Consider the following 123,239-nt stretch of genomic DNA (forward strand, 5'->3'; position numbering starts at 1 on the left):
CTCTCTTACGTTACAGGTGTGATCAAGACAAGTACAAATAAGTATGTGGCATCAGGTGGAACATGTGCATAGAAGGAGGTTGTACTTGTGCCAGGAAAGCTGAGAGCAGAGCACTGAAACCTGCTCTACCTGCCAGTTTATCTGTGGGGATTTTTACACCTGCTCTGCCTGCTGTTCTGAAATTAACCGGATGCAGAAGTACTGTCAAGAATCACTGTCCTAAAGATAAAAACAAGCAGCTGAGATGTGCTTGTTCTTCAGTAGTCTAAAAAGGTCTTACAGTGGAAGCAGAATGTCATGCCTTGGAATCCTCAACTGCAGAAACCTAAAGGAATGCACCTATGTATAAGTACAGACATAGGGTGTGAATAAAAAGTAAGGCTTTTTCTGCCCAGGAACACTGAGCTTCAAAGTCATTGCAAGTGTGTGTCTAACAGTGTCTCTAACCATGTCTAGGTTTAGTAAAAGGCTGTGAGCAAAACTTGGCTTCAGTAACACTCGCATGAGTTGTCTTTGCGATAAAGAGAAGAGAGAGGAAGAAATCTTACCCAATAATGTTAACGTTAGCTTTAATGTTAATGTTTAGCTTGTTTTCTGCTTCTCAGATTTGCTGCTGGAGGGCTGTCCTTTTGCCTGAAGAGCAAGAGAAGCGTAACAGTAAGAAACTGCAAACTACGTTTCTGAAATAAAAGTGACAGATACTTTTCAGAAGACACAGTTCAGACATGAGTATGATCTGCACTTAAAATGCAAAAAGTTTAGTAACTGTATTTGTAACTTCTGTTGTGTCTATATATTTTAATTTTTCCATGAACACTTTTATCTTTCAGATATGTCCTCTTCGTATTCTACTTCTGAACATCCTTTTACCCATGCTAGTGATCCAGTCACAACTCAGAATATTAAAAAATACATCCTTCTGAAAGGGAGTTAAAGACACCCCCCCCCCCCCCTTCAACATAAAAAATTGAAAAGCATTTCTGTTGTTACACAAAGGCATGTATACCAATTTCTAATACTGAAAAATGACATTACTTGAAATGTGAAACATAAGATTTCCCAAGCACATATTACCATCTGATTCAGGCACCTACCTGCATGTATCCTGTGAGAGAATGTGATGAGAAAAATCTATTTTCTGTATTTCTGGATAACAAAGGCCAAGCTAACCTTTTTTTTTTTTTTTTATTTTCTTAAGTATATATATAATAAACTGCCTTCCTTTTCCCACCAGATTCATTCTGCGTATTTCTTTATAAATAAAGGTAGGGCTTTATTTTTTTTTTCACAACAAATAATAATAATGTAAGAACAGACATGTGGTTGAAGGTGTATACCCTAATCGATTTTAGACTGCTGCTATTTAAAAGAGAAGAGATGTGGATCTAAGGCAACTGCAGGCACATGAAGTGTGACTTTAGTATCAGCAAATATGGGAATGAAGAGCTTGTGGAGCATGCACTGAGACCCCTGTAGAATACCATACTTTCTCTGAAAGAAACATATTTTAGCCCCCTTTTATTGAACATTTTCCATGTAGCAGAAAGGTGCTTTTCCCCTATGTATACGCTTACAAAAATAGATTAAGTTCAACCTATCCATGTAAAATTCTCCCCAGAGTAACAGCCATGTAATAGGAATCCAAAATCCAGTTGCCCGGGTTTCACATTTATAGTGTATGATAACCATGATTTTCCATATTATAATACATATCTTTCTACCGTTTTAGGGTCTTTGGGTTTTCCTTTAGCCTGCGGGGTTGGCTTAGTCGTTTCCTTTCCACTTCTGTCCTACACTCCAAAGAAAAAAAATAATTACAGTTACAAATAGAATAGAGAATTGATGGCTCCTACTTCAACACCTGCCATAACACATTTTTTTAAATGCAGCTGTTAGGGTAGGAGAGAGCCCAACACAGGATGCATGCAAGTAATTACTGCCACTAGTCCATGGCAAGGTGGAATCTGGAGCTTCATTTAATACTGGGGAGATGAGAGCACCAGAAAGGATACTGAGATAAAAAAACCTGGTATATGGGCATATTTTGTATTTACTACAAAGCAATAATGTTGCAACAGCAGATTTAGCAGATTCAGAAGTTTATAACCAAACAAAACAGCTCTTTAAACACCAACAGTTTGCCTTAAGCCATCTGAGGATTTGTTGTCAAGGTAAGCACCTGGGGAAGTACTGCAGAGGCCAGAATAGCTATTTGGAAACACAGGTATTTCCTCCCAGGAATTACATCTGATGTTAACTTCAGTTTGCAAACTGCTGCTTTTTGACCCCCGGGAGAGGAACAAACACATCATAAAAGCACAGATAATCATAATCAACATTTTAAGTATGCACAAACTTGTAATTCACTCTTGGTAACTGGGTTATGCTTCCATACTTGTGTCTATACAAGGGATTTAATTTTTAACCGCTAATATACTGGTTTGGCGAAAGATCAAAGATCTTGTAACATCAAGCTTTTTTTTTCGTTTCTCCTTGCAGGAAGCAGGCAGGGATAGGCTGGCAGAAGTCAGTAGCATGAGAGACAACAGCAGGCGCTTTACTCAGCTACAAAAAGTACAAAAAGTATTCATCATTTAAAACCATGTGTATCATTCCCTCTGTCTGCAGGTGAGAGATTAGGGCATAGGACAAAACACATCACATCACAGAACCACAGACTGGGTTGGGTTGGAAGCGATCTTAAAGCTCATCCAGTTCCAAACCTGTGCCACAGTCAGGGACACCTTCCACTAGACATGGTTGCTCCAAGCCCCATCCAACCTGGCCTTGAACACTGCCAGGGATGTGGCAGCCACAGCTTCTCTGGGCAACCTGTGCCAGGGCCTCACCACAGGGAAGAACTTCTGCCCAAGATTTCATCTCAATCTCCCCTCTGTCAGGTTAAAGCTATTCCCCCTTGTCGGGTCCCTACAGACCCTTCCCCCCTCCAGGTTTCCTGTAGCCCCTTTAGGCACAGGAGCTGCTCTAAGGTCTCCCCTTAAGGAGCTTTCTCTTCTCCAGGCTGAACCAGCCCAGCTCTCTCAGCCTGTCTCCAGAGCAGAGCTGCTCCAGCCCTCGCAGCATCTCTCTGTCCAACTCCAGACTCGCTCCAACAGCTCCACATCCCTCTTGCATTGTTGCCCCAGAGCTGGACACAGGACTGCAGGGGGTTCTCCCCAGAGCGCAGCAGAAGGGGAGAGTCCACTCCCTCGACCTGCTTCTCATGCTCTGAGGATGCAGCCCAGCACACAGGGGTGGTTCTGGGCTCAGGCACACATGGCCTGGTCATGGGGAGACTCCACGTATCAGAAAATCTTCCTTTTTCCAAACATTTAGTTCACAGCAAGATGCATGAAACTTCTATCACAGTAGTAAGACAACCACTTTGGACAGCATCTTCCAAAGAGGCTAGCTCAAAACCTAAACTGAGCTACTCCAGAAAGTGAAACTTCCATAGAGTAGTGAAAAACTGTTTATTTTCCAAGTTATTAGAGAAAATGTCCTACCTTTGAGTTCTGTGGTGTGTCAGGAGCCCTTGCACTAGTATCAAAGTCACCTGATAGGGCATCGATAGCTGCAGAGTCATCCACTCGCTTCTGCAATAATTTAAATTCTGAAGTCACACAATATGCAATACTTCCCACAGTCAACTTAATGTTTCAGGGATTTACGTCTGCTTTAATTATACTTCTCTTAAAAACAAAACAAAACAAAACAAACAAAAAAAACCAAAACCCCCTAAAACCAAATTATACCTGGGCTCTACACATACGTTAGGACAGAGATGTCTATTTGAGGTTTACAAGACACAGTTTCTTTCAATACTGTACCTGAACATTCACATCATTAGTTGCATATAAAAACTATAATTATTGTTAATCTTCACAGAAATTTTACTATTCACAAAGTTACTATTACTTACTCCATTCAATAGCATTTATGAGAACCTGCAGTGAATCATGCCTTGAGCCTACAATGACACTACTTTGGAAAACAGGTCAGAGGACACAGCATACAACAAAGCAAAGATACCATAAATGTTACCTCTGGTTCTCTGTGTTTCACACTGCCCTTTGCTGTTTGCTTTACTGGTTTACCCGTGGGAAGAAAAAGATTATATCCTCACTTTGAACTGCTCAGATCAGGTTTAAGATACACGTATACTTATATATGACATTGGGGGTTTACAGATCATGAAGAAAGTTGATTTCTTTGTTTCTTGTGCTATGTACTCAAAGACAGTTCATGGTATCTTTTCATAGCCTGTTACATTTACAATATCATCTTTCTATGCAGTCTACTGGAAAAGCAATTTTCTGATCCAAAACCTACTGATCAAAACCTACTTTTTCTTGTTTTTTGAATTAAATGCATGCAAGGATATACAGGGCTACTCTATCTGTAGGATATTTACATGTTTAACACAAATACGAAAATATAGTACCCACTTCCTCAGCTTCCCTGTTCTTACAAAACCAACAAGGACAGACTGGCTCATACACACAGATTTATGGTGTTGCAAGTCCAAACTAACAAAGTTAACAAAATTAACTTTTCCTTACCTGCTCACCTGACTCCAGAAGTTCCTGATAATCAGGTGGGATGGTATCATCTCTTTCTCCAAGTTTGTCTCTGTGTTCAGATTTAGCCTTTTCCTGAAAGCATTTAAGTTTTTAACAACTGAATACTTATGATAGAAATATTAGCAAACAGTAGTCAAGAGTACGCAAATAAACTTGGGACAGAACCTTTTTTAAATTTAAAATTTTTAAACTATCAGAAAAAAACATATATATTTATTTCACTATGAAGTGTGTTTCATGCCTGAAAGTTTTAAAATTACTAGCTCTCAGTAAGTGTATCCATTTAGTAAGTTAGACATACGTAAACAGCAGCATGTCAAAATAAACAAAGAAGTCATGTCAGTTTTCAGTTTTGCTTTTCAACAATATGGCTAAAAGAAGTCATTCCACACTTCTCCATCAAATCTCATCCATGCACTGTATCTTTAAAACAAAGCCAATGTTCCTGCAATGTCTTACCTGTGAATGCATCCCAGTACCTTCAGCAGAACACAGGCTATGTATCAGCCTCACACCCAAACTGATCAAGAGTGGCCTACGCTTCTCATCAGACTTCAAAGCCAGGCTCAGTTTCAAATCCAACACAACTCAAAGCCAGAGCAGCACAAGCTCTGGAGACTCCATCAAGGAGGGAAGCATTCCTTTCACTACATTTATTTTTCAATTTAAGCTGCACAGCTTTCTGACAAACATACCAGAAATGTACCAAACAAAACACCTGGTTTGCATACAAGTAGGTTTTTAAGCACACTGTTGAAGAGTACTTTTGTATTTGTTAATGAAGACATTTTAATTATTTTTTTTTTTATTTTTTGAACATAGGCATTTTCCATGCCTTTTATAAGGAACAACACATGAAGAAAGCTAGGCTCCCACAGCTCCACTGAAACACAGCAGCTGGTGTGAGATACACCACATCAAGCATTCACTCCTCTGCTATAGCAAGGGACAATGCTGCCCAGGCTGCCTACTGCCTATTCCCAAGGCAGCCAATAACCTCTGCACAGGAACCTGTCTGAGATTAATCTTCTTCTAGATTCCAGACTGAATTTATCAATGAGCATCTTACGGTGGGTTTGTTTTTTTTTCCCCAATAGCATCCTTTTTCTTAATTATTTCAGTTTACAATTTACTATTATGCAGAAATGTGCCTGATTTTCTTACTACAGGCAAGATCTTTATACAAGTATATGAAGAAAGACTGAATGAAGACAAAGCAAGCAGAAACAAGCAAGTTAAAAAATGGGACTGATTAAATGAAAACGTCTGTTGATGAACTTGTTTTTTATGGGGTTATACAAGTCCAACTTTGACAAAAAGAAGGCTACAAAATTTTTTTTTTTGAACAGACACCATAGAAGACACCTGGAAAATAATTAGAATAACAATAAATGGCACTGAAACCAAATTATTGCAAATTTCCTGTAATATTTCAACACTCACCCCTAAGTGGCTAACGTATATTTATCTAATTCAACATTTGTCACAAAACACACAAGTAATCCAGTTGGCTCAAGAGTGGCTGATATGCCTCCATTTAGGACAATATAAAAGTATGTTGTTTTTTTTACTAGGAATCTTACTTCTGTATCTAAAATGACATACCATATGCTCCTATAAGTGTGTAAGACATACTGCAGTATTAAAAAATATATATAAAAAAAAACAAAACAAAACATCCAACAAGTAAGGTACTTCAGATTTTGTTTGTTTGGGGTTTTTTCTTCTGTTAGGGTTTTTTTTCAGTTGTTTAGTTTACCCACCAGATTGCACAAGTTTCAGAATGTCTTCTGTTACCTTTACTTTGTCCACAACCAGTTTGTTCTCATCAGGGACAGGTTCCCTCTGTCCCAGGGAATCAGACAGGAGATCCAAGGCTTCATCCATCTCTTTCCCTCCCTAACAAAGTATAAACATATTCATGAATGCAAATCTGCTGTAAAAATAATTCAATTCACCAAGCTAATACAAGTACTGACTAATGAACTGTCAACTAGTGAACAATGACCAATCAGCTCTCCTTTTGTAATTACAGTGTAGAGCACTACTGGGGAAAACAATTACAGAATATTTGGACATACAGAAAACATAATTTCAAGAAGGGGTTATAGAATTTATTTTAATGACTTTCATTACACATAGGGCTAAACGATTTAATGAGAACAGTTCTATGAAAAGACTGGGTTTTGGCAAATGCCACTGATTTTGCAAACATCATTATCACTGCAGATTAGCTGTTAAAGAAATGTCAATCTGAATTAAAACCCATTAACATTTTTATCTTCACAATATATATCCTCTTTTGCTAATTCACACCAGCTCTATTCAAAAAATGGTTCGGAAAAAAAAAGCCCTTAAAAACAATAATAACCCAAGCAGGAGGAGCTTTATAGTCCCCTCTCAAATTAGGCTGGAAACACTGGTTAGTGCACAACTGCACAGATCAAAATGGGTTAAAAAATGGTCCAGGCAACATGACAACTAAAAGCAAGGAAGGGAAGTTCTGGTATTAAAAGAAGGTGCTGGTGCTGCCTGTCCCTTCTTTAATCTTGAACTCCTCCTTTTAGAAGCTTAACAAATGACTTTGCTGCTATGGTGATTGGTGATGGCTACACTATTATTATTTTAAATGTTCTCATAATGTTCCTTACCTAACCAGGAAAAAAATGGTGTTCTGCTAAGGGCCCAAGCCTCAAAATGAAACCACTTGTGCATAGGTAACTACCTGCACTGACACACAGAAAGGAAATGCAGACATCCTACGATGTGCTCTGTAACTTTGTCCAGAAATTCGTACTTTCTCTCCCCCTCCCCTCCCAGGGGGAACATTTTCTTTCCTCCCACTTGCCATTACTAGCAACAAATTGTTTAACTGTGCAATAGTCTGTATTAATAAAACTGGTCAGATCATGCTTCCATCTCTCTTAATTAGTCAATTCTGAATTTCAGAATAGGATTTACAGAAAAGGTTGCTTACAGAGGTAGAAGCTAGAGGAGCTGCTGAGCGCACTGAAGAAACTGTAGCAGCAGAGACAATGTCGGAAGAACCTGCAGAATTTTTGACCTTCTTGGTTTTCTGAAACAAGACACAGCATCATTACTAACAGAGAGGTTTAAAATAAAAACATACATCAAATTCCATGCCTCCAAAATGCAATACCTGTCCTCTTTATTTCTAGGACTTTATTTTTTTTTCAAAGCTCTACTTATTTCAGATTGAAACGTCTTTCTGTGAAGCACTGCACAACTGTTTTGCATCTCAGTTTGCTCATGTTCAATCTTCCATCCCAGCTACTGGGTTAAACCTTGTCATAGCTTAAGTCAGAGACAGGTTTAATATACCTTCAGAGGAGCTAAGACTTCACCAAGCCCATCTATATTCTCAAATAAGACTTTTAAAATTCTCAACTGCAAAGCATTACTTATGCAAGCAGCTGTTAAAAGATGACAACTAACTTATCTATTTTTTTCCCTTATAATTAAAATACTGCTCTCCTATTAATTTGTTGCAAAAATATTTTAAATTTTAGTTACCGAATTTGATTAGAGAAAGTTTACATGAACTTTTGAGGAAAACATAACATATCAATTGATATCAATTGAAAATATCAATTGATATCAATTGAAAATATCAGTTGAAATAATCTGAAAATAAACAAATTTTCAGAAATCAAATATACTCACCTTTATTACAGTTTGTGTAGGTAGTGGTGCAGATGGAGATGGAGAATAGGAAAATCCTTCTGACAAACCCTCTAAAAGATCATTTTCACTCATAGGCTAACATTAAGAACAAAAAGAAGAGGCTTGTAAGCATTTTCATCTACCAAAAAGTGAGCAGGTAACATAGTCTATCTCCGTTTTTTAACTGAAAACTGGGAAACCTTACTGACATTTGGGTAAGTAATTAATGAATGAAACACTGAATATTCACTTTTTTACCTGGGACTTTTCTTCTGGTTTTGGTAAGAGTGGTTTTCCTTCTTTATCCTACAAAACAAAAATCCCCATGTATTATACCAAGCAATCTTTAAATGACTTTCAATACAAGTACTCTGAGAGCACTCAGCAAACAGAAGAGTATTACACAAGAAAACGACCTAACTAAGCAACCTCTTCCATCTGTTGCTGTTACTCAAAGTGTCATCTAATAAATCCAGGTTCTGTAACTTCAAAATATCTGAGTGCTGGAAAGTGATTCAGTGTGGGATTCTGAGCTTCCCTACTTAATGTTTCAATTTCCACAGAAATAGCACAAGTAGTAAACAAAATACCAGCCTCTATCAACATTGGTAACAATAATCCTGCACACAGATTTCAGAAAGGCCATTATCTTTTCACAATGGCAGCTGTGGCAGATGTTGTGCAAATCTTGGCTACACCTAAACTACCCATTTATGTCAAATGAGTCATGTGGTGATGTCTGCAAGCATACCACCTTGAAGCATTTTTTAACAGCTTTGAGCAAACACAATTTACTAAGTACTAGAATACAGAAAGCTAATGAAAGATTTCAGGGAACTAATCTCAGCCTTAATTATTCCTGTGTAGGTACTTACATCCAAACTACTTCTGTGCCTATTCAGGCATCTAATGATAGATGTCAGATATTCAGAAACTACAAACAGAAATTTTTATATGCTAAAAAAATGGCTGAACTAAACACCAACATATAAAAATGAAATGGAGTTTCAGTTTCATCTATGTATTCTTAGGAACGGAAGGAAAGTAAGAGCAAGATAGCACATTAAATAAACTACTTTTGCTTCTGTTAATCTGTACTCTGGAGGAATTGTTTCTTCATCTTCACCCAGTTTTTTGTGTTGCTCCTGTTTGGTTTTCTCCTGTGAAGGCAAAATCAAAATAATATAAATAAAACCAAACAACTACATTCCAACAGAAATGCAGATGAGCAAGCTTTTGAGGTCTTTGGTCTCCTGAGTCAAATTAGTCTTTCTAATCCAACTATCAGATAAAAACTTCTTGAAAATTAGAAGAAAGCCTATTCTCTTGAGAAAGCCTTTAATTCTCTGCCTGTTTCCTCCTATATATATCAGAAGTACCTCTACCTATTTCAATGAAGATCAACAGAGTTAAGTAAACAGACAATCACAGACCAATCTAAAATAGATTTATACCCGAGTCTTAACTCTTGCCTTCTTCTGAAATCCTCTCAACAGCTGTCTGGGCTGTGTGCAAAGGAAGGCTGGACAGAGAAATCTGTAGCCAACTTCAAAAAGCACTATCCTCTTATGTTATGTTAGAAGATGGCAACTAGAAAAAGGTAGTAAAGCCAACTTCGGGAACTTCTATTTGATGGAGTTCCAGCCCACTCAAAATGCTGTCCTTCCTAGTTTTGGCTCCAGTCAATACCACCTGGGCCATGGTCTGGGGTGGCAAATGGGGGTATTTAGACTGGGACTATGAACAGCATTCACGGAGAACACACATACTTGAGTGTGTTGCTTAAGGCTCCCTGTTAAAATAACAAGATAAGTGGCAAAAAACAGGTTTATGTATCACTTGTAATTTAAACAACTCGTCATGAATTTGGTGCCTTTTGAAAGAAGATTGCTACCTCTGATGTACCTGTTAATTCTGCTTTGGTTCAGCAGTAAGACACTAAACAAATGCAGTTTTCAGAAGCTGAGGGAACTGTTGTATTGTAATAGGCAAAATTATAAGAAAATATACTCCCTCTGCTGAAAGCCTACTAGTACTTCCTAAGCAGAACACAACTGGTTTCATAGGTACATTTTGTTTTTTTTTTTAAAAAGAAAAAAGTTAAAAGTATTACCTCTAAATTATTTCTAGCCTGAGGAAATACAGTAACACTGAAGATAATTACATCAACAGTCCATTTTTTGAGCTCTGATTCTTTCTCTACCTTAATTTTGTCCACAGCAGGCTTCTTTTGATCTGGATCAGGCTCCATCTTTCCTAGGGTACTGGATAAGGCTTCCAGTGTTTCATCTGCCACTTGGCCAACCTGCTGGGGTATTGATACAGTAAAAAACAATTCTTACTTTGCAGTTCAGCTGCAGCTGAATAAACCTGTTCACATACAAGCCACACATTCCTTAAGGTAAAAACTGGTAAGTAAACCAAAAAACAGTAATGCTTTTTTCCTTAATTGCTTTCACATACTTGGAATCTCCTGGGTTCAAGGCATAAGGAAACTTTGTCAGAGGTTGCTCTGTAAACAGGCATCTCCCTTCCAAAGACTTAATCACAGCTAAAATGTTCCACAGGGAGGTTGTTTGTTTTGGGTTTTAATAAAATCATATATATTCTGCAAACAAGTGCAAGAATGTCAGCCTTTAATGTCATTTTCCTTCAAATTATTCAGGAGGACAATTGTTATTTTTTTTGTAGAAACTGTCTTTTCCTGCAAGTATCCATTATGTTCACAAGCAACATCCCTTTTACAGCAGTAAGTGCTAGAGTAGACCACAAGAACTGTCAGTTTGACTTCTTCTGTTAAGAAGGTCTCTGATCTTCCCCATTCAGTTTGCGTTTGACTTTATTTTTTGTTTGTCTGTTTGAAAGCACACTGCCTTTGTGGCTTACCTCTAAGGAGGATTAATATAAAATACTGAAACAAGCATCTTGAAAACATGGTATACCATTGCATAAATGAAGCACTGAATTTCCAGCTAAGACTACTCACTGAAGACACAGCTGTTGCAGCTGAAGACTGCAGAGTGCAAGCTGTGGCACAAGGGACTGCTTCATCCTCAGTAATTTTTGCAGCCACAGAATCTGAAGGCGTCTGAAACAGAACAATTACACTACATTTTACTGATTATGCTCAGAAACCCAAAAGGTGGCTGTTAAGTGCCCTCCCCCCCCCCCTTTCTTTTTAATACAGTACAGACCAAGAAAGAAAAGTCTAAATTTAAAGGCAAAAACCCCTCAGTTAAGGCCTAACTGCCAATCCTCCATGCAACTGGGGGCTGGGGGACGGGACCAAAACCAGAAGAAAATATTCTTAATGAAAGAATAGTAACATCATCCACTCTTGGCAAAACTATCACTGTCAGCATCTTCACTGAACTAGAGAGACATACTTTGGACATGCTCCTGGGATTTGATGTTTTGGACTGTACTGCAGGCTGGGCAGAGCACACAAAGTCTTTTGAAAATTCATCAATAAGATCAGATTCACTCAAAGGCTGCAAAAAAAAACAATCCCATGTGGTAGAGGTGACTCACTGCCTGGTTTTAATTTATCTTTCCAAGAATTTTATTTCAAGTACTTAGAAAGCATGAAAACTTTTGTAGTCAACACCAAAATAATCTTTCACATTTATGTGCAACAAAACAACGTGAGTTTTGTGGTGCATAAAGAAAGAAAATAGCTTTTCAGAATGAGTCAGTTGCTTTGTTATCAAAAGTCAGTACAATGTAAAGAACATGATGTTCAATACTGTTTACACGGCTACTGAAAGGAAAAAGGAACCTCTTAGCTAGAAAAACAGATATTTAACAGAACAACTTACAGAACCACTACTGAATTATATTTGTGTCTCTGACTGATAAAGATGAAAGAGCACAGAAATATTTATTCTCCTACCAACCACTTAATTCTTCTGGCATAAGATTTCATGATTCTGAGTTCATCTTCTGCTTTGGTTTTGTACTGGACTTCAGTTAAGCCATGAACCAACCTCCTTTAACTCATGCCAAGTTCCTCTTCTGGAGCTTTTCTGCTTTTTGTGTCCTTCTCTTTTGTACTCCCTATGAAACAGGAATGCTTGTCTCCTAAACATCAGTGCCTGGCTCCCTCAGAACTGTTCTCCCTTTTTTTCCTATGACATGATTGGCAGGTGTTCCTTCTGTGCAGCTCTATCACAACACCCACTACAGACGATTCCATGTCTAAGACCCAACACACGAATTTCCAGAAATGAAAAGTCTTTACACCACTGCCTTTGCACTCCTCGGTATTTCAAGCTTGAATAAGATAAACGAGTTCACATTCCTGCTAAAAGGCATGGTGTCACTCTTGCTCAGATTGATCCTGACTCATTTCAGAAGAACAGGGGTTTACTGTACTTATCCAATTTGGCAGCTCTCATCAACTCACAGTATTTGCAAAGTGAAGCCCCGTTTCTTCAGTGCACAGTTCCTTTGCTTTTCCCAATCTTTGCTTTCTTCCTGTGCATTTTAAATTTAAAAAAAACCTCTGTAAGTTCCAATCTTTTCATTCTATCTTACACATCCTAGGCCACAATGGATACTTTTTGCAAAGTACAAGTTGTTCTTCGTGATTAGGAAAATATTCACAGTGGCTTTTTCCCTCTTTCCAGTCATGTTCCTTTATATGTGATGACTAATGAAAGGGAACTGTCAAGAAAACAAAAGATTTTCCTGCCTTGCCTCTCTCTGTCCTTCAACAATTCCAACAGACTTCTACAGAATACCTTAAACTAACACCCCACACAGCTTTTGTTTGCGTCAGCAGTTATTTCTGTAATTCTCTCCTGTGTCAGTTATCTCTAAACTTTTTTCTTACTGTTAGCTCTTCATTCGCAGCCAGCAAATTGCAAGAAATCCAACTTTCACTTGACACTTCAAATCAGCAGGTTTTGTGGAAGGCAGTAAACACACAAGCAGACCAAGAGACTTACATGATGGCAGAGAGAGAAATGACAACAGAGAAGGAGAAAACAGGGTATCTATTCACACTCTCTCAACATTGTCAGTTTTCTAACCTTAGGTTTTTCCTCAGGCTTTGGCAGTGCTGGTTTTCCATCTTTATCCTAGAAGTAAAGGAAGTATAATTGACATTTTTCCATTGTTTTAAGAAGTTCCATGCTCCAGCAAAGTAACATAAAGTAAATGATCAAAAGAACGCATCAAAATGTATCAAAAGGAATGTGACCAGCAGGATGAAGGAGGTGAACCTGACACTCTGCTCTGCTCTTGTGAGACCCCACTTGAAGTACTGCATGGAGTTCTGCTGTTCTCAACATAAGAGGGACACAGAGCTGCCGAAGCAAGTCCAGAAGAGGGCCACAAGGGTGGTAAGGTGGCTGCAGCACCTCCTGTATGAAGACAGGCTGAGAAAGTTGGGGATGTTCAGCCTGAAGAAGACTTGGAGACTTCAGAGCAGCCTTCCAGTATTTGAAGGGAGCCTACAAGGATGCTGGAGAGGGACTCTTCATCAAGGACTGCAGCAATAGCACAAGGGGTGATGGTTTTAAACTTGAACAGGGAAGTTCATATTAGGTAAAAGGAAGAAATTCTTTACTGTGAGGGTGGTGAGGCACTGGAATGGGTTGCCCAGAGAAATGATAAATGCCCCACCCCTGTCAGTGTTCAAGGTCAGGTTGGACAGAGCCTTGGGTGACCCGGTCTAGTGTGAGCTGACCCTGCCCATGGCAGGGAGGTTGGAACTAGATGATCTTTCCAACCCAAACCAGTGTATGATTCTATGTTACTATGATAGACACAAGATGAACTCAGTAACATAGTTACAGGAAACCCTCTAAACAGGGCAAATTCTTACATAGCCAGGTAAATGGATAAAACAAGCAAATACGATGTCAGCACAAACAGGCCACGAGACCAGAAAGAGTTCATTCCTGTCTGGATCAACATGCAGCAGAAATTAATTCCCTAGTAAACTATCAAGAATTCATCTAGTAGTAAAAAAGGCTTTGAGTGCAAAGGATAAACTTTTGCGCTTAACAAATAGGGAGTTAAATCCCACGTCTGTAGTCAGGTAGTCTTGAAATCTCTAAAAAGAGGGGTAAAACTGCTCCTTTCACAACAATGTTAACATCCAGCTCTAGCAAGACCATTTTATATAGCAACCTTGGTAACATCAGTTAAACTGTTGCAAAACCTTCCAAATCTGAACTTTATGGAAAACACATCTCAGTTCTATGGTTGGTTTTTTTCACCTTGAGAAAAAGCTCCATCACCTGGAAATGACATTCTAAAAAAATTAGTTTAATTTTCATACCATTTTACAACACTGTTTCAAGGTTACATTACAAAGTGATACCTACCAGCACTTCCGTAAAGGGATGGATTTTACCATATTGAGTTTTAGTATCAGAAACAAGTAACACCACTCTTGGAGAAAAAGTATGTGATTCGGGAAGATAAGATCTTTGTTCATACGCCTGAAAAACCCACTCATGCCCACAAAGGGAAGGAAACTAGAGATACAGAAATCACCAGCAGGAAAAAGCTGCTGATTAAACACTAGTTTTGCTTCATTTTCCTATACTCTTTCCCTCCCTGAGACAAAAATGTCAGACACGTGCCCTATTTACACGGCAATGAAGATACAAAAAACTTACCAACTTCAGTGTTAACCTGTACTCTGGAGGTACCATATCATCAAGTTCTCCAGCCTTTTCTTCCTTTTTCTCCTTAGCTTTAGCCTTACAAAGAAAAAAAAATAAATAATAATAATCACAGAAATTACAATAAAAAAACTCCAAAGCAGACTCAACTTCAAGATTCATCAGCCTATTGTTTGAAGAATTGGTATCAGATAAAATTATTCCATATAGTAAGATATTAAAATTCCTAAATTTATTCCTATCAAATTTATATGGTAAAATCATCTTGGTTTAAGAATCAGTGCCATATGTGAACACAGCTGTACTATTTTAAATTTAAAAAAATACTCAGAGCTATAGCTTTGTGGCACATCGAGAATTTCTGTGTGTACAAAACCCTCAGGTTTCCTTGGATTTCATCACTTTGATTACAGAAGCCATAATTCTGTATCTTTTTCCATCACTGTTACTGAAATCCAGCCTTTAATTTTCTGGATATCCTTCCAGAATTAATGCATCCACTATGTAATCTGAAGGCCCAGGCTACTGCACTACCTGCACTACTACATGCTCCTTTTGGTAAAAATTTAGCTCCGACATTTTTTCTCAGCGACAAATTATTCTCTGCTATTTCCCTGTCATTTGTATGTTCTGAGCTGTAAGTGAATACAAGGGAAAATAACTGTTAGTGGCAGAGTTATAGGCAGAGTTTGCAAAACTAAACTATGACTAAACTTTGACTAAAAAGTCAAAGTTTAACATGCAAACACAGGGCTACTGTTAAAATCTAACTGTTAAAAACAAAATTCTTAGAAGTCAGAGTGAAAGGCAAAACCCAAATCAGAAAATAATGGGGTCTGATGGATAAAGGAGCACAGGCACTAAACACCTGAAAAGTCAATTAAAAATGAAATTATAAACATATGCAAAACAAAAGCTTGCTATAAATTGTACCCAGTGCTTGAGAAAAAATAAAACAACAGAGCTATAACTAACACAGTGAGAAGTGTATGTATGTAAGCTTGTAGAGTCAAATGAAATGCTTATAATTTTCCAAACCATCTTACTGTAATTTTTTTTTTTTACTTGTATCCACTCAGGGTTTCTTCACTTCTTAATTTTCTTAATCATGTAAGAGTCAGACATTCCTTAGGCCTCTGATATGAAAGTCTATTTTACACATTTGTACAATATCTAACAAAGAGGTCATGTGATTCCATGGGAGAGTCTGAAAACTGCTGTAAAAGTGAGTAAGACTATACCTCTGCCACCTCTACAACAGGGGTATGATCTTCAGGTTCAGGTTCAGGTCCACCAAGAGTACCAAGAACTTCCATTACAACACCTTTAATTTTCTGCATTTAAGAAAATTCATAAATCATTCAATTACTAATTTAAATTGACAAAGGTTTTACCTCATAGATCTTTTATGCTGCATATGAAAAAAACAGCCAGCACCAGACTGGTCATTTCTGTTTGGCTTTACCTGATTTCCTTAACATCACATTGGAGGACATTGCAAATCATGTGGGAAGATTAACACAGTCTAATCAATATGTATCTCCTCTTAAGGAGAGGGGAAAAGGAAAAAAATAGGGGGGATGGGAGAGGGGAGGGAGCACAATATCATATAATACAATTGTGAAATGCTTTGACATGGTAAACCCAGGATGTATAAGATCATATTGCTCTCTACATAGGAAACAAGAAAGGTTTTTGAAACATGAGAAAAGTACATCAGATACAAGTTTTAAATACACCTCACATAGCTAAGAAAACACATACATTTTTCTACTCTTGCTCATAGCCAGAAAAAACGCCGTTATTATGCAGAATAATGCAGAAAGAAAGTAATCTGACCCACTGAGGTACAGCAGAATCTGAGCAATGACAATTTCTATTATTCCTATAATTCCTATGATAAACAGGATTTACAGCTGAAAATCAGGATGATCATAGGATCACAGAATGGTTTGGGTTGGAAGGGACCTTAAAGCTCATCCAGTTCCAACACCCTACCACAGGCAGGGACACCTTCCACTAGACCAGATTGCTCCAAGCCCCATCCAACCTGGCCTTGAATACTGCCAGGGATGGGGCAGCCACAGCTTCTCTGGGCAACCTGTGCCAGGGCCTCACCACCCTCACAGGGAAAAACTTCTTCGTAAGATCTCATCTCAAGCTCCCCACTGTCAGGCTAAAGCTGTTCCCCCTTGTCCTGTCCCTGCAGGGCCTTGTCAAAAGCCCCCCTTCAAATTTTTTTTTAGCCCCCTTTACATCTTTACAAGATCAGGCAAACATAAAACACAACACGTGCTTGTAATTTTTAGTTAGAAGTCAACTACTCAATGTATTATTATGTATACCTCTTTTGATTTTGTTTTCTTCTCCTTAGGAGGAACTGAGGTGTTTACTGATCTTACTGCTTGTGCTTGTACAATTTCTCCTTCCTTACTTGGTTTCTATGAGAGATACAAAATTACAAGCAAATTTAAAAAAAATCAAAAAAAAAAGGAGAAAACTGACAAGATAATTTTAAAGTGAACTACTAAGATACCAATGGCAATGTTTCATCGCAGTAAAGGCAACCAATTGCAAGAAAAATATCAATACCTCTGTCAGACTTGTCTTTTCTTCAGCAGAAGCAGTACTACAGGTGAAGTCTGATGACAAGGCCTCTGCAAGCTCATCATCTGTCATTGGTTTCTGAGCGAGAAATTGCAAACTAGGTTATGATTATTAAATTTCAAATATCAATAGTGTCAAACTTGGTTTAAAATCTGAGTGCACTCCATGCTTACTCACACAATGACCTCATAACAACACAATGGCATTGCAGAAAAATTGTATTTCCCCTCAACGATAGATTCATTTTTCAGATAAGCTTTATTTTTTTATGTTAAACTTATAAAACAGTAAAATGAAGCTGGCTTACAGAATTCTCTTGTGAAGTACAGAAATACAAATTGTCTTTGCTAAAGACATATGCACGACTACTATTTCTTCCTTTTGTTATTATTATCGCTAGTATCTCTACGCCCACTTATCTGATTTGTTTCAGCTTCAGTCAGTGTTCTGAAAATTCTTACTTCTTTCTTAAAACCATCTGTGTCAAAGTCTAATTTCTGTGACAAGTTTTAGCAGCATCTACATTATCTGGCACCCCACAGACGTCTCCCACTTGCTGGGATTTTTGGAAGACAGGCAACACTTAAATTTTCTTAGGAGCAAATGATAGTTGGGTTATTTTCACCTTCCAAATTTTTTTTTTTTACAGGTAACTTACTTCCCCTCGTTCATCTGCTTTTGGTGGGAATCCATCTTTGCCACCCCCTTTGCTCTAGAATGAGAATTAATTTTGTAGTAAATGGTAAGCAAAAACTTACAATATAAGAGAAAACACACATGAAGAATAAGCTTTTTTTTTTTTTTAACTCACTAACCTTCAACAATTTAACATACTCTGGAGGGAGACTACCTTCTCGTTTACCCAGCTCTTCCAGGTATCTTGAAGATATATCTTCCTATGAAAAGAATGCACATCTTAGTGTCTTTGTACTCTTGTTTATTGAAATAAATTTTAATGTAGAGCTATCTACAGTGATAATTCTGTAAAGAAAACAAAAGAGTTGGCTAGATCACAGGGACAATCCTGGACCGTCACTATAGTGTCTTTCAGACCTAGTGTCATGCATGTGGCATCTCAACTAGCTGCAACAGTGCACACCACCTAGCAAAACTTTCCCTCTCCAGATTTCTTCTGTATTAATATAGGACATTTCAGTGTCTCCCGCCATAGAATGTATTGCTGTACCTAAAGTGAATTCTAAATATTGATAAATTCAAAAATTTTCATCACAGCTGAGTACTGCTTTTAATCTTAATCATAGAATCACAGAATCATTATGGTTGGAGAGGCTTTTAAGATCATCCAGTTCCAACCCCCTGCCATGGGCAGGGACACCTTACGCTAAATCATATCACCCAAGGCCTCGTTCAACCTGGGCTTGAACACTGCCAGGGATGGAGCATTCACAACCTCCCTGGGTAACCTATTCCAGTGCCTCACCACCCTAACAGGAAAGAATTTCCTTCTTATATCCAATCTAAACTTCCCCTGTTTAAGTTTTTACCCCTTGTCCTGTCACTACAGTCTCTAATGAAGAGTCCCTCCCCAGCACCCCTATAAGCCCCCTTCAGATACTGGAAGGCTGCTATGAGGTCTCCACACAGCCTTCCCTTCTCCAGGCTGAACAGCCCCAACTTTCTCAGCCTGTCTTCATACGGGAGGTGCTCCAGTCCCCTGATCATCCTCATGGCCCTTCTCTGGACTTGTTCCAACAGTTCCATGTCCTTTTTATGTTGAGGACACCAGAACTGCACACAATACTCCAGGTGAGGTCCCACAAGAGCAGAGTAGAGGGGCAGGATCACCTCCTTCGACCTGCTGGTCACACTCCTTTTGATGCAGCCCAGGATACAGCTGGCTTTCTGGGCTGCCAGCGCACACTGAAGCCGGCTCATGTTCATTTTCTCATTGACCAACACCCCCAAGTCCTTCTCCGCAGGGCTGCTCTGAATCTCTTCTCTGCCCAGCCTGTAGCTGTGCCTGGGATTGCTCCCACCCAGGTGTAGGACCTTGTACTTGGCATGGTTAAACTTCATGAGGTTGGCATCAGCCCACCTCACAAAGTGTGTCGAGGTCCCTCTGGATGGCATTCCTTCCCTCCAGCATATCAACCAAGCCACACAGCTTGGTGTCATCGGCAAACTTGCTGAGGGCACACTCAATCCCACTGTCCATGTCAGCGACGAAGATGTTAAACAAGACCGGTCCCAACACCGACCCCTGAGGGACGCCACTCGTTACCAGTCTCCAGCCGGACATTGAGCCATTGACCACAACTCTTTGCGTGCGGCCATCCAGACAGTTCTTTATCCACCGAGTGGTCCATCCATCAAATTGATGTCTCTCCAATTTAGAGACAAGACTATCATGCAGGACAGTGTCGAACGCTTTGCACAAGTCCAGGTAGATGACATCAACTGCTCTACCCCTGTCCATCAGTTCTGTAGCCCCATCATAGAAGGCCACCAAATTGGTCAGGCAGGATTTCCCCTCAGTGAAGCCATGCTGGCTGTCACCAAGCACCTTGTTGATTTTCATGTGCCTTAGCATGCCTTCCAGGAGAATCTGCTCCAAGATTTTGCCAGGCACAGAGGTGAGACTGACTGGTCTGTAATTCCCCCGGTCATCCATTTTCCCCTTCTTGACAATGGGGGTTATATTTCCCTTTTTCCAGTCATCGGGAACTTCACCTGACTGCCATGATTTCTCAAATATGATGGCCAGCGGCTTCGCAAGTTCATTCACCAGCTCCTTCAGGACCCGCGGATGGATCTCATCAGGACCCATGGACTTGTGCACGTTCAGATTTTTAAGATGGTCTCGAACCAGTTCCTCTCCCACAGTGGGCGCAAGGTCTTCATTCTCACAGTCCCTGCATCCATCTGCCTTTCAAGACTTGGGTGGTTTGGTCAGAGCCTTTGCCAGTGTAGACTGAGGCAAAGAAGTCATTCAGACCCTCAGCCTTCTCCAAATCCCGTGTAGCCAGTTTTCCCAAGAGCTTCCTGAGGGGGCCTACATTCTCCCTAGTCTTTTATTTGCTATGTACCTGTAGAATCCCTTCCTGTTATCTTTAATACCTCTAGCTAAGTTTAATTCTAACTGGGCCTTAGCTTTCCTAACCTGGTCCCTAGCTTCTCGGACAACATCCCTGTACTCTTCTCATGCCACCTGTCCTTGCTTCCACTTACTATAAGCCTCTTTTTTCAACTGAATTTTCCTCAGAGGCTCCTCATCCACCCAAGGAGGTCTCCTGGCCCTCCTGCTGCACTTCCTTATGGTTGGGATGCAACACTCCTGAGCTTGCAGCAGGTGATCCTTGAATGTCAACCAACAGTCTTGGGCCCCTCTGCCCTATAGGGCTGTATTCATTCTTCTTATGTTACTTTCCCAAACTAACTCAGAAAAGTATGCTTCCTTCCCCAAATTCTTGAGGTATTACTCTTTCTCAAGTAGAAATGAAATCTCCTAGATTGCTTAATGCTCTCTTATGTCTCCATCATTGCCTTTTGTAGATGCACTGGAGACCATGCCTGGAAGTCAGTTAAAAAAGCAACAACTGTCTTTACTGACCCTGTTTTCTACTGAGATACATTCATAACTGTATCATTTCTGTTTTACCGAAAAAAGCACTAAAATGCAACTGTGCAAACTCTGTTTCACCCCTTAGCAGATCTAAGCAACAAATACTGTATCAATGTAGTAGTGAGCAACTATAGACATATTTCAGAGATTAATCCTCTAAAAAATAAAAATTAAAATGCAAAATACCGTAACTTCTGGAACAGTGTAAACAGGACTAGTAGGCACAACTTCCTCAGGTCCACCCAGGGTATCTATTAGGCTATCTAGTGCTGACTCATCCATTCCAGCCTAAGGAAAATAAAAAATAAAACCATTCTAGAAGTTACCATGCTGTACAAAAAAAAAAATCTGAATCATTTGGTGAATCTGCAGAAAACTCCTGGAAACAAGACTAAAAGCTTCCTGCACTTGCCAAATTTTTCAGTGGGAAATGTTCTTCCACTCTTTCCCTAGTGTCAGTAACAGACTCATTTGTATTCACGCACCAGCTCAGATGCAGGGATATACAAACATAACTGAAAATAAAGAGTAATTAAGTTTATGCTAGTTGTGGTAAAATTTATTCTAAACAAGCCCTATTTGACAAAGCATAAATGACATGCCACTAGTTTATTACCTATTCTTTCAGATAGTCCTTCACCACCATACGTAACTATTACATAGCAGTACTTCAGCAGTTACCGATATTTTTTTCCTGAAATAGAAGTGTTTCAGAGAGAGAAACACCCTCCAAGTCATTTTTACATGGACGCATTTATCTGGGACTTGTTTACCAACCTCGCTGCTTGACTTATCAGCCACAGGAACTACGCTTGCACCAGCTGCAGCTGCACTGGCTGCAGGAGCCTCTGTGGACATTTTCTCAGACTTGGGCTAGAGAATTTAGGAAAAAAAAAAAGAGCTATATTATACGGCCCTATGTTAAAAATTCAAGAGACAAAACAAAGTAAACCAGAGATCTTCTACACAGGCATACGTATCTATTTGCCCTCTTCATCTACATTTCGAATACGAAGCTGGTTCTACCTACTAGCTGAGTGGTCTGGAAGTTGAGTAGCTGCACACTGTGTGATACTGAGCCCAGTCTAAAACATACAACTCTGAGGCTGCATGTATTTTTTTTGACTCAGCAACAGGCTAATGAACCTGCCCAGGGTCCAGATACCGGGGCAAAGCAAGCTACCATCTACCTGCAGTACTACAGAGTCATTCTCCATTTCCAGAGTGGTTTTGCTGTGATAAAGGAAGCATGCCATTTTAAATACTTTACTCCCCCGTTTTACTTCACCAGTAAAAGAAATCTCCAGTGCAGAAAGACTACGAGGCTCCTTTCAAGTCTCTTCTGAAAGCTTTCACTTATACCTCGTAGTTCTCAATATACCATAAACACTAGCAGCAAATACTGTTCAAACAGGAAGGGTGAGAACTGCTTCAGTGAGTTAGGTGCAGGCACAACACCAACACAAAATTAAGACTTTCTCATTTACTGCAAAAAAGTGGGTTACAACAGAACTGCAGGAGTCCTTCATATTACATTTGCTTTATCACCCAGACATGTGCAGACCAGAAAACCAAAAGATCTAGATCCTGACTCAACCATACACTTTTACTTCAGATTTTTCTCCACTTGCCCCTCTGAAAATGACTGCACCCCGAGTTTTTCCCCAACCTTTCTCTTCCTTGTAGTCACGGTTTATGGGCTACCTCACTGCAAACCTGCAACCTGCTGACCTACTACATATAGAGCCAACACTGCTACTACATAGATGCCTGGAAGCCCCTAGATGAACGAGCTCTATGATGGCAATGCTCACATAAACAAAGCTTGACTGACCAGACAGTCCCTTCTATTCACTTCTGCCATGAAGGGGCAAGGGAAAAGACTGGCAAAGTACCGATTCTAACAACGTAGCTGCAAGGAACTTGCAAAAAAGCTTGCCTGAACGGCAGAGGAGCCCCAAACCCATAACACATGGTAGCCAACCTATACGTGTGAGGATATTAACATCACTTGCTTGGCTAACAGGCAAGTCCTGGAAAAACTGATGTATGAAGAGGACAGCAAAAGGTGGACACACATCAGGATCACCAAAAAACCAGTGCAAACTACCCATACCATGTGGCTGGGTGGCTCAATCCGCAGCCGATGCTTATTCTCTAATGCTGTTATGGGTTAGCTGGAAGTGGTATATTCCGGATGGTGTTTATGTTACTTAATGGGTAAAATGTGAACTTCCTACGTTCCAGACTTTAAAGCAGCACAAGGAGGTCTGTCACAGCCACCTTTAATCACAAGGCAGCTCTTAAGCTTTTCTACATTGTGAATTTTGGGAGTGTAGTCTCACTTGCAATATTCAGCATAAGAATCCATCTTGAAACGAATTTTTAACCCCTATAATAACATAAACAGTAAAAATTTCATTTGCTACTTCTGCCATACCTTTGCTGTCTCTATGGAGATTGCTTGTGGAGGCTGGCCAGCTTGAGCTGTAGTTACTTTTTCTGCATTATTTGTTGTCAGAGAAGGGGAAGTTTGGCTTTTTGCCTGTGTAGAGACAAACTATTATTAGATACAAAAATGTTTATGGGATGGATTTGGGTTTTGGTGTAGTTTTGTTTGTTCGTGGTTTTTGTGCTTTTTTTTTAGGGAGGGAGAGTGGGACGGAAGAAAGGAAGAAGGAACAGGGGAAGGAAGGGAGGAAAAGATGGAAGGAAAGAAAGGAGGAGGGAAGGAAGGGAGAAAGGGAGGAAGGCAAGGAAGGAGACAAAGAGGAAGGAAGGGAGGGAAATACCACTGCAGCCTTTTTTTTTTGGGGGGGGGAAGAGAGTTTGGAAAAAAAAAAAAAAGAGAGAAAACCTGTACAACTTACACCATTGGGTTCCTTTTGCCTCTCTTCAGACAGCTGTTTATTTTGAGAGTCTGTTGGCTGTCATAAAATAAAAAACTTAGATAATTTATCCTTACCATTATTCAATGTTTTGAATCATGATCTACCCTAGCTCAAATAAGCACAAGACAGATTAAAGGTGGTTAACAGAACACCTCCTGAGCTGCTGCATTTCCACGCCTGTTTGTTCCTTGCTCCTGTGAACACAGGAACATTAGAATGTTACTAATCACATGGCAGTTTCATGTGGCACAGCAGTGGCAAAGAGTTTAGCCTCTTTCTACAAAGTTAGTCATAGTCCAAAGTACAGCACTTGCCAAAGGTGAAAGGTAGGTATTTACCTTGGTTGACTGCGTGCTTTTTCCAGACTCTGTTATGGTTGTTGGTGCAGGCTGAAATATAAGTAACATATATTCAGATGGAGATTAATATACTTAGTTATTTCTAAGGAGTGGGCTTATAAACAGAAGAATATCAGGTTCATGTTTGTGAGCACTTGTGCTATGTAATTAATATACAGTGTCCTGATCTAATAGTTTACAACATTCCAACACAGACCTCCACTCCAGGGCCCACAGGTCACATGTGTGCAAACACACATATACACACACTCCTCATATAGAAGATAGAAAAGAGAGGGAAAGAAGGTGTCAAACAAATAGAATGAACAGTTTGATTTACACTTGCAAATTTTCTGCAGCCATGACACCAAATTGATTCCTGTGATTCACCTCATGTCAAAGTACAGTAACCAACAGATTTCTACTAGTAGAAACATGAACACTGAAAAATTCAAGAAGTTGTATGTGGTAAGAAGAAAGAAATATTGAAATGCTAGCCTCCTCACTGTATTTTTCTTTTTTTCCTCCTCTTGTTTCTTCAGCAGTGCTACAATTAACACAAAAAGAGCCAGCCAGCCAGAATTCTTCCCTATCCCCTCTATTCTACTAATACATTGAGCACATTTAAAAGATACTAAGAGACAAATAATTGTTGGTTTTTTTTCCCAGTAGCCTATTAAAAATCAGTGAACAACCAAAAGAAAACAAAAAAGCAAACCAACTATTAGGCGGTAATTATAGATTTCTTTATTCTTGATAGATTTCTATTCTTCTTATAGATTTTTCTCATTTCAGCTCCCAAATATTAATTAACATTGCTATACTTCCAGCTTCTCTTTTCTAGCTGACCACATTTGCCACATTTGTTTACCGTGTGTTATGCAAGTATTCACACCCCCACAATGAACCACAGACACTTGGCTGGGAAATGCTGAATGTGCATAAAAACACAGATGCCTGGGCATAATCTTTGCAAAGATCTCAAGGCTGTACATCACAGTGAAGAACACACCACCACCACAAGTAAGTCCCAACATGGAAAATATTGATAGAGAAGGAGGACAAAAATTTTCCAAAATCCAAAATGGAGAAAAAAACTAATATTAAAAAAAAAAATCACTTAACTTCTCAAGATTCCTTGCTTTGGATTTTCTCTTGACGTTTAACTTGATTAAAAAACACATATGGTATGATTCAACCATGCTGTTTATGCTCCCACTTGTACATCCTCATTACATGACTACCATACGGTTAACTCAAAGACATACATCCACTATTTGTGTACCTGTAAATAATCCTGTATTGAAAAGGTAATCCTAGATTTTCAGATTTTAAGCTAAAAAAGGTTGGTCATGTTTATGCAGCATCTAAAGCAAAGAGTCAACGAGACATAAGACGTCCTTCAGCTGCAAGGCTGCAGAGAAACCTAACAGATGTGCAAGCTTGAGGTCCAAGAAAGAGAGTCTGACTTTTCCTGCTGTGGGACTGTTGTAGGCATATAGTTTGGTTTTTTTTTTAAAAAAGGACTTTTTATGTAGATATAGTTAAAAACTGGAACCTGTGTCACTATGGAAAAGCCTGAACAGATACAGGGGCCTCCTAAAAGGTCGGGATGACCTGGGAAAAACCCTAATGAAGATCATTGACAGCCAGGGAAGAGGCACTGGCCTTCTGCAGGTGGAATGAGAAAAACAGAACTGAGAAAAACAGGACTAACAAACCTCTGATCAGTAAAAACTATTAGTGAAGACTGGTACATCCTGAAAACACATGGACACTACCAAGGTATGTCTCTAATGTATCAGTATAACATGATTAGCGTGTTCTTTCGGTGAACTATCTTCATTATAATCTCATCTCTTAAACTAAAAATCACTCCCACAACTCAAAAGACTCCTGGACAGGTGAGAAGACCCCTCCCTGAGCAGCACTACAAAAACAAACGATGTCATCTTATGTAAATTAACTGACTAGTCATTAAATGGTGGGAGGGTTACAGGGGGTTACTAACCTGAGTTACATTGTATAAAAATGTGAATTTTATGGGGCAGTGAGCTAGCTCAGAGGGATACTACCTAGCGCCCCTTTTTGAGCAAACTTGGAATAAACAAATACTTTGGCTCTGTGTGTGAGAACTGGCTATTGCACGCTTGGCAGCCACAGGTCCTGGTTTTGGGACAACATGACTGTTGCCTGCTCAGGATTTTAAGTACCCTGCTGCTAGAGCGCAAATTCAGGTTTTCCTGTTGTGCTTTCAAGAAGAGGAGTAAACACCCTTTTTCTGCAGGACAGTAAAATCTATTTTCTTGCATTTCTGTCAACACATAACAACAGCTGTATAGAACATAAATTCAAATTCTCAGCCTGCCAAACCAGTTATTAGCAACTGCCTGCTTTTTCTTTCAATATTGTAAATATTATTATACTAAAGACTTAATGTGTTTTGGGTTTTTTTTTCAGGGTATGCACTATTCATGAGACTTTCATCTCTTCCAAACTGTGCAGAACTGCTCATACTATAAATTTATCTGTGACAATGCTGAAGAATATATGGGCTCACACACATGATCATGAACACATACATACACACACACATTTATTCAGGTACACTTTTAGCAACAACAGAATTAAAATTGACTGAAGAAAGAAAAAAATATTACCAGGCAAGTCAAACCCACAATTTTGGTATGAGACTATGTATATTCAAAGGCAACAATTCAGTCATCCTTTAAATAGTGTCAGCTCTGAGCAATCACACCCTGAAGCCACAGCTCAGTTTACACTGAGTATACACTGATCTCCTGTGGAGAAAGAGATGTTCCCTTCCCCTCTTACTGCCTGCTTCCACCTGCACTGCGCCAGTACCTGAAAGGCCACATCTTAAACTGACTCAGGAAACTGAAAAAACTGCCTGGGAAAGGAAATGAGGATTTTTTAACTAGTTACCTAGGTTACAGTGCAGTTGCATAACCACATGCAAAGAAAAGAAAGCTGGATGGGATCTGGTTTTGTTGTTGGCAGTACCCAGCTCCTTCCACTCTTCCAGTGAAAGCCACAGGATGCCTGCTCTCCACCCTAGTCCTCCAACCTTCCCACCTAACCCCTGAGGCTTCACCTACAGAACAAGGAGTTCCACATTCCTTTCTTTGCTGCAGTAACTCAGTTTTCTCAGAGGGGCATGATACTGAGGATTAATCTGAGGCAAAGGATTCAAATACAGAGAACTGGAAGCTAAAGACAGATCCTGAGCATGTCTAAGAGTACTAACACACCAGTGAGACTCTAGGAAAGACAAATGAGGTGGTTATCAAACAATCAAGAAAGATTTGGTAAATTGCAGGAAATTTTGGACTAGAAATGAAAATGACTCAGCAACCACACTTCTTTTCAAAGAAGTGTACTGTCAGAATGCAGATGACTTGCTTCATCCAGCAGGAGGAAGACATTAATAATGCAACAGGCATTAAAAGAAAACATTAACTGTCTTACACATGCAAATGCACGACATGGTTTCAAAGGGATTTGTGTTTACCAGTCTCACAGTACTGGAGTACAACTCTGCCGCTCTATTTCTGTCTTGTCTTGCAAACATAAGTTTTAAAGATCTGATTAGAAATCTACCACATTCTTCTGAGTGTTACTTCAAATTTCAAGTAAAGAAAGAACATAAACATTTTTAGACGGCTAATTGGGAAAACAGCATCAGTAACAAACATGATACGAGTGAGTTTGCTCACAAATGTGACAGGACAGGAAACCAGAGATCTGCAGTACTTTCATTTATAAGTAATGATGATTGTGCATAATGGAAAAGGCTTAATTGTCATACAGCTCACTGCTACCAGTATGTGTCTTACACGTATTCATGGAGGAAAAGGGTTGTAAAAGGCTGAGAGGAACGAAATGGCTAACTTCAAGCACAGAAAAGATGGAGCTAGGCTGTCTTCACAGATGAACACTAAAAGGGCAAGAGGAAACAGATAAAAGTTGCAGCAAATCACAGAATCACACATTGATTTGGGCTGGAAGGGCCCTTATAGATCACCTAGTTCCACAGGCAGGGACACCTTTCACTGGACCAGAGCACTCCAAACTCCATCCAACCTGGCCTTGAACACTGTCAGGGATGGGGCAAGGGAACTTCCCATTTCATAAAAAGAAAAAAAATCACCATCATGAAGGTAGCAAAACATTAGCCCTGGCTACCCAGAGATGTTGTTTAATCTGCACACTTGCATGTATTCCAAGCTCATCTGGCAATGCTGTGAGGTGTCTGTTTTACCTACAGAGTGGCTCCGCCAGGACTAGAGGACCTCCAACCTCACTATTCTACATGTTCCTTCACTTGCATGTACCCAAGGTGCTGCGCAAGTCCTGGCTAGCCTAGTTTGGTATTCAAGACTTTTGTTGCTTTCACTGTTAAGATTATGGAAAATGACAGAGGGAGATATTCATTAATTGTTTGTTTAAACAATATTCATACATTCTGTTAGGCAACAGAGGCATAAGGGAGGATTACAGTTCTTGTCTAACAAGTAAAATACATGACTGATGACACATGTTTGGCACTAAAAAAATTCCAGTCATAAGGCAAGACAGAACAAGCGTAAATAACAAAGCCAGAGAAGCTGTCAGACAGGCAAAGATAAGAAATTAACAAGAAGATGCAGCTGTACGTACATTAAAAGCTGAAGCTTGTCCTGAATTCTTTGAATATGAGAATTTCCATTAGGTCAATAACCCTGTAATTACACTGGGGGGAGCTCTATACATGTCACAAGACGTGACTGACCAACATTAGAAATTTTGAGGGTTTTTTTTTGTTTGTTTTATTGCTGTTACAAAATCCTCTGAGTGCTTTCTATGGCATTTTTAGATATTTTTTAAAGAGAAAAATAAGATTCAGATCAGACATACAAAGTAAAGTTACTCAGTAACAAAGTGTTACAAAATGAATTCCATTTCTTCATATAGCTGTGCTTAACTGCAAGCACAAATTTCTCAGGAATTCATACCTTTGTTTCAGATGGCTTCATGGTTTGGGGTTTTGATGCATCCACAGTAGGGGACTGCTTCTAAAAGGGAAAAATACAAACGAATTAATTTCACCTTTGTTATACATACTGCTATTAAGCAAGCATAGGCTACCTGAAATCATTAGATACACAGCTAGAAGCTAAAAAAAAATATTACTGAAAATCAGACCTATCATTTTAGGTCTTCTGCCTTGCCTGTATTTCTACAATAAATGTATGTAGGATTTTGACAGCATGATGCTTGTAGATCTCACAACTTTTTTTCTCTTAACTTGTGCTGAAAACAAATTTCGCATGAAACCAAAACAAACTCAATTCCTGGTCTCACACTGAAGCACACATACTGGCTGTGCAAGAGCTGTCCATATTTCATTTTTCTTTTCTTTTGTGCAAAATGGTACTTCTGGATTTACTAGTCTGTTACATAAAATACTTAACACTACATTAGCAAACTCAAGTATGTTGAGTTAAAAAGGAATAATTTACCTCTACGTAACATACACAGCAGTGTTTCTACCTATCACGCAACCCTGTTGGAAAAGCTGCAAATGAAATGGTCTGTTTTTCTAGCTTTGGTGATATTAATCTGAGAACAGCCTGTTTTAATTCTGCTGTGACTGTATCAAACTTTAAAGCCCAGACATTAATATTCCAATACATTATACAGATGTAATACTACCCCTCTGTTCCTGCCTCATGTTCCTCTGCTCAAAGCTCTATTTGCTATCTCGATCACAGCAACACATACAGAGTTTACATTTAAATGAACAGCACAAGTTACTGACTTTTCCAGATTTCTTCTTCATGCTTATTATACCACTTGCTATATGAAAACACACAATCTGAATAAAGTCAGAAGCCATTCCACGAGTCCATACCTAGGGTGACGTCATACTCCCACAAAGAAAATCATCTCATTTCCGTAACTTTTCATAGTACAAGCATTTCTCAATGGTAACACAAAAGTTGTACAGGATTTAAAAGGTACATTACGATGGCGATGACGGCAGTGTGCTCTCCCCACAGGCATATGTGGTATCTTGCACATCTTAGTAAGAGGTTTGACTAAAAATACGCTAGACAGGATTTGCAACTGTCATACCACAGAAATGTAAGCAAGTAATACCTGCCTCCATGTACGTATGTATGTCTAGATTGACTATGTAATAGATGTATGGGTGGAGAAGTACACAGGAATGTATAATGCCTCCTACATCAGGATAAGAACAAGTTTTTTAAGAACATTTTTATATATTGGGTGGTGTTGGCTGATGAGAAACTTCACAAGAGCCTGCTTCAGTGGGCTCTCACAGCACAGGAAGCCAATCTTATCCTGGGCTAAGTCAAAAGGAACATGACCAGCAGGTTGAAGGAGGTGACTCTGCCCCTCTACTCTGCTCTCGTGAGACTGCACTTGGAGTACTGTGTACAGTTCTGGTGTCCTCAACATAAAAAGGACATGGAACTGTTGGAGCAAATGCAGAGGGCCACGAGGATGATCAGGGGCTGGAGCACCTCCTTTGTGAAGACAGGCTGAGAAAGTTGGAGCTGTTCAGCCTGGAAAAGAGAAGGCTGCGTGGAGACCGCATAGCAGCCTTCCAGTATCTGAAGGGGGGCTACAGGAATGCTGGGGAGGGACTCTTCATTAGGGACTGTAGTGGTAGCACAAGGGGTAACAGGTTAAAACTTAAACAGGGGAAGTTTAGATTGGATATAAAGAGGAAGTTCTTTACTGTAAGAGTGGTGAGGCACTGGATTGGGTTGCCCAAGGAAACTGTGAACGCTCCATACCTGACGGTGTTTGAGGCTGGGCTGGACAGACCCTTGGGTTACATGGTTTAGTGTGAGGTGTCCCTGCCCATGGCAGGGGCATTGGAACTTCGTAATCTTAAGGTCTTTTCCAACCCTAACTATTTTATGAGTCTATGATTCTGCATATTACCATTGGGTAATCTGTAGGCAACACCATATTTTCTTAATTGGCTCTTTAATAGTTTTTCCTTTTCTTTCTTCTCCATGGAATTAATCCACATTTCTTCTACGTGACTAACAAGTAGGTATGTCTTCTACGCCTTCTTATTAGTCACCCCAGTCCCTGTCCATTTAACAAAAACATATTTACCTGAGCCCTTTTGCCTTTAGCCCTCCCCACCAAGGCATTTTCCCGCAATACACTAAAAAGTTCACTCCCAAGCTCCAGCACAGCAGCACCACTATGACCTGCAGAGAGCAGTGAAAACCTCAAAATAATCCAGCTGCTTCTTTTTACTCTATCCAGCTGGACTAGAGCAACTAGCAGCAACTAGATGAGTTTAAATGTTCATGGAGGAAGATTAATAGTTTGGGAACAGATGAGCATGTAATGCATAGCTGCTGCTCAGCACAGCTCCTACTCAGAACTATGGAGAATGCCACACCATCCTCCCTGTAAAGACTCACGGCTGATTTGGGGAAACAAAATCCTGCTCTGGGAAGCTGGGGGAGGGGGAGGGGAAACGGGAAGGGTGGCGAGTAGCAGAGGGCACCCTCCTACAGACAGGCAGTGCTGTGTCACACTGGTCTGTGGGCTTCCTCAGCGGTATTACATGCCCCACTTGTCACCTTCTCCCTGAATTCCACAACATTCGCGGGCTCTTAGAGCGTGTGTCTCCAAGCACACTGCACCTGGCAGACTGACAATGCAAAAAGCTGCGAGGTCCAACCCCCCCCCTCATTTGGCAGTCACTGCACAGCCAGTCAACACCAGCCTGACTCTGTGGACAGCTTGTCACTGTGGTTGTTGTGGTTTTCCTCTTCTGAGGGCTGTGTACTATGGCCAGCAATGCCAGCTGTCAACCAGCTGCACAGTCAGACTGCAGAAGGGGCGAAGCAACACACAGATGCCTGTCAGGCATGGATGTAAATATTAAACTGTTGCCTAGCAACAGGCATAATAACTGCCTGATGCATAGTTCTCACCATGGAGGTGCGAACCCCTGCTGAGCCTGGGCCAGACACCCCCTCACAAACAGTGAAGCTGCCAAACAGAACAGCAAGAACAAAGAGATTTCAACTCACCCTGGCAGTCAGGGATTGGCAGAGAAAGCCAGGCAGCCCTCCCGCTGGGAGAGCAGGGTGTTTGTTGTGTTGTTAGGGATCCCCTGAGACAGAAACATGAGCATCACTGGTGCTGACACCCGCTCCTCCTGTGTCAGCACCCCTGTGGGTCCTCCCCAGACATAGGTACGGATGCTGAGGATCCCATTCCAGCCCCAGCCCTGAACCAAGGGAGGGAGCTGCTGGAGGTCCCAGCCTGTGGGACAGTTGCTGCATGGCTTTTCATAAAGCACCTTTGCAAGTTGGGCGAGGAGGCAAACTGGACAGCAAAGCACCCAGGACCACAGCGATTCATGGGCAAGAAGCATGACCACCTGCAGAGGAGCCCACCAACAGCATGAGACCACCACAACAGGGGCTCAAAAGACGAAGAAGAGGTTACAGGCTAACACTGATTAAGCAGGGGCTGGTAACTGAATTACCCACTGCAGGGTCACAGCCTGTGCTCTCACCAACCTGCTTGGCAGACAGGAGAGGCATGGACAGACAAGCACAGGAACTGACCAGTAGACCTCAGATGCTCTTGGCAATGAGTCAGAGGATGGCTTACCAGAAAGGGCTGATGAGAAGACTTGGATCTAATTTCGTAAGAGAAGGAATACCCTTAGAAACATATTTGTCAAATTAGCAGGGCAGTTGACATGGTACTGTTGAAAGAGAACAATCACAAAAGCCAAGAAGTGGGTTAGTAAAATAACAAAAGAAGCTGACCAAAACCTGGTTATCTAGCCTCACTGCATGTACTGAGAAAAAAAATAAAGTGAGAAACATCACACAAAAGTAATTTTAACTGCGCAGAGAATTGGATGCAAACACCCTTTGGAAAAAACGCAAGTGAAGAAATCCGTGAGAGCACTGGTCATGGAGACCACCCCATATGGTGTTGAGAGCTATCAGCAACTAAAACTACCAACTTGGTGAATTCATGAAAACCGTTCATAAGACTGAGGAAGGCCAGTGCCCACCTTTAGAAAGGAGCCCAGTGCACCAATTGGCTACCTTCAAAAACAGAACAGACGCTGGAAAAATGTACCAAGCAACTAACACCGAAACACTTAGCTGACAACGTGAGAATAAACAAGAATCAAAAGACTGATAAAGAATAAGGCACATAAAGACAGTGCAACACTTAATACACACAAACATGGAAATAAGCTCAGCAAACAGACCTAGGACATGTTGTCACTGCAACTTCTCATAGTACTTGAGGTGACATTTTCTTGAAAGAAATGGGGGAGGTGTTTACCTATGGTTACAATGCTACAGGCTAGCATACTCTTGCAAAATAAAACCAAGAAAAGAGGAATCTGAGATAGAAACCTGTTAACATGACAACATAAATGTAAAATATGAGAATAACTTTCCATCCTTTTTGGCTTGAGGATCTGTAGGTCAAGTGCTAGGGCAGTTTTGGCTGTCACACTGCAATATAGATGAATAAAGAAAGACCTGAGGATCCTTTTAGGGAAAAAAAAAAAAAAAAAAAAAAAAGGATAAATAAGTATGCATGAGGAACTTAGCGACAGGAAAAGCAAGTTAGCACCTGATGTGTCTTCCTCCAGTTAAGGACCCAAGAAAATGGAAAAACAAGAAAATGGCTTATTCTACAACAAGAATCTCTCAAGTGAGAGCTTCAAGATCTTCCTTTCTGGGAGATAAGTTGCTCCATAGCAGAAGCCATATAGACGAAGCAGGGGTTGCAGCCCTAGCAGCCTTCGGGGAAGCTTATATACATATTTTCTCTATGGACAGAGTACCCAAGAGCCACCCAGGTACCCTTCTGGGCTTACACACATTACATCTGAGGAAATTGGGGCTGTTTCTCAGACTAATGTCAACTTTACTATTTCAGTATTACTAACTTACAGAGTTACTTCGATACAGCTGTGCAATGCAAGGCAAAACTTAATCTAGCTGACTACAAATGGTTGCTTCTTTACATTACTGGTTCTGGTACCAAGTTTTAATTACGAGTGTTTGTAATACATGGACCACAAATGCTCTCTGGAGAACTTCTGTGAAAAATAATGGATTATTTCACTGAAGTGTAAAATACCACTTGAGCTGTATGGGTTAAACCTCTCACTTTGAAGGTACGTGGCAATGGCTGTGCAACCCTCACTTACCCAGACACACAAAGACAGTCAGCAGGCAGAAGGCAGGCCGGGAATCATAGAATCATAGAACGGTTTGGGTTGGAAAGAATCTTGGAGACAATCCAGTTCCTTCAACACTTGCAGAGATGGCACTAAGAAGACATTCAAGCCCCTCACAATGCCCTTCATAACACAGCAAGCAAAGCGATATGCAGTCTTCAAAATATATTTGAACTGGAGAATCAGTATGTTGATCCGTGGTATAAACTAAACTCCATTAATTTTCCATTAAGCTGGAGTTGCAAGAAACAACCTGAACCAACATCCGCGCGTATATACAAATATATATACACATATCAAATACATAAGTATATATATAAATGTACACACTTATATAAAAAATACATAAGCAAATATATATTTAAAGCTACACAGCAACTAAGATATGCAGTGATTTAATAGCCAAGTTAAAAATCAAAAATTTGAGAGCTCTTGAGTGTCATTTTCCATCCCAAGCAATGCTGGAAACATTATTTTGTAATTATTGTTCTTAACAAATTAGTTGCAGAACTATGTATAACAGAAACAACACCTTTCTAAGTGAAAGATAAAATACCCACACACAACCAAGAGAGCAGTACTTTTTCCAAGATTTCAGCATTCAGTTAATTTTGCAGAGTTTTAATATTAATAACTTGATGACATGGAAGAGCAGGATATAGGCTTCCAGTATATTATGCACACACTGGTATATTTACTTTAAACATTCCTACTATATATGCCACTATGTTGTCCTGTTTTGACGAGTTTCATTGTGGAAGTAATCACCATCATTTATTTTCTGGGCAATTTACATTGTAATTTTTCCTTACTTACTTTTCCACATGTGATTATCTGCAGGCCTGTCTTATCTACCAGGGAGGGGAGGAATCTTGGAGGTCAGTTACTTTTTCTGTAACTCAATTCTAATTCAGCCTAAAATTCTTAGCTAATGTTGTTACTTTGATGTCACGGAGCTCATTACTCCCCTGACCCAGTAAAGTCCCCCAGCTTTGCACTGGCTGCCATAAAGCAAAGCAAGTCAAAGAGGATTTAGTATGTAAACCTGCAGATCAACTTGAATAAGCAGTTTGTTGAATTCATGCTTTTGTGTTTCAGTTCTTCAGTATACATGGTTTTAAATCTCCATCTTCAAAAAGCCAAAACCAAACCCAAACCAAAACAAAAAAAAAACCCGAACAAAACCAAACCAAAAAATCCCACAAAACACAATCAAAAAACAAACTAAAACCACCACTACCAAACCCCCTAACTCTAGGGATGCTTCCTGCGTTAAAAATATTCATATTCTCACCTGGTGTGACTACAACCTGAAAACATATAAAAACTGTTACTATTATTACAGATTAAATTTCTACAACTTGACAAAGATCACAAGTAACAAAATTTTAGAGATAAAGTGACACCCCTTAGAGCTAAGAAACTTCGTACCACCTAGAAAAAAAACTGATCTGCCCAACCACCCCTAGATCAGATGTCTGGTTTTAGGTTTCTGGATTTCAGCAACCTATGTCAAAGTCCAAAGCATAAAACTGGTACGTTTGTCTTTATTTTAGTTACTATTAAGTCACAATTAGGACTCTCAAACAGCTTTATGCTTGAATAATAAAAAAATAAAACACAAAAAAAACCTGAGGGCTGTGAATAACAACTGACTTTAAATCATTTTTGTACCATTTGATTTTTTTTCTTGAACTTCCAACACCGCACTTTATGCTTACTTATATGCTGGAAGTTAGGGATACACAGAAAAATCTAGAACTATCCCACAGCATCTTTTTGCCATCTCTTACTGTGTCTAATACTTTCACAGGTTTTTTTGTTTGACTGTTTACTTCATTCAGAAGCAGAAGAAAAGAATTTGCTACTTGATCAGAGGGTATGCACAGTACCTAAACATCAAGAACCTTTACGTACTTGGCAGCTCAACTTGTAGCCAGAAGAAATTTAAACTTCAGTATGTAGCATAGGTACTGCTCTATAACCCTTACTTAATAGCAACTTCATGTCCTTCCATGATTACTCATGTTCTTCCATGACTACTACAAGTGATCTAGAAAGAAAGACAGTAAATACTGAGCAGCGTAATGGAATTCATCTGTGGCCTTCAGATTCTTCCCATATGCAAACAAACCACCACTTCAGTATCACAGGAAAAACACTCCTTTGTTCTTTTAAATGGAGTGAAAAGCGAAACCACAAACTCGCTCTGGTTTTATATGCAGATTATACCTCTCCAGCATCAAACGGAGGCTTTGTTTCACTGGAAAAGCTTTTTAACTGAAGCATCAGCCAAGAAAAAAGTGTGTTATTTTCAGACTTTTCATTATCAAAGATGTTCATTTTACTGTTATTTTGATGAAGAGTGATCTCAGTATTTCCACTTGATCACAGAATGGGTTGTCTAATCTGAAATTTCCCTCAGCTATGCATGGAGAAATACTCAGAAAAGCTATACTTTTGAGCAGGTAAAACTCCTCACTGCACATACATAAGTATCATGAAAAGAGTTCTGACAGCAATAACTTGTTTAGAACTCCCCACTCTTATTTCTTCTTAGAATCTGCTCTTCGATTACCTACTTTTGGAAACTTCCTGTTTCCATCACAATAAATTCTACAAGCTGGCACATACTGAAATTTCACTTTCATTCAGTCACATTCAAATATTAGAAGCAGCGCACCAGTACTGTCACCACTCTTCTCAGGTTCCCACTCTGTGCCACATAGCATTACAGAAATGTACAAGCTGCTTGTAGCTGTAGCAGAGATCTCCTCTTTTGTAGGTAGCTCAAAAATCTTCTTTTCAATTCTACCTCCTGCAGAAGGTTAGTATTTAGCTGTAATTACTACTGTTAACTGCTTCAATTTCTGCACGTTGTTTTAAATAGCAGAATGTTCCAAAGCTATCAGCAGCAGCAAACTGTGAGCTGATAAGAAAACTCCAGGAACACACACAATTAGATGCCAGCCACATGCCACACACTGCTGCTGAGCTCAGCTAGGATTTGCGTTGCTTGGTCTGCAGAACACCCAGGGACAGCATGTGAAGAGGGACAGCATGCAAAGCCCTTCTCAACAGACCTGGAATAGAAATGGGGAATTACAAACAAAACTGGTATTCTTTAAACAGGAAGTTACTAAGATTGAAGTGTTGTGTAAAAGAGGACTTAATACTGGAGATCTCCAAAGTTATAACCTTGGTTATTTTCATTAAAATAATTAAACTAGGCAATACTCAAAATGGGTGGCTGGCAGTCACAGAGCGATTCTCTGCATTAGAAATGGTACTTCTCTGCCCCAGGCTGCAGAAGTAAAATGTTACTCACAAAGCCATGTAAACTGATACACACATTGTCACGAAGGCACTGGCCACCAAAGTGGACAGAAAATAATACAGGGGGATAAACAAAAATTGTCAAGACAAGGAATCTTCATAGAACTTTGCTGCTGAAACATAATCTAAGGGTAATACTGCATAACCTGGGAGGGGTTTTGCTATTTTTCCTTAGATCATCTTAGAAAAACACAACACTGTTCTTCTATTACTACTTTAAAAGAACCAGATTGGGGCACTTCCTGCTTCAGCACTGCCTCTTAATTCAGGTTCTCTTGCAATTGCTTCAGAAGGGCCCCTTGCATACTCGAGGAAGAGACATGTTATTGTTCAGTTAAAAAAAATCAGAATCTCCACCTTCGCGAGGCCTTGTCCTCCCGCACAAAAGCTCCCTTCCTGGGGATCAAAAATATTAGTTTTCTAGTCAGTTGGTTCAAGCACTAAGCAAGGCATAAAGGCAGGCATAGAGCTGACTTCTTCCAGAACCAGGAAGTATCAGTTCCTTAAGGCTCAGAACTTAGGTTTCTGAGCCTTAAAGGAGTTCCTGAGGAGCTCACAAGGCCACTGGCCTCCCTACAAGATTCTTTCTTTGGCAGAAGAGACTTTGGACAAGGTCCCAAGCTTTTGTTAGAGCAGGTTCTCCTCCCTCAGGAAAGCAGAAAGCAAAACTGGTAAGAATGAGCACGCTGGAGACCAATTTACTAAAAAAGCAGTTCCTTTACTTTCCAGAAACAAGTTTCTCCTCTGTCCCCATTCCCAGTACTCCAAAAGGTACCACCTTCAGGGCAACACAGCTTCTTCACCTGGGTTTCAAATTGGGAGCATCTGCTTAAGGAGCAAAGCTCCAACACTAGAGCTGTGAGAAATACTGGCTAAGGAACTCATCCCTGAAACTCCAAGATCAGGAAGAGAATTTTCTGCAAGCTCTACATACACCACTTATCTAACTACTCCAATTAAAACAAAGGAAAAAAACAAAACAAAACAAAGGCAAACAAAAGCACCATCTTACAGAAGAGTCTGACCATAAGAAATACATTAGTCTAGAAAAGAAAATGCCTCACATAGAAGAAATTACTACCCATCATGGTTTCTATAGAAATACAGCATGGAAAAACCTAGCTGTCAAAAAAAGAACAGATCAAGAACTCAGCAGGGTTGTCTGCAATGGTCAAGAACTCTGTGTTACTCAACACACTATCTTCACTTTCTCCAAACAGGAGTTAGTATACTAGTAGCAATAATAAAACAGTGGCATAACTATTATTATAATAATAATCTAATTTCTACTATTAAAGAAAGAGCAGTAACATACAATTTATTGAAAAGTAGTATTTTCCCAGATGTTGGTTGTATCTTTTAGCATTTTTTAGGTATCAAGTATAATAATCTCTTTTTGCCAGTAAGTTATTGATACCTAAGCACAACTCAGCCACCAAGTTGCTCATACAGATCCCCACACCCTGACTACGCAGTATTTTCTATGTGCCATAGGCTTACCAAGCTCTTGCATTTGTATGGCAAAAAATTACAAGGGTTTTTGATGCAAGAGCGTGGGTTGTTCCTGTTTGAAGCAAATAAAAATAAAACCAAACCCAAAAGAAATTACAAACAAAACTAAACCCCAAACAAAAAATACACAGAATAACTTAAATACTGCTTTAAAACTGCTCTTTATCCCTCCTTCCTTCAAAACTATCTAAACCACTTACTGTGTAACGTGTAAAACATGGAGTCTCACACAGCGTCTAAAATTACTCTTTCCAGGACGTTAAAATCCCTTAAAAGTCTATTCACTACACACAGCCAGTTCCAGAGTGCTGCTGATGCCACGATCATGCTGGAAGCCCTGGAAGTCAGCAGGGGCTGACTTTTGTGTTACGTCAGCCCACAAAATTCCCGGAAAAAAAAAAAAAAAGAACTGCAAAATAAACGTAAATCAGCCTAAAGCAGAGGCAGCAGGAAAGCAAAGCCAGTACGAATAGCTAACTTACTTAGTACTTGCGTGCTTCCTGCTTCCATCAGGAACGTCAGCACACGGCTGCTTCTCGCGACAGCCGCAGCGGGCCCTGGTTTTGGTAGGTACCCGCCAAGCCCTCCGTGAGTGGTGTGCCAACAGCTCTCCCCTCCCAGCAGCACGGCCGTCCCACCTCCGTCCCACAACGCCCGCACCAGCGGAGGGAACCTGAGCGAGCAGCTCCAGGCCCCGACAGCGCCACGGAAGTGCCAACGCAGAGGAGCTCTGCCCTCTGCCCCGCAGTGCCTTGCTGCATCCGGCATGAAGCCGCAATGAGCAAACCCATCGCCTTCTGAGGGCGCGTCTGCACGTGGTTTGATAAGGTTTCCCCAAGTGCACATGGCTGTCATTAAGCGGACAGAAGGCACGGGGAGCCATGCGGAAAAGCTGGCATAAAATGCCTGCCAGGATGGCACAACTCAGGGATGGCGTTACTTTCAGCTTTCAATAAACAAAATTTCCATCTCTGGAGTCAGGAGCATTGGTGCCAAGGGAAGGAACCTACTAATTTCCCCTTTCTCAACAGACTGATGTTTCTTTCAGAAGTTTATGGGTCACCCCCTCTCTAAATCTGATTATCCAGACTCCCAGAGTACATAAATGTTATTATCTAAATAAATTGACATGGTTGAGCCCATTAAGGCTGCTGAAACTTTACTAATTAAGACTATTATTAAGACTAACAAATCAAAATAGTTCATATGAATTTTAAAGGCACTTCTTGAGATACCAATAGTGCCTGCTCTTTATTTTTTAATTGTATTTTTTCCTAAAGAATCAAATTCTCAACACCTGTTGTATTGGAGAGGCTTTTATATAGGTTGTGAGGTTGTTTTTCTTTTTTTAAAGACCCCTCCAACAAACCTTTCAACCATTATTTTCTTAGTAGCCTCTATGCCTCCCTTTATCTCAAGGGAGTAAGAACAAAAGTCAGCCCTAGAAATGGAAGTAGAAAGGGGAAAACAAGATATGACACAGGCTGATGAGAAAAATACCCCATTTTTGAGTCAAGTACCAAGTATTTTTTTTGTGAAATGATGTATTATTTTGACTGCCACACAGCTTTTTACAAGTTGCAACTTTTGCAATGGTCTCCAGATCATTCGCTTCTTTCATAGCCCTGCTTTTTAAACAAGATGACCTTGGGTGATGGATGCCACATGCTATGATGTTACACAAAACCAGCTCTTCCATGCAGAACTGTACTCCTGCAGCTTCCAACTTTTAACATTTTAGTCTATTTTTGCCATGCCTCTGTGTGCACTAATGGGGGAAATTAGAGACACCCTCCATCCCAATCCTCAAAGTTATGTTATAATATCAAGGTAATTTTAGGGTAAAATGCACCAGCTACTTCCAGGATGGAATGCGGCTGATATGCACAGAATCCACCCTAAGACAGCACCCCAAGCAACCCTGAGACGTTGGCATATGGTCTCAGCATATACAAACTGAGCAGAGGGTGGAGTGGAGCCAACACATCATGGCCAGGCTCTCTTACAATCCCAGCAGGAAGGGGAACGTGAAGGCACCATGTAGTGTACATAAATCACCTCACAAATGATGAAGGAAGCTATATTTTTATTGTAGAGAGAATTTCAAACCAACCATTAACAAAATATGTATTACTAGAGCCACTCAAGCTCAATAGGCATTTAGTTAAAGCTCCATAAACACAGAATTAAAAAAATGAAACTTGTATTACTATGTAAAACCTGCAAATATAGAAGGGCCTCCTAAAAGATCAGGAAGCCTGAGAAACCAACCCTGATTTATGATGAGAACTGACAGCTGAAGAGGCTTTGGCCTTGTGTAGGCAGACCAAGAAAAACAAAACTAACAAACCTCTAATCAGGAAAGACATTTCCTTGAGGTCTGGACCTGGACATCTATCTGAATTACAGAACCACAGGATGGTTTGTGTTGGAAGGGATCTTAAAAGCTTATCTAGTTCCAATCTCCCTGCCTCCCTTCCACTAGACCAAGCTGCTCAAAGCCCCACCCAACCTGTCTTCAAGAGTCAGCAAAACATGATTAGGGTGTCCTTTTGGTGAACTATCCTCTTTATAATCTCATTTTAACAATAAAAATCACATCCACAGCTCAGAAGACCCCTGCACAGGCTAGGAGGCCCTTCCCTAAGCATGTGTAGCAAGACAATCCATTACGTAACATTATGCAAGTCAGTTGACCAACTGGTAAATGGTGGAGTTATGGAGACTTGCTAATTTGAAGTAAATCATATAAATATGAAAAACTGAGGAGAGAAAATTAGGGAAGACTCCATCATGACTGCTGGGATCAACTGATGGGCTGAACCTGTCTTCTCCCCCCACAGGAACACCAGATGGTTATGAGCTGTACTTTATGTGTATTTAACAATCAGTTTTTAGCTGGCTTTATGTATGTTATTTTCACACTTGCTCTTGCAGTTACCGTATTATATTATCAACAGCAATCTTTGAACTTTAAGCTATCACTGAGTTATATCATAGAAATTCTCAGCTGAGATCTATTTTGTGCGCATTTCCAGAGACTTAAAATTGACACGAAATTGACTTAAAATTGGCTTTAAAAATTTACTTAAATTTTTAACTCGATGGGTGAATCTGTTCCCATGAATTCTGAATAGGATGGCCAAATCACTCTCTGATACATTGTGCTGTCTGGTTGAGCACCTGCTGAGGGCTCTGACAGGCAGATTGGATGCAAGGATCTCCCCTTTCCTGGGATGGTAACAAACCCATCAAACTGACAAGTGAAGGGGTAAGATCTTCTCCCTTCTTGGAGGTAAACCCCTTATTGAGGTAAAGACCCCTTAATGTGACACTGCTACCAAGATGACCAGCACTCATCTCCACATGGACACGGTTCCTGTGATTTTCACATGCAGGACTACGTGCTGGCAACAGCCCTGAAGGCAGCTTGCAGGAACAGCCTCAGGGATTGCCATGGTCTTGCTGCAAAACACCTATAAATTGAGGATCTGTGCACCACAACACAAATCTACTCTAAGGAGAACATGAAGCGGAAGTTCTCAGACCATTTAAATGTTTTCCTGAATAACCTCAAGATTTAGAGATAGCCTTTTCAACCTTCACGCTATTAACTAGTAACACATAAACAAATTTAAGCATTTCACAGTATCACAGTATCACAGTATGCTAGAGATTGGAAGGGACCTCGAAAGATCATCTAGTCCAATCCCCCTGCCAGAGCAGGAACACCTAGATAATGTTACACAGGAATGTGTCCTGGCGGGTTTTGAATGTCTCCAGGGAAGGAGACTCCACAACCTCCCTGGGCAGCCTGTTCCAGTGTTCCGTCACCCTCACTGAGAAGAAGTTTCTTCTCAAGTTTAAGTGGAACCTCTTGTGTTCCAGTTTGTACCCATTACCCCTTGTCCTATCATTGTTTGCCACTGAGTAGAGCCTGGCTCCGTCCTCGTGACACTCCCCCTTTATGTATTTATAGACACTGATAAGGTCACCCCTCAGTCTCCTCTTCTCCAAACTATAGAGACCCAGCTCCCTCAGTCTTTCCTCATAAGGGAGATGCTCCACTCCCTTAATCATCTTCGTTGCCCTGCGCTGGACTCTCTCCAGCAGCTCCCTGTCCTTCTTGAACTGAGGGGCCCAGAACTGGACACAATATTCCAGATGCGGTCTCACCAGGGCAGAGTAGAGGGGAAGGAGGACCTCTCTCGACCTACTAACCACCGCCCTTCTAATACACCCCAGGATGCCATTGGTCTTCTTAGCCACAAGGGCACAGTGTTGGCTCATGGTCATCCTGTCGTCCACTAGGACCCCCAGGTCCCTCTCCCCTACACTGCTCTCTAACAGGTCGTTCCCCAACCTATACTGGAACCTGGGGTTGTTCCTGCCCAGATGCAGGACTCTACACTTTCCCTTGTTATATTTCATCAAGTTATTCCCTGCCCAACTCTCCAGCCTGTCCAGGTCTCACTGGATGGCAGCACAGCCTTCTGGCGTGCCAGCCACTCCTCCCAGCTTAGTGTCATCAGCAAACTTGCTGATAGTACACTCAATTCCCTCATCTAAATCACTGATGAATATATTAAATAATACCGGTCCCAGTACTGACCCTTGAGGCACTCCACTAGTTACAGGCCTCCAACTAGACTCAGCCCCATAGACTACAACTCTCTGGCTTCTCTCCTTCAGCCAGTTCACAGTCCACCTCACTACCTGATCATCCAGTCCACACTTCCTCATTTTAGCCGTGAGGATGCTATGGGAGACTGTGTCAAATGCTTTGCTGAAGTCAAGGTAGACCACATCCACCGCTCTGCCATCATCCATCCACCGTGTTATTTCCTCATAAAAGGCTGAGATTGGTCAAACATGATTTCCCCCTGGTGAAGCCATGTTGACTGCCCCTCATAACCTTCTTATCCTTGATATGCCTTAAGATGGCACCAAGGATAAGGTGTTCCATCACTTTCCCAGGGATGGAGGTGAGGCTGACCGGTCTATAGTTACCCGGGTCCTCCTTCTTGCCCTTTTTGAAGACTGGAGTGACATTTGCTTTCCTCCAGTCCTCAGGCACCTCTCCCGTTTCCCAAGACTTGGTAAAGATGATGGAGAGTGGTCTAGCAATGACTTCCGCCAGTTCCCTCAGCACCCGCGGGTGCATCCCATCTGGACCCATGGATTTATGGATGTCCAGATTGCTCAACTGGTCTCTAACCCATTCCTCATCGACTAAGGCAAACCGCTCCGTCGACCTGACTTCATCTAACATCTCAGGGGTACAGGGCTCTTCAGGACTGCCTGCAGCAGAGTAGACAGAGACAGAGACAAAGAAGGCATTCAGTAACTCTGCCATCTCTTTATCTTCTGTCACCAGGGCACCCATCCCGTTCATCAGTGGGCCTACATTGCCTCTGGTGTTAGTTTTGTCTGCCATGTATTTGAAAAAGCTCTTTTTGCTGTTCTTGACCCTTCTTGCCAGGTTTAATTCTAAGGATGCCTTAGTCCTCCTAGCTGCCTTCCTACATCCTCTAGCAGCAGCCTTATATTCCTCCCAAGTGGCCAGCCCCTCCTTCCATGACCTGTAAACTCTCCTCTTCCACTTCAGCATACCCAGCAGTTCCCTATTTAGCCACGCAGGTCTCCTGGCCCTCTTCCTTGGCTTCCTACGTGTCGGGATGCTCCGATCTTGAGCACGGAAAAAGCAGTCCTTGAATATCAACCAACTATCTTGGGCCCCTTTACCTTCAAGCAGCCTTGCCCATGGGATTTCCCCTAGCAATTGCTTGAAAAGGCCAAAGTTTGCCCTGCTAAAGTCCAGGGTTGCAATTCTACTTGGTATTCTACTAGTCCTACCACACAAGATCCTGAACTCCACCATCTCGTGGTCACTGCAACCAAGGCAGCCCTCAACCCTTACTGCTTCGACCAGATCCTCCTTGTTAGTGAGGATGAGATCCAGCAGCGCTCCTCTCCTGGTCGGCTCATCCACCGTTTGCAGGAGGAAGTTATCATCCATACACTGGAGGAACCTCCTGGACTGCAGCTGGGTTGCCGAGTGGTCCTTCCAGCAAACATCAGGGAAGTTAAAATCCCCCACGACGACCACAGCCTGTGACTGTGAGGCCACTCTCAGCTGCCTGTAGAAGGCCTCGTCAACTTCCTCACCCTGATCCGGTGGTCTGTAACAGACACCTACAATAGTAGCCCCCCTGCCAGCCTGCCCCTTAATTCTCACCCACAGACTCTCAACTCGCTCATCACCTGTCCCTGGACAGAACTCGGTGCATTGTAGTTGCTCCCACACATAAAGAGCAACCCCACCACCCCGCCTGGCTGCCCTGTCTTTCCTGAAAAGGACATAGCCCTCCATGACTATATTTCAGTCATGTGAGCTGTCCCACCACGTCTCTGTAATTGCCACCAGATCATAGTCTCCTGACTTAACACAGGTTTCCAACTCCTCCTGCTTATTTCCCATGCTGCACGCATTGGTGTACAGGCATTTCAGGGAGCGAGCTGAGCACACCGATTTCACCCTAGGATTGTAGGAGGCCTCCCAGTCTTCATTAATTCTGGAGCACTGCCCCACTGGGGCAAGCCCAGCTGCAACCCCATCCCCCTTCGAATCTAGTTTAAAGCTCTCCAAATGAGCCCTGCTAATTCATGCCCCAGCATCCTTTTGCCACATTTCTGTGGATGTTCCCAATCAGTACCGTGACTTCACATGATTTCTGCTCAAAAATTCTTTCCTTCACAATAAGGTGACTGCAAAGCTCACAAAATCATAGAATCATAGAATAGTTAGGGCTGGAAAGGACTTTAGGATAAAAAATTAGTGACAGTTAAATAAGGTATGTAGCAGGAAAAAAAAATAAATCCCAGCAAATAGACTGACAGTAGGCATCACTTCTGATGATAATCTAGACAAATCTGTGACAAAATTCCCAGTCTGCTCCATAAACAGTAGGTATTCACTCAAAGACATTCAGTAATTGAATAATTGTTCTTTTTTTTCTTGTCATTTTCCTGTTTGTTGCAGAAGAAAGCAGACTGAATCCCCCTTTAAAACAGTGTTAATTTGGATGCCAGCTGAAAGTAACTAACCTTAAATTTCTTAAATTATTAAGATCAAGAAGCTTTCTCTTGATCAGTCAAGTCAGAAACAAAAATAATTCTCACTAAATTTCCACTGTTGTTGAATTCTTCCAGCACTGCTTCAATGAATTGTCCATGAAAGTAGTATGAACAAAAATTCTCACTTCACTAAGCTATAGCAGCCAGCAACAAAAAGAAAATAATTACTCATTAAGAGCAATGCTAAAAATCTACTACATAAAAAGCAGCAAAACATCATTTGGTATCAACAGAATTACCATATAGGAACACAAAGATCCAAGAAAGATCACTGGATCTGGCTGAGTGCAAATATTAGTGCCTATTTATAGCTATAATTGAACACTGAGCTAGAAATTTGCTTTCCTGTTGGCTATGTAACTGGCAAAACCAGTTTAAAACGTTGTAAAGAAAACACAGCCGCTGGTAGGGTACCTTCTGCAGAGGAAGGAGGTTAGTTCAGCTTTAATTCCTCACTGCTGCCTGCTAATAATGGTAGCAGTGATCTCCTAGTGTGTGCACCTTGGCAGTGCTGAAAGATGCTGCTCACAAGCAACAAGGATTGTGGGAGATTGTTAAATTTAGAAGATATAATTAAGAGAAGGTTTAGCCTAAATGAAGGAAACTATTCATGGTCAAGTAGAAACTAAAAAGGTTAAGCTTCAAATACCTATTAAGAGTCAATTTTAAGACCATGAGGTCAGTATTTTCATAGTACTGGACAAACAACAAGTACTGAATATAACACACAGCCTAAGTTGCTATAACCTAATATAAAACAATTCCTGGCAATTACAATACGTCACATTTTTTTCATGATGCTCAATAGCATCACAAGAAATTGTGCCTCCACACTTAATGTAAATTATATGCTTATAACAGAAAGAACACATACAGAAAAAAAGACATAAAGATGTGTTGGTTAGAAAATTGAATGTGAGCTTCCATGGGACCATGCAGGTGGCAACTGGTATGTGAGAAGATTGTACTTGAGCCTGTTCCACCCCTTGCAGCTCCCAAGGGAACTACAAATGTACAACTATAATCAGCTTAACTAGCAGGAGACAGGCCCTGCCAAACTGTAAGGAACAGACAGAAAAGCAACAAAAATGTTGGGCTGTCTTCAGCGATAGATAAATGCATTGAAAGAAGGGGACAACAGGATTTATATATCCCTATGTCCTACTTCTTAAGAAAATAATAAAAATTAAGAAAATTATAAATTTAAATTATATAATTTAAATTATAAATTATAAACTTAAATTTATAAATTAAGAAAATAATAAAAATCACATTCAAAAGCAGAAACACTTCCTGCTGATAGGATCTTTTAAATGATGGGGTATCTCCAGATATGGAATACTGTCACACATTCAAGTGACTCTTTGCTGTCAGGCTAAGGAACAGATGGCCTCATGTCCTGTGGGGAACCAGCACAACGGAAAGCACTTTGCACACATACAAGGGAGTTGAAAGTGTTTTAAAAATATTTTGAAGAGTGGTTTTGAAACCCGAAAGTGCAAGATAACCAAAGAACAAGATATCGGAGCAAGACAGATGAAGACATCTGTCTTGTCTATACTACCAACTAGCAGCCAACTACATCAGTCTGTAAGTACTATCATCAGTATTGGTGTAGTGTGAATTGCACTGGACTGCATGCCAAATCACTCTCCCCTTGAGCAACTCTCTCCTTGAGCAGGAGTTGAGAGTCGAGCAACTCTCTAGGTTAGAGATTCCTTACCTGAGACTGAGATCCTTCCTTACCCAAGACAGAGAGATTCCTTACCCATGACAGATCCTTGATAAGTGACTGATAGCATGCTGAATTAATGCTTTGAAGCATTACTAATTCATATAATTAATCAATATTATTATAAACATTGAATGGATAATTCCATTAGACACCAACCGTTGTTCAAGTCTGAGACTTAGTTTGGACCCAGCTTTAGAGAGGCTCCAAAAGGAGTTCAGAAAGCAAGGGAGTCCACTCATAGCTCACCGGAGGGGCTGTCTTTACTCTATGCGTCTCTGGTCTCTGTGTGAATCTTCTAACTCGATTCTAACTCAACCTTCTTTTCTACATTTCTTCCATGCAGTAATTAATAAAGTGAACCTTGCCATCAAACTTACTGAATTGTGTCAAATCACTGTTAAACTTTGTTAAATTCCATCAAACTTGTTAAACTGTTGAATTATTATTTTACCTCAATAAAACATACGCTACTTCTCTCTACTCTTGAGTGAGGTGCATTCCACTTGCACAAAACAGTGACCATCAACTACAGCCATTAGTTCACATATAACCACCATGAGAAAGCATACTTTCAGCACCCTATTTCAAACATTAATAATCTGTAAGACATCAGCACACTTAATGTGATCCCTGCTTCTCTTCAGGAAGCATGAACTGCGCTCCTATGCAAGTCATCTTTTAATACATTGGATGGTAACTTCCTGACTGACTGAATTGTTCCAGGAGCTATGAAAGCAGAGACAGTTCTCACTGCTTCAATGTCATCAGGCCCATTGAGTAAAGAGAATCCAAACATCCAAACAATACTGAACAGTGAGAAAAGAACCATAGCCCTGTAAATCAAATGAACTTTGCCACTGATACCAATGGGACCAGGATTTTAAAAAATAACAAGGAGACTAACAACATGTGAAAGGAGAGAATGTAACCATGTCTATTTTTTCAAAAAGTCAGTGCTGGCATTTTGCTGACCTGCACTCCTCTTTAATTTCAATTCACTACATAAAGAGCATTGTAGTGTTGCTGAATGCTGGCAAACCAACCGTTTTCTGTCTCATTGCAGGGAATGAAGTCATATCATATCCTTTTGACTTCTAAAAGAGACAATTCCTGTAAGTATGCATTACCTTAACAGCAGAAGGTGCTTCAATTGTCTGTGTTTTGAGGGGTTGGCTAACACTAGCACTTGCTGGTTTCTTCTAAAAAAAAAAAAAGACATAATAAAGGTCAGAAGTGTTGATGAAGAAGGAGAAAAGCCAAGCAGAACTGCAAACAAAGCAGTATATAGAAAGGTACACTAAAAAAACTGTCCATTAGAACATTTTATACAAGGCAAGTCATCCAGAAATAATTTCTATGTAACTTTAATTGACAAAATTAATTTCAGTTTTGCTTAGCCCAGAAAAGGCTGTTATGTTGCACTTAAATCTGGGCCATTTCCTGCAGCAGAGTGACTCCATTTTAATTAACAGTTAAAGCAACAGTAACCATATATACTTTAATGAAAAGTATCAATGAAAATAAGGTTGGTAAGCTATGCTGTACAGACTTAACTTGAACCACCACGCAGAAGTTAACATTATACCTCAGGAAGTAAAGATGTAAAGACAAAGGCAGAATAATGGGTTTTCTAGTCAGTAAATATTCTTTCAACTGAAACAACAAAGCCATGACAACCTCCCATTTTTGACCAATGCAATGCCATTATCATCAAGTACCATCAGGTACCGCTGCAAAAACTCAGCAACTGCTGAAATCACACCTCACAAAGTCTGGATAAATAAGAGATTAGTAATGAATGCAGCAAAAAGCTTTTTCAGGTTCTTGGAGGCAGCAGATGGGTAAGACCTATTCATTTCTCTGGTAAGCTGAAAATCCACAACACAGCTAAAGAGTACAGACTTACATTATCCTCTACAGACAGGGAAGTCTGCAGAATGACCAGAGGTTCAATAACCAACCTCATATGCAAACTCAGAAACACCAGTTTGCAACTGATGGGATGCTAGGTACTGTAACAGACTGAGAGACTCTGTCATTAAAGACCTCTTTCATTAATTCCACCTCTTGCTCTCCAAAACCAGGACAGCATCTCAGATAAACAAACTGCACATTTAAGTCACCCTCCAGCCAGAGCCTGGGGCACTGGGCCACCCTTATGCAAGACTGACATCACAAAAATGTGGACCAGATTGACAAAAAGTGGGGTATTTACATCAAGGATTTCACACTTCACACTGGTGACACTGGAAACAGTGACATCCAAGTAAGACTTCACAGCTTGTTTCAAAAAACAAGTATAATAGTGATTTTTCCAGTTAGAGGGATGTTAGGAGTGTGACTACCTCCACCAGACACTCCAGTCCAGGCACTCCTGCCTGACCCACAGTGCTGCCCAGTACAGACCAGTACTACCCAGTACAGACCTGCATAGCTTCTGGGGCCCAGCCCAGCACCAGGCTGATTGGTGGGGTTCCAAGTTCATCCAGGAACAAAACTAAGCACATATCCCGGAGACAGATGAGCAGGCAGGACACTGGCACAGCCAGCTGCACTGTTGTCCAGCAGCACCCACACACTCAACTCACCATAACAACCAGCACCCACAGCTGTGTCTCCTCCTCTGGGGCTCCAGAGCCAGGAGGGCACTAGTGCAATCACGCACTCAGCACCCTCCAGGCTTATGAGCATGGGCACTGTTGCAGGTCCCCCCAGCACCGTCATGGCCATTCTGCCACCTTGGCACCCCTGCCCATACCCCAGCAATTTGATGCTACCACGGGTCCCCCTCGGTGCTTGCTGCAAATACGCAGTAAACACAACCTCATCCCATCAGCACCCCAAACTCAGCACGGACCCTCTGCCCACATGACACCCCTGCCCAGACTGGGGTCTCCTGCTCACCACTGGCCCAGCTGCAGGTTTGCTGGTGAACACATGCACACCCCACACAACAAACCCCTGCCCTGGGGAGGACACAGACACTCGCCTCCCACCCTGCAGCTGGCACCAGCACCAGGCTGTGATCCCTCTATGTCCACCTATCAGCTGGTACCATCCCACTGACCCCACCAGCATGCCAGACCCCCACCGGGCTGCCAGCCTCATCAGCTGCAAAGTCCAGCTCTGCTGCAGCCTCCCCAGAGCCCACCCACTGCTGCCACTGCCCACGGTCATTTCTGGTTGTTGCCCCCACTGACACTAATTGCTCAGGTTTGGTATCTCTGCACTTCTGTCCCTTCCCTTCCTTACGCTTCCAGCTGAGGAGATAAATATCTTTATGCCCAAGTAGTCAGGTTTGTTCTTATTGCAGCCTCCCTCATCTTATTTACATGACCAAGTAGGCAGGTTTGTCGCTATTTTCTCCTCATGGCTCCTTTGACCAGATGCCCCTAAATAGCAGACACTCTCCTTCCACACACCCTTCAACCCTCATTACAATGAACATTATTAATGCCCTTCAGAAACCAGCAGTCCTCCGGCCCTAGGTGGCAATGCTCCTGAAGGCAGGTGACAGAGGTGTGATGCACTGCAATTTTCTAGAGACAGTACAGAGATGCAGAACACTTTGGGTTTTACTGATGTAGTGCATTAAAGACTCAGTAGAAAGTATTAGCCATAAACGCTTCAGCTTTTAAATAAGTTATTAAGTTGTTGAAGGAACAGAAAATTTTAAGTGCTACCTCCTTCCATTTTCAAAAACAAAAGGAAAAAAAAAAACCTCAAAAAAGAGCAGACCTCAGAAGAGCAATCAGTACACCAGGTATACCTTCATTATTGTAGCTCCCAGCTTGCACCTCAGGCTCAACCTTTGGTTCAGGACCTCATGGTCATGGTACTCAGAGCTTACTTTTGGTACAGAAGTATTTCTAACATAATTATGATGCTCTGAAAATCCACAAATAAATTACTGTTTTGAAGAGGGAGTTTTTATAACACCTACCAACATACTCAAAAATTTCAGGCACAAGGTGTGGCAGCCTGACCCTGGCTGGATGCCTTGTGCCCACCCAGCTGGACAGGGGAGAGAAAATACAACAAAAGGGTTGTGGGTAAAGGTGAGGGTAGGGAGATGATTCACTAATTACTGTCATGGGCAAAACAGACTTGACTTGGGGAAATTAGTTTAATTTAATTAGTTGGCTTCTTTTATTACTAATCAAACCAGAGTAGGTCAATGAAGAATAAAACCAAATCATACAAAACCTTCTCTCCACCCCTCCCTTCTTCCAGGGCTCAATTTCACTCCTGAATTAACTACCTCCTGCCCCCACAGTGGCACAGGGAGATGAGGAAAGGGGATTGTGGTCAGTTTGTCACTAGCAGCCTCTGCTGCTATGTCTCCTCAGGGGATCACAAACTGTTCCAGGGAGAGTCCCCTACAGGGCACAGCCCTTCAGGAACTGACAGCTCCAGTGTGGGTCCTCCACCAGGTCACAGGTCCTGCCAGCAAACCTGCTCCTGTGGGCTCCTGTCTCCATAGGGCCACAGGTCCTGCCAGAAGCCTGCTCCAGCACGGGTTTCCTACAGCCTCCTTCGGGCCTCCACCTGCTCTGGCATCGGGTCCTCCCTAGGTTGCAGATGGATATCTGCTCCACCATGGGCTGCAAGGCACAGCCTGCCTCACCATGATCTGCACCACAGGCTGCAGGGGAATCAATCTGCTCTGGCACCTGGAGAACATCCTCCCTCCTTCCTCACTGACCTTGGGGTCTGCAGAGCTGCTGCTCTCATGTATTCTCGCTCCTCTCTCTGGTTGCAGTTGCACACACAGCTTTTCCATCTTTGCAAATATGTTATCTCAGAGGTGCTACCACTGTTACTCAGCCTTGGCCAGCAGTGGGTCTGTCTTAGGGGTGGCTGCACTGGGTCCATGAGACATGGGGCAGCTTTCAGCATCTTCTCACAGAAGCCACCCCTGTAGCCCCTCTGCTACCAAAACCTTGCCACATAAAACCAATACACAAGTCTAGCCGGTTTCCCCACATTCCCCTCCAAGCATGAGCTAGGAAAAAACCTAATAGAGTGAAATAAATCCTTGCCCTGAGCATGAACTTCTGTTAATCAATTAAACAGTATGAAGGAAAAATTGTTAATGTGTACATTTTTCTGTTTCATGGTAAGTGGAACAGCAATAAAGATACACAGGTAGGAGAGACAGGAGAAAAAGAAGCAAATAAATTCTCTGGAGTAGAGAAAGCCTACCTAGAGATAAGGTACATGGAAAGTTAAGCCACCACAGCAAATCATTACGCTTTGCTGAATACTCATCACAGCAGGCTGAGGGATACATTTCAGTTCCCAGGGCTATCTTTCAACAGTAACTTCTTTGGTATTTACCCCTTAATGCATTTGTAAAAACAGAAAAATTCACCACATCATGCTGCTAGGTTCATCCTTCTTTAACACTTATTGAAATAATGGGTTTATGTGCTTCCCAGCATCCTCCCCACAATGCCCCTTCCAGGCAAACCAGCTCTGACATCCTTTATCAACAAATCCATTAGAGCTGTTCCCATCTTTTCCCCTTCCTAGAAGTGGAAAAGTTTTTTTTTCCTGTGACAGTCTCAGACACAATCAGCTGAAGAAGCACCTTGCAGCTGTACTCACATCTCCTTCCCAACCTGATAATAATAGGCTAATGAATTACCAAAGCTTAGCTTCTTTAGGAGAATCAAGAGCCTGCACAGAATTGTGCATGAAGGAATGAAAGCTCTGGCATACAGGTACTTACAACTTACTCTTCCTTGTTAGCAATGGCTTCAAAACAAAAAGCCAAAACATTGTTTCAGAGTGAAATACTAATTCCCCACATTTAATAAAGGGGAGATAAAACATGTATCTCTTTGATATGTAGATTTTCTGAGGGAAGACATGATTAAGACTGATGTCTAGAAATAAGGAATAAATATTCATTTTGGACTATAACATTCAAGTGTTATAATACTGCAAAGAGAATGCATATAGTTGTTTTAAATAAAAAAAAAAAAAACAAGAAAAGAAAATCACATGAGGAAAGAATGTGCAGTCTCTTGTCCTAGAAATGCTTTTGACAACTACCTTTTGAATCTTAGCCAAAGAAGAACAAAAAGAAAGTGAGACAGGCAAAGAAGCTGGTTCTGTACTGCTCAGAAACCCTCCACTCCTCCACTGAGGATCACACTCCCCTGCAGCCACCAGGTGCTCTTGCGGTGGATAAAAACTCAACCAATGCAGTTTAAAATAAATAATTTGGTACCAAAATGCAAAGAAGCCTCACAAATGCTTCAGTCAAAGTTATTTATGCACTTCCATAACCCAGACTAGTACTGGGCACCCCAACAGATTTTTATCACTCATGAAGTCATTACTCAACGTTATACCCCTGGACTCCGAGTAACTGAATCCTGCATGACAAGCATCAGGATTAAAAGCTATCCCAGAAATCCTGAGGTCAGAGCAAAGAATCAGCTCCAAAAGGGCAGTGATGCTTCAGTGCCAATTAACATTGTCATCTTTTCAAACTAAAGAATGTATTTCCTGTTAAGAATAATGAGCTGAGCTAGCAGTATGTATTTTGTCTACACTGCTGTAAAGCATGAATCAAAATGGCAGGATGCATTAGGAGGGTCTTGTTTCATACCATAGCCGGTAAAACTTGGCCCCATTCTAAGCTGGGGCTTCAAATTCCTAGAATATATGATTCTGTCTTCCTTTTAATACCGCATTTTTATGTTCAGATGCCAACAATTCACAGGCTAGTTTTTTAGACTGATACAGAAGCTCTCCTCTGTTTTTCCCTCTATGACAGTAAAAAGAGGATAGGTCTTTCCAAGGAAGGAAAATGAAATTTCCTATTCCATATACTTTTCAATAGCATGCTGCAAACATGTTGACTCAGAACCACAATGTCAACACAGTGAGAACACAGGCAGATATGCAAAAAGAGCAGCACATCACTTACTCTTACTGGATTCAGGTGCATCCAAGCTGCAAACATGCAGCAACTTCAAGTGCCTGAGCAACCCACGAATTCCAACAACAGTCTTTTCTGCTAGCATCTACCAGACATACATCCACAAGGAATTAAAACGTTTCATTAAAGCTGATTTAGATCAAGAAGTCTCCTTCTTAGAATGTGAATTCAACAAATGTAAGGTTCTGACAACCAAGACATTATATCCTTGTGACTGGAACCTTTGTCTTTGAGCAATGACTAATACAACCATAACACACACACACTTTCATGGTCAACTATGCTAATAAAGAAGTGTGTATCTTCTTTTGATTACATATTCTAGCACACCTGCAGTTTCCAGCTTTGTCCCTCCAGCAAATCTTTCACCTCTGTCTACAAGACACCAGGTATAGATACACATATAGATAGTTGCTCATCACTGGACTAACAGATTATGTGTATTTCAACCTAAAGCTGACCATTCCTGTGGCAAGTAGATCCCCCAGTCTATCTAGACGTGCTTGAGTAGCACCAGTGAAATAAGGCAAGGCAGTATGAGTGTCTTTGCTAACAGGTAATGAAGCAAAGATCAATCGGATCCAAGAGCAACATGGCCCTATGAAGCAGGATTATCACAGTCCTAGCCCCTCTGAAACCCTTCCACAATACCTTCTCTCTTGTGCTAGATGCAATGCACTGAGTATTAATGCAACCAAAGGACTTCCAAGTAACTGCCACAGGCTGCTGTGAAGGATCAGGGTTAAAGTAAAAAGGGTATATTAAATCTAAGGCCACATCTTAATTCTGTTCTCAGAAATTAAACAGACTAAATTTAGTATCCTAGAAGGAAGAGTTGGAACCCTAGTACTACATTAAACTTCATGTTTCCAGCCACTGAGCAGAGGAGGTGAGAGCTGGACACTTGGGAAGAGTGGCAGGGAAGGACTGTGTCCTTCCTTTACTTTCCAGCCTGCGGAGCCATTCAGCAGAACAGAGGTTGCTGGAAACTGCTGAACTCACCTGCTGTCTGTCTCTTCCAGCCAATCAGTTGGCTCTAGCTGTGCAATTTAAGTGTCAGCACCCTCCAGTGTAGTACAACAGAGTGGATTTTAGAAGCTGCATTTTCAAGTGAGGAGTAAACACAAACTGCAGCTGCCAGCCGTGCTACCAGTACCATGCAGAAAGGGAGGCCTGTTCCATGATTCAGATGGAAAGGCTCACGGCCTTCAGAGAGTTCATGGCTTCGCCTTTGAGCTTAGAGGATGCTGTTTATTATACACTGAGTGGACCAGCCTGGTACTTGGCAACCTGATTTCTTTTCTGTCCTACTGAGCAGTTGGATGACCTTAAATGAGTCAAATCCAGCTCTCTGTTTCAGCACCTCCCATTCCCCACATTTTATCTAAGTCACTCAGGTAATATGTCTAGTCTCCTCTGTACAACATTGGAAGATCTAAGGATGAAAGGACTGTGTGATAGTCAAGCAATAAGCTACTAGAAACAAAAAGTAAATACTTCTGGAAGGAACAATCATGAACTAACATCTGTTAGTACATCACAGATAAAATGCACATACTCCCCACTGTGATTGCATGTAATTCCAAAACTATAGTGTTATTAAATAGATCATCTTCACACTGGTAACTCCTAACTCTTTTAAAGCATTATTTTATCACATTATGATGCTAGAAATGGAAAAATGTAATGGAGCCATTAAATCTCCTCCACACCTCTGTCCAAGTACATGTCTTGCCAAGTAGGTTTTCATTTACGGAAAACCTGCTGGGTTTTTTTCAATCTACTTTTAAGTCTCTAAGAATGAAAGGCTTGAGAAGTCCATTCTATGCCTTACACATTTTGAGCTCTCCTTGATGAAGCAGCTAATTAGCATCTGCCACTCACTATATACCCAAAGAATCAGAGGAACAAAGTCATTTATTGTTATTTTTAGCTACACAATGAGTATACAGGCTTTTACAATTTTCCCTTCAATATGAATATGAATTCTTCAAAGACCTTCATGTCTTCTTGTCATTTTTATAATGCATTACCAAATCTTTTCTTGTAGGGAGGTGAACAAACTCAATATGCTAGACAAGGTTGTCTACAGGTATCTACAGATAGATCATAAATTTCTGCTTCAAAAAGCAGGCGTAACCTCTGACTTTTAGACAATATATGACATTGAAGACTCTTAAGAAAGCTGTACAAAGATTTTAATTGCTATCTCAACTGCTTAAAAATATCAGAGTGCTTTGGAGGTGGATGTGAACCAAGGTGGGCCTGAACCTGTTCAGTGGGCCTAAGGAAAAGCGATTTGATCTACTTTCCCTTTTAAGTATTGTAAAGTAAATGAGGAACAAGTCAAATACAAAAATAAATTCACAAGAGGAAGCATAAATGCAGGATTCTAAGGACTCAAAAAGCAAAACCTTCTTTTACTAGCTAGAAATAATGTTCCCAGTGAAAGGTCAGAAGCAGTAACTCCACAACCCAAACTATGGGCTTCAACTCCCAGCCTTCCCAAGAAGTCAGCACTTCTATATTCAGAACAACATGCAAAGAATTTGGCATTAAACTTAGCATGTATAAAAGAACAATGCTATTTAAGCAGTAATTAAAACTGTCCAGAGAGGAAAGGAGGAACACGTTCTCAGGCTAGACAAGCCTTCCTTGGTATTTGGACAGGAAAGAAAGGTAATTGCTTTAATCATCCACTTCAGAGGATGGCAGTAAAAGCATGCACTGGCCTTGATTTGCACTGCAGTTAAAGGCACCACAGCTTAGACAAAGTTATTTTCCACATAGCTTCTGCTGTGAATATAGTACCAGGCACGCCTATTTCTAGCTTCACTGTGTCAGTGACAGACATTTGAAGCCAACATGTAGACAGTTAGTAACAGGCATACATACAAATTCTTCTCTTTCTGTATCTAATGTTAGCCTTCCTCAGGGAAGGTCTGCTCCTGCTTGCAATAGAAGAGATTCTTGGGGAACTAATTATCAGTACCAGGATTCACATTCTGACTTGGACACCTCCTCTTTGTAATACCAGCCTGACTCACTAGCACACAAGGACCTACCTCCCAGTGGCTAACAATGAGACAGCTGACCTTTCCAAGTACTGTTCCTAACACTGCCTGCAACCCATATTGCTTCTGACTATAAAATTGCTTCTATAAACCCAGTGTTATAACCCAGCAGGGACTCTTGAACCAGTTCCTGAGGAAGCAAGACAAATAAATATATTTTCTAAAATACAACATGGCCCACATATTTACAAGCATGCCAGGAAATGGCACAGACATCTGTGCAACATCTATGTATGAATTTGGATTTGTATCTTTGGAAGAAAAGCCAGGATACAACCAGGGTGGAAAGCGTCACAGTGCACTTGCTTCATCCCTACTTCTGGACAATTGAAAAACTGGGATCATCAGATGCGTCCCACAGTGTACCTGCACTGCAGAACAGACATATCTACCAAGATCATTTCCATCAATACAAATGTGAAGTATTTGTGAAAGGATCAACAGAACAAAGAAATATTTTCAGCAGGCTGCTCAGCAGTACAAGACAGAGCTATACATTCCTGGAATGAATGAGTAACTACAGTCACCAGTTAATTACACCACTTTGCTGTCAAAACACAAAAACCTGTATGGGGCGGAATTCACTACCAATGATTCTTAGCATGTTCAAATACTTGAATTTACCTCTGCTACACCTGCTTCTTTCTCTCCTGATTTGGAAGAAGTTCCACTTGCCTTGTTGTCACCATGCTGTTAAACAGAGAAAATAAATGCGTAGTTAAGATCTTACAGTATACCTTCTATGTAGAGAAATTCCCAAACATCTTAGTGCATGTATGATGCCTTTCATCTACCACAATATGACAGAAGAGAACATCCTAAGTTTTCCTTCTCACTAATGGACAGGGTTTCTAAATGATCTGCTGGATATCTTCAAGCAAAATCACAGTCATGAAGTCATGCCAGGGCAGTACATGTAACATAATTACTCCTGTGACAAGTTCTGGAAGATATTAAGCTTATCACTCATTCCTCACCAGCCCAGCACTCTTCAATACTGGCTTTAGAAACACTGTCAGTCCCACCAGCCTCAGAAGAAACTGAACATCTCTCAGAGAGACCAACACAATATACACTATCATGAGCACTCCAACACCTGCTTAGACACATTAGAATGCTCATTATGCCCAGCCTTCTTTACCTGGAGGAAAGCTGTTACTATTTTCTCCAGAATTCTGCTGCTGATATGCAAGAACTAAATGCTGTAGCAGTGCAGGCACAGGTACACATTAGGAAATACAGTTCTTCTACATCTTCCAAACCTCCTTCATCTTACATTCCCTCCAGGACTTCAAACCTCTGCTTTCATCCAACCTTATGTGCAATCCCATCTGCTGCCCAAGTGTAGCAGTGTACAGAAGGACAGAGTTTGTTCAGCATGCACACTGGCATCCAGCGCATGCTTTACTCTCTGCATCTCTGGTGAGCAGTGAATATGGCCCCTCAGAAAAGCTTTTTCAAAAGCAAATTGTTTAATCTTTAGAATAGTAAAAAACAAAACATTTTACCATGAATACAGAAGTCGCTGTTATCTGATGGCTAGTGTTAACTTCCAAAAGCAACTGAGACACCTGGGAATGAGGATTCATGTCCAGTTTGTTTTGTTAAGTAAATAGAGGAGATTATTTGAGACCCATTTATTCCTTCTGTTTTGAGGACTGAGCAGCAGGAGGTAAAGTTTGCTAACCCACTAATGTAACGAGTTTGTACAGGTTTCTCTTTACATGGCTACAGGGAGAAAGTAATGATCCATGTATGATTGCACTATCTTCAATAGGAACACGTTCAAGCACATCAGCAGACATGCTGGGAAAATATTAAAGCTGAACGAACAAGCAAGACTAAAAAAGAACTAGCATGTGTCTAATCTGTTTCCACTATTTTGGTCTATGACAGCATTTTCAAAAATTGTTTTAGACAGCCTCTAACAATTCAAGTTTTTAAAATTAGTTTGGGCATGAATAAGATACTTGACAAGTTTTAAAATTGAAAATACTATTCTCATATTCCAATTGTGCCTCTTCAGAGGAAAAACAGTCCTTGTAGGTTGTTGTTTAATATAAGAGATGAATTGACTCAGTGTCCTGTAATAGCACTTTCAGTATAGACACAATTAGCCTCATTATCTGCACTTTTTAGTGATACAATGAAAGCGCACACCACATACCTCTGAAAGCAACGTCAGTAAGTGCGTTTTTGCTTACAAAGTGGTAAGTCCAGAGCCAGCACTGCTACACACTCAGGAGCCACAGCTCCTACCCAGCAAAACTTCGTTGTGTGGACCAGCCCTCTTCCTAAACAGATACCCTTGGCACAAAGTGCTACCTAGATTCAGCTACTAAAACAAGCACGCCTTTCTGTACCCTGCACATATTTTACTGCTTTTATCCATTTGCTTCTTCAACATTGGGCATAGCTTTAAAAGCAGCAACACCATTTAAAGCTTAGATGTTTTTTTTTCTTTTGCTAAAACAACTCCAGAATGCAGGAGTCTTACATACCTCCTACAGAGTGTGCCAGGCTTTTACCAGGGCCAAATCTGGTGTTACTCTTTCTCCCTAATCCATCTCCTTGTCTTCACACCAAGGAAACCCATACCAGACAGGACCACAGCATCAACAGGGCCTCCGGTCTCAAGACTACAAAGAAGAAGATAACGCTGTACCAGCAAGTCACAGACAGAGCTCGGAGTGTGCCCTCTTGGGTGCCAAGACTTCTGTGTTTGCCTGCCTCAGCATCCACTTTTCCTCTTTTCCCATCCTCAGCTTGACAGCTAGGCACAGCTGTCTATGCTGCTTGCAGAGGGCAGGACAAGGGGCCTAGCAGCATTCCCTCAAGCAGGGTATCAAAGCCATGTTCCAGAAGGACCCCAGAGCAGCTTCACTGGCCAGAGAGAAAAAGGAATGGACCAGGACAATGGCCACAACTTTGCTACCCCTAAATTCAAGTGAGAGAGAGATTAAATGCATGCTGTCTTCCCTCTAAAAGGCTGTGCCAAGTAACACCTACAACAACAACGCTGTGACTTAAAGGCCAAATACTGTTCATCGCGTATGACCTGACCAAAGTAATTTTCTATCCAGTAAGTTGGAATCACACACTGTGTGCACATTCATCACTGATACTCTCTGGACTTGGATAATAAAAGAGTCTATGAAAGTATTACCTCACTTTAAAGTCTGCCATCCTGAGGAGGTAACCTGGGAATGCAACTTTCTAACACACCTTCTGAGAAGACCGCACTGGTTCCCTGAACAGCTGATGCTTGAGACAAAATGAGACCCTGTTTCAAAAATGCCTTTCAGCAGCTCTTTTCTGCTCTGTATTTCCAAGCTTTGAACCTTCTACTGAAAAAAAAAATAATAATAAAAGAAATCAATCAATCTGCTTAGCAAGAGGCTAAGCAAGCTCAGGTTTTCCAGAACAGTATGCATCCATCACTCTTTTACATTCTCAAGTGGATGACAGAGTTGACTTTTCCTTTGGGCACTCTTTCTTTTTTCCACTCATCTTTCGTTACATTGCCAAAGAAATATATCCATAACCAGGCAGAGGACAGGAGCAGCTCCAGGTCTGTCACACAGACAGTGGGCATGAAGTTGAAGTTACATTTCTAGTTCAACTAAGGAATTAACAACAATTCCTTACAGTTGTTAAGTTGGCCCAAAATATTTTCCATCTCTACTAACTAAAACTGAAACACATAAACCCACTCATAATCACATGCTCAGAAAATACAAAGAAGTATCATGAACCAGAACATTTATCCTGAGATATTCATCTTATTCAACAGTGCACAAAAATGTCATGACACTGTTGTTTTATAGACACAACTTTAACTTCTTATACAAAGAGCAACTAGAAAGAAACTGGCCTCAGTGAAAAGCACAGGGCAAAATTCTAAAAACTGAACACATGACTACATTCTCAGCCCAAGCTTACACAAATCAGACCTCAACTAAAAGTCTTGCATCAAGAAATTCCTACTAAACCTCAGGAGCCCCATAAGCATAAATGAACTTTTGGTTCAAAGCCATTGAGCAGCATCTCAGAGGACTGCAGTGACAACACGCTCAGTCACTGGGTGAGAAGGGAAGCCTCCTTGCAAGCCTCTCAGATTAAGTCAACCAACTTTGCACTGCAGATATTAAAGGAAATGCATCATTCCATACAGAGAGGAATCTGACCTACTGTTTTCAGTTGAAACTGAGAATGCAGCAGAGATCGTTGATGCTGCTCAGGAGACTGCCAAATGGAAAGAGGTGGCAGGGGAACTACAATCAAGCAATGTAAGGAATGGAAAGGTGAAACCTAGATTCTTATTACAGCCATCCTGTTCTGTTTTAAATACACAAGCCAGTAAAAACCTTGGTAGAGAGACCAGTGAATCTTTTTTGTGTCTGTTCTCTCTCTCACCTTTTCTGCTTTCCTTCTCATCCTTCAGGAAGGTCTCCCAGGCAGAAACTGTCCTGTGCACTGGGCCAGAGCATGCTGCAGTCCCACACAGAGGCCTGCAGGCGCTATTCTGGTGCCAAAACTGTAACCACGGGTTTACCACAGAGCACGTGGGTCAGTGGTTTCCTTACCTGATCACAAATAGCAGCACACTGTCTTAGCATCTTTTTGTACATTGGATTCAGTGACCCAGGACAACAGAGGCCTTTAACATTCATGTCATCACTTAACGCAGCAATTCCCAAACATTCCTCCCTGTAACTTGGTGTCCTCCACCATACTGTATCACTGATTTGACACACAATACACAATACTCAAAAACGTTTCAAAATGCCTATCTAAGCTACTTACAGCAATTTAAAATTTAACAGATACTATTTACCTGATTATATATTCAGGAAATACATTATGTTTTCTTCTGAAACCCACCTTACACAGTGCATACTTTCCATAAAACTTTAACAGAACACAAACTTTTTTTCACTGCTCTGTAAAGAGACCGTTTCCGCATATGACTAATAAACTATAAAGAAGACTTTCAACAGCAATTGCAGGTTTATAATGACTAACGACCTAAATCCAGCCAAACCACGTGGAGCTATGAGACAGCTATGGTTTATTCAGGGAGAATCTAGCAAGTGACAACATTTCCTGGCAACTCCACTACCTACCTGCAGTTACCATATGTTCCTGAGAACAGACACACTACGAGGATTTTTCCAAAGCAGAAACAATCCCATAAAAATTCTGCCTTATGTCACACATCGCTATGTTTTGACCGAGTGGTACAGTTTTCGTCAGCTAGCAAGCTCTGCCTTACTTCAGAAGATGACAGAAACTGCCAAATCCCTGATTTTTCAGCGTCACTTATCCGCGGCAGGATGATAGAAGTACATCCAGAGTACACCACATTCTCATCTGACCTGAAATTCTACTGCACGAACGCTTTGGGGGAAAAAAAAAAAGGAAAGAAAAAAGAAGCGCTGATGTACCTTCTGTCACCGTAAAATCCTTTCCTAAGTCTTAAAGACAGAGAGGGGAGGCCGCCCGCCGGAGCGGCACGCCGCCGCCCCGTTCCTTCCCCCGGGGGTGGCCCAGGCTCCCCGGCCGTCCCGCCGCACCCCTGCATTTACCGTGGCGTACCACCACCTCGCGAAAGCCATGGTGCTGCCCTCTGCTCGCTGCTCCCTGCTGCCCGGCTCGGCTCGTCAAGGCCTGGGCCGCACCCCGCCCCACCAGCCGCCTCCACCCCAGGGCGGCACCGCCGCGGCAGCAGCCTCCCACTCCCGGCCCTACGGCACCAGGGCAGTGACCGCGGCCACGCCGAGCCCGTGAGGCAGCTCGGGCAGCGCCGCCGGGGCTCGCCACTGCCATCCCCACAGCGCCCTGGGGACTACAGCCACCCGCCCCGCCGCCCGAGCCCCACCTTACCGCGGCGGGGGGCGGCTGCCTCCCCGTCCCGGGCTGAGACATAGTGGCGGGACTCCCTTCCGCCTGCCCCGGTGCGGCTCTGGGCCACGGAGAAGCTAGGGTCGGCCGGCGAAGCAAGGGGAAGCGACCGATCTAGGGGCGCGGCGGTACCAGTGGCACAGCTTTCTGGGGCGGTGGCGGATCCTCCCCTTCCTGCCGGGACCAGGGGGGGGACGCGGGAGGAGGAGGGCTGAGGTTCGCGGCGATGGCTTCAGTCCGGAGAAAGCTGCGGGCATGCCCCCGACTCGCAAGCGCCGGGGCAGGGCAACGCTCACCCGAAACTAGAGTGCCTTTTCTTGAATAGAAGAGGTGAAGGGGCAGATTCTTTTCTTTTGCTGCGAAAGACTTTACCATTGGAAGAGCTTTGGGTATGGACACCCGACCCTCAGCTGGAGGTTGGTTTGAGGCAGCTCGTGTCAGAGATCCTGCCTCCACGGCTTCTCCCTAGAGGGAGCCGGACGGTGGGTGTGTGTGCGTGCTCTGTCGTCCCGGCTCCTCTACCAGCCTCCAGCCTTTGCCAGTAGCTTCGGCTTGAACCCACGCTAAAGGAAGGGTACATCTTCACACCTTCCTGCAAAACCATGCCCTTGGTTTTGAGCAGGTCATACATCCTGTAGGTTGCTGTGGTGGTAGCGTTCATGTTTAGGGGATTTAGCATAGCTAGGGTTGTTAAATGTAAAGGGTTTCCGGGTCTGATGTTTATTTGAGAGTGGGACGCAAATGTCTCTGGCCGTGTAAATCTACACAAATGAGCTGTGTGGGGTGTAGTGATGGCCCTTCCAAACTACTGCAGGAACAGGTCGTGGTCAGTCAGAGTTGAAAGAATCATAGAATCATAGAATGGTTTGTGTTAGAAAGAACTTTAAAGCCCATCCAGTTCAACACTCTGCCATGGGCAGGGGCACCTCCCACTAGACCAGGTTGCTCCAAGCCCCGTCCAACCTGGCCTTGAACGCTGACAGGGATGGGGCAGCCACAGCTTCTCTGGGCAACCTGTGCCAGGGCCTCAGCACTCTCACGGGGAAGAACTTCCTAAGATCTGATCTCAGTCTCCCCTCTGTCAGGTTAAAGCCATTCCCCCTTGTGCTGTCCCTACAGGCCCTTGTCCAAAGCCTGCTCCAGGTTTCTTGCAGCCCCTTTAGGCACTGGGAGCTGCTCTAAGGCCTCCCCTTAAGGAGCCGTATTTTCTCCAGGCTGAACCAGCCCAGCTCTCTCAGCCTGTCTCCAGAGCAGAGCTGCTCCAGCCCTCGCAGCATCTCTGTGGCCTCCTCTGGACTCACTCCAACAGCTCCATGTCCCTCTTGTGTTGTTGCCCCAGAGCTGGACACAGGACTGCAGGGGGGGGTCTCTCCAGAGTGCAGCAGAATGACAGAATCCCCTCCCTGACCTACTGCTCATGCTCTGGGAATGCAGCCCAGCACACGGGAGATCTGGGCTCAAGCGTGCACTGAAGCTGGGTCATAGGAAGCTTCTTATCAACCAACACCCCCAAGTCCTTCTCAGGACGAAAGATGAAGCACATCCAAGCCACCATGACCAAAACCTGGAAAATGCTCTCTGAGCAGGAATGGTGCAGTCCTGAGCCCTGTTTGACCAAGTCTCCTGTTCATGTGGATATGTAGCTGGAATGAAAAATTCATTGTTTACCAACAGCACTACTCTGAGGCTCCCTCAGTAAGGAAACAAAATGTGACTGAGGTGGTGTGGCAAATATTCTTGAAGCATTGTGGCAAGAATGATGGATTATAACATAAGTCAACCTCCAGTAAAAGAGGTTCAAAATGCAATAGATGACTTGCTGCCTGTAGGTACTTAAACACAGGTTGCATGCAGGAATTGGCACAGTTCATCAGTTTTGTCCTGCCCAGGTCTTGTTTATGCACAGTTTAAGTAAAATAAAAAGGTGTTTTGGTTGTTCTGTGCTAGGGAATCCCAAGTTTAGGCTGGTTGGGTGCAAAAAGCAATTGGATGAGCTGTATTACTCTGAAGAGGTAACAGCAGCAGTGGATCCTGCACATGAGCTTGGGCGAGGAGGCTGTCTCTATCAGCAGAAGGAAGCAGAAGTGTCTGAGTCTTCAGCAAGTGCTCACCACCTAAGCAGCGACAGGGCAAGCCACTTAGTGGAAAGTCTGTAAAGTCAGTTAGTGCTCGTGCATTCTCCCATCAGACAGAAAGGAGGCGAGTGGACCCCTTGAAGCCTTGGTGATTGGCTTTAATCTCCAGAGATGAAGGATGGTTCAGATGTGTCATATACCTAAAGCAGTCGCTGCTTTTCCTTGTGATTAGCTACGTGCAAATCTACAGCTAGTCTCTGAAGTATTCCAGCCTGTGACATGTCTAGGGTTTGCATTCCACTTGATGGGTCACCTGCTTAAAACATTCAGTACTCAGACTTTCCCTGAGCTCTGCATTGTATCTGTCTGTGGAAGTGTAAAGCAGCTACATGTGACCATCTTACAAGGATGTGCATCTAGGCAAGGTGCTCTGGAAGAGACCAAGGCAAGGGCCATATTTAATGCACAGCTTTCACGCAGGGCTGTTGTGTGCTTTTTTATCTGCAGTCACTCTGACAGGTCTAACAGATTTTACTGCATTCCTCAGCTGCAGGCAGCAGGCCCTCCCTGCTAAAACAGTGCTCCAGGAAGCCTCCAGCAAGCTTTACTCTGCTCATTACTACATGCCTGATGACCAGCAACTGGAGCTGACAGTAGCTGAAACTGTGGAGTTCACAGTAATGAGGCAGTAGTACATGAAATCCTTGGTGATGTCAGTCTGTATCATGCTGGGCCAACGTTGAGGGTTCTGCTGATCCAGATGTACATTGTCAATTCTAAGCTTTCCTAGTAGGAAGTTAGATGATAAATTAGATGAGTATTGATAAGATTTGAACACTTGGTAGCTGCACGAAGGAGGAGAGCCGCCCGGACATTGCCTCCAGTTCTGCAGCCACTGTGTGTGTCTGCAGCTATTTGGAAAATGGCTGGGCTCCAGCCTTGCAAGGAAATTGGGCTCTGGGTGAAGGGCTTTGGCACTGTTGTTTCTATTAGAAGACTCATGTAGCTTGCCACTGCTTTAAGAAACCATTGTGTATTGGCAATTTCTGCATACATTTATTCTTAACTAGTTTAGATTACTTTTATATGTAATTGAGGGAGACAGCACACGTTTCCAGGGAATGGAAAAGCAGATACTCATACCTTTTACAAGTGATCTCAACTGACAGGTGCGTGAGTCAGGTCTTCAACTACTGCAGGCCTAAACACCATCCCAGCAGTTTGCTCAGTTGGATAAAGATTTTTGTATTTGCTTGGAAGAGTTGGTAGTAATTATCCCAATCAGTCTGACTCTCCTTATCTTTAATTAGGAAAATCAAGTTTTTCTTGCAGCTTTCAGTAGCATACAGGTGTATAATTTCAAAGACACATTCTGTTTTCTGTTGCATTTTCTGCTTAACTATTTCAGATCATCTGTTGGCAAACAAACCTGCTAAAGCCTGCAGAGATTTGACATGGCTGATAGGTAAGTTCTGCAGAGGGTTGTCCAAATGCAGGAGAGGATGAATACTCCAGACTTAGGCCTGTTCAATACATATTGGTTTGAGCAGCAGCAGGTAGCCACATTGGTTCTTTACTGTGATAATATGTAATACAAACAAGTATTTTAAAACATTTTGTATGCTTTTAATAGTTATTTAGAGTTATGGTCAATGGCTATGTTTACATGTAATTCAAGTTATTTGGAGTCTAAAATTGGAATCTAGAATAGAAGACTCATTTTTCCCCACCATATTCCTCTCTCCAAAGGGCACCAGTTGACGTCAAATGCCTCTGAATAAAAAGGTGCTCTAAATTCTGGCAGGATCAGATGAAATTTTTGCCAAGCATACATATTTCATTAGTATAGCTTGCATAACAGCACTACTGCAAGCTTATGAGTCATTCACCCAATTTACAAAGTAAAGTACAAAATTTCTTGTGTAACTGGATTTTTATCCAGAGTAGTTAAAAAAGAAGTCTAAAATGAAGTATAAAAATGAGTCAAACAAGTTGTTTCTTTAATCTCTGGTTTACTGAGAAATTTATCACAAGTTTTCATTGTGTTCTCTTCCTCACAACACTAAAGTAATAGGATTTACTTTTTTTTTTTTTTAATTTGATGCATGCAGTCCCATCCTATTTCAACACACCAACAGTAACAAAGACAAACAACTACATTTAATTTCTTCATCGACTGCTTTTGTTCAAAAAGTGTTCAGTAACTGGAAATTGGAATTTTCAGTTATGGAAGCCCTCTATGTTGAAAAGAGTGAATAGTTTGATAAATCTTTGCTTTATAACTTAATAAGCAATAATTAAAATCCTTGCTATTGAAAAGAAAGGTTTATTTCTTTATATAAGAACCCATATTTTGGTACATGTTGTAAACGTGTTCTTTTTCGTCATATAAATAGTGTGTCCTCTTGTTTGTTTGGTGTGGTTTGAAGGCTTCCTGCTAGACTCCATCTCACTGCTGAATGGAAATTTCCTTTCCACAGGCAGAAAGTCCAAAGTTTTGATACCAACCAAGGGAAGATTAGAGCTGATTCCATAGTCTTCCTTGGGGTTTTTATTTTGTAAATCTGTAGATACTGAGCTGAGTCTTGATTAAGAAAAAAACAAACAAACAAAGAAAAGCAAAAAAACCCTTTGAAATGAATTTTTAATAATTACTGGAGCTGAATTTAGGTTATATGTACAAAAGTTTTTATTTATCCAGAAGTTCTATTTCATTCTTGGAGTGGCTATGCATACAGACAGCACTAGGTTATGACTTCAAATTTGGGTCCAAAAGGAAGTCCAGCGTGACAAAATAGGCATTACCTCGATGAATGTCAAACATTGCAGTTATGTAGGAGTGGGCAACCTGCAGCTCATTTCTGTCTGCTGTTATTACAAAAAAGCCAAAAACTTTCCTGAAATGAGGTATATTCTCTCAAGTGTAAACTAAATTGTGAAATTACAGCAAGAATGTGCGTCCTAAAAATTTCTGATTTTTTATAAACCTGATTTATAAAGATTTATACATATGAAAATTACAGTGCCATTTCTCTCAGATTCTCAGATTGAAGGCATAGATTAGTCTCTGAGTAGAAACTGCAGATAAAGAAAACTTCGGTGAGCTCTGTGTGAGGTGGGACAAAAATGTGTTTATGAATAAATGTCCTGGGTTTAAGACTTTAAAGTCTTTAAACACTATAATTTTTAAAAATCTCTAGAAAATCATGCTAATAAACTTAAACACATACCTTTTAAGCGCAGTTTCTATGTTTAACATGCAGAATTTTTCAAAATGTTTTGGCTGTGTCAGTGCTGTATCTTGGAAGTCATAAAACCCATGCAAGAGATTGAAACTTTTGCATACTTCTTGGACATTTTCTCAGTTTATCTGCATTTGCCACAAAGACAATGATTTCCCTGAGAGTGGTAGCATTCCCTCCAGTGCAGTGCTGCACTTACCCCTTATCATCAGGGTGCATAATGGTCCCCTCAGAGCAACTTTTCTTCAGAAATTAATCCTGAAAATCTTGGAAATAATAGAGGCTTCACAGAGGAAGGGTTAAAAGAACAACTATGGTTTCCTGAAATACATCCTGTAAAACAAACTAAAAATTGCATTGGTTTGAAAAGATCAGTTAAGTCATTTATGAGGGTAACTTTTGTTCCTAGGGTAACAAAGAAAAGGTTTTACAAGACAACACATCTCTTTATATTTTGCGTTTTTTTCATTCTCACTACCTTACCCACACACAGATGTACACACAATTAGGACTGAAGAGGCCCAAGACAGATCAAAGTATAGTTTATAACTAATCCAAAAGCAAAAATAAAACTGACACTCATATGTATATGTATATGTATATGTATATGTATATGTATATGTATATGTATATACATTCATGCATACATAGATGTATCTATGTCTGTCTTGTAGCTGTTTTATAGAGGATGTAACTCATCATATGATTAATCAGCACTCCCATGATTCCCAGACAAAATAAGAGACTAGTGACTGAAGACTAAGGATTAATAACTTAAAAGAGCACTTAAAGATATAATTTAATATATTTAATTGTATCTTTTTATATTTAATTATATCTTTATATTATAATTAAATACTGAACTTACACAACAAAATGTTAACTTAAGACTGAATTTTGATAAGAAACTTTGGGGATTCTCTAGGGCTAGGAAAGGGAGAAAAGTACCTCCTCCTCCTCCTCCCATCTCCATTCAGCCTTACTAAGGGGCAGCCACAGTGTAAGCCAGTTGGTATCATCTGTAGCTGCTAGTGGCACAAGCAGAATGTGGTGCCCATGACTCTTAATACCATAAACAACAGCTGTTCCTTGGGGTCTTATAGGAGCATCCTGCTGGGATGCTACTGGACACTACTGGTGATTAGAAAACACAAAATTGTCTTTTGCCAGTGATGCTGAATGTCTTTTTTGCTTCCTGCCAGGGTTTGAAAACTGTTCCCCAATGCTGTGTTGTCTGGGTGGTGATGCTTCTTCTCATACACTTTCAGCAGCTGCCTGTGAAACAAGATGTCATTAATTACAGCTTTACTTCCATAGTATTTCCCTCTGTACCTGTGACAGGTTACGAAAAAACCTCTCGCAAACAAGAAATTCCTGTTAAGAGAGAAGGAAATGACAGTTCTGGGCTCTGGCAGCTTTTGTGAGTTGTAATACATCCGTCATTCCTACAGCTTGCAGTCCTGTGATAGCAGGTTCAAAGAACCCAGGCTTTCATTCACACTTCTGGGAAAGGCTGTTGTCTTTGCTGCTGGTAAACTGAGGCTCAGGAGGACTGAGGGCTGTAAAGGGTCACACAGGGCACTTGTAGCAGATAAAGACATTGACCCAGAGTTTGGTTTATGTGCAATCTTCTCAGACACACTGCATTTCTGATCTGATCATCAAACTTAAAAACAGGGCTGTATCAACAAAGAAAAGAAGTTATTATATAGCTTGTCCTCCCCAGTTTGCCAACCATGAGAAACCTAACTATGGTTTCCATCAAAGCATCCATTTCCATCCATTCATGCATAATGTCCTTGTTATGTCTGCAAGGTGTATTTTTATGCAGGTGCACACATTTGTGAAATCAGATACACATTTTAAATATATACACAAACAAATTATTTATTACACTCTACAGTTAGAAAAAATACTCTGTCAGATACTTTGCCAATCACAACTGCATAATATACCTGGAAATGGGGATAAAAGCAGGCAGTAGTTTTCCTTAGGAGAGCACTTCATTGCTCAAAACCTGCAGATCGGCTTCCTCACAGTTGGTGAATGTTGTGCATTTAGCAGCTTTGTTAGCATCTGTTTCATCCTATACTTGGTTGACCAGTGCCACGTCTGAAGGTGAGACTTACATGTTAAAAGCTGCATTAATATTAATAACCACATCTTCAAAACATAGGTCTGCTTACAACGTGGCGTCCTTGAATCCATTAAAGCAGTCTGCTTCTTTGCCCTTATGTCCCTGCTCAGAATTTTTGTCAATTGCATAGCTCAGGCTCTTTTTAATCGCTGTTGACTGCATGCCTTTTGCAGGAGTAAGGTCTCTTCTTAGATTAGCACTATACTTTCTGCCTTTTAAGAAGCACAGCTTTCAGTCAAAACAACGGAGAGGAAGTCTTAAGTACAAGCTGGTTCAGAAATGTTTAATGGAAAATTGCAACACTGCTTCACAGGAAACTCTTTCCTGTTTTAGAAATGTGAGAAAATAAGAAACTGAAATTGGTCAGAAGGGAAACATGGGTAATGTGGAAAATATTTTACAGCTCTATGCCATTTTGAAGGCAGTATAAATTTTTCATAATTAAAAAAGAGAAAGCAAACTGAAATAACATTGCGCAGAAGCAGAGGTAAGTGGGCACTTAGAAGTAAGACCCGAGCACGCAGTGCAGCTTGGCTTGACATTTAGCTCAAAGCAAAGAAAAAAACCTCACCTTTTTCTTGTTTCATTGTGTGCTGAACAGATCGCTCCCACCTTAGCAACAGATTGCAGCTATTTTGTAGCTGCAAAATAGCACAATAATAAAAAGCACTGATTCACCTGAGTGGCCAAGCAGCAGTGGCAGGGTGAGGGTGCATTGCTTGGGGACATCCCTGCTTGCGGTAGCTCCTGCTCCTGCTCCTCTGAAAACATGTGCAGCATTAATGGAGCCGAAGTGCGGACAACTCCTTCTCAGCACGCACTGCTCTCCTTTGGGAGTTGTTCTTTCTATTTTAAGCTGTGCATTTGTCCTGACAAGTGCGATGGAGCAGCCCTGCATTGCAGCGAGACCTGTTTCTGTGCATGTTCAGGACCAGGCATCAGCACAGAAGTGTGTGGGGGGATTTGGTTTGTGGTCAAATTGCTTGGTAGAAACCCAGCACAGTTTAAATGCAGCTGATGTGCAAATCAGTGAGAGAGGTAACAGAGTTTTGTTTTGTACATCACAAAACCCCAGATCTGTCATTTCTATCCAGAGGAATCTGCTGCTCTTCCAAGGTTTGCTGATGGAGTCAGTCTGCCATCAGCCAAGATGATGCTCTGCTCTCTCTGGGCAGTGGCCATTTGAATGCCATGTGTGGATAGCTGGGTGCCCTTTGCCACGCAGCGCAGGCTGCCCTGGGCCTCCCAGGCTTGAGTGATGGAAACTCTGTTTGCAAATACACAGTGACTTTCAAATGGCATCCACATTTGGGTGGATGGCAAATGCACGGCAGCTCTGCAGGAGCTTATATTTCGTACACATCAGCCCCAAACTTTGCAAAACCTGAAGAATTTCATGTCACCAGGGGTCAGCAGAGTGGTAATAGCTGAGGGGAAGTTCTTTGCTCGAGAAAAAGCATTTGTTTAGTGTGGAGCAACTTGTGATGACTGCCCAGGATAGCCACACCATGCCCAGACTTGTCCTGCCAAAACCAACCTGACACCCCAACTCATGGTGGTGCTGTGCTCTGCCCCCTCCCCAGCACAAGAGGCACACCACTGCCTCGTTTCCAAAACCCAAGGCTCACAGGCTACTTCCTGATTCCCAGGACAAGGGGCAGGGCAGTGGGGCTGGACAGCAGGTGTTTGTGCTGGGATGTGGATTGCACACTCGCCCTATGGCTGCTGCTCCCCTCATACCTCTGCTGTGACTCACCCCAGTGAGCTCAGTGACAAATCTGGCCCATTCTGCTCTCATGAGGCCCCTGGCCAGCAGCAGAGCAGCTTTGGGGTGGAGCAATAAGCTGAAGAATTAATGTGAAATTATTAAATGTGGCAAAAAACCTGGCCTTGAGCAAGAAAGTAAATGCTTTCTGCCGCAAGACCCTGAAAACTGAGGCAAGGTTTTTGCGAACAGCACATGAGTTTGAGTGCCTACCTCCTGCACCAGGCACTGGGGAAATGAAAATCCTTCTTTGCCACTCAGAATTTGGCATAACTGGAGGAAATGTGGTCACTTGTGCTTGCCAGGAACCTGCTTCAAACTTCACTGCAAGTAATGGCTTCCCACTGCCCTGAGTGAGTTTTAGAACAAGTCCGAAGAAAACATTATTTCTGCAGCAGTACCACAACAGTAGAGTGTGGTGACAGTACTTTACATGAGCCAGGTCCGTATACCTGCATGTGTGAAAATCACCCATGTAGGGAAAAAATGGGAAAAAAAGTGTACAAATCAGGACACTGAAGTCCAGTATCCTTTTAAAAAAGACTCTAGAAAGCTCTGCCAGCATTGCATACTGTTTTCAGAAGACACTAGATGATTTTTAATAGATGATTACACCCAAACTGTCTGTCATTAGGTGGCAGGTGTGCTGATATTTGTGGTAAGCAAACAGTTAAGTGGCAGTGTGCCTGTTTCTGTGCGGTGGTGCCAGCACAGACATTTCCTCCACAACCTCTGCCTCTGCTGCCAAAGCACACGGTTTACAGCTAAAGTCAGGTGACATGCTTTGCATCGCCCAGTAGAGATAATTCCCATGCCTGGGGAACCAGGGCACACATGAGGTAAAACTAAACACAGCCCATAAAGCTGGAAGTGGGAAAGGGAGTCCCAAAGGACAGGAGGGCTTGGAGAGATGATGACAGTGGGCTGCAATGGAGAGCAGCATTGCCCTCTGCTCAACCCAGCTCTCCCGTTCAGGACAATGGCATGCCTCTGGTGAGAAGTTTGTTTGCACCGTTTCCAGGGTTTGCCAGAGTTGGTGTGTAGCTCCCAGTAGATTTTCTTCCCTCTGACCACAATCATGCTGCTCTCATCTGCTCCTCCCTCTCTGCACCCTGGAGTGTTTACTGCAGGGCTGCAGACCAGATCTTTAAGAGATGCACAATGCATGACTCACCCGCTTTGGAGCCAAGTTGTGGCAGTGCTGGGTTGTTAAACCAGAAACTTCCTTTTCATAGTACCCTGACTGCAGATGAGCTGTGTCCTCCTGTGCAGACCTGTCAGCGTGACTGTGCTTGTACTCCCTTGTTTTTGTTGTTATCTTCCCAGAAATATTTTACAGAAAGCTTTGCAAGAGGTATTCTGTGTTGGCTCTGAATTTCTGTGCATAGGGCAACAATGTACTTGGGGTGAGTCAGGCACAACAGCACTCACATTGTTGGGGGCATTTCCTGCCCATTGGTGGGCTGCGCTACCTCTGTCCTCTCCTTTTCCCCACCATGAGTACCAAGGCTCTGATAACCACCCAAAAAGCCATCAGATACACCACATGATCAGGAAATCCCCATGTAAGGTACTAGATTCTATACCCTCAACTTTCACAGTTGGTGCTGTCTGTGAAGACCTGTCTAGATTTTGAAAGATGAATTACACTGCAGTGTTTTCACCTCTTTTTGGACTGTCGCATGCTTAGAGATATCCTCTCAGCAGTGCAGGTTCTTCCAAGGTGACACATACCTGGGTTAGTGTTCGCTGTACACAGTCTTGCTTCTCCTCCATCACTGTGTCCTTCTGAAGTGGTGTGTGAAGTTGCCCTGGTTTCAACCCCTCCCATTAGGCATCAAAACAGCATCCACTAAGCATCATTAACAAGTTTGGTTTCACAAGATTATTCAGCTTTTTTTTTTTTTTTTTTTTTGGTGACATCCAGGAGTCTCAAGACCATCCCTGTACCAAAAAATATTGAAAGATGTGTCAGAAAGACAGAATCTGAGGAATTTAAGCTCTAAAACCTACACAACCCTTTCTACTGCTCAAAATGGCTCCTAACATCAGTTGTATGATGGCACTGGTTTCTTGCTGCCCCATGGTACATTTAACCTAGCCTATATCTCTTTCTCTTCAGGATGCTCTAGATTTTTGCTGCCTATTCTCTGGGGAACTCCCTGTGCCCACCTTGGGCTGTGACTCATTTCCTCGCATGGCTCATCTCATCCAGTGTGCCTACAACTTGCTCATCTCCTCTGCAGGAGCAAAACTTGTTACAAAACCCAGTGAAACTATCACATTGTTAGAAATCTTGCTCTTTTTCTCTGTGGCATGCAGAGAGCCTCGTCCGTAACACCTTTTAGGGGCTTCATATACTGGCTGATATATAAGGAAAGGTGGGGGAAAATGTGGTTTTCTCCATATAGAGCCATTTTAAACTCATTTTATTACTTGTTGTGCAAACATGCAGAGAGGTGCCAGCAACTTACTTTACTTCCCCAGCAACTACTGGGGAAGTAAAGTAGCCACAAACTTTAGTCTCAGAATTTCAGTATAAATGGGAAGCTGAAAGTGAAAGCAGAGATCACCGGGCTGTCAGTGCCACCTGCCGGGGTACTTGCAGTGGCAGGCACCTTCACGAAAGTGAGCTGTCAGGGAAATCAGGGTGAACATTCCCTGCTCTGTGTGCCAGACCTTTCCCGCATACGTGCTGAGTACACCAGAAAGTCAGTCTTTATTTTGTCTCAAGATATGTGATCCTATCTTTGCCAAAGAAACAGATCCCATAAGGGATTGAAAGCATGAAAATTCATAGAATCATAGAATCACACAATGGTTTGGGTTGGAAAGGACCTTATGATCACCAAGTTCCAAACCCCCTGCCATGGACAGAGATGCCTTACTCTAGACCATGTTGCCCAAGGCTCTGTTCAACCTGGCCTTAAACACTGCCAGGGATGGAGCATTTTCCACTTCCTTGGGCAACCTGTTCCAGTGCCTCATCACCCTAACAGTAAAGAGCTTCTTCCTTATATGTAACGTGAACTTCCCCTTTTTAAGTTTAAATCCATCAGCCTTTATTCAGTAACTGCAAAGGGATGAAAAGTCCCTCTCCAGTATCCTTGTAGGCCCCCTTTCAGATGTCAGAGGGCTGCTTTGAGGTCTCCACGCAGCCTCCTCTTCTCCAGGGTGAACAGCCCCAACTTTCTCTGCCTTCATACAGGAGGTGCTCCAGCCCCGTATCATCCTCTTGGCCTTCTCTGGACTTGCTCCAGCAGCTCCATGTCCTTCTTAAGTTGAGGACACCACAATTTCACACAGTGTTCCCAGTGGGTCTCTTGCCTTTCTTAGATTAATTTTCATCTGTCACTCAGAAACAGATTGTGCCATTATTTGTACCACTTTCAGGACAGAAGACCAAGAAAACTGAGTGGCAGGAATTCTAAAATCATATAATCTCCGTAAACAAAATCTGGGATTTGTCTTCCTACCGCTGCAGGGGAAAATAAGGATTTTTTTTATCTATTTGAATAGCCCACTGGTGACATGCTACTGAGTTTTTGTGCTGCTGTGAGAAGTTAATAGACCTTGCCATGTTCAAAAAGATGCGCTTATGCATTCTGCAGTGGGATGTGAAGTACTGCTGTCATGTTTGGCCTAATTCATGACACAGCAGGACTGTGAAGGGGTACAGAAATGGAAATCAGTCTGCTAAGTCAGTGTCCAGGCTGATCTTGAGTTGTGTGGGAGGAGAGACACATCTGGAAACTACCTGTCCTCTAGATTGTCAGTCTTTATAACTAAGAAACAACAAACATCAGACACATCCTATTTTTTCACATTCTTCGGTTCAGTTTTAACAAATAGAATGTGGTGCTGTAGCAGTGATGGGTTTTTGCTATAGGTAAAACCACCAGAGATACGGGCTGAAGCAGTGCAAACTGTCATACTGTGCTTCAGCGTGTGTGCATTTGTGTCCTTTTGTGCTGCCTGGGAGAATTAACACTTTCCAATTGCAACATGGGCACCTCACTTCTTTAGGAATTGTCAAAATAAATCAATCAGAATTGCAGGGTGCCTTGGAGGTAAACCAACCTGAATAACATCTGAAGAACCAAAAACAGAGGGCTAGTTCTCCACGTTGAAAGCTCCTTGGACGGGATATTTGTGCTAGCATATTTATCTGCAGGGTTCCAACTTCACAACTAACTGCAGTTAAAATCTGATGCACAAGGAGAAGCAGTTCTCCCAGTATACATGAAAGGACACGGCTGTAATGCCAGTAATGCAGGGCCCATTTATTTTTTTTATGTGTTTACTACTAATTACAAGCATGAGACAAACTGGCAGAAGAGAGATGAGGTCATGTTGGCAAGGTCTGTTAGTTCATTCCTCATTTTCTCTTGAAACAGTGAAATGTGTGCCATCTTGTGAGGTCATGGGTTTTGTATGCTTTTCCCTTTCTTTTTACTTTTTTTTTGTTTGCTTTTTTATCTCTTTTCCTTTTTCATTTTTTTTTCCTTTTTTTTCTTTTTTTTTTCCTTTTCCCTTTTCCTTTCTTTTCTTCTTTTTTTTCTTCTTTTCCTCTCCCTTTGGAGGCAGAGCAAAAGGCTAAAATCTAATCCATGACCAAGAGATTCCTACATGAGCTGTGTGCACACACCTCTCAACTCTAACCTGATGCTTTCAGCCCCTTGCTGAAGCAAGCCAAGAAAAAGTACTTATGCACAGGTGTAATTTGGACTGAGGGAACAGTTCTGGGGAGTGAGACAGAGCTCTGGCTTGGGCTCAAGAGGACCCTTGCTGTGCTTCTGCTCAGGTGGTACCCAGAATGTTTAGCTTACTCCTGGGGACAGGCACTGCTGCTTCAGTGCCAAGTGCTGGCCAAGGAGCAGCCTGTCTCCATGGCTGTAGGACAAGAGCCCTCCAAAGACAATGCAGTTTACAGAAGTGCTCTGTTCTTTCTCTCTTGTGTAATAGCTCAGGAGGACTTCCATTATAATCTGTATTTCCTTCAGAATGGCAGCTAAGATGTATCAAAAGCTAGTCCTGGCTTTTGGAAAAAGGATGAATTTGGATCACTGAGTTGCAGGACACACCTTTTCATACTGACCTGACAGTTCTCAGTTACTATATTAGAAATGTGTCATTATGGGTCCTGTTGAGATCCATCCGCAGGTCCTGAAGGAGCTGGCAAATGAAGTTGCGAAGCCACTGGCCATCAGATTTGAGAAATCATGGCAGTCAGGTGAAGTTCCTGACGACTGGAAAAAGGGAAATATAACCCCCATTTTCAAGAAGGGGAAAATGGATGACCAGGGGAATTACAGACCAGTCAGTCTCACCTCTGTGCCTGGCAAAATCTTGGGAGCAGATTCTCCTGGAAGGCTTGCTAAGGCACATGAAAATCAACAAGGGGCTTGGTGACAGCCAGCATGGCTTCACTAAGGGGAAATCCTGCCTGACCAATTTGGTGGCCTTCTATGATGGGGCTACAGAACTGATGGACAGGGGTAGAGCAGTTGATGTCGTCTACCTGGACTTGTGTAAAGCGTTCAACACTGTCCTGCATGATAGTCTTGTCTCTAAATTGGAGAGACATCAATTTGATGGATGGACCACTCGGTGGATAAAGAACTGGCTGGATGGCCGCACACAAAGAGTTGTGGTCAATGGCTCAATGTCTGGCTGGAGACCAATAACGAGTGGCGTCCTTCAGGGATTGGTGTTGGGACCGGTCTTGCTCAACATCTTCATCGCTGACATGGACAGTGGGATTGGGTGCGCCCTCAGCAAGTTTGCCGATGACACCAAGCTGTGTGGTTCTTTTGATAACCTGGAGGGAAGGAATGCCATCCAGAGGGACCTTGACACGCTTGTGAGGTGGGCTGATGCCAACCTCATGAAGTTTAACCATGCCAAGTGCAAGGTCCTACACCTGGGTGGGAGCAATCCCAGGCACAGCTACAGGTTGGGCAGAGAAGAGATTCAGAGCAGCCCTGCGGAGAAGGACTTGGGAGTGTTGGTCAATGAGAAAATGAACATGAGCCAGCTTCAGTGTGTGCTTGCAGCCCAGAAAGCCAACCGTATCCTGGGCTGCATCAAAAGGAGCATGACCAGCAGGTCGAGGGAGGTGATCCTGCCCCTCTACTCTGCTCTTGTGAGACCTCACCTGGAGTATTGTGTGCAGTTCTGGTGTCCTCAACATAAAAAGGACATGGAACTGTTGGAACAAGTCCAGAGAAGGGCCACGAGGATGATCAGGGGACTGGAGCACCTCCCGTATGAGGACAGGCTGAGGAAGTTGGGGCTGTTCAGCCTGGAGAAGAGAAGGCTGCGTGGAGACCTCATAGCAGCCTTCCAGTATCTGAAGGGGGCCTATAGGGATGCTGGAGAGGGACTCTTCATTAGGGACTGTAGTGATAGGACAAGGGGTAACGGGTTAAAACTTAAACAGGGGAAGTGTAGATTGGATATAAGGAGGAAATTCTTTCCTGTTAGGGTGGTGAGGCACTGGAATGGGTTGCCCAGTGAAGTTGTGAATGCTCCATCCCTGGCAGTGTTCAAGACCAGGTTGGACAAGGCCTTGGGTGAGATGATTTAGCATAAGCTGTCCCTGCGCACGGCAGGGGGGTTGGAACTAGATGATCTTAAGGTCCTTTCCAACCCTAACTATTCTATGTTTCTATGATTCTATACTCTTGGGGCTCTCTTGATCCTGTTTTTAAGCTAATCACTGCTTCAAACTGTGTTTGAGTAATGGGATCTGCTAATATCTGCCCCATGTAATCAAGGAACATAAAACTTTGTGAAATACAGGTTATATCTGATGCTTATTACCAGCTGACATTTTGTGTCAGGTTGAGCATTATGGCAGAGTGTGTTTTTTTATTCAAGAGTTTGCGCTTACACTATATACTTAAAGGTAAAAATATTATTAAAAGCCTAAAACTTGGAAAAAATATTCTTATTTTTAAGCCATTTAAAACTACATACAGATCATAGACTGCTTTAGATGTGTGAATCCCTGGTCAGTATGGCAACAGGAAATATTTTTTCATTGCCTTTTGATGTTACTTGCAGCCTGTTTTGAGCATTTTCCCAACATGACCAACTGGAACCTTTTGACTACATTTCTCTTCCTCCCTCTGTGTGACTGGAGGACTTCCAGGGTTACAGTCCTCAGGGCTCTTTGCCATGCAATAATCAGAGTTTCTCTGTCATTCTTGATCAATAGATTGGTGGAAGACTGGCCATGCCCAGGACCTGTGCCCAAGGAAGGAATTCTGGGCAGAGTAGTAGCTACAAGCTGTCTTGCAGTGAAGGTACGGCCAAAAGATCTTCAGATGCAAACAAGTCAAGAGATGTCTAGCTGAACTGTCAGCTAGTGCGAGCCCAAACCAGGGAATGATACAGAGCATTAGTGTTTTGTTGCAATGTTCTGTCAAAAGCAGCAGGCTGCTTTTCCCAAAACTTTTCCCACCTCATCATCAGAGGAGCAGTGACAGAGACTGTCTATGTGATGTGAAATTCACAGTAGAGAAACTGTGAACAAAAGGGAAAAATAATCCCCTTGACTTAGCCTAATGTCAGACCTCCATGGTTGTCTTTCCTTTTGTTTTTTTGGGCATTATTACTGCTTGTTGGTATGCAGGAAAATGTCTACCTTGGGTCAGTTACTGTGTTACAATACCATGGAGTATGGCCATGGAGATACTGAAAAGAGTATCTCCATGCAGAGACACGGAGAACACATGGAGATAGCTGAAAACAGATAAGAGTGTGGCTGGAGATGCTCAGCTGCAGCAACCCTCTCTCCTCAGACTCAGGCAGTGCCCCATGAGTACTGCTGAGCACCCACGTGATTTCAGCCACAAATATGTGTATATTGGCATCCATCCACCCAGCTGGTGTGAGCCTTACAACCTGCAGAAACAGCGGGTCTGGGTGAGAAATGAGGGTTTTGAGTCACTTAGCATCCTCCCTCCACATGCTGTAATGTGTCTGTCACCTGCCTGCTCTGTACTCAGTGGCAATTAATGTCCAGTAAAATGAAAATTAAACACACATTACAAAAAATCACAAGTGTGAAACAAATCTGTGTAGACTTTAATTTGACACGTCATAAAGTTTTTCAGACAAGACCAGGAAGACAACATCTGATTAATCTAATATGCAAATATAAGCCTGTTAGCAATTCATGCTATCAAGTATGAGTATGACAGTGACAGACCTGAGGTTTATTCCTGTGTGATGTGAAGTAATCCATCTCAGTCCTTCTGTTCAAGGAGGCACTGGCTTTGCTGAAGAAAGACTGAGAGAGGTTTACAAAGAGAATATTTAAAGACAGCAGGTCTGCTGGACAGGTCAGAGCATCCTCTTCACTCACTCATGAAGGACCAGTAACAGGGCATGAAAATAAGTGTTTGTGCACATAAAAGAGATCTTTGTTTCCAGTGTGAATGGAGGTGGATGTTCTAGGAGAACCAGGGTCCTGGTTAGGAACAGATTAGGAAAATTGAGGAAAAGAAAATAATTGAAAAACTGCTACGGTATTATAACCTTTTTAATGTTTCATGGCATTTTCCTTTATCAGGTGAAAAGATTTCCTGAAGTTTTACCTCTTTTTTATTGCTGATGTGATCTAGGTCTCTTCATATTCCTCTACTTTCTGCCCCTTGCCTGCAGAGCGTGGGGGGGGGGGGGGGGGGGGGGGGGCGGGGGGAATGCGTTGAAATTTCTGCCAGGATCCCTGGGACAATTTGTGCAGGGAGGTGGGAAATGGGGCCTCCTGCATCAACCCCATAGATAAAAGAGCTCAACGTGAGATGGGAGGGCTTGTGAAGGAGCCAAGCTGGGGAGTGGAAGGAATAAAAATACAGCATGACAATCTCGAACATATGCATCACTGAGGAGTTAGCAACATACAAGGCTTGGATACCCAGCATAGGGAGAGAGCAGGCGCTTCGCTGCTTTGTCACATGGGGCTGTTTTCCCCTATTTGTAGCACAAATTCTGGTGTTTGCTCTGAGGAGGATGCTATGGGCTCCCCTTGCCAACATTGCCTTTCTACCTCCATTTTTAACGAACTTTGAAAGGCTAAAGAGTGCATGTGACAAATGAGGAAATTAATTAGTCAGATTTTAATTTATAATTTTTTTTAGGGCTCCCTCTGCATGCAGAAATCCACCTTCAACAGCAAAGCTTTGGAGCTGGAGTCAGAGCTTCTCCTGCCTTGTCTGCCCCGCACAAGGTATCACCGCAGCCCCAGCTTGCAGGCAGGGCAGGCTGCAGATTGGCAGCCCTGACAGAGTTCATCTTTTCCTTTTTCCCCCTTCTGGAGCAGCTCACCTTGTAGCCATGACAACTCTCCGCCAGGCGCAGGCAGGCCCTGGAGCTGGTGCTCCTGGATGTGGCTTCCCACTCACAGTGAGTTACAGCATCCCTTTGTGGGCCACAACATCCATTCATGGGATGCATTGATGCCACAGAATCAGACGCTTGGTGGAAAAGGACATGGGGGTGCTTATTGAAGGATACTGAACATGGGCCAGCTTGTGCCCAGATAGCCAAGAAGGCCACTGGCATCTTGGCCTATATCAGTACCAGTGTGGCAGCAGGGCCAGGGCAGTGATGATCCCCCTGTACTGGGCACTGGTGAGGCTGCACCTTGAAACCTGTGTTCAGTTCTGGGCCTTCACTGCAAGAGAGACATTGAGGTTCTGGAGCTGGTCCAGAGAAGGGCAACGGAGCTGGTGAAGGGCCTGGAGCACAAGTGTGATGGGGAACAGCTGATGGACCTGGTGTGGGGGTTTTATCTGGAGAAGAGAAGGGTCAGGGGGGAACTTACTGCTCTCTACAACTGAATGGAGGATGGAGCCAGAGGTGGCTGTTCTCTTCTCACAAGGAACACATGATAGGACAAGAGGAAACAGCCTCAAGCTGCATCAGGGGACATTTAGACTGGAGATTAAGAATAATTACTCACTGCAAGGGTGTTCAGGCATTGGAACAGGCTGCCCAGCGCAGTGGTGGAATAACCATCGCTAGAAGTGTTCACAAACAGTGTAGACGAGGCCCTTAGTGACATGGTTTAGTGGTGGCCTTGGCAGTGCTGGGGCAACAGTTGGACTTCATGATCTTAAAAGTCTTTTCCAGCTTAGTTGATCCTATAATTCGTGGGACAGAGCATCCCCTCATGGGCTGCTCCCACACCTGTACCTGGGTTATGGGGCCAAAGATATGGGACAAGACCCCCCATTAAATCTGATCAGGGGACCAGGTCTGTTCTCTTCAGAAGAGGTGTTAGCAGCATTTAGGTCTGCTGCTGTCACAAACAGCCCTGTGCCACACTGCATTCTCTCTTTCTCAAAAAATCTCCTAAGACGTATATTCTGGAGTGAAAAAGAGATTTGATCCTGCTCCGGCAGCAAGCTTAAAGATGCAAAAGGGATGAAGTCACACAGCCTGGGATTTTGCTCCTAGGCTTTTTGCTACTATTTGTTATTACAGACATTTGTTATGCTCTGCACTAGTGTCATGGTTTAAACCCAGTCAGGTAACTCATTCACTCACTTCCCCCCTTCTTTCCCTCCCCCTACTCCCAGAGGGATGGAGATGAGAATCGAAAAGAATGCAACTCCCACGGGTTGAGAGAAGAACAGTTTAGTAACTAAGGTATAACACAGATCACTACTGCTACCACCAATAATAACAATGATACAGGAAATAACAAGGGAAGAGAATACAACACCTCAGCACCAGCCAACCGATAACTCGCCCACCCCCCAGCCCGACCAAGCTCTGACCGAACCTCCTCCAACCCTGCAGTCTCCCAGCCCTTCCGGCTAACTCCCAGTTACATCCCGGGCATGACGTGCTGTGGTATGGAATAGCTCTTTGGTCAGTTTGGGTCAGGTGTCCTGTCTCTGCTTCCTCCTGGCTTCCCCTCCTCCCTGGCAGAGCATGAGGCTCACAAAGTCCTTGGCCAAATCAAAACATCCTTGTTATCAGCTCTGTTCCCAAGCTGAAAGTCAAAACACAGCACCTCACCAGCTACCAAGAAGGAGAAAAATGACTGCTACTGCTGAACCCAGGACAACTAGTCAGGTTGTCCTCTAAGATACCTTCTTATTATGGCAACAATCTTCCTTAGTGAAAATTTCTTAAGGAAGATTTCTTAATGAAAACCTTTTATTAACATTTCCAGTAGGTTTCTCTTCTTTATTTATATGGGCAGTGCAAACCCTTTCCTTTCCCTGCCTTAAACTGTTCTCCTCCTGAGAGGAGAGGAAACAGAGCATAAGAGAAAAGCAAACTCACATGCTCTCTTGATCCCAACATCTTATTAGGGCTGAGAGTGGAACTGGGGGCAGCTTCCTCGTGGAGGCCTGCGGTGATGTGTTGAAATAACAGGCACATCCTAACTCAAGCCAGCACAGCAGCAGCCTGGGGTAAGGCACAGCCCCTGACCCTGCCACACACCTCCCACAGGTCATCTACTACCCAAAAACATTGATACAATCAGGAGCTGCAGCTCCAGAAGTCTCCACATTGCTGCCTTGGTAGCTGTTCTGGCTTTGCTGGGAGAGGCAATGCTGTGCCTGCAGAGCAATGGTTTCCAAAAGCCAGCAAAAAGCCTGTGCAGGAGCTTCAAATCTGCATTGGTTATCATCTGCAGTGCTGTCGTTTCTGTGCATGCTCAAGTACTCACCCCTCAGTTTCACTCCAAGGTCTGTTTCTAATATAATGGTACCGCTGGGAAAGGGCAAATTTCCAGATTTAGTTAGATTTAAATGAGAACTGAACACAGGTTGCAGGGTGCAGCCTTACTGATGCCCAGTACAGAGGGGCCATCACTGCCCTAGTTGGGAAGTTATCTTCCACACACCCCAAGAACCTCCTAGACTGTTTCCTTTTTGCTGTACTGTATTTCCAGCAGTCATCTGGTAGGTTGATGTCTGCCATGATAACAAGGGCTACTAATGGTAAGACTTCTCTCATCTGACTAAAGAATATTTCATCTGCTTCTTCAACGCCCAAATGTATCTGTGATTGTAGTCATCAGAGCTGGGCAGTAATATAGAAACATTTGTAACCATATCATGACAGGAAATTAGTTTCTGCTTAGTGTAAAATAACTTTTTTTTTCTTTTTAAATCATCAATGAGCTTGATCCTTGTTATATTTTATCAGCAATTTCCTTTTTGCTTCTAGACTTTCTGTAGCATTACTTCAGCCTAATGATCGTTAAGAGATGCATCAGCTCACTGCTGTACGATGGCAATGGGGAGGAAAGCATAAGCACATTTCCAGTGAGAATATATTGAGTCCATTTCCCAGATCAGTGTTCAAAAGTCAGATGAAAGCTGGCATTTCCCTCAGATGCATTTGAGCTAGGTAAGTATGAAAACGATGCCATCAACATTGGTGCTTAAAATAAAAATAGAATTACCACCTAAACCAAAATCTCAGAAAATATTTGGTTTATGAATAGTTCAGAATAATTCAAAGGAGATAATTTTTAGGCATTTTTCCTTGGTGAACAAAAGAGGAAGAAGCTGCAGTGATGTACAGCCACATACATGGTCAACCTAGGTGGTACCAATACACGGTTGTACCACTGTTTCCCCAGAGTAGTTTTAACTCTGCCATCACAGCTCTCCTCATTCTGCTTGTCAGTGCATTGAAACTAAATCTGCATCTAATTCGCATGAAAAATTTGCGTTCAATGTTGACACTGATTCTTTCATCCTGGTTGTGTTGTGTTTGTATCGGACACACCAATGTTATTGCCTATTAAGACACCTGGACTCCATAGGAACACAGCAGCTGTACTGGGTCATAGTTATATGCCAACATTTTCAATGTTTGTCCCATTCTTGCAATCTGTAATATTTAATCTTCAATACCTGCTACAGGCTTTTATTGCAGCTCTTCAGATACTTTGAGGACAATGAAGTGTTGGTTATACATATATAAGGACTTCTGAGCTCTTTGCCAGTATTTGCATTTTCTACTGGAGAAGATACCAGCTGAACGAGAGCAAACCAGACAGCAATAAGGAAGGTAAGGTTCCAGCATGATAACTACTGGTTCATACCTCTTTCTAGCTCCTTACAAATGCAATCCAGCAGAGTAACACACTGAGCAAGGGTGACACTCTGTGATAATCTAGGAGAAGTACAGGGGCTTTTTTTGTTGTTTGGCTGTTGGTCAGGATAGTTACAAATCCACATCAGATGGGCTTCCTTCAGTGTGGTTCAGGTCCAGGTGAATGTCCTCCTCCTGGTGTCTGTGACTACCAAGGGTCAGCATGTCAGCAGGCACAAGCTAAGAATCACAAGTGAGAAGGCAACATGTTAGATGAAGCACAGGCTCTGTTCATATTAGCAAGTCTGTGTCCTCTCTTAAGGAACAGAAAAAGCAATTTTAAAATGTAAGACAAATGTTCCCAAGTGAAATCCAATAAAACAAGTTGCTCCATGATGCTGGGTATGGAAGGTGCCTTATTCTCTATAAATTTGTGCCTTCGACTTGATTCTTTCCTGTTGACTTGTAATGAGGTTGCAGTAGAAGGACATGCCATGCTAGATATTAAAGGATGTGTGCACTGAAGGTAAGACACATCTGGAGAGGCTTCAGCCTTTTAGATATCAAAATGCCTTTCTGAACATCAAAAAGAAGTTAGGAGAGAAACTGAGCAGAGCCTTCTCTAGTTCTCAGCAAATTGTGAACTCTGAAGGAAGTGTCACTTTCAACTAATACCAGTTCTAACAGCAGCTAAAATCAGCTAGGCATTATTCCTAGCATGGGCAGTCTATACATGGTCTTCTGCCACTGGGTGTGTTGTACTTCTTGTACAACTAGGGAAAAAACTCAAAACAGGGTTTCACAGAATTCAAAGCTTGTTAGGAAATTAGGCTAAAAACGCCAGATAGAATTTGCTTTAGGATAATAATAGCCCAGGAAAAAAACATCTTGGACTTTCAGTCAGATTCAGCTGGTTTCCACTGTTGCTTTGGATATTGGCTGTCTTTCAGAGGAGGCTTAAACTGGCATTTTCACCTTCCATGAGCTACCCATGTCTTTAAAAATAGCTGGTCATAGAGTATGGCTTCTGTGACCAAAGGTGTTGGGGTTACATCTGCAAATGCAGAGACCCCCTAACCCTGAAAGTATGCTGTATGCCTCCCCACAAAAGAAGCCATGCTACTTTCCAGCATCCTTGCTGAGAAAAAGCCTTGAGCTACTGCTGCTGGATGAGGATGAAGTAGATGAAGTAGAGCTTCATCTGTCAGAGCACTACAAGACTGATCTCTGTCCTGGAGCTACAGCTGAATGACACTGCCTGATTTCTATCATTTGCAGAAATGTGAGGTCTTTCTGACAGAAAAAGGGCAGCAGTATATGGGAACTCCTTCCCTTGCATAAACTTAATTTTTGAGAGGTTTTGTTCAGATCAGGATGAGAAATCTGGTATCAGTTCTCATTATGCCTTCCCTTGAGAAACAGAGGCTTTCCTGAATCTTGTGACATTCATACTGAGTGTATAAATAACCGCTGTGCCTTCATTCTTTGTCAGGTTTGCATTATTAGCCATTGCTGGTTTTATTGTGTAGCTTCATTGATCATCTGCATCTTACAGAAGCAACACAACTGGAGAGTAAAGGAATTTCACCCTGGGTCTTCAAGTGATTTGCATTTTGTGCCTACTGTGGCAGTAGTGCAGAATAAATTTTATCCTCAATTCCTTTCATCAGGGCTCCCCACTGTTAATGGTACATTTGTCTCTTTCAGCATCAAATATTTTGTTGAACAATCCCAGCTGATGTTGTGTTATATTTCCTTTCCAACTTCCCCACTCTTAATAAGTACTACAAATTTGAGTGGATGATGATAATCTGTAAAATTTTCTCTTTATCCTCCCCTGGATCTTTGGAAATGCTCTGGACTGTTGCTGAAAATACACCTTAAACTAATTGTGTTTTTTATAGACGATGTAATCTTGGAAGATTGAATCTATTACCTCCCTGCTGACATATCTCTGGAAAGACAATCACTTCACTAAGCAGGAGCAAGAAAAATCTGTTCTACTCACCATTCTTTTTTAATCAGTGGGTACATTTGTGGCTTGTTAGCAGAGCACTGGCTGCCTCTCTGCAGGCTGCCAGACTGCCACAGTAGTTTCTAACCCAGCCCTTTCCCCACACCACCGTGGGAGAGCTGTTAATTAGAGTGCCTGGCTGTCCTGGAGGTTTTAGGGTGAACTTCTTTGCTATGTGCAAGTCAAAGGATGTGGCTTTTCACAGAGACTGCAGCAGCTTTGAATACAGCCACGATGATGTGCAAACAGCTTTTCTGTTAAAACAGGCTGTTTCATCTGCTTCACTCCTCTTTTACTGGGTGTTAAACTTATGAAAATAGATTAGATGGATCAGGAGAATTTCAGCAGCAGTTAGGGATGGTCAATAATTTTTCGGTAGCTCTACTTGAGGTCAGCCTCTAAGGACAAGGGTTGTCCTGGTATCAGCAGACAGAGCTACAAAGCTTCAGTGGGGATCAACTGCACCATGGAATGACCTGGAGAAGCCCAGTGTGCCGTTATGTGGGTTTTGGTCCTTCCACCTTCCATGTAGGTGCGAGTATGAGCACCAAGCAGTCCCATTGGCTATGGCTTCATCCAACCCTAATAATAAAGTTATCATGAAACTCACTTTCTCCATGCTGAGGATGCCTTACCAAGCCCTATTTTTCTTCTAGGTAAGCCTGATTCAAAAAGGGAGTCTTGGTCTGACTGAAGTTAATGAGGCAGGATTTTAACATCATCCTTCTGGCCACTGAGATACTTTTGAGTACTGCCTGTTGTTTTTGCTGCTCTTCTGCTAATACACCTTTTACCCCAGTTTCATTTAAGGTTTGTTCATTCCAATTTGTGCAGAAAATGTTTCTGCCCAGTAATTCTACCTCATAATTCCTTCTGTGCCTGTCAGAGTTATGTAGCCCCTAATCTCCCCTAATCTTTTCAAAGCAGCAGCCATGTTCTCCAGCCCTATTCTCTGTTCTTGTCAAGCTGCAAACATCTCAAAAACATCAGTGTCCTTTTCCATACTTTCCAGACACACTTCATACAGAGCTACATGATCTTACAGAGTACAGCCAAATTGCGCTTGTGCTGTGAGAAGGGTTGTAAGCCTCAAAGAAAACTTGTTCTGTAAAAGCCATAATGCACATCCCATTGCCTTTAGGGGGACTAGGAGGACCCAACAGGAATCACTGCTGCATTTTTGCTGATGTTTTCTCAACATTGTCTCTGGGGAATGGTGCTGAAAGACAGCTTTTGGTATTTCATAAAAATGTCTATAGAAAATTAGGTTGGTAAAGTTCCTCTTCCACATGAGGAAGTTTATTTTTTGTACACCCTGTCTATGAAGATAGTGCTGCAGCATTTTGGAGAACCTAGCCGTAAGGGATCAAACTGGTTTAGAGTCACTCATTTCCCTAGTTTGCGTCTCAGCAGCACAGACAAGCTGTCAGAGTCACCTTTCTTCCCCAGACCTTCTCAGGAGCTGTACAACAGCTGCCCACCACTGCATCGGCCCCTCCATCCATCCTGCAAATCCAGCTGCATTCTGCACTCAGGAGTATTGTTGTGCTCCCAACCGCAGGGAAAGGATTCCTGCCTCATTGAAATAATGGGTTAATTACCACTCCTGTGTTTAAAATTGCTCCATTTCGAGTCCATCAAAGTCTGGAAATTTTTGTCACATGCTTTATGCGGATTAGGAGGAGGCATAATTTATATCAGATAAGGATAAACAAGACAGGAAAAGGAAGAAATTATTCCAGAATAGAAGCAATTAGTATGACCAATAAGATGTTGGGTTTTATTCTTTAAATTTTATTTTAAGAATTTTGTATCTGTATTTTTGGAGCTGATTTTCTGCCCTAGCCCCAGGCAACACCATAGCAGGACCCAGCTCCATAACAGGATGCACTGTGCTTATTGCGCAAAGGCTGGGGTAACCTGGAAGAGGTATAATCGCTATTAGCCTCTTCAAAGGTAGGTGAACACTTGTGGAAAACATCTGGCAGGCAGTGGATGGATCTGTGGCTTTGTTCTGCAGCAGGTTTGGCAGAAGAAGTGAGGAAGAGGAGCTCTGATTGAAGACACTCTGTAGGTGGTAAGGAGAGCAAATCTCCATTATTCTTCCCCCTAAGAAATAAGTGGAAATAAATAGTTCATCAAATGAAAAATTATAGAGATCTGAATTTATCTCAATTCCTTGCAGAGCAGGCTTTTAAAACACATAGTACTTTCTGCTTGGACCTAATGAAAACTTGCTAAATATGCATAAAAGCATATTTAGAGTCCAAGCAAATGTATTTCTGGTCCAAACAGGGCTTCTTCACAGGAAAATAACTGCAAGTAGATTCAATAACATGTTAAGCTACAGAAGAGATCTCATGAAGTTATTGCATAAATGAGAACTGGTTAATTCAATCTGAGCACATGCATGCCTCTGCCGTTGGGCACTGCTGCAAGTAGAGTGTCTGTGGGCAACCAAAGATCCTTCATGCCTCTGCTGGCAGACCAGGCTCTCTGCAAGACACTGAACAAGCAGAAGGAACTTGGAGAAAAGATATGAGTAGCAGAGAGCTCATCTGAGAGCCCAATACTTACAAATACAGACAATTACTTGTTATTCAGGAGCACCTCTATCAGTGTGAACATTCATGGCATGCACGCTGGCTGTTCACTCTAAATGCCAGCAGTGGTGCACAGGGTGCTTGGTGTGCAGGCAGCACAGCTCCACCAGGGTTTGTGAGAGCCACCAGTGAAGACAAAAGAAGGTGCTTGGCACTCGTTACCTTTGGGGATCTCTTGCACCAAAGCCCAAGTCAGTCCCCTTGCACTAATGAGTGAGGGCTTGGTCTGCCAGATTGTCTGGTTTTAAGCTGAAACACAAAAATCTGAAGTTAATTTGTCTTTTCTAGCCCATCTATGACCTTGAAACAGAAAAGAAGAACTTTGCAAAAGTACCCTGGCACCATTTATATAAAGAATAATTACAGCAACATCTGAGGTCATATAGAAATTACCCATGTTCCCAGGTATCATCCTGCTTCAGCATCTGATTATCACTTTTGCTATTCCTTTTTAACACTGAGGCTATATACTATGCAAGCTATCCAGGAAGTTTGTCATGAGAGCAGATGTCCCACTGGTAAAAAGATGAGCATATCTAAATGCTTTCCTGGGGCTTTCCTCTTTATTCAGTGCATTTACATATGGCCTTACAAACCCATTTGTGCAGTCACAGCTGCAGCTGTACTTATTGTAATTATACATGGATTAGTTATAACATGAAGAAGCTCTTGGGAAACCTCTTGGTCTTGTGCAGAGTATGGGACTACCCAGACTTTATGGTTCCCTCTTTTCCTGGCTTTGTCATGGCTGCTGAATTTGGTACCCTGCACTAGTCATCATCTGCAATGCCGGGTTATGCAAGGTGAGACGAGGGGCAGATAGTAGCTGTGGAGGTGGGATAATAAGGGTATTAATCAGAACAAGAGATGCGGAAGTACATAGCAGGAATACATCCGTGATTCAACCCCCTTGACATGGGGTTGGTGATACAGAGGTGATCTCAGATAAAACCAGCTTTCATTTTCTTGAAAACTCTGAACTGCCCATCTGAGGCATAATTCCTTCTTTGCAGAGATAATGTCAATGACTGGAATAATCATCATCCTGATTCAGCTGGAAAAGTAAACACTTCATTTTCATGGCTACAGCCGTGTTTGCTGAGCAGTAGCACCTGTGACACACTGGAGGATGAGCTCACACCCATGAGATATTTCTCTCCTCACTTCTGTAGTCCTTTGCAACGGAAGCTTTCACCTCCCTTTTCATTATAAATCCCTTGTAGGAGAGAGATCACACGCAGTTCTGACTCAGACCATTAAGAGCATATTGAGAAAGAACTTAGGTTTCCCAGAAGGCTAATTTACGTCAGCAAGCAAAAAGATAATCACAGTCATAAATCTTTGCCCATGTCGGTATCTTCTGATTGCTTTAAAAATATCAGGACAATACTTTCTATACCTTAACTAAACACAGTAATTTGACTTGTTTTTCCTAACATCTACAGTGCATGGTGGTTATGCTGTTTTATAACAGCCTCATTTCCAGCATGCTGGAATTAAACATGGTCTGTAAATTATGCATGACTTTTTAACATTCATGAATCCCATCATTTTACTTTATTGATCAGTTCTTTCCCATAATTAGCAACAATCCATGAGGAAATGAATGTTCTACATCACGCAAATGGGAATTTTATTGATGTAATACTAGGGAAGCAATAGACATGCTTAGCAAGATAAAATGTTACTATCCTTTACGTTTGTTTGAGTATGGTATTGGTGTCCTCTGCATTTTACATGGGATCTTCATGGGAGTTAAAAAACCTGCTCTATTTAATATTTATAGGGAAGCAAGGATATCCACCTAGCCCTCTCTGCCATTAATATTAATGAAGGTAACCATGTACCTTCCTTTCCTTCTATTAATATTAATGACAATGAATGCATATGTCAGTGTAGGCATTCTGAAATCTTTCATTATACCTTTTTATTAGGACTGGCAGTCAACTTTTCCTGCTTCCATTCCCCCCATCTTCACTCTACACACATACCTCATAGACATGCATGGCCAACTGCAACACAAGGCTCTTCTGCTGAGCCCTCATACTCGAGGCATGGCAACCATGAATAATCTGGTTAATAAAGGCTGAAATAGAGCATCTGCCCTCATGTCAGTTGAAAAGCACAAGATATAAGACATGTCAACAGCAACAAAAGTTGGTGGCTGGACAAGAGCCACAGTCATACTTCTGACATCCTTACATTCGGATCATGGGAGAAGAGAAACTAATACCTTCTTACCAAGGGCAAACCAAGCCCTTAATAACATAAAATCAGTTTCGTATAAAGTGGTTCCTGGTTGGACAGGGAGGGTAGCCAGCCTTTCTGGTGGACCACATAGCAGACATTTTTAGATGGTCACACAAGGATCCCAAAGAACAGTCACAGTAACAAAACATCTTACCACACTGATTGTGACCTCTGCTGCCTCTGTTCGTGTGTCTGTGGGGATACAGACTCAGTTCGAGCACAGTTAAAAGAAATATAATTCTTTAAGTGCACCTCCTAAGTCATATGATGTGTGATCTGCATTCATTGCATTCAGCTTTGGGAAAATGTCTGATTCTGTTATCTACTTTGGTAGAAGTGATCAGTGAAAGAGAGTTGACTCTGTGTCAGTTACTGGGTGTACGTAATGAGATCAATTCACTCCTTTCATTTCCTGCTCATCAAAAAACTTCATGCTTGTTAAGTGTTACTGGATTTGTATCCATCAAGAAAATGAAGAGATTTAGATTTATTCTAATAAAATCTTGTAGCAAGGTGAAATTAACCTGCGGAGAAAAATGAGTACTGCTCTAAAACATGATATTAATTTGAAATGTGCATATAGCAAAAATGCTCCTTGTTAAAGCATAAATTGCCTTTTACTCTTCATTTTTCTCCAGGGTGCACAGTGGAAGAAATAGAATGACCTCTGAGATTTTTTTTTTTTTTAATTTATTTTTTTTTTGGTGGCAGGACAACAGCTTTGACATAGTTGAAAAAAACTTAATTGCACTCTTAGAATGTCTTTAATGCTCTCAGACCTCATAAGAAGTACAAGTCTTAGTAGTTTGTATTAAAATAATAAAAAAGCTACTAGAAAAAAAGACCATTCCTTTCAAATAATACAAAAAGGAAAGTACAGGTTCCATCTGTTAGCCACGATGGCAGAGAGAGCTGCTGCTTTGTATCAGAGAGATGAAGCATTTCTCCAAAGATTCTGGAAACCCACAATACAGCAGATTATAGTCCTAGCAATAATGTAAAATGTCAAAGAAGGGTGTAGTCTCCAATTGGTGCAAAACCTCTCTGTACTCCAAGACATCTTTAGCAAATAAAGACTATAATCCAGAAACATAGGAAGGCTACAAAGAAAATAAAGTAAAAGTCCATTTTTGAAGTCTGAAGGTTGCCAACAGTTGTTCATTGTCTCATTTGGAACCCTGTTACCGTACTACACATGCATACATTCCTGAGCATGAGATCTGCATCAGCAGCCTTGCTGTGAAAGCAACAAATCAAATACAGCTTTGGCTTATGAGAAAAGGATTCTTTATTACACATCATGTGAGAAAACATATGTCTTTTTCTTTGTATTTTTTTGGCAGCTAGGTACTGCAATGACCATCTAACTGGATTACCAACTATCCTCTAGGATATGGGGAATTACACAACCACAGCATCAGAGTGCCCTCAATATACTGTACACTTTTTCTGATACATTTGAACTTTATAATAACTTTGTGACTACGCAGAGCTCTTCATAAATATTTAATTCAAATTACTCTGCAGGCAAAAGCACCAGGGGAGAGTCAGAAGCTGACTTTCTTATTCAGAGATGAGTGACAAGGCAACTCTGGTGTTGCAGAGGGAGAAGGTTATTGGTGCTGATTAAATCATCTGAGGATGGATCCCATGAGAGCTTGTGAGTTGCATCCTGGCTCAAGCATGTGGCTAGCAGTGCTGCCTCACTGTGCACTGAGCATCTGGCACCTTCCTGCTACAACTTTGCAGCAAAATGCACAATTTTCTTCATTGCAATGCTTTACACACAATGCTTTGTGATTTTTAAAACTTTTTTTCTCCACAGCAGCAACTGAACCCCTCTGCTATGACATAGAAAAAGATCAAGAAGACATGTGACTTCTTTCTGGTGTATTGTTTTCATTAGATAAATGCATATAGGCCAGAGCACCATCATTGAACTATCTTTACAGTTAACAACTGACTTTGATGCTCAAGTGCTAGGCTGCCTACTTTCTAGGCACTTGGCTTCACAAGTGCAACCCACAGACAGTGTGCTCATGTCCATTTAGGAAACAGAAATACATTTTATCTTAAAAACCATGTGGGATAGAAAAAAATTCTTGTACCATCATCTAGAGTATTTGTGAGAAATCAAGCACAACTTGTATACTCTAAACTAGCACAAATCACTTCAGCAGTAAAATAATGGTAAAAGGGAGTTGGAATAATTTATTTGAGCTTTCGAGAGCTTTAACCATGATATCATGGATGGAAATAAGACATAGAATGTGATCACACATTAAAATAATTGATTGCTCATTAAACATTTTGTGCAGCTCGTTCCTATCTTCTTCTGATATAATTTCATTGATTTCTGTTTATGTCCACATTTTTCTGGAGTTTGTTTTCATTGATTTGGTGGCCTATAGTAAATTTGTCATATTTGATTAATTAGAGGAAGGTTTTAAAATAATACCAAGCATTAGTTTTACCTTTTGAACTTTTCCATTAAATGAGAGTGAGTACACTAACAGCTATGGAGGGAGGAAAAACTTGGTAAAAAGGTGTTTACCCGAAATGGCACTATACAGCTACATCTCCTTCGAGATCTGGTTATCCACAAGCTGCTTCCCAGCCCAGAGGTAGCGAGCTCACCCAGATACTGGCTTGTGCTTATGGGTAAAGCCTGGCTTTACCTGTTCTTTCCTTGGCTCTCCATGTTTGCATGCTCACATGGGGGTAAAGGAGGGATCTGAGCTGCAGCGACAGTTCCACAAAGATGGACACATCTGATTTACTCATGGTCACCTGGATTGTTCCAGGTTTCCTGTTTTGGGACACAGGGCTTTATATCCTTTTGGACATGGCACCGCAGTGCTCCCTCCAAGATCACCAAAGCCCGCATGAGGGTTGCCATGGCTTGCTCTGCAACTCAATGCCATCCTCATGGTGAGAAGGTTACAGCCCACCTTGAGCCAAATATGGAGATGGCTAAGCTCTCCATGAAACTGCTTCGGAAATGCTGCACTTAAGTATTCATGTCAAAGTAAACAAATACCCTTGGTTTTTACTTAAAAATATGGGTCTGCAAATGGCAGCACATCAAGGAGTTCTGTAGGGTAACAGTCACCACTACAGGGATAGCAAGCTATTCCTGCTCAGTGCTTTGTCTTGTGAATTGTTCATTCAACATTCTCAAAAATTACTCTAAGATTATTTTAGCCATCTTCTTCCACAGTTCATGAAAGTTTCCTCTCTGCAACACAAATAAGATTTTATTGAAAAAAACGGTGCTGCAAATGACAGATGAAAAATGACTGATCATTGTTACATCAGTTTCCTTGACTTACTCTCATTATATGACACTTACTTTTCCTACATATGAAGATTTTCTTTACTTTGCATACTCTCGCATCAAATTCTGCCTTCAAGTAGAAGCGTGAGATGCAGTCCAGAATGAAATTAAGCTATGGCCAGGTGTACCTCACTGGAGTAACCACATATTTCTGTTTTCAGATAGGCTACATTTTGAGTTGCAGCACTACTCTGGAAGTTATGGCTGTTAGGTGACAGTTATTGTTATAAATTGCTTTCACAGGTCTTTCAAGCCTTCAGCATACTATCAATCTCAAGGAAAGCACTGAAGGGTAAATATAGAATCAGTTCACATTTTAATTTTAAATTGAAAGTACCTTCATTGTGTGCAACTGCATACCAAATAAGTCTCCACAATTTCATGTAAAATACCCTGTTGCTTCCATTTCTTGTTGGTCCTGCCATCACTAGTCCTGCACTAGGAGCTGGCTGTGGTCATTGCCAAAGAGTTGATCTGTCTCCTGGGATTCTGAAGTGTGCTGCTTGATGCAATGCAAGAATTGAACACAGGGATACTCTTGGCTTTACATGGACAGAGTAAGCATCTGCTTGCCTGAGCGAAGGGTCTCCTTGCCTGCTGGTATCCAGCATCAGGTTACTCTGCTGCTGGGTCCCTCATCCCCACTGATGAAACCCTGGGTGCACCCTGGCAGCCCCGAGTGCCTTGCTGGGCACTTCTGGTGGCCCTGTTGCCGGGGCTCCTCCGTGGCACCTCCCACCTGTGAATGCTCCAGTGCTTCATGGAGGAAGCCTCTTATTCTTAGTGTGAAGTGTTCCTGTTAAGCTGGACTCACTCACAGGCCCTTTCACTTTTCTTCATAGCCCCACTGGGCCACTAAGGAGGCATCAGCCAACCAGGAAAAAAGGAAGTACCTTCAGAAAAAGCCTCTTCCATATCACCTCCAAAACCATCATAAAAGCGAGATGCTATGGTTTCTGTGTGTAACTGGTAATACGTTATGACCCTGCCACTGACACTGGGAGCTAGTATGTCTTTTCGCTACCATAACAACTGAGATGGTGCATAATGAGAAACACATACCCTTCATGTGCAAATTAATCTTTCATTTGTTTTATATCTGCTAAAATCCTTATTCAGGATTGAGTGCTGCTATTGATGCCGAAATTTCGCCAAGATTCACTGTATACTGTTGTACAACTTTGCCATTTGCAGCCTAAATGTAACCTTAATGAATTAGCCACAAAAATCAAAAGAACACTATCCATTTTGGATGCTTTGAAAATGTCAACATTTCCTTTTCCTGTAATACTTCAGGAAGCAGAGCACCAATAAAATCACAAGTGCCTGGGCTGTTTTACCAGCTAAAAGGGTAGCAACTTTGGGGGCAGATCATAGAATAGAATCATAGAATAGTTAGGTTTGAAAAGGACCTTAAGATCATCAAGTTCCAACCCCCCTGCCATGGGCAGGGACACCTCACACTAAACCATCTCACCCAAGGCCTTGTCCAACCTGGCCTTGAACACCAGCAGGGATAGAGCATTCACAGCTTCCTTGGGCAACCCATTCCAGTGCCTCACCACCCTTTCAGTAAAGAACTTCGTCCTTATATCCAATCTAAACTTTCCCTGTTTAAGTTTTAACCTGTTACCCCTTGTCGTATCACTACAGTCCCTAATGAAGAGTCCCTCTCCAGCATTCCTGTAGGCCCCCTTCAGATACTGGAAGGCTGCTATGAGGTCTCCACGCAGCCTTCTCTTCTCCAGGCTGAATAGCTCCAACTTTCTCAGCCTGTCTTCATATAGGAGCTGCTCCGGTCCCCTGATCATCCTCGTGGCCCTTCTCTGGACTTGATCCAACAGTTCCATGCCCTTTTTATGCTAAGGACACCGGAACTGCACACAATACTCCAGGTGAGGTCTCACAAGAGCAGAGTAGAGGGGCAGGATCACCTCCTTTGACCTGCTGGTCACGCTCCTTTTGATGCAGCCCAGGATACGGTTGGCTTTCTGGGCTGTGAGCGCACACTGAAGCTGGCTCATGTTCATTTTCTCATCAACCAGCACTCCCAAGTCCTTGTCCACAGGGCTGCTCTGAATCTCTTCTCTGCCCAGCCTGTAGCTGTGCCTGGGATTGCTCCCACCCAGGTGTAGGACCTTGCACTTGTCATGCTTAAACTTCATGAGGTTGGCATCAGCCCACCTCACAAGCGTGTCAAGGTCCCTCTGGATGGCATTCCTTCCCTCCAGGGTATCAACCGAGCCACACAGCTTGGTGTCATCGGCAAACTGATCAGTGTAAGTCCTTCCAAGAGGCTGTGCTGCTGTAAGGGATAATTGCTGACACCAGGACCAGGTAGGCAGGAAATATGCATCTGATTTTAGATCTCCTGTTTGTCTCAGAAAAGTGCAAACCCTGAGAAGGAGGTAGGGTTTGACCGGTGTCTTGTGTTGCTTCAAGCTGGCAAGGGTAAGTATTCTCAAAGCAGCCCAGTGACACCTCTCTCACTGCTCAGGCACCTGTGGCTTTGCTGCTGTCCAAGGAATGGAAATTGCTTTTACTGTCTCTTGGTAAAGTGCACTGTCTGTCTCTGTCTCACACACACTCAGATTTCCAAAGCTGTACAAGATCTGAAGCAAGAAAGTATTATACAAAGACATTGCTGTTTTATTCCCCAAGTCATGCCAAAGGTGGGGGTGGGGGGAAAGGCATATAAATAGCTGCAGGCAGAGGAGAAGACTGTTGTGCTCAATGCCAGTTTTATGATGCTGAGGTGAAGCTTGTATGAGTCACTGCTATAACTTACATGAGCATGACACAGACTTTTGACATTCAATATTTTCTTTTTCGCTTACCAAAAGTTATAATTACCCCTTGAAAGCTTGGATCTGCTTTTTTTCACCACCATTTAGTCCCTTTATGTTTGGCATTTTGCCACTTTTCCAATGCATGTAGTCTAACTGGGCACTTTTCTGGCTGTTATTGCTCTCATAGCTGAGTGCTCGCATGATGGTGTTCAGTGCGTGTCTCATACTGTCCTTGTTAACTAGAGACCCAGGGAGTCAACACACGAGGTCACAGTTACACAGGCACTGTATGGCACAACCCACAGGAGGATCAGAGGAGGTGTATATTGTTTTGGCTGTGGGATCAAGTCTGTGCTTAAGCTCAATTTTCTTTTTAACCCAGATTGCTTGGAATGAACTGTGGTATTTAAGAGAACTCAAAAGCAGGGTGGAGGAGAGAAGTTGGGCTTATTTCAAACATAAGCAGACCAAACCCTGTTGCTGTGGCTTGCTAACTTTTCTAAACAGTGTGTTGTGTCTTAAAAGTAGCACTACCTAATTTTATTATAATGGCCAGTTCAAGCTATAGTGCAAGCAAGGAAAAGCATTTATTATTCTTCCTTTTTCTTTCATTTTTTTTTAAACTTAATTCGTCTTTATATACAAATCCTTACCAAAAAAAAAAAACCCAACAACAAACAAACAACAAACAACCAAACAAAAATAAAAAAATAAACACAAAAATCCCCCAAAAGCCCCAAAACACAAATAAACAACATGAGCAAAAACCGCACCAAAAAAAAAAAAACCACAACAAAAAAACGAAGCCACCCTTTCTGTCAGTGTACATGCCTAACTGTGTATGCACACACACACACAAACATGCATATTTTCACAGTGTTACATAGCATCATCCATTACAGGTATATGGTGGCCAACATTTGGCAGATGTGCCCTGTGTCCTGGGTTCAGCAGTAGCAGTCATTTTTCTCCTTCTTGGTAGCTGGTGCAGTGCAGTGTTTTGACTTTCGGCTCGGGAACAGAGCTGATAACAAGGATGTTTTGGTTTGGCCAAGGACTTTGTGAGCCTCATGCTCTGCCAGGGAGGAGGGGAAGCCAGGAGGAAGCAGAGACAGGACACCTGACCCAAACTGACCACAGAGGTATTCCATACCACAGCACGTCATGCCCAGGATGTAACTGGGAGTTAGCCGGAAGGGCTGGGAGACTGCAGGGTTGGAGGAGGTATCGGTCGGTGCTTGGTCGGGCTTGGGGGGCAAGTTATCGGTCAGCTGGTGTTGAGGTGTTGTATTCTCTTCCCTTGTTATTTCCTTTATCATTATTGGTGGTAGCAGTAGTGATTTGTGTTATACCTTAGTTACTAAACTGTTCTTATCTCAACCCGTGGGAGTTGCATTCTTTTTGATTCTCCTCTCTGTCCCTCCGGGAGCAGGGGGAGGGCAACAAAGGGGGGAAGTGAGCGAACGAGTTACCTGACTGGGTTTAAACCACGACACCCTGGCAGTACAAAAACCTCTGGAGGTGTTTCAGCAGAGTACCGTGCCACTGTAGCAACTGACCTGTTGAGGGTTTTACAGGGCTGGGGCTCTGAGCTGGGTTCTCATGTCCTTTGAGGACCCTATAGAAAATGCATGTCCCCCATCTGTAAGTGTATTTACTTTACTAAAGAGGCTTTTACTTAGGGATGAATATTTGAGCTCTCTGAGCTCAGAATTGCCTTCCTGCTACCCGCTCTGGGGACAGGAGCAAGTCCTGGCCCATCCAGAGCACCCAGCTGCTTCTTTCTTTCACAAGGGAATAGCAGAAAGAGGCAACTGCCCAAAGAAGCTGTGGCTGCCCCATTCCTGGCAGTGTTCAAGGCCAGGTTGGACGGGACTTGGAGCAACCTGCTGTAGTGGAAGGTGCTCCTGTCAATGGTAGGGGTTTGGAGCTAGTTTTAAGGATATGTTTTAAGGTCCCTTCCAACCAAAACCAGTCTGTGATTCTATGAACTGAAGAGGATAGTATGTTTTTACTGCATGTGGAAGTACAGAATATTTCGCTTACCTTGTAAGCCTTGAAGATGAAGCTTTCCAGCAAGAAAACATCACTGTCATGAGGCAGTGCATGATTGCCAAAAAGTCATGTGTTGGTAGCCCGTGCCTGAACTGTATATTGCTTTGAAACAATTGCTTGGCTCTCATTTTTTTTAGATTATTTTAGGAAGGGTCATCACCTCTCAGAGAATCATATGCACCAACTGACGAAGCTTCATTTCTTTCTTCTTGTGAGCCAGACTTCTCCCTATGCTCAGGCATCGAATGGGAAGACAGGCAAAGGTAGGAGAACCACTCCTATTCTGCTGCTGGTGTGGGTCCTCTTTGCCCCCCACCATCATTCAGCAGCATCATGGGGTCTCCAAAGACCCCTAGAGTTTATTTTTCTGTGGGAAAGGGTGAGCAGGAGGAATGGGGAGTGCAGTTTGGTTTAGCAAGAAGCTGGCAAGTGCTCTGCTGCGTGTTATAGCAGCTCTGCAAAGATGCCAAGCAGGCTGTACAGCATCAGCTGATGCCTTTGCAGTCCAGACAAAGATGATATTCATAAATGATGAAGAAGCAGATTTCAGGTGTGGCCTGGTGGGCAGAATCTGCAAGAGGAACAGCTTGGGGTGTGGGCTTTGGCAAACCAGTGCAATTTTCTCTGCCTCTTTATCCATGAATGTTGGACAAAAAGGTGTAGTTCTTTTGTACAATGCCTTGCAATTTCCATTACTAGTAATACCTATTACTACAAAATCCTCTGTGAAAGGCATGGTGTATTGTTATCTATGCTTCTTTATTTATCTAAGAGTTTGGTAATTTTTCATTCCAAATGGCGGGGCCTATTTTGAGGGACATTTAAAACCTTCTTTTTCTCATTCTCCATAAAATTGCCCTTGTAAATACATGTTTCCTTACAACAGGGTATTAGAGTGCTATGTGCATCAAGGATACGATTGACAGGATATTTTTAGCATAGTGAAAAAGGAAAATCTTGAGAAAGGTCAGTTCTTTCACTGTGCTAATTAAATTGCTGTGAAAGGAGATTATATCATGATGGTGGCCAGTAAGCTTGCCAGAACATTACACAGCAGCAGGTAGCCTTTGTGAGAGGGCTGGCATGAGCGCAGCTGGCAGAGATAGACAGACATGATGACAGATTGCCCTGAGTCATTCAGCAGAAGATTTCTTTCTTTGATGTTTTCATTTCACAAAGCAGGGCAAGCAGATAGATCTCTTCAAAAGAGATCATTTTCATCCTCCTTTTATTACATTTCCTATTAACTAAGTGCAGTTTGGTATACATGCTCTGTAGCAGCACAAGTGCCGAACCAAGGGATGCGTGCGGGATGGTGCCTGTTCATCACAGCCATCAGTGAGTCTGCACTTATACACAGCATGCCGCTAACACAGCTTTTGAAAGAAACTGAGGATGCTCTGAATAAATGGCAGGAGGGTAATTTCCCCCTCCAGGATGATGGTGTCCCACAACTTCCCTGTGGTTCACAAGTGCTGACCAAATCCGCGTGTGTTTTCATGTCACAGCTTTGTCAAGTTTACTTGTTGGTAGCACAACCAACTTTCAAGCTGCTAATGACTTGACTTGTTATTGAATCATAGAATCTTAGACTTGTTTTTAGGGGATGGGGCAGCCACGGCTTCTCTGGGAAACCTGTGTCAGGGCCTCACCACCCTCACAGGGAAGAACTTCTGCCTAAGATCTCATCTCAATCTCCCCTCTGTCAGGTTAAAGCCATTCCCCTTTGTCCTGTCCCTACAGCCCCTTGTCTAAAGCCCCTCTCCGGGTTTCTCATAGTCCCTTCATGCACTGGGAGCTGCTCTAAGGCCTCCCCTTAAGGAGCTTTCTCTTCTCCAGGCTGAACCAGCCCAGCTCTCTCAGCCTGTCTCCAGAGCAGAGCTGCTCCAGCCCTCGCAGCACCTCCATGGCTTCCTCTGGACTCACTCCAACAGCTCCACATCCCTCTTGTGTTGTTGCGCCAGAGCTGGACACAGGACTGCAGGGGGGAGTCTCCCCAGAACATAGCAGAGGGGCAGAATCTCCCCTCTGACCTACTACTCATGCTCTGGGGATGCAGTCCAGTACACAAGGGGGTTCTGGGCTCAAGCTCACATTGAAGCCAGGTCATGCAACTCATGGTCTGACTGGCCTGAAATGGTGGTTGTACCAGACTTGGCCCCCATCCCTGAAACCCTCTGGACCCTTATCACATGTGCTATCTCTTTGCCAAACTGTCTGCAATTCTGGCCAGCCACCTTCCCTCCCCTGCACTCACTAGTGACTACTCCAGCACTGGTCCTGTGCTCCTGTACCAGCATAGCTCTCTTCAAGGTTTTTGTCTGGGGACTCAGCAGAGGCCATTTTTTTTCGGAATATGGTCACAGATCTGCAGAGTCCTGAGGTAATTTAAAAAGGACTTTTATGGCTAAAGACAATCTTGGCTGATGACCAATGAATGGGATAAGGACTGTTCACCCACCCAGCCAGGTGGCTGTCCATTTCCAACAAGCATAAACACATCTTCACACTTCCATCAGCAGACAGCTGCTTGGGATGTGTCTGTTCAGTGGGGGTATCCATCCTCTGGATTGGAACTGAACTGTCTTTCAAGACACAAATTTTAACAAATATGTGCACAAAGCATTTAAACTCTAAACTGAATTACTGTTTTAAATGCAGCAATTAAGAAGATGAAGGGGGGTAAGGCTAGCCGGCATACACTACGTTGTCATGTGCTTCACAAGAGTTCCCAGGGTGGGTGTGATAGATTCATGATTAAATGGGCCTGTAGAAAAAGATCAACAGAGTCAAACCTAGGTCCTACAGTCATGAACCCAGCAAAGGGAAGTGGTGGCTGAGGATCCCAAAGGGTTCAACAGCGCTTTCATTTGAGCCAGATTTAGGATCGTAAATTACTTACGAAATCCTTTAGTGCATTATATTTAAATTCAAATTAGTTGCCCCAATCTGCTGTTGGTTTTCAGAGCTGCTGACAGTGTGTCTTCACCCTCCTAGACACAGACAAGAGGGAGGCTTCTGAAGGAAATGCCTCTGGGTTAGCTTTCACCCTGCAAACCAGGGAGCATCACTCCCAGTGTCACACTGGTGGCTTCTGTCTGTTCTAGACATCCTCTCATAGACATTCTGGGTTGGATATGCAGAAGAATCACAGCTCAGCATTTCTGACAATGTTTCTTACAGCAGCGATAATTACATGGTGAAATGCAAACTAACAAGCTGCATCTACTCAGTATTAAGGATTAATGATCTGAGCTTTAGTCTTTGCTTCCCTGCAGGGCAGCAAATTTCACTAAGATCATGCTTCAATAAATACAGAAAGTGTGATACACAGCCTATGCCAAGTGTAGGTGTAGAAATAAGGTTCTTAATCTTCTCCCCTATTATCTGAGACCAGACTGAATGCTCTGTAGCTTCTCTTGCCTGAGGATAAAACAAGATGCTGATATGCCATCACCTGTGATGGAACCCAGCTCTGCTCTCTCCAAGGGTGTTTATCCCCATTTCCATGCCACCTTCATCATGTCTTTCTCACCATCCTTTATATGTTTTTCATATGGGTGAGTAGGTGCTTCCTGGATGCTGTGGGCCACACCACACAAAGGACTCACAACCCAGCACTTTCCTTTTGAGTCCTCCCAGCAGTGCCACTTTTTACTGCAAAGATGTATTACTTCACACACCCTTGGTCTTGGACCTTCCCTGTGAACCATAGCACACTTGGATACCCTGATTGCCCTTTTGCTCTTGTTAGCATCCATCTCCCATCTGCCTGCTGATGGTGGGCTCTTCTCAGGCTCCTTGCTGCTGGCTGGGTGGGTAGCAGAAGGCAATAAGCTCAAATGGTGAGAGACGTGGCCAAGTTCCCACGTCCAGTCCCACTTGGTTTATATTCATGTCTGTGTTTTGAGCCTTCTCCAAAGCCACATGCAGGTGCAATGGCACAGAAGGGAAAATGTTGTTTGTCAGAGTATGTGGAACAGAGGTTAGTATGAAAACAGAGCTGCCCATCCCTGTGAAGTTTCTGGTAAACCCGTATCTCCCACATCACACCTCTGTAGGCAATGTGCACGTAGAGGCTGGCTTATGTCATCATCACCACAAACCACAGGAGGAAGTAATTCAGTTCCCCATCCAGTTTGATTTCAGTTTAAAGAGACTTGCCACTTCAAAGTAAGCCTCAGTCTCTGTTTGGGGTCACTTGTGTCAGATACTTACCCAAGACAGCAAATCTGCAAGTGCTACTGCAAGCATGCAAGCTTTAAAAACACTTGAAAGCAGAGTACAAACTTCAACCATAAATGCAACTGAAACTTTCAGGGAGGGTTTTGCTGTTTGTTTGGGTTTTTTTGCGTGCGAGGAAGCTACTTGAAAATGCTGCTCTTTCTTACCTTCCTTTAGTAGCTGCTGCATGGAGTATTTTATCTGCATGATGGTGGCTGTGAGGGCACCAATGGGGTGTTGGTACAGACATCTAACTGGTCCAGCTTACCTGTACTAGTCCTGTGGGAAATGATACACTCAGAGCTCCCCAACAGATCCAAGTTTAACATCTGGAGCAGGAAAAAAAGAACGTAAAAAGTGCTATTTCTGAATGCAGAGAGCTGGGTTGTCTAAGTCATACAGGCAGGACACACCAGAGCTGCCTTGGGCTCCATTTTTTTGGGTCTCATTGAGCACCTAGAGAAGTGCATCCCTCCTCTCCTGGAGCACAAACCCTCTTTGTCAGGCTTGCTCACCAGCTAGTACGTCGGTATTCTGAAAATATGATGAAGGTTTCTTATTATGTCTTTTCTGTGTCTGATTGTGCGAGTAAATCTTGTAGTCAGGCGATGAGTGAATAGTTTGGCATATATAATTTACTCAATGTATACAGATGTGGCATCCTGAATACTAAGTACCATGCTCTCATCAATGAAAAGGGCCAATTTGAAATGTCGGGTTTTAATTTTTCTTGACAGTTGGAGTTTTATGTAAATCTTGTACTTGTGTGTATATTTCAAATAAATTGCTCTGGTTTTGTGGTTGTTTTATGGTTTGGGTTTTGTTTTTTTTTTTTGATAATCTACACAGACTTGCAATAAGACAACTTGCTTGGCAAGTTAGACTCCATGGGGTAATATGGGAAGAAAAGGCAGCTCTGAATTAAAATGGGTGTATAAACCTAAGGCTCAAAGAAGTGTGCTCTGTCCCGCCATCCTGTGGAGGTAGAGCATTCAAGCTTTTTTCAGTTCCTGAAGGTGGTGTGAATATCTGTCACTCATATCCAATCCTGTTAACCATTACCAGTGGCATTTCCATTAACATAAGAGTGCCCAGTGCTCCTTTCATTTGCACCACTGTAAATCAGAAGCAAATAAACAGAATGAACGGAGTAGAAGAGCGTACAAGAAACAAGCTGACACACTACTTATGAGAGCTTTGATCTTTATGTTAGCTTACTCTCCAGTTTTATTCTGGGATCATTCCCTTTGGATTTACACCATGGCTCAGCCCCCTCCGAGGGTGCAGCCTGATGCCCTTGCTTAGGGAAGCCTCTTGCTGTGGGTAGCCGCAGCTGTGCCAGGTGAAGCCTATGGGTGACACTAGGAATGTGTTGGCATTCACACTGGGAAATGACGGGCATTTAGAAGGGAAGCAGAAAGCTTCCCTTCTTCTCTTTTTACTTTTTCCCCCTTTTTTTTTTTTGTAATTAGCCAGAGAGCATTGTAACACTGAGCAGCTATTGTGCCATAGCCTGTCAGCTGTAGTGCTGGCAGGCGGGTGTCTGCTGGCCATGTCTCGTGTTTGCTGATAGGAACCTTGCACGAAAAATACCTTCTGCCTTCATCAGACCCTCTGAACTAGCCTGCCAGCTCAGGAGACAGGGAACAAGGCTTGAGCCATGGTGAATGCAAGCCTCCACCTCCTGCTGGGGAGCAAGGAAGACAGGAATCAAACCCAGTTGCTGATTTCTAATTGGTAAGACAACCAGACAGTTGAAACCAGATAGCTACAATTAGGATGAGAGGCACTGCAGAGATCAAGAGAAACGCTTCTTCATAAAAGCAAGCTGGTGTTTCTCCCAGGGGGAGTATGCAGTGGGTGGGGGAAATGTAGTCTGCTTGAAATGGATTAGCTATTTTAGTTAGAAAACTCAATATACAGACAGAAATGTTTTCCTCCTTTGAGCTCACAACTGATTTCAATGAAATCAGGGCTCACTGAGAAATATAAATTAGCATTATTAATATGTCAGCTTGCTTAGCAATAAACAACTGATATTACTCTCTTTACCTTCATGTTGGGAACATAATTTTTAATGGATTTTATCATTTTCAAGGATTCATGGAGGAGCACAGGGCCAACTGCAACATTTGAGAAGGATGAAACAGTATTTATGAATCCTGCGGTGGAAGCTGATGGCCCATCAGGCAGCTGCTCTCCCAGGCCAGGGTCCCAGAGGGGCTGCTCATGGGATGGTGGAGGTGCTGGCAGTGACTCCACACCATACGAATGGTTGCCATTCCCTGGCTTGCTTTCTTCACCTGCACCTTTACTCTCAAAGAGCGGTCAACCAGCTTGGGAAGGAAAAGGGTTCAGAGGTGGTTCTCACCCAGCACTCACACAGGGTAGGCGCACAAGTGTTCACCATTAAGTCACGGCAGACAGCAACCGAGATCAGGGCTGTTACCACAATTTCTGGTAAATAAACTCTTCTCAAAATCATAGAATCATAGAATCACAGAATGGTTTGGGTTGGAAAGGACCTTAAGATCATCCAGTTCCAACTCCCTGCCATGGAGAGGGACAACTCGCACTAGACTGTGTTCCCCAAGGCTCTGTCCTGAGCCTTGTCTGAACACTGCCAGGAATGGAGCATTTACCACCTCTTTGGGCAACCTCTTCCAGGGCCTCACCACTCTCACAGTGAAGAACTTCTTCCTTATATCTAACCTGAACTTCTCCTATTTAAGTTTAAACCATCACCCTTTGTCCTATCATTACAAAATTAGTGGTAAAAGGCATCCTCCACTAGCACAAAGCTCTCATCAAAAAAGTCACTTCACCTTCCTTGTTTCCTTCAGTGGTAATTTTAGTCTTCCATATTTAACATTGTCTGCAGGTTGCTGGTATCTGTGATTTTCTGATGTCACAGGAAATCAGTCATTACACATCTTGGATGTGACCTCTTCATCCACGGGAAACTGGAGATGAAAATTTCAAGCATTTGAAGAATACTTCTTCAGCATATGAATGCTGAATGCAAGCAGCTGACATTTCCCTAAAAGTTACTCACAAGCACCACTAATTATCTTCTTTTTTTATCAAAATTTTATGAGTGACATCAATACTTAAAAAAAATCAAAACAATTTGGAGAAGGTTCTCCTGGAAATGTCAAGCAGAGGTCAGAGCTGTAGATTTTAATGTCACAGGAAAAAAAAACGCACAAAAGCTGAATTCCTTCTGACAACCTTCCTGGTGCAGCAATGTTGAGTATCATAGGAAAGCAGAGGTTTCCATCTCTAAAATTAGATTCAGACCAGAACATTGGAGAGCATCTTAGCAGCACAGTGCTGCAGCAGCTGTGGCACTTTTCCTTGATCTCCCCAAAGCTCCAGCTGGAAGGAATCAGGCCAGTGCCTTTTGTATATTGATTAAATTGAAACCCTCAAACCAAGCAGCCAACAGATGCTTGGACACAAAAAACTTGCCCTCAGAGCTTCTGTTTTTCCACATGCAATTACTTTTTCTTCCTTCCTACTTGTGCTTTGTTCTCCAGCCTTTATTAATACTCTTGTGTTGGGTCCTTTAAAAAAAATCCAACCAAAAACCAGGATCAAGCACCTCTTTATGCTGGAGGAGTGCAGAAGAGAGAACAGTAGGCTTCCAATTAGGCTGCTGCCTGAAGCAGACACCCCTACCCCAGCACTGTCCTTGCCCCTTGTTGCATGCAGGGAACCAGGAGGGACATCACTGATGTGTCCCCAGGACATGGGGAAGTGGGTTCTGTCTTCCCCGTGGGGTGCAGACCCTCAAGCATGGGCAGCTTCTGGGGCCATCCCATTAAAATTTGGACTGTTGTGGTGACACAGCCACCAATTTTTCCATTTTTAAGCATCTGCTTTCCTTTCCTTTGTTTAAGAGACATATACATTTGGATGGGTAAATCAAATTATTTTTCCTCAGAATGATACCTACATGATCATAGAGACAGAACTTGACATCTACAGCATGTTATCTCCTGCTCTTGAAAAAGGTTTTCAAGGAATGATAGAAATCAGGATGCAAATGGATTTAAATAATAATCAAAACTTGATTTATTTTGGCAGATGGATCCCCATATCCATACTCTAATTCATGTCACCAGTCAGGTAGTGTTTGTGGTTCTCACATGTGCCTATTCTCTGTGGCACAGGGAAGAGGGTGTTTGAGTTACCCTCATGACTGTGTGAAACATAAGCTAACTCAGATCTCTGACTTGTTCTCCCTGGAGCTGTGGCAGTAAGCTATATTAACAGCTTTATAACATGCTATCATCTCCCCTCCTCTACCACTCTGCCTGTAGAAACAGTGGTGGGGAGGCAACTTACAAAGGTGTATGAGGTCCCCATCCTTTATTCACCACTATAATAATATATATTATTATATATATTATTATATAGATATAATATATATTATATAATAAAAAATAATAAAGCTCAGTGAAAATGCAATGGCATCAAAGCAATTTATGCTGAAGACGTGGTATAACTAAGAACAATTACAGGTTATAGAGAAGCTTTCTGTATATCATTACAAATTTTGTGTCTTTCTGAAATTTCTTCTCTTAACATATTCAGTAGGTACTGATGAAGTAGTTACTTTCAGTGACTTGATCTAGTGGAAGGGGGTTGGAACTTGTAAGGAAGCTATTTCAGAGCTTGAAAACTGACTTTCAATGAATATGAGGAATGAAAACCTCTCTGGATCTTTTATGTTAACTCACTGACTGCATAGAGCACTGGCCTGGCACTTGGGATGCCTAGATTTTGTCTGCCTGGCAGCATGGTCCCTAGTAAGTCAATGCATCTCCCTCTTCCTCCAGTTTCCCTCTGCATAAAAAAGAAATAACAATTCTGTTCCTCACTGTAAAGTGTAAGCTGATGAATCATGCTGTCTTAAAGCTAGATCTCTTAACTTACCATTCTCCCAAAGGAGATCATATGAGACTGTCAGAGTATATATATAAAAAAAAAACCAACAAAAAAAAAACAACCCCCCCCCATCTCTAAAATCAGAACATGTCATTATTTTCTTCAGAAGAAACAGATCTATAATTTTTGACTTTCTTTCCAAACTAAGAGTTGACAAACTGATCTTAGAAATGGTGGTGGAACCTCAGGTCTGAATAGATTTGGGGCTTTTTGATTTTTCTTTAATTCTCACACCAGTGTGAGGCTTCTGCATGGCAGCTTTGTGTTTGACAGTGCTTAGTCCCCTTTCATTGTTTGCATGAGCCAAAAGGAGAGGTAGAAATGGAGACTGAAAACATCTCCCATGCTTGCCTTACTGAAGACCATCATCTGCTCTGTATCTGCAGCCAATGAGGCACCCAGACAGATAGACAGGACATTGTACCAATCTCTGCAACCATGGTTTGGGCACATGAATGCCTGATGAGCTTGGCACAGGTAGAGGATATCCTAAACTGCCTACCTGGAAACATGTATTACTCTAGAAACAGGATGGATTTTACTGAAGGAAGCAAGATAAAATACCAAGATTCTGATAAAAAAATCTCTTACAGTTTATCAGTAAAATGAGGAAGAGAAGGGAAGTGAAGGGAAGTGAAGGGAAGTGAAGGGAAGGGTGACAATAAAAGGAATGCCATGGTTACTTTGAACTCAGCAGCATCTTTTCACCACCCCCTCTTGTCTCTGCAGTCAGTTGGATATGTGATACAAGCACTGCGATACTGCAAACAAACATCTGCTCCAGTGGGTGTGCACTTACTCACTCCAACATGCTCTTGAATCGAATTGGGAATTTCCAGGCATATATTGCTCATGCTGTTTCTGAAATAACTTTTATATGTGCAAAGTGTATGAATTAATCATCCTTTTAATCCAGCAAAAGCTGTGCTATATCTGCTCAATCATGAGATATTTATTTCTGTCCTCACTATTCAGTATGGAGTATTTTTGTTATATTCTTTTTCTTTTCACAAGTGCCAGGAGGAATTTCCAGCTTAAAGGAAGAGAAGCATTTGATTTTTGCAAGATTCACAGCCTGCAGTGCAGAGAACACTTAGCAGAATAGTTGTCTTAGGGAGAGAGTAGACGGGAGCTGTTTCTGTTTGGTTAAGTTAGTCCAGAGCTTCACACAACTTCAAAGCACCCAAGTAAAACAGCACACTGTCTTGAAGCTCTGAGTTCAATGCACACACCAGGTAGTCAGGACCATTACTCCACCATGTCTCCTTGGTGTGGCTGATAGCGAGCAATACAACCACACAGGCACCAGCCCCGGGACTGCATGTCATTAAGCATTCTGATCATGCTGTTGGCATACTGGACCATGCAGTCAGCCATCATGACATGAATTCTGGCATGTCATTTAAGACAAGTCTACAGCACAGAGTGTGGTACAGAGAGCTGTGAGCAAGGATGACCCAGGCAGGTGGATGTGACACAGCCAGTACCACCTGAGCATCCCTGTCCACAACGATAAGTGACTGGTGCACACCACACATCAGGGCTCCTGAGCACTGGGTGAATGTGCCTGTTTGGTTCCTGCTCCTGAACTGCACCAGGGCAGCAGCCAGATTGCTGAGAAATACACAAATGTCAGAAGACCTCCAAACCCAACATGAGAACCAGGGGTGTATATCTCAGCCCACTGACATGGGGACAGGTTTACGTGCATTGACTGCTCTGCCTGCAATGAGAGGGAGAAGATACACAAAACCCAGTTCCAGAACTACAGTGACCTGTAAGAAATAGAGTGACACTACTAAAGCCACCGGGGGTAATGACAAATTCACCTGTGTGCTGAGCTGAGCTGAACAGGGCACCTCTGCTGGACCCACCACAAGGAGAAAGAATAAGCCACCGAGAAAAAGCCCAGTTCTCTGCAAGACCATTCCCAGACTGCAAGGCATCATCAGCTTTCTCACTCCCTTGCATCTATGAGGCAGGAGAGTGATCATTCACTGAGGGCTCCCCACAAAATAAAATGAAACTAAATGCAAGTGAAAGGACATTTTATGTTTTGGATTTTTTTTCCTTACATGAAGAGTAAGCATTTAAGTGGTTCTCACAACAGTGAACGTAAGGAATTTTTTACAGTAGAGCATTTCAGCAAAAGTTTCATTTGGTGTGATTTGACTGGAAGAGAAAGAGCCATCCATGTACTGATAGAATAGTGGAAGGACTCTCTACTTAACATTCAGCCTGCATCACATATTATTCCAAGGTGGTCATTTAATAGTGGAAGCTGTTTAGCAGTTTAATCAAAATGATACCTTTTAGTCAAATAGCACAAGTTTTAATGTGATGTATTCTAGAACACGGTGAAGTATAAAGTACCAGTTACATAGTAATTTCAGATTTTTACAGAAGAAAGCTGTTAAAGGAGAAGAGGTTACAAGAAAGTGAAATGTCTACAGTAACTTAAAGATGTGCTGGTATGGCTTGCTTTCTATATTGATTTTGGTTTCTGCTTAGCAACAGGATTTCATACTGGTTATATAAAAATACAGAGAAACCTGCACATATCCTCTTGCTGTTGCATGAACAGCCAACCAAATTATTTAAGATAACCTGATCTAGAATGTTGCTGGTATTAATTTTAGATGAATTGTTATTAACTTGGGAGATCTGAAAAATAAAATACAAAGCTAAAATATTTAATCTGTGGGGAACTAACTGGAAGCACTTGCTTGTATCTGAAAAAGGCTTTTTCTTCAATTTGATTGAATAAGTCTTTATAGTGAGTCCTGTTCAAACATATAATGGGCAACAGAAGACAAAGGAGATGGGTCGATGGAAAGTGGCTTAGAAGGGCAGGCTGTCCATAATGACATATTTTGGAGAAGAGGGTTTAATAAATATTATTTCAAGATAAAACAAATATTTATATTTATGTAGTTCCATGCAACTTCCCCACAATGTTATGGTAGCATATCTTTTGGCCTAGGATATTCTGATTTTAAATAACACCCAATCTGGCAGCTGTCACAGGACTATTGAAACATTTATTTGAGATGACTGGCCCAAAGTTTCAAATGCACTTGTTTTGGCTGCGCTAACCTTTTATGTCTCTTTTCTAATGATACTCGATTGAGTGCATTCCCCAGAAAGCACATTTTTGCCCATGGCTAGACACCATCATCCTGGAAGATGCTTCATGTTTTCAAGCTGTCACTGGAATTTCAAGCTGTCACTGTTTAGCCTGTTGGGAGCTGAATTTTCTTTCCTTACACAAGCAGCCTCATTTGCCTCACAGGATTGTCTTTCCTATCTCTTCCAGTCCATGGCACTGTGCTCTGCCTGAACCATCTTTTTTTAGAGAAGAGGCTGGAAGGTTGCTCTTCCCTGGACACAGCAGTAGTAGCTAGGGAAATCACAACATGCCTTTTGGATGCAGCAGCAAGAAATGTCTGTTATTGTTTGGCATGAGAAAGGAGATTTAGGGAAGACTGGTTTTGAGACATACACCTTTCTCCTTCTTTTGTTGCTTCCCCCAAATAATGGATGAGAATAAACCATTCAGTGACATTTGAATCAGCTCAGTTGATGGCTACGTGTGAAGACAAATACTATAATCACTAATGTTCCTGCATCTTACTCCCTTCTTTGAGCTTTTATTGCTCAGCATGATGTCATATGGCATGGGATATCCCTTTGGTCAGCTATAACATTTCCATGTCCCCTTCCCAGCCTCCATCCCACTCTGCCCTGATGTTGTGTGAGCACTGATCAGCAATAGCCAAAACATGGGTATGTTACCAACACTGGTTTAGCCACAAACATGAAGCACAGCATCACATAGGCTGCTATGAGGTAAGTGACCTCCACTCCAGCCAGTGCTGGCACCAACAAGGACTGTGGTAGGTTGACCTCGGTTGACTGTCAGATGCCAACCCAGCTGCTCTCTCACTCCTCTGCCTCAATGGGGCAGGGGAGAAATGAGATGGAAAGGCTCATGGGTTGATATAAAACAGGGATATCACTTGCCAGTTACCACCATGAGCAAAACAGACATGACTTTGTGAAAATTAATTTAACACTGCCAACTATAATGGCGTCATGGTTTAAACCCAGTAAGCCACATAGTTACTACTGCCCCCCCCTCTTTCTTTCCTTCCCCCCCCCCCCCCCTCCCAGTCTGGAGGGATGGGGAGGAGAATCGAAAGAATGTAACTCCCATGGGTTGAGATAAGAACAGTCCAGTAACTAAGGTGTAACACAAATCACTACTGCTACACCAATAATAATAATGATAAGGGAAATAACTAGGGAAGAGAATACAATACCACCTGCCGAAATGAGCCCGACTGAGAGTGCCCTTCCAGGTAACTCCCAATTACCTCCCTGGGCATGACGTGCTGTGGTATGGAATACCTCTTTGGTCAGTTTGGGTCAGGTGTCCTGTCTCTGCTTCCTCCCGGCTTCCCCTCCTCCCTGGCAGAGCATGAGACTGACAAAGTCCTTGGTCATGGTAAACATTTGAGCAGTAACTAAAATCATCGGTGTTATCAGCTCTGTTCCCAGGCTGAAAGTCAAAAACACATTGCTGCACCAGCTACCAAGAAGGAGAAAAAATGACTGCCACTGCTAAACCCAGGACAGTATCCACCCCTTATTCCATACCACATTCCCACATTTTCAATATACCATCGCTCTTACATATATACATCCACATACACACACAGACAGAGAGAAAAAGATCATTTCTTAGTGCATGGACCAATCCCTATAATGCTGCTGAGTCCATTCGGTCCATGATGTCAGGTTCCATCTCTTGTTACAGTCTTTCAGGGCAGGAAAGGCTGTGTGCAGTGCTGGATTGTTGCCTGCTGATGCTGATCGTTCCTTTACCTCAGAACTCATCTGGTTCTATCAAAGTTCATTCTCTATTGGGATGATGGTTAGAGGGAAGTCAGGGCTAGTCACTGGTGACCTGATGATCTAGTTGATGGGATATAAAAATATTACATAGCAGGCAACAGCATACAATTGAGTTCGTTGGCTGTTTTCCCCTAAAACAAATCCCCTTGAGGTATACATCGGACTTCCCCATCTTCCCGCATTACCCACCAAATATACCCAGGTCCCTGAGCAAAAGCCATCCCAGGAGTGGTTTTGCCTTTACCTGAAGCAGGAATAACCCAGACTGTCTTCCCCAGCAAATTCTTTATGTCCACCACAGGAACTTTGTCCCCCTCTACAGTATGCAAAAGTTCTGACTGGGCTGGGCCAGCCCTGTTGGTGGATCCTCTAGTATTGACCAACCAGGTGGCCTTTGTTTAGACTGAATATAAGGAAGAAGTTCTTTACTGTAAGGGTGTTGGGGCACTGGAATGGGTTGCTCAGGGAAGTTGTGAATGCTCCATCCCTGGTGGTCTTCAAGGCCAGGTTGGACAGAGGCTTGGGTGACATGGTTCAGTGTGAGGTGTCCCTGCCCATGGCAGGGGGGTTGGAACTACATGATCTTTAGGTCCTTTCCAACGTTAACTATTCTATGATTCTAGTGCAACCCACAGGTAGATATTTTAAGACGAAACAATGATGAGAGAAATTTTCCCCTGTTTGAATAAATCAGCCTGATTTCGGGCAAGATTTACAGAGGGTAGGTGCATCTCCTGGCAAGGTGACCTTGGACATTGATGTGGGATGTGCAGTCTGTGCCATCCCCCCCATTCAGGTGTAACATAAAGAAATGCCTTGAGAAGATGGAGGTAAACCCAACATGCTTTCACTTACCTCATGTTCACCTGTGCTTGGGTCACTACCAAAAGGGACGTGACAGGGCACAGGCACTGCTGTCTTCTGCAATGGTCTGACAACCTAACATCAGCCATTACTTGCCACTGAAAGGATTGTCAAGTACCAGAACAGGCTTCCTAGGGAAGCTGGTAGAGTCACCATCCCCAGAGGCATGTAGACATGGCACTTAGAAACATGGTTTACTGGTGGCCTTGCCAGTTAATGGTTGGAATTGATGAGCTTGAAGGTTTTTTCCAACTGAAATTATTCCATTATTCTACTCTACTTTATTATTTTTGCTTTCATGTGTACATTATGGAACTGATGCTGACTTTGGTAGGAAGCACTTTAACTTAGTTTCTCACAGTTTTCTTCAGTGAGATTACCCTTTCTTAACACAAGAAATTTTAACCTGAAATCACCATTTATTGTCACTTTATGTTTACTTACTCGTAAGTACAAAAAAAAAAAAAAAAGGGAGAATTCTTCTACACAGCTTTTATATAGCTCTGAGTGGGGTTTAATCTGCTTACCCATGTATTTATACTCTTCTATATTCATGCTCTCTGTACTATCCAGTCTTTTCTCTTTTTCATCACACTTGAAATGGAACACGAAGAGGAAGAACACTGTATAAGAGTCATTTAAAAATAATTAATCAATGTACTTAGCCTTCTAAATGACTTCTGCAAAACCACCCCCTTTAAATTGAACATGTAATGAAAATAGTCATTTTCTCAGAAGTGTTTTCATCAATGCTATTTGTGCTGTTATTAAAATACATTCATGATTCATGCATTTATTCGTCCTCCTTAGGGAAAAGCTTGCAATACAGGACAATAAAGGACTTTACTGTAAGTAAAATACTGTTAAAAGTATAACCCAAAGATGTAGAATTTATAAATGTTGGAGGTTATATCTATGTAGCTGAAGATGATAAAACATTCCCCTAACATATTTCTTTTCTTTGATCACCTCTGTTATCTCCATTATGAACAAACAGTGCAACTGTGACTCTTTCTAATGCCAGCAGTAAAATACTTCCAGGGACGAACTTTGTCTCTTCCAAGTAATGGCATTATTGCTGTTTTTTTTCTGGGCTTTTCCACCTCTCCAACAATACTGGCAGCATGTTTTCCAGGCTTTTTGCTTGAATTAGTTTGAGCTATAGAATAAACAGAAGTAGCTAGGTAGCCAGGTTGCTACAAACAGACGGTTGTTCATCAACTGCTTCCTGCTCGCCTGAGAGTGTGCGCAGGCAATGGCTTGTGTCATTAGGCCCCTATTTAAGCGCACGTATGGCTTGGAGGTCATGTTTGTGTTTCATTTATACAGATATGATTAGCTGTTCTCAATGTTCGTCTGCCATAAAACTGAAAATGTGTCATGCGATATTACCCAGGCAAATGTAATGCCCCCAGAATAAACATGCCAGCTAGTTTGCAGGCAGTAATTGATGGAAAAACAGGTGTTTCCCATGTTCTCTGTGATTGCCTACACATATGGCTCCTTTTATACTATCCTTCAATTACTTTGCAGTTTTGGCTCCTACAGAAATAGTCTTACCAAAAAAGAGTGGGTTTCAAGACTGGACTTTGGTCCACTGCAAATTAAATATAAGCAGCACAGCTCATTTTAGTATTTAAGTAATTAAACTACAGCAGCTACCACATCCACTTTAAACATCAAACTGCATTTCCAATTACTCTCATTTTAAAATGTGGTGCTCCGACTTGGTAAATTAAAGCTACACATGACACAAATTCCCATTTAAGTGGTTAACATCCCCAAATTGTACCTTTCGAACAGTAGAGTCAGTAAAATCATATTGAAACCTGGAAATCAGTTAGCTTTATACTTTACAACCTGAAGTTTTATCTTTCAAAAGTGTTCAGCTCCTGACAGCTGTGTAAGATCTACTGACCTTGCAGTGCTAATAATGGGTGGATTTTATAATGGCACAGGCAGAAATATCAGAGGTCACTTTATATAACAGGTTTTCTGTGATGTATTGCTCTTCTAAGTGAATGCAGTTGGAGGAGGAATGAAAGAAGGATGAGAGGATATGCTATCCTCCATGAGGATAAGAGCAGCTCCTCAGTGGTCAGGGTAGAAGTCGTGTTCTGCAAAACCAGCATTGAGCCTGACCCAGGAGCTGCTCCATGCACACCCAGCCAGAAGAATAGGCTGAGAGCCACCCTCAAGTCATGAAACACAGTAGCCAAAACACTTAGTCTAGGATTGGGCTGATCTTTGATCCCTGTGCATTGATCTCTTCTCCCAAACAAGTGTTCCCGCCTCTGATTCACTATTTCTTTCAGAGCTTGCAGAGGACGGGTCTCTGCTTCGGCTCTCTGCAGTGGTGGAAGATACTCAGCACTGAGACCTGGTCCCATCTTTCTCTGACAGCTCAGCAGCAGAGTACAGGGACGCAGTAACATGTTCAGGCCATGCTCCTCCTGCTTCATAAACATGCCTCTTCTTGCTTTCAAGGTGAGGACTTGTTGTTTACCTTCCAAGAACGACCAATATTTTAACCTAATTTAGGATACACCTTGAAAGAAAGCCCTGCGGTTAAAGAAAAAATGCTTAGTTTCATTTTTAAAAATCAAGTGGGTTGATTTCCCTTCATGAAGCAACATCAGAGATGAATTTGCTCCCTGGCTTTTACCTTGTTACTGATTAAAAATGAAATGTGACTACATAATACCCTTCTTCATTAAAAAAGAAAAAAAAACAACTTTCAAAATAATAAGGTGATAAAATAATGGCATTCCCCTGAAATATTTTGATTTTTTTTCTTCAGATAAACTTAAGGGTTTTTTTACCTGCCTTTGGTTTTTCTTACGCTTTGTTCTTGTTTATCTCTGCTCTTTCATTATTTGCCACAGCAACCAAGACGATTAATCCTCTTCTACAATATGCACAAAGATGAAGGAATGCAACATTATCTCTTTCTGCACTGCTTTAATTTCAGTGACAGCTTTGTCACTTCACCAGTTGCCGGGTTTCATGCCTGTGTTTCCCACCTTGTAATCGGTATATTTCTCAGGGTGCCACCTGCCATTCAGAGGCGGTGAAGCTTTTGAGATCCCCAGCCTTCTCCCACATGACAGATTTCACCTGACTGCATGGTTCTCACTGATGGGGTGGGTTTGTGCATGGTGTGGACATAGTGAAGCCACACAGCACCAGCTGCAGAGAGCAGTTCCCAAGCCAGCCTCAGCCCCTGCTGCTCTTCCCAGGACCCCGTTTGCAGACAGCCCTCTCCCTACACCAAGTCCCACAGCAGCTGGGAGTGGCTGTCTAGAGAAATGCCACAGAGCTGAAGTGGAGAGCTGGGCTCAAGAAGATGAACTTGAGCCTTGAATAAGAATTGCTAGTTTTAAAATGTGTTAGGCCCAAATAATGAGCAAGGAAACATGGTGTTTTGTGTAAATGCTTGGCTTTTCAAAGCCAGTCTGCCTCCCTCTCCAATGGGCAGGATCAGAAATGCAGGTACAGAAACAGCTGTGGCCTGAAACCTTTACATGCCTTTTGACAACAAGGAAATAAAACTCAGTAAGTTAAACTCCTAGGCATAAGAGAGCTGGAACACTGCCTTTGGCTGTAATGGGAGTAAGTTTTCACATGGGGTGGGTAAGGACATTTTCAATGTGATTTTCAGCCAGATGTTGCAGACCAAGTTACCAAACATGGTACCAAAGCACCCCTGCAAGCTAAGCGTGGTAAGGCGGGCATCCAGAACATAAACAATGAAGCTACGTATTTATACTTGCTGAAGCAATATGGGATTTGAGAAAAGACTCATGGGTTCTGATTTGGGTTCATTTATGTTGCTGTAATACACTTTCCATAATAAAACATTTTATTTAGTGGGATTACTGGTGATTTACAACCTTGTTATGTCAATATCGGGACTGAGAAGTTTCACGTGTGGCACTCCTGCAGCCAGGGGCTACAGGCCTTTGTGGGTTAGGATTTTATACTCAGTCTTACACACTGTATTGATGGACACCTTAATTATGTGCCAGGTAATGTTTTGTGCTTGATCAGCAAGAAGGCAGTTCAGCTTGGGAAATGTAATGATTCCCACCCAGCTGCTATGCACTGGAAGAGCTGCTTTAGTAACAATTCTCCACCAGATGCAAAGAAGTTCTTATCAGGATGTAGATCACATAGAAGCACATCTGACTTGAATGTTAAAATGAAGTTATACACTAGAAATAATATTTTTACAATAGGTCTTGTGTTCATTTCTGATTTTACATTCAGGCAGAATACCACTGGTTGCATTAGGGGCTAAATAAATCTCTCACTGATAAACAACAAATCTAAATTGTTTGTGGAGCATGAAACAGTTCTCTTTGGATGCACCTGATGCTGTTGAGCAAGCTGTTCCTTTTTGTCATGCTATTATTAATTGGGAATGTAGTGGAGCTTACAGCATTCTTCACTGATTGATGGGATAACTGAGTTTGTGTAGCACATAGCTCCACACAGACTGGTTTGGGGTGGAAGGAACCTTAAAGCTCATCCAGTTCCAAACCCCTTTCACAGGCAGGGACACCTTCCACTCGATGAGGTTGCTCCAAGCCCCATCCAACCTGGCCTTGAACACTGCCAGGGATGGGGCAGCCACAGCTTCTCTGGGCAACCTGTGCCAGGGCCTCACCACCCTCACAGAGAAGAACTTTTGCCTAATGCCTAATCCAGGGAAGGACTTCTGCCTAAGAACACCTCTCAATATCCCCTCTGTCAGGTTAAAGCCTTTCCCCCTTGTCCTGTCCCTAAAGGCCCTTGTCCAGAGCCCCTCTTCAGCTTTCTTGTAGCCTCTTCAAGCACTGGCAGCTGCTCTAAGGTCTCCCGGAGCCCCGGAGCCTTCTCTTTTCCAGGTTGACAATCCCAGCTCACCCAGGTCCTCACCACCCCCACAAGGAAGAACTTCTTCCTGAGATCCCATCTCAATATTCCTTCTGTCAACTTAAAGCCATTCCCTTGTCCTATCAGTATATGCCCTTGTCAAAAGCCCCGTACTTAGAAAAGCGTACCAAGATTTTCAAAACACTCTTTGGGATGTAGATGTTCTAGCCACTATTTGAGTTGGGAATATAAATTATATATATTTATTATATATATATTTTATATATAATATATATATTATATATACATAGCTCTCACTCAGTTTTTGTATGTAGATGATGTTTCTGCACAGTTGCTTAATACAAGATGTAAAATTCAAGCCAAGTTGCAGTCACAGTCATGAGAAATAAAAAGGCAAAAAGCCCTTTGTGTTGTGAGTAGAACAGCAATGGTAAAACGGACAGAGGAAAAACCTTTGTGGACCCAGCAGTCGCTTGGTGAGACAACCACATTTTAACAAAGCCTCGGAAGCATTGCTAAAATTGGAATGGAGGAAAATACATTTTTGGCAGTGAACGCTGAGAAAATCATGCAGTGAATACAACAAATTAAAATTAACACAAAACACTTCCTAGTCCCTGGTTTGACTTTGATAAACTCTCTTTTGTCATCTTACCATGGTGCAGAAAATGGGTATGGGTAGATACCAGGATGGTGCTATATTGTGATTTTATTGGTGTTTTATTTGATATTGATATTGATTTTATATTGGTGTTTCCAGTATAGTGATTGCATATTCATCCTTTTCTGCCTCCTTTGAGCTATTTGAATTCCCATTATTTTGGGCTCCTGCCTACATCATGGCTGGTCCTTAGCTGCAGTGGTTAAAATCCCCTCATCCTTACGGAACACATGCATACTCAGGAGGCTCTTGGAACTGAACCCTTCCAGGCAGAATGATATCCAAGGCTGAGATTCCAGACTGGAGTGCTGGCCATTTACAATATTTTCCACTCTTTGGTGTGTGGTATTTATGTTTTCCCTTATCTCCGTATTTTAGAAGCCAGTGAGGCACATGTCTGTCCGTCTGTAATACACAGAGGAAAGCAGTATTGAAGGGCGTCTCTGACACCTAAATGCAACTTATTAAAATCTCAAGTTTAAAAGTTGGGAGAATTGAGCAGTGAAATATAGTCAAGTATGACCCAAAGCTCTTAAGAGTGTCTATTTCAGAGGCAGAGGCATTTAGGGCGCATCAGGGAATTTTTTGGAGGCGGGTTTTTTTTACATGTGGGAAAAGACAATAAAATGTTAGTGGGAAAGCTCAAAGAGACAGAAAGGAGCTAGGGAAATGCAGATGCAAAATGAAAATAGGGAAATGAGTGAGTCTTGAACAAACTGCAGCGTTTGATTAGAAAGTGCAACGTGCAGACTACTGGATGTGATTAAAAATAGAATTTTTTTTTTTTTAGAAAAAAATTAATATAATTTTAGAGCTAGTGACTGTAGTTCGGGGTGGTGGTGCCCGTTACATAACCAGCCACGGTAGCGGTGCCAGTGAATACCGCATAGCTACGTTGGGGTCGCAAGTACAGGGGGATGCAGCGCGTCCACCGCGCAGGTCCCGAGTGATGGGATGGATCGAAAGAAGAGGAGTTGCTCACTTAGCTCTGCCCTTGCGCCGGGAGTGAGAGCGGACAGCTGCAGGACGAGGGTGGAGACCCCTCTCCAGGCGCCCCTCCTAGCCCACCGCCGGCAGGGCAGGGCACAGCGGAGCGGCATCTACCGTGCTGCCCGCGGGGACACGATCCCTCT

At 42.3% G+C, this 123,239-nt stretch overlaps 1 protein-coding gene across 11 annotated transcripts; it reads right to left on the minus strand.

The window, feature by feature from the left end:
* Window positions 1-570: 570 nt before the first annotated feature.
* On the minus strand, window positions 571-64,375 carry CAST (calpastatin). Of its 11 annotated transcripts, none has more exons than XM_057423918.1 (29): window positions 64,248-64,375; window positions 58,986-59,051; window positions 49,460-49,531; window positions 29,340-29,399; window positions 24,325-24,375; window positions 23,966-24,022; window positions 23,536-23,640; window positions 21,873-21,968; window positions 21,282-21,383; window positions 18,328-18,408; window positions 18,171-18,224; window positions 17,498-17,590; window positions 17,251-17,346; window positions 16,147-16,239; window positions 14,900-14,983; window positions 13,301-13,348; window positions 11,654-11,758; window positions 11,254-11,355; window positions 10,471-10,572; window positions 9,344-9,427; window positions 8,526-8,573; window positions 8,268-8,363; window positions 7,561-7,659; window positions 6,381-6,482; window positions 4,553-4,655; window positions 4,045-4,088; window positions 3,507-3,596; window positions 1,722-1,790; window positions 571-633 (listed from the first exon to the last, which is right to left on the minus strand). In XM_057423918.1, the coding sequence occupies exons 1-29, from the start codon at window positions 64,287-64,289 to the stop codon at window positions 583-585; spliced, it is 2,295 nt and encodes a 764-aa protein (XP_057279901.1). In that variant the 5' UTR covers window positions 64,290-64,375; the 3' UTR covers window positions 571-582. The 11 variants fall into 11 exon arrangements, with proteins under 11 accessions (XP_057279901.1, XP_057279892.1, XP_057279891.1 ...); XM_057423909.1 differs by having other exon boundaries at window positions 10,471-10,575; XM_057423908.1 differs by having other exon boundaries at window positions 576-633; window positions 1,722-1,795.
* Between the last annotated feature and the right edge of the window lie 58,864 nt (window positions 64,376-123,239).

Source organism: Pezoporus wallicus, unplaced genomic scaffold (genome assembly GCF_028554395.1).
Source record: "Pezoporus wallicus isolate ANWC-B61680 ecotype Strahan unplaced genomic scaffold, APGP_CSIRO_Pwel_v1 contig_7363, whole genome shotgun sequence".
Lineage (NCBI taxonomy): Eukaryota > Metazoa > Chordata > Aves > Psittaciformes > Psittacidae > Pezoporus > Pezoporus wallicus.

Bases quoted from the DNA above. Each gene is read 5' to 3' on its own strand.
- CAST (XM_057423907.1), bottom strand. From the start codon at position 64,289: ATGTCTCAGCCCGGGACGGGGAGGCAGCCGCCCCCCGCCGCG. The intron at 16,240-17,250 runs GTATACATAATA...TCTTAAATGCAG, and splicing joins AGAAAACAAAATCAAAAGAG to AAAATTAAAGGTGTTGTAAT. The intron at 13,349-14,899 runs GTAAGTTTTTTG...CTTTACTTCTAG, and splicing joins ACAGGTTAACACTGAAGTTG to GATAAAGATGGAAAACCAGC.